Consider the following 127,843-nt stretch of genomic DNA (forward strand, 5'->3'; position numbering starts at 1 on the left):
TTTCTGGTAACAGTATATCTTGGATATCTGTCAAAAAAATGTCCCCGTGTTAAATAATATTTTTTTTATCAAGAAATTTTGAAATCAATCATATCGAAACATCACAAAAGAAAATAACAGAAACATCACAGATTCTACACGAAAAATTCTTTCTATACAAATCCTTGATTTGATGCAACATTTCCATATACATCATATGCCATTTTGAAAAATCCAGAAATATTCACTTTTTCAAGTCGATTTTTGACAAAAATTGCCCAGAAATTAAACTGTTTTAAATCGCATTTTTCGCCAGATATGTGTTTGAATATACTTAATCGATTTGCAAAGTTTTATTATTTTTAATCGGAATTTCTTTGTTGTACAAGTAGACATGGGTATTGGAAATTTAGCATTGAGTCAATGGAGAAATAACGAGAAAAGGTACATGTTTTACGATTCTCATTTGACCGAATTTAATCAAAAATTTAACTGTTAGGACCAGCATTGTTTGATAGAAATATGTTTGAATATCAAGGAATGAAGTTAGAAAAACGGGTCAGGTTAATGAGAAAATTAAACTTTATTGAAGCACCTATGCATTTTATATGGGGCAATATAATACAAAATGGTGGCTTGTATACGTCACAAAAGTCACGTGATGTCCGACTTAGTTGGATAAGTCAAATTGTCGTTCAATGTTCCCACTGCGAGAAAATGAATGGTTCTAATAAAAGAGAATTTTAGGTTTTGGACATACTTAAACGTATATGTCAAATTGTCGTTCAAAGTTCCCACAAAAATTCGTTGGGAATCCACTGCGAGAAAATGAATGGTTCTAATAGAGAATTTTTAACATTTATAAAAGTGTTCATTGTTATCTCCCTTTGACCATTTAACTTGTAAATTTAACAAAAATCGTATATGTTGACGTACGTAAATTATACACCTATTAACTTGGTCGTTGTAAAATTATGTTTGTCTCCCTTATTCCATTTAGTTCAAACCTATTTAAAATAGCGTATTCCACGACCGAGAGTTTACACTTGTCTTATATCTGAACATACGAAAAGGCAAATTTTGTTCGCAGGGGACACAGACAGATTTTAAATGATATACGGTTAACAATTTTTTCTATTTTCATACAAAAAGAGGTTCTTTTCAACTAATTTGTGAATATGGATGCCGTGTTCAAAGAGTATACGGGAAAATGAGATTTTTTGAATATATTTATTCTAAAAAGGATAAAATTGATCAAAGATTAAGGACCTTGTACAAGTTCAGTAATTTCGGCAAATATATACATGAAGAGTGTAATGTTTTTCTAATGTTTAGGCATATTAAAATACTTGGATTATTGGAGGGTTATTATAAGTTATCTACGTTCATAACCGTCGATATGGATATTTTAACACCCTGAAGTACCCCAGTACACCATGAGGCGAAGCCGAAGGGGATACAGGGTACTGAAGGGTGTTAAAATATCCATATCTACGGATATAAACGTAGATAACGAATTTACCCGCGGTCTTAGTCCGAATCGGGCGAGTTTTATGGAAATTCGGGTACAAAGTGTAACGTGAAAACAACGTTTCTTTCGTTATCTAAAAAAGTTTTATTGAAATTTGGAAATTTTACATATTTTTTAACGGGGTGTAACAGGTAGAACCCTACAGGTAGTCAAATATAAGACGTTAATGAAATGAGTGTAAAGGAACGGCATAATAGGACAAAATCGTTAATGATATTTAATTAAAAAAATCATGGATAATCTACAGAATTCAATATTTCACAAGGAGCAATCATGGAACTAAGGAAAACTTGCGTGAAGTCCCCCGGGATAATGGTTAGCAACGTCCGGGGATATGGGTTAGCAACACCCAGGGGCTAGAGGTTTTGTAACCGTAACGACGTGCGTTAACCAATCGAAATACTAGAAATATACTAAGCCGGGGATAATTAATTTGATTGCCTTTAAAATGAGTAAGAGCTTTTGTAAATATATGTGAGACTATTAAACAATTTTTTTGTTGTCTTATTGATAGCTCAGCTTTTTTCTAATGAATGATCTGTGTCTGTGTTACATGATCTTTTAAGAAAAGCTGTTTGAGAAATTTTACATGTAAAGTTCATTATGTCAAATAAATTATTTTTTTTCCATGTTTAGAATCTCTTGAAGGATGCTGATTCAAGAGTGTCAGCAGGGGTGTTACGAACGGACGGACCGACGGACAGGCAGAGGGGTTGACGGTACCATTTTGTTACTATTACCTTTCGCAGCATCGCTTTGGGGGGGGGGGGGGTAATTACTCTGAAGAAATGCTGTCGCGGGAAGAGAAAATGTTAGCATGTCGACCAAAAAATAAATCCAGACTATATCTGATTCATGATAATCCAGACTACAACAAACTTGGGTATATAGCAAAACCGTGGTTCTAAAGTTGTAGATTAGTAACAGGGGCGGATCCAGACATTTCAAAAAGAGGGTTTCCAGGATGAAAGAAAAAAAAAACAGTTTTGTCTCCTTTTCTGTAATATTCGCGTAATTTTCTAATTTACCGAAAAAAGGTAGTAGCCAATCACAGACCCCCATCCACTGAGTAAATTGTTTGCAACTTTTTATCTGTAGTACATTGTAAGCTTTCATGGTCTTCAGGGAAACTTCCGAATATAACCACCGATATTGGAATTTCTTGTGATCATCTGAAATTGATGCGCAGAATTTCATAAGTGATAAACCTGACATTTGACATTTTAGTTTGTTTATCAGTTAATTTTCTTTTCTGAGCCATAATTTTTTCTTTAAATTTATTATAGATTATCATAATATATCATTATTGTTTAGTATATCTCTTTTCATCGTTGTATCTAAGTTACAATTATCAGTGCCGGATCCAGAAATTTTCATAAGTGGGGGCCCATATTGACTGCCTAAGAGGGGGCCCGCTCCGGTCATGCTTCAGTAATTCCCTATATAAGCAACCAAAATTTTCCAAGAAAATTTGTTATCTCTATGGCTTCGCAACCGTATAAGAAACCGACAAATTTAAATACGAGAAAGATCGTATAACATGTTAGGTTGTGAGGATACATTTGGATCAGATTGATCACATATTTTGGTTCTGTTTCTAATTAAAAGGCGCTACAATTTTGCCTTCTGATGTAAGGTTTTTATCATCACTGATGATACACAACTTTAATACCCTGTCGCACAACAATTATATGCGTATTTTACCGACCGCTCGTATGCATATTTGAGGTTGAACATTGACATATAAAACAAGTTTAATACCCCATTTTCTACATAAGAAAATGCCTGTACCAAGTCAGGAATATAACAGTTATTGTCCATTCGTTTGATGTGTATGAGCTTTTGATTTTTGCCATATGACTTTTCGTTCGAAATTGTCCTCTGAGTTAGGTATTTATGTTATTTTACGTTTTATTATAACCTTCTTCAAGCCTTTCATTAACTAATTTAATGGAATATTTTTTTCCAGCTAAATTTCAATAAATTCTATATACATGTTTGTCTCCTTTTCTCACCCTTTTCTTCTTTCTCCTACCCCTTTCACTGGTAAATGTAACTTGAGCGGGAGATCGCTTGTACAAAATTAAACTATAGAAAGCCGTAAATAACACAATTAGCACAGTAAGAAACATATATATACAAAGGCAGCCGTTTATAACTCATATATTATCCAATCAGAAGAACCATATATTTAACAACATAAATTAACTGACGAAGTTTTATACACATATATGAAGTACTCAGAACTATGGTGGGTTCCAGATCTATGGCAGATTCCTTATCTATGGTAAAAATGACGTCATGCCATCCCCAATCTTTGGAAGATTTTTAAGAATCTTAATCTGGAACGGGGACCCAATTATTTGCCCCATTGGAACGCATTGAAAATCATAGTAAATACATATGGTCCTTTTCAATAAATAATTTTGATAGCCACTTTGGGACTTCTGGTTCATGTTAGGCATTCATTTTGAAGTGTCTAAGTACAATCTCAGTGCCTCATGACCGGCATTCCGTTGCAAAATTTTGTTTTTATTGACAACAGGGTCAGTCTGTCTACTTCCGGTAAAGAATAAAGGCTAGAATTTAGGCAATTTACTCTATGTACTGACGCCAGATTACATTTAAATCAATCAAAATTTTTACAGAAATTCAAACTAGAAAGCCTACCCTTTCAAATAAATCTACATTCAGTTACAGAACTAGTGAAATAATAACACTACACAATGTATAACAAAAGTTATATATTTTTTTTAAGAACTACATTCGTGGGAACCGGACTGGTTGCCCTAACTGGGATCCTATTCCATCTATGGCAATTTTGAAAGGGGATCGTGTGTGCGCATGTGCTATGGATGTCTAAATTGCAGCTCTCTAAAATATTTGGAACTTACAGCTTTTTCTAGAGTAATAAATCCCGGAACTTGCTATTACATCAATATTTGGCTTACATTTGTCATTGTGTGTATGAAAATTATCAAAATGTATGATATTTCCTTGTAAATTAAAATATTTGTATACGTAAATTTTTGATTCACATTTGTACAGCGGCGGGAAAATTATTTTCCATAAGTGTAAACAGTGTAAATCACTTCCGGTTTACTTTTTTGTTTGTTTTTGTTTTGATCGTCAAACAGAGTAGAGTCTCTGTGATTAAATAGGTAATAATGTCCTATCTATCAATCCTTACACGGGCCTTATATAATATGGCTTCCTAGTGTGTTTATCCTGTGTCCTTGAGTCGCCCAAGGAACGAAGATCTAATTTGACATCGTGCAACTACTAACTGTCTTATTAAACATGTTATGAATGTGTATGAGAGTCACCATCCTTCTCTTCACTGATTATATTTTTGTGACATTTAGACTCTGTCAAAATGTTTAAACATAGCTTAGTCGTGATTTGTTCAACATTTTTTATTTTTCTGAGCACAGTCAATGAGTTTAATATACATAATAATATACTAGATTCCAACAAATATGAGAGTATCACTATGATCAGCCTTTAATGTGACACAACAATTGAGGTATCTACCTAGGTTTATTACTGGCACTTGCATGTGTCCAATTTAAAAAATAAATGTGTTTTTGGCAAATCAGATTGCCACATTCATCTTTTGATTAGAATTCTTTTAAGCAACCAGGTTGAAACCAACCCTGGCCTATTAAACTCGAATGACTCCAGTTATCCATGGTCTATTTGCTCGCATGAGTGTTCCAGGGACAGTGATGCTTTTGTTTGTGATAATTGCGATAAATGGTATCATATTGGCTGTGTAAATATAAGTCCATCTATGTATGAAATGTTTGGAAATCCATCAGCACTTTGGATATGCCCGATATGTGATACTCCTAATCACTCTAGAACCATTTTTCAATCATACCTCTCATCAGGTAATTCTATTTTGAACCCTAACTCATATTCAGTACTTTCAGATAGTTCAGCTTTTTCTTTAAGCTTCAAAATAAATGATAATCATGAAAATTTTGGAGACCCAGTTGCTACATCATCACCAAAACCACCAGTGACGAAGCAATTAAAAAATAAGAATATTAATAGACAAAACTCATTAAGAGTTCTTCAGATTAATTTTAGAAGTTGTAAAAATAAAGTTCCTCAAATTGAAAATTTATTAACGTCATCTAAACCAGATATTATTATTGGTAATGAAACTTGGCTAAACAAAGATGTATTATCTTCTGAAATTTTTCCAAACACACTATTTGAAGATGTATTCCGAAACGATTGGGTCGGAAAAGAAGGCGGAGGTGTATTAATCGCCATTAAAAAAGGTATTATTTGCGAAGAAGTATATAAAAGCAAAAATGTAGAACTTATTGCTGCCCAAATTAATATAACTGATACTAAATCCTTAATTATTATTTCTGCATATAGACCACCAAATAAAAATGACATAGACTATCTCAAACAAATGATCATTGAAATTAATGAACTTAAATTAAAATTTAAAAATTCCACCTTCTGGCTTGGTGGTGACTTTAACCTTCTAGACATAAAATGGCCGGAGCAAAATATATCTGGCTCAATGTACACTAAGGAGCTGAATGAAGCAATTATCGATATGATGAACAACTTAGGCATTGAACAAATGGTTGATTTTCCAACTAGGAAAGATAATATCCTTGACCTTTTCTGCACAAACCAACCTGCATTGATAACAAAAATAAAATCTATACCAGGTATATCTGACCATGATATTGTATTAGTGGATGCAATCTGCAAGCCCCAAAGATCTAAACAATCACAACATAAAATTTATTTATGGAAAAAGGTTGATATTAAAAAGATAAAAGACGTATCATATCATTTTATATCTGAACTTATATCTCAGGCTAATGAAAATTTAAATATTGACTAATTATGGAATAAATTCAAAGAAGGTAGTAATAAAATAATAGATGATAATGTACCAAGCAAAATAACTAAATCTAAGTACACCAACCCTTGGGCAAATAGGGATATAGACCATTTATGTAAAAAAAAAAACAACGTAAAGCTAACAACAAAGCTAACAAAAAACTGGTAAACAAGAACATAAAGATAAATATAAAAACTTAAAAGCTACTGCTAAAGAGAAATAAGAAGAGCACAGAGCACGTACATGCAAGAAATAATTAGCCCCCAGTTAGAAGAAAAACCTAAATCTTTCTGGCAATTTATAAAAAGTAAAAAATTAGAAACATCTGGAGTGTCACCATTAAGAGGAAAGGATGGTTTATTATATAGTGAGCCGAATACACAAGCTAACATCCTAGATGAACAATTTAAAAAGGCTTTTGCTACCGAAGATACATCCTCTATGCCAAATAAAGGTACAAGTCCCCACCCCACTATGCCAGACATATTTATTAGTAATAATAGCTTTTTAAAGTTACTTAAAAACTAAAATCCACACAAAGCCACTGGCCCTGATAATCTGCCAGCATATTTTTTACATAATTTTGCAGAAGAATTGTCTCCATTTTTGACATTCTTTTTCCAAAAATCTATTGATACTGGTAAAATCCCTACTGATTGGAAGCAGGCTAATGTTGTACCAATATTTAAAAAAGGTGACAAGCATAACGCTATTAATTATAGACCAGTTTCATTAACTGCAATATGTTGCAAAATTCTAGAACACATTTTAACAAGCAACATAAGGAAACATCTTACAATTCATAACATATTAAATGATAGTCAACATGGGTTTAGAAGTAAAAGGTCTTGTGAGACCCAACTTATCATCAGTTTACAAGATCTTGAAAAATCATTGGGATATGGTAACCAAATAGATGTTATACTTTTAGATGTTTCCAAAGCTTTCGATAAAGTCCCCCATCAAAGATTAGCCCAGAAATTAGAATTTTATGGTATTAGGAATCAAAATTTAAATTGGATAAATGACTTTTTAGCTGACGGGCAACAGCAGGTACTATTAAATGGTGTTAAATCTTACAAATTAGCTGTTGATTCTGGTGTCCCTCAGGGAACAGTTTTAGGCCCGACATTATTTTTACTCTTTATTAATGACCTACCCGACCATGTAACTTGCAATGCAAGACTTTTTGCAGATGAATGTTTATTGTATAGAAATGTAAATAATAGTTCTGATGCCAAATTACTCAAAAAAGATTTATTTAGTTTAGTATAATGGGTAGAGAACTGGCAAATGAATTTTAATCCTTAGAAGTGTTATGTTATTCCTATTTCTAAAAAAAAAAGTAACCTTCCACTTTTGATTATATATTACACAATCATGTTTTAGAAGAGTAAAAGACAGTAAATATTTAGGCGTAACTATAAGCCATGATCTTCATTGGGGAACACATATAAACAATATTACCTGTAAGGCAAATAAAACCTTAGGTTTTCTTCGTAGGAACTTGAAAAACTGCACACGTAAGGTTAAAAACCTTACGTTCACATCACTTGTCCGTCCAGTCGTCGAATACTCTTCCCCTGTCTGGGATCCGTACAAAAAGCAACACATCACTCAGGTTGAGCAGGTACAGCGTAAGGCAGCCAGGTTTGTTTTCAATGATTATAAAGACAGATCACCTGGAGCAGTTTCAAATTTAATTAAATCGTTGGAATGGGAAAATTTAGAAATAAGAAGGAAAAAAGCTAGATTAACTATGCTATATAAAATAAATTGGAGGTAAGTTGAAGTTCCTAAGGACAATTTAACAATATCTGATAGACTTACTAGGGGGAAACATAAATTTAGACAAATAACAACAAATAAAGATTTCTATAAATTTTCATTTTATCCTCGCACTATTTTAGACTGGAACTCACTACCTGAAACAATAGGTACATGTATGTCTGACACCCTGGAATCCTTCAAAAGTGGCATATCCACTCTAACATTTGAAGGATCCACAACAACTTATTAAACTACACAAAGCCACTGTACATAATGTATACATGTTATTGTTAAGAAGAAGAAGAAGAAGAAGAAGAAGAAGAAGAATACATGTTATTGTTAAGAAGAAGAAGAAGAAGAAGAAGAAGAAGAAGAAGAAGAAGAAGAAGAAGAAGAAGAAGAAGAAGAAGAAGAACGATTATAAATTCTTTTTTATTTCCTCATAAAACTTGATTCTTTTTTCAAAACCACATTTTTCTTCGTCGGTTTCTCCTTTTATGATTTGATCTAAACACTGTTTGATAGTGTTCGTTTTCTTGTAAGCAGTATTTAGGTCTCTAATTGCTTCATTTAATTTAAAAACCAGCTTGTCTAAATGAATATTTAAATGGTACAGGGTGTCTTCAATTTCTGGTTCGCCTTTAATGTCTTTGATGTCCCGCTTCTGATCTTTAAAAATAACAACGTAACGCTTTGATTCGTTAACATGATTTGACATCTTACATACTCCCTCTATACACACGGTACATGCTTTGTCTGACATTATTTCACAAGTCCATTTTATTTTTCTCCATTTGGCCCAACATGGATAATGACATGTTCTTTCGCATTCGGTGCAGTTAAGAGCTGTTGAAAATATTCTTGTCCTTGCCGTTGTAATAAATGCTTGTGTTACATGGTAAGAATTTTGTTCATCATGTTCATGGTCACTTTTGTTTTTTAATTCTTTTTCTATTTTGATATTGATGATATCTTGAACCACGCATTTTAATTTGATTTGAAAATCACTTATTAAAGATCGCAATCTAACTCGATCTTTCAGTATTGTTTTAGACAAGTTTATTGATTTCGCATCTTCTTTCATGATTGTGTCCAGAAATCTTTTAAAATTTGTTTGATTACTAGTCCATGTTTCAATTTTCTCTGTATCCTTAAATATCATTCCATTGCTGAACCGAAAATGAGAATCTATGTTTATGTTTTGTTCTCTCAAAGATGTTAGAACAAGTGGTGTTCCGCCATCATCAAATGTTATAATGACATGTATAGAGTGATCCATTTCAGTTCCAAATAACTTTTTTATGCTATCAATGAAATCTTTCATTGCCGAACCTTTCCGGAAAAAAGCAAACTGAAGTACGATACAAATAGCATGAACTTCATCTATTGTGTTCGTGCATAGTTCATATAGCTGACGGGATATTATCGAATCGCTCTCGAATTGACTTTCCTCTGTATCATTTAATCCTGGTGTATCGATTAGAACCAAGCCGTACTGGGTGTTTGGAAGCTCTTTGATTCGTGGTATTCTGTAACAAATTATTTCTTTTGTTTGAGATTTGCTCTGGAAAAAAGATTTAAGAACATTTAAACTAATTTTCAGAGATGGTCTCCATTTTCGTCATAATATAGATTTTACACAACAGTTTTGGTTAATGAACCTCATTTTCCGGAATGTCCGGTTTTTATTATCCGGAAATTCGATTCTGCAAAATTTTACCAAGTTTGATAATTTATATTCGCTGGAAGTTATATATCTTGGAAATTATCGCCCACCTCAAATGTAACCGTATCTTTTATCATTTCTTTTGGATATTGATTGAAATTTATTGCACTAATAAGCTAACATAAGGTGAGACTTTGTATCTTTACAAATATTTCTAACCGCTAATGAAGATTTCATGCCAAAATTTGGTATCAAAGTTCCCCCGAACTCTCTCTAAGACCCTGTTTACACTGACAAAAAAGATCGATCTTCACTAAGATCGATGTTTTTAAGATCAATCTTTGGTCCAGTGAAAACGGGTAAGATCGATCTTCAATCGGACTTAAAAAGTCTACCTCTAGAGGTGGTTTTAAAGAGATCGATCTTATTTGAATCGATCTTTTTTTTGTGTAAACGCTTAGATCGATCGCGATCGAATTTCTTTGCAGGTGAATGTTATATTTAGATATGAAAATAAAGGTCAGACTGTTTTTTTTTGTTGTTGGTGTAGTGTAAACGCACTGGATTAAATAAGATCGATCTCGATCGATCTTGCTTGTGCAATGTAAACGCAAACTGGTGTTTTTAAGATCGATTTAAATAAAGATCGATTCAATGTCGTTGCCAGTGTAAACGGGGTCTTATAGTCCAGACGGAAAATGGCTTAAGGAGGCTCGCGGGTACAAAAATTTCAGCGAAAAATTAAACATGTTTTTTTCATTACAAATTTTATTTTTAACATTATTAGTGATTTCTTAATGATATAGTACAAAAATCAACCAAACAAATCGAATTGGTTTGGCCCCAGATGACTTTTAAAATGTTCATATCATTGAAAAAGCTCCAAATTATCTCCCTTTGGTGCAAAAATGACATTTTTTTGGCATTTAAAAATTGAAATATCATTTTAAATCATCGGTGACCTATATTTTTTATTATTGTTTTCAAATAAGCTGTACATAAACTAAATAATCGTAAAATTTAAGCGATTTTTGTAATTTAGTTATTTTTTTATTTCGATATTACCTCTATCTATTCTTTTAGTTCAACAACAACAAAAAAGCACATTAACAAAACTGTATGTTTTTTTCGGAGGCAGATTGTGAGCTTAACTGAGCGGTGACCCCATTTTTTTATTTCATCTTTCTATTAAGTCATACCTGTCAACTGACCCGTATTCTGCGGGTGTGACCCGAGATTTTTACAATTCTGAGGGATCACCCGGGACACCCGCCGGGTCATTGAATAACCCGGGAATTCCGAAAATGACCCGTTTTCACCTGGATTTCTTAGCCTTGAGATTGATTCTATTAAGTGATTTTCCTTTGAAATACCGACAAATTTGTAATTCTTCCATGAACAGGAATTAGTTCAGCTAGCTGTGTAACTGTCAAATTAAGTCACCGATTAAGTGCATGGCTTCACTTGACAGCTTTGGTACCAAAAACACTGTTTATAAACATCAATTACCTAATAGCTTTAGGTCGTAAATAAATTTCGATATTGTTTACAAACATTTTTCAACTTGAGTTACTTCCACTTTTTTGTTACCATTCAAAATTGTTCCTTATATTTACGTTTTTTGGGTTAAAAAGATTAAATATTTAACGAATAGAATTCAAATACATATTGAAATATAACTTTTCATTATTTTCATACCTTTATACAATTATAAAAAAAAGTTGTTTAACTTCATTCTTCAATGCAGGTCATGACCTGCATTTTCATCATCACAGGTTGACAGGTATGATTGAGTATATGATATAGTTCATATAGAGAAAAATATAGCGAAATATATTAGAAAAAAGGGTGGACATCCATCAAAAATTGTTAATGCGAGTTCATGCATTCGTGAATGTGGGTTTAAAATAATCCAAACATTGTATGTGTTGATCAGAAAAAGTGTTATACATGTGTATTTATTTGCTAGTTACAACAAAAAAAACAATATTAAAAGCACTATTTTTTATAGACTTGGGCTACTCCTGTAATGATCTACAAACTGATCCCCCTATTATTACAAGAGGTAGTGTGAGTTAATTAATTATTATTTCTTAGATTCAAAACTATTGGAAGTAAAATTGTAAGTTCACGTGTACGTGATTTTCTCAAGTTAATTTGAAAGTACGACTCGTTTTTGAAGAAAAGATATAAAGAAATTCTATTCTTAAACGTGCATGAATTACGAAAACATGGGAAGACGAAAGCCAGCAAGGTCACAAGAAGACAAATATAAGGATTACATTTCAGAAATAGAGATGTGTGAATTACAAGACGAGGATTATGATGATGAAGAAATCAACCAACCTACGGCAAATAGTCTGGAAAGAAGGTATGAGGGTCACGAAGAAACTACCGATAAAGATAAAACCGGCAACTTAAGAATCTTAACAGCAAATTCGGACAATGCTATTTTTAGACGTGAAATTTCAACACCTATAAACGGTACTGTCATGACAACACTAGAGAAACCAAGCAACAGTTCAAGAGCTGCAGGAAGTCTCCAGATAATTACAGAACAATCTGCCTGTACGGACCAGCACACTGCTGAGAGGCTTAAGACAAGGACACCTTTAGAAGCAGAGGCTCAACAATTATTACACGAGATATTTGTAAGTAGAAATCTTTGGACACTGGAATTATCCCTGAAGACTGGCGAGCTGCCAACATTGTCCCAGTCTTCAAAAAATGGTAAAAACACAAAGCTTCCAACTATAGACCAGTCTCATTGACTTCAATCTGCTGCAAACTATTTGAACACATTGTTCACAGCACCATCATGGATCACTTTGACCGCCACCAGATCCTTTGTGACCATCAACACGGTTTCAAATCCAAAAGATCTTGTGAAACCCAACTCCTGATAACACTAGACGAAATTGGCAAGAATTTAAACCAAGGAGAACAGACAAACATCATCCTGCTTTTGACAAAGTGCCCCACAAGAGACTCCTCCAAAAAAATGGACTATTACGGAATACGTGGAGTGACACTCAATGGATACAAGACTTCCTAAGCAATAGAACACAATCTGTATTACTTGAAGGGCATAAATCCGGCCCCCTAGACGTCATCTCAGGGGTGCCTCCGGGAACAGTCATTGGACCCCTATTATTTCTGGCTTATATTAATGACCTGCCACAATCAACATCTTCTGAGGCAAGGTTATTTGCAGACGATTGCCTGGTTAATAGAAAAATAAAGAATGTAAAGGATAGCGAGCCACTACAAGACGACCTTAACAAACTCCAAGAGTGGGAATCACGATGGCAGATGAATTTCCATCCCAATAAGTGCATCGTGATACGGAAAACAAACAAAAGAAATCCACTGATAAGGAACTACCAACTACATGGTCACACACTAAATGCAGCTGAGCATGGGCAATACCTGGGAGTCACCATAAACCATGACCTACAGTGGAAGACACATATTAACCAGACGGTAGGCAAAGCATCAAGGACACTAGGCTTCCTGAGAAGGAACCTAGGACGGTATAAACCAGAAGTCAAAGTAATGCCTACATCACCATGGTCAGACCAACCCTTGAATACGCCTCCTCTGTATGGGACCCTTACCTACATAACCTTGAAAAAGATCTAGAACAAGTTCAGAGAAGGGCAGCTAGGTTCGTGTTCAATGAATACCGAGACGTATCCCCAGGTTGTGTCAGCTCTTTAATGGAGAGACTAAGATGGAAGCCTCTTAAAGACCGACTCACCATGGCCTAAAAGATCCACAATAGATTGGTGGATATTTACCCCTCAAACTATTACAAACCTGGAGATTCAAGGACCAGAGGAGGCCACCGTATACACCAACAGCACACTCTGAAAGACCAGTACAGGTACTCCTTCTTCTCAAGATCAAACAGGGAATGGAACACTCTACCGGAAAAGCCACAACAGCAGCTACACTAGAAGAGTTCAAGGCCAGCCTTACCATCCTGCCAGAGGCCTTGACTGGAGCTTCCAACACCTATAACTCCTTAGACCCCAGATGTACATAGTTTTATTTGTAAATAATTTCCTGTAAATAGTTTTTATTAATTCAGGAGGGAAGGCCTTATACTTTCACGAGAAAGAGTCATTTATATACACTCAAGATGAGTTCGACTCTGTACTGAAAGAAGAAGAAGTAGATGTAATGAAGATATCCTGACTTGGCCCCTAATGAATTTGCACAGTCGCATGGACGAAAAAGGAAACGACAGACAAAGAACAAGACAACATGTAATGGACTCGAGAAGGACATTTATAGAAGACCAGAAAGAATATGAAAAAAATGCAGTACCAAAACTCAAGATTTCAAGATTTTCCAGATTGCTCAGGCCAAGGAGACCGTGTTCCCAACAGGAGGTCTCAGCATCTCTTACATGCAATACTCAGAAATGATGACATGCCCGAAACAAACAGACAAAGAAGCACAGAATTCAGGACAGTAAACACAGACAACAAATTTCTATGCTGCACCAAGACAAGAAGTAGGACATAATGGAATTACAGGCTTTCAAGAATATTACATAAAAAGACCTACTGAGTACAGACCTACTGAGTACAGACTACTGAGTACAGATCTACAAAGTACAGATCTACTGAGTACATATCTACTGAGTACAGAACTTCATCACAACAGCCATATTTTGTGACAGATAGACATACACACACAAGAAGTGAAAAGACAGTAAATAGTTCAAATCCGAAGTTACCTGCATTTAATGGAAAGGACGACTGGAAAGTTTGCATAAACAGATTTGAGCCAATAGCAAGAAGGAGGATCTGGACAGATGAAAAGAAGCTTGATGAGCTACTGCCTAGAATTCAAGGAGAAGCAGTTGTATTCACACAACTACCAACAGGAGGGCTAGAAAGACACACTGAATTAGTAAGAGAACTAAGCTACAGATATAGAGTAATTGAAAATACAAAATCATTCATAGCTGGATTTGCTAGCAGAAATCAGAAACCTGGAGAAAAGGCAGAAGAATAAGCTGCTGAGTTAAAAAGATTGCACCACAAAGCTTATCCCAACAGAGACAGACAACAAAGAAAAGAAGATCTGCTTGAGAGGTTCATGAGGGGTATAATAGATGAAGAAGTTATAATTTTGTGAATTATGTGACGAAACCAGACGACATAGACGAAGGTGTATATGTAGTTGTTGAGTGCATGTGTGAGAGAAGATCAAGTAAATTCAAAGAGCCATATGAGAGAAGAATGCAGAAAAAATATATATTGACGACTTCAAGTCTAAACCTCCTGATTGCACTTGTGCTAGTTCCAAATTCACATATAATCCTGCTGGCCACGTTATTACCGGTGACCTTAACATTGTTAATAACACTTCTCTACGAAATGTGTTATCGAAAGGTCCCAAATATCGTGAGCCTAAATCCATCAATTGGAAATACAACTTTAAAATTTTGATGGATTCAGTCGAGGATTATGCCAGGCAATGGGCTAAGCGCGAGAAGGAAGACGTAGACACTCTTTCCGAATGGATTAAGGCAGTGAGGTCGTTGATACAAATCAGAATTAAGAAACTGAATGGGTCCATCAATGCCCATGCTACGTCAATCTTTAAAGACCCAAATGTTGCAAAACACCTATCCGACCTCCATGACAAATATGTTGTTGTCCCCGCAGATAAAGCCCCAAATAACATCGTTTTTGTGTGTAAAAGTCACTACATCAACTGCTTGATAAACGAATTAGGTATTGACAATTCACTTGGAAACTCAACATATACCCTCACGACACTTACCAAAGAGGAAATCCTGGATAATCATAGGTCTGTTCTATGTTCCTTTGGAATTTCAACCAAAGATGAAGAACTGGATCTTCCATCACTGTATTGGATACCTAAACTACATAAGTGTCCTTACAAACAACGGTATATTGCTGGGTCTTCCAAGTGCTCCACGAAACCTCTTTCTAAATTATTAACATCTATTTTGTCAGCAATCAAAGACGGGCTTCAAAGTTATTGTGAAACTGCCTATTCTAGAGGTGGCGTGAATCAGATGTGGATACTTAAAAATTCAAAAGATCTTTTAGAGTACATACAATCTAACTCTCTTTCATCTTGTAACAGTATTAAAACATTTGACTTTCCTACTCTGTACACAAGTATTCCACATTCCAAACTAAAAGACAAATTGAAAGAGTTGGTATTACTTTGCTTCATAAAAAAGAATGGCCAACGTAGATACAAGTATCTTGTCTTAGGGAGGGATAAATCCTACTTTGTAAAGAATCACTCTGATTCAAACAAAAAATTCTCTGAAACTGATATTATCAAGATGCTTGATTTCTTGATTGACAACATATTTGTTACGTTCGGAGGAAGTGTTTTTCAACAGACTGTCGGTATTCCAATGGGAACAAACTGTGCCCCTCTACTCGCCGACTTGTTTCTTTATTATTATGAGGCTGACTTCATGCAGGAACTTCTTAGGAAGAAAGACAAGAAGTTAGCAATATCCTTTAACTCTACTTTCCGCTATATAGATGATGTTCTTTCACTAAACAATTCAAAATTTGGTGACTACGTGGAACGCATCTATCCAATCGAACTAGAGATAAAGGATACTACAGATACAATTAAGTCGACTTCATATCTTGACTTACATCTAGAAATTGACAATGAGGGTCGGTTGAAAACAAAACTTTACGACAAAAGAGATGATTTCAGCTTTCCAATTGTAAACTTTCCATTTCTAAGTAGCAACATTCCAGCAGCACCTGCATACGGGGTATATATCTCCCAATTGATACGATATTCCCGTGCTTGCATTTCCTATCATGATTTTCTTGATAGAGGTTTGCTGCTCACAAGGAAGCTATTAAACCAAGAGTTCCAAATAGTGAAGTTGAAATCATCCCTTCGTAAATTTTACGGACGCCATCACGAGTTGGTTGACCGTTATGGAATAACCGTTTCACAAATGATATCGGATATGTTCCTTACGTCGTAACTACAATCCCCTTCCCTTTCATGAATATGACCTACCGAATTAGACTATTTACCGGATTTGTAATCACATAAGCAACACGACGGGTGCCACATGTGGAGCAGGATCTGCTTACCCTTCCGGAGCACCTGAGATCACCCCTAGTTTTTGGTTGGGTTCGTGTTGTTTATTCTTTAGTTTTCTATGTTGTGTCGTGTGTACTATTGTTTTTCTGTTTGTCTTTTTCATTTTTAGCCATGGAGTTGTCAGTTTGTTTTAGATTTATGAGTTTGACTGTCCCTTTGGTATCTTTCGTCCCTCTTTTATGAGTGTAGTGATAGTGAAACAGAGATTGAAGAAGAGGAAAAAGAAACATGTGATACAGCATATAGGCTAAAGCGAGCACAAAATCAGAAACAAAATGGACCTAATTCTACAAGTACTGAAGAGATTGACCATAAGAATATAGAAAATAAAAATTCAGAGACTAGTAACCTAAACGACAATCAGAACAATGAAATTATTCAACAGTTGCTGGATAGGATAAAAGCACTGGAAACACAAATGCAGGGAGGGGACAGTAAATCAGAGCAAAGAAAGCCAATTGTTTGTTATAATCAGCCTGGCAATTTTAGTAGGAATTGACTAGCTTCAGAATCAAACAGACAAAGCCAAGGACAAAACAGAAATTCTTTAAATAACATGGTGCAACCTCAGATGGTCAGCAGGAAGCCCTTTTCAAGCAAGGCCAGCGACAACCAGTAGACACAAAACAATATGAAGGAAACTTATTAAAGAAAATTCCAGAATATCTTGGTGCATATATTAAGGAAAAATACAAAATAAGCCAATAGTATATACTGTTGACACTGCAGCATCAAGAACAGTTCTATCAACTAAAATATTCAACAAGTTGAATACAGGCAATACGTTCACTCTTTCTAAATCTTCAGGTTTGGCAGGTGCAGGGGGGACACCAATAAAAGAATGGGGAAAACTATTTTTTCTTTAAAACTAGGGGCACTAGAGATTTAAAAAGATCTGGTCATAGCAGAAATTGAAGTCGAGTGTTTACTTGGGATGGATATTCTACAAAATGATCCTAGTGGACCAGCCAACGTTATACTGGGTAGGGGTATCATCACACTTAGAGGAGTAAAAATACCTGTAATACAGGTAGGAGTAGACATAGTTAGGAGGGTAATTTCAGCTTAACCCTTTGAAATTCCAGGTTACACAGAGGCTGTTATTGGTATTTACATTGAAAAAAGAGAAGCAGATGATAATAATGTGAATACAGAATTTATAATTGAACCTGCTTCAAATTTCGAGGAAAGGTTCTCACTGCAAACGGCAGCTTCATTAGTTGACATAAAAGATATGGTAACCAATCAAAAAAGTGTAAGGAATCCTTATCCAACATCTACTTCTAGATAGGATAAAAGCACTGGAAACACAAATGCAGGGAGGGGACAGTAAATCAGAGCAAAGAAAGCCAATTGTTTGTTATAATTGTAATCAGCCTGGCAATTTTAGTAGGAATTGCCTAGCTCCGAAATTAAACTTTAAAATAGAATTGAACCTGCTTCAAATTTCGAGGAAAGGTTCTCACTGCAAATGACAGCTTCATTAGTTGACATAAAAGATATGGTAACCAATCAAAAAAGTGTAAGGAATCCTCATCCAACATCTGCCTCCATTAATCATGATGGAATATTTGCATATGCAGAAAGACAATAAGGAGAAACAAGATTTTTTGCAAATGAAGCAGACAACAATGCAATTAGAAGAAGAATACAGTTTCTGGTACCCAAAGTAGAGAAAGATTTTGAACCAACTGTGAAAGTTATTAATAAAGATGAAGAAATAGAGAGGAAAATACTATTTCACTTACAAAAATTGTATAGAAAATCAACAAAAGAAAAGCCTTTTCAAGAAAAAACACAAGTTGGGAAAGTTCTGATTAAGTTTGAAGATTGTTTTTCAAAGATTGACAGTAATATTGGACTCACTAGTTTAACAGAACATAAATTGACACAGGATATGCAGTTCCAATTAAACCGCATCCAAGAAAAGTCACACTAGCCTATGCAGAGTCGGAAAAAGAAGCTATTATTGAGCTACAGAAAAAGGGAATAATAGAGAGTCTTCATCACAATGGAGCAGTCCTATTGTACTTTTAAAAAGAAAAATGGAAAGATGAGACCATGCATTGATTTTCGCAGAGTAAGTTTAGTGACACGAAATGTCTCAGCGTTGCCATTACCGAGAATAACTGACTGTATAAATGCAGTAGCCGGATCAACCTTTTTCAGTTCTTGTGACTTGACAAGTTCGTATTATCAAATACCAGTTAAAAAACAGGATATACAAAAGACAGCACTTTGCACTAAATATCACATTTTGAATTTTTAACCATGCCAATGGGACTAAATGGGAGTGCATCAACATTTCAAAGAACAATGGAACTGATACTACAATGAATAATATGGGATACTCTTTGTTACATAGATGATGTGATGGTCAGAAAATTTTAAAAAAATGGATGGAACAGGAGACTTTTATCAGTGATTGGTACCAAGGCAGTTAAGAAAGAATATTGTATTCCAGGCTCACGATTGCATCCTCTCAGGTAATCTTGGAAGTAAGAGAACAGTTCAAAAACTACTACAGAAGTACTATTGGTATAATTTAAAAGAAGAAGTAAACAATTACATTATGCGATGTGACATATGTGAAGCAAATAAATTTCCACAAAAAAAAACCAAAGGCACCATTAGGGTCGCTGTTGACTGGAGCACCACTTGACTGTCTATTAACTGACATATAAGGGCCATAACCAACAACCCCAACAAGTATGTGCTTGTTGTAAACGATAATTTTACGAAGTGGGTGGAGATTTTTCCTGTTCCTAATCAGATTGCAGAGACGTGTGCATCAGTTATATTAAACGAGGTAATCGCACGTTTTGGATCACCTCTGTCAATTCACAGTGTTAAAGGAAGGAATTATGAAAGAAACATGTTCAAGAAACTTTGCAGAATGCTGGAAGTCAGAAAAACTAGGACAAGCTATAAAAAAAACCACCAAACGCAATGCAGTAGCAGAAAGGTTCAACAAAACACTAGTGAGGATGATCAACGAATATCTACCGGGACTTTTCAGGACTGTGTTCATTAGACGTTCGCGGTACCGCTATGTATGTATTGTAACGTCACGCTACTTATGACGTTGAGATTTATGTACAAGATGAGTTTAGAATCATTACAAGTAGAAACAGCTAGTATTTCTTATTGTGCCTAACAAGTCTTATAATACCACTCTAAGATATTGGTGCCGAAGGACCAAGATGAGTTCCAAACTACGTTCGATACGTGCAGGACACAGAAGTGTTATTTCCCGACTTTTGAAGAAATTTGAGGACATCCGAGACGACGGAGATGAGCCCGTGAACACTGAAGAGTTAACTAAAGTTGTGAACAATCTGTTGAAGAAACAAGAGACACTACAAAAATTAAATGAGGACATTCTAGAAAATCTTGATGAAGGAGAAGTAGAAGCCGAGATCGTCGATTCAGATGAGTATGCTTACACATTAGATGGAAAAATAACGCAAATACAAAAGCTCATTCTTGTCAATACATCCGCACTCAATACAAATGCAAAAGATTTCGTCAGTTATAGCGGCCCTTCTCATTCCGCCCCTGCTCAGCCCGCTCATGATCAGTCAAGTTATGCTCAACCCGCTCATGATCAGTCAAGTTATGCTCAACCCGCTCATGATCAACAAAGTTATGCTCAACCCGAGAGATACACTAAACAGAATACATGTAATTCAAACTTCCGTGAACCGGAAACTCAGTTTTCACGTAGTAACACTAGAGTAAATGAGTACAACAAGTTGCCCAAATTGAATCTTCCTACCTTTGATGGTAATATTATGCAGTGGCAGTCATTTTGGGATTCATACGAGACATCCGTTCACGAAAACACTACTCTTGGAAACGTTCAGAAATTTAATTATTTGAAGTCACTACTCCATGATGAGGCATTGAAAACCGTCACAGGGTTTGCGCTTACACATGCAAATTATGAGAAAGCTATTTCTTTACTGCAAGAAAGATATGGACAATCGGATGTAATAAGACAGAAGTATATGCAAGCACTAGTTGATATACCAGCCCCTAAATACACGATATCTAGCATGAAAAACTACTATGATGAATTTGAGATACACATTAGAGGTTTGGAGTCATTAGGTCAAAGTGAAGACACATACGGAGCGTTTTTAGTGCCCATTATTTTGAACAAACTACCCGGTGAAATCCGCAGAAATCTTGCCAGACAATATAGATCTACAGATTTACAACTGAATGAATTACGCCGTGGAATTTTCGATGAACTTTATATTATGGATGCAGGAAAAACTTCAGAACAGTTAGAACCCCCTACAGCTACCGCCGCCTTTCTGACAAATACAAATTCTAGTAATCGAAATAGAGGTAACAAGAATACAAACGCAAGTAACACTAAACCCAAGCCACACTGTGCGTACTGTAAGGAGCCACACTCGTCTGTTAATTGCACTTAAGTATCTGATTACAATGGCCGAATGTCAATCGTGAAAAAAGACCGCTTATGCTTTAACTGTCTAGGACACCATAGCTTATCCGCATGTCAATCTACAAAAACTTGCAACAAGTGTCACAAACGTCATCACACCAGCATTTGCAAAGACAATGTTAAAACAAATGAAGACAACACACCAACAGGGGATGTAAGCGTAGGCACAATTCAACACAACGCGGAGGAACCAGACATTGTTTTACACTCACAATCGCCAGATCGTGTACTTTTAAAGACAGCAATTAACCCAGTAAGTGCAGAACATGAAATACTTGATGCAAAAATATTGTTTGATGAAGGCGCACAGCGGTCAATTATCACAGAGGAATTAGCCGAGAAATTGAAACTCAAGCCTACTGGAACTGAAAGCGTTAACCTATCCGGATTTGGAGACAATGCAAATAGTACTAAAATTCGCCATTTGAGAACAGGATTGGTATATCTCATAACTACAGATGGTAAACTGCCGATTCGAGTCTTGATAGTTCCAGAGATCGCAGCACCGATGAGAACCTATGTACGCCAAGCAGCAAAACTTACATATTTGTCAGGAATCAAATTAGCTCACCCAGTAACAGCAGATGAAAACTTTGAAATTTCTATTCTAATTGGAGCTGATTACTTCTGGTCAATTGTTCAGAATGATATTATCCGAGGCGAAGGACCGACAGCTGTTCAATCAAAAATCGGATACTTGTTGTCTGGAACGCTACATTCACACAACTCTGACACAGATGGATACAAGAGAGCTTCAATGATGAACGTGATGATCGCAACAAAAACCGATGAGTACGACTTGGAGAAATTTTGGAAAATAGAGTCACTGGCCACCGAGAAAATTGACACCACAAAGTTAGAAGAACAGATAGATATTCAAAAGACTTATGAAGAGAAACAAATTCGTTACCATGACAACAGATATTTTGTAACGTTACCATGGAAAGAGGATCACCCTACGTTACCGACAAATAAAGCCATTGCACAACGAAGGACGGAAAATGTAATAAGAAGACTTAGCAAAGAACCCAAACTACTTGAAAAATATGGAGAAATAATGGCAGAGCAGGAGAAAGGGGGCTTCATAGAAAAAGTGGATACTACTAATGAGACCGATGAAACTAGCAAAATACACTATATTCCGCATCATGCTGTGAGAAAAGATTCAACTACAACACCAATTAGGGTCGTATACGACTGCAGTTGTAAAGCAACACCAGTATCGCCTAGTCTTAATGATTGTTTGATGACTACTCCACCAAATTTAAATGACTTAGTCGGCATTCTTTTAAGATTTCGTTTACACCAATTTGCCGTTACTACTGATATAGAGAAGGCGTTCTTGAACGTTGGATTAGAGACACAGGATAGAGATGTCACACGTTTCTTTTGGTTCGATACACCAACAGACCCATCAACTCCACTATCAACTTACCGATTTAAGTCTGTATTATTTGGAGCCACTTCATCGCCATTCATACTGAATTCCGTTCTACAAAAACACTTGAGAGAGAACCGTTGTGAATATACTGACACTTTAATGAATGATTTGTATGTTGATAATATACTGTCGAGTTTTCCTACAGAGAGTGCATTACTGAAATATTTTGATACAGCAAGAGACTTATCCACTAGAGCAGGATTTAACTTGCGCTCATGGGCTTCAAATTCTCAACTTTTGCGAGACCGCGCAAATTCACACAACGTATTAGACAAAGATGAACTCATAACAGTGCTTGGATTGAGATGGAACACTTGTAACGACACACTTACTTTCGCCAAACCGGAATACACCGATATTGAAGATACACGTTTGACAAAACGAGAGATTTTATGACAATCGTCGAAAATCTATGATCCACTCGGACTTATTGGTCCAGTTACTGTGCGTAGTAAGATTCTTATTCAGACTTTGTGGGAGAAAGGATTAAATTGGGATGAACCTCTTACATCTGAAATTACAACAGAATGGAAGTGTGTACTACAAGATATTAATGAATGTTCACATTTGGAGATTAATAGACCGTATTTCAAAGAAAAATCAGACAATGTAGAATTACATGTTTTTACGGATGCAAACTTGAAAGCCTATGGTGCATGCGCATATTTAGTCAGTGGAAAAGAAACCGTACTTATCATGTCAAAGAATCGAGTGGCACCTCTTAAACAGTTAACAATCCCGAAGTTAGAACTCAGTGCAGCTTTGATAGGCGCAAGACTCGTCAAGCATTTGAAATCGTACTTGGATGTTACAAGCGTCACATTATGGAGTGACAGTCAGATAACTTTGTGTTGGCTTACTACTGAGAAACAATTACCCGTTTTCGTTAGTAATCGAGTGAAGGAAATTAAAGAAATTACTCAAGAATACCAATGGAAGTACTGTCCGACAGATTCAAATCCGGCAGATATGCTATAGAGAGGAGTAACTGCAATGAAATTCTTAAAATTGGATCTTTGGATGAAAGGACCCGAATGGCTCACTGACAAATCAAACTGGCCACAGTGGAAGAATAAAGAATCACACATTCTTAGCACTACAATTGAGCAAGGACAATCAACTAGTGAACCGCAACAGAAAATCAGATCTTATGAAGGAATAAGTAACATTATGGATATAGAACGCTACAGCTCATACCAAAAACTTTTGCGTATAACAGCATACATGTACCGATTCATAAACAACTGTAGAAATAATGACAAACTAACAGGAAATCTTAGTGTCAATGAAATTCAGACTGCTTCGACTTCATGGATCCGAGATTCGCAACTGCGTAAATACCCGGATGTTATTGAGAGTTTTAACAACAAATCAGAGAAAAATGCGCTAGTGAAGCAACTTAGATTGTACATAGACAAAATGAACATTATCCGTTGTGGCGGGAGAATTAACAATGCACCTATTGATGAATCAGCTAAATTTCCAGTACTAATACCGAACAAAGACAGACTTTGTAAATTAATTGTTATGGATGCACACGCAAGGAATTTTCACTCTGGATTAGAAAGTACAGTGACATTTATTCGCCAGTCTTACTGGATTCCGTCGATTCGACAATGTGTGAAATCAATACTCCGTAATTGCGTTACTTGCCGTAAAATTACAGGAAGACCCTATCTTACACCCTAACCACCACCACTGCCGTCCGACAGACTTAATGATTCACCACCGTTTACCGTAACCGGTGTCGACTTCACAGGAGCATTGAATGTGAGAACAAAAAGCAACGGTATTAGTAAAGCATATATTTGTCTATTCACCTGCGCTAACACTAGAGCTGTGCATTTGGAAATCGTTGAAGACCTTACAGAACAAACATTCATTCTAGCGTTTAGGAGATTCACCAGCCGCAAATCGTTACCAAAAATCATGATGTCTGACAATTGTACAACATATACCGCAGCAGCGAAGGAAATTGAAATGCTTACACAATCTACTACTATTCAGGAACAACTCAACATATATGGAACTCAGTGGAAATTTATTCCGAAGCGTGCACCATGGTATGGTGGTTGGTGGGAGCGATTGATCGGCTTGACCAAGAATTGCATAAAGAAAGTGTTAGGACGAGCACTAGTTACTTTTAGAGTGCTAGAGACAATTGTGACCGAGATAGAGGCTATATTAAATGATCGTCCGTTAACCCATGTATCAACGGAACTTACCGATGATGAACCGCTTACACCGTCTCATCTTCTCTATGGAAGACGGATTAAAACTTTACCGTATTCAGGAACAAATAATTACAACAGTGAGGAGAACGTAAAAAACTTAACACATTACACAGCAAATAGACAATCTAGTGTTCAAAAACGCATTATTCACGACTTCTGGAACAGATGGCGACGAGAATATCTCACTTCACTCAGGGAACAACATAGAAACACCGGAAATAACAACCAGATCATTAAAGTGGGCGACATTGTACAGATTCATGATGATACCCCAAGGACAGTGTGGAATATAGCGATTATCGTTAAGTTAGTTTATGGGAGAGATGGACTTTGTAGGTCTGCCATTTTACGCACTAAAAATGGTACGACATCTAGGCCGATAAGTAAGCTATATCCACTTGAACTCTTATCAACAGATAGTCCGTGTGATTCTAGTGACAATACTATTACTTCAACTAGAAAAGCAAAAACTGATGCCAAGGAGAAAATCAAAAGTTGGATTCAACCGTTCCGTAAAACATAAAGACTGTTTAAGTGTAAATAGTTAAAGTTTTATTTCATTTGAGAGACAATAGTTATTTCATTTTAAGAATTTTTCTTTATTTATTACTTAAATTATCATTCGCGGGCCCCCAGGATGTTCAGGACTGTGTTCATTAGACGTTCGCGGTACCGCTATGTATGTATTGTAACGTCACGCTACTTATGACGTTGAGATTTATGTACAAGATGAGTTTAGACCAATTACAAGTAGAAACAGCTAGTATTTCTTATTGTGCCTAACAAGTCTTATAATACCACTCTAAGATAGGGACAACAAGAGAACTGGGATCTCAACTTAAGTTGCCTCGCGTCTGCTTATAGATCAACAGTCGGTGCTTCTACTGGAATGACTCCAAATTTGCTTATGTTAGGACGAGAAGTGAGGATCCCGGTAGAATTAGCATAGAAGTACGACCAACTATATTCCACAGGACATCACCTGATATGGGGAATATGTAGATTACCTTAAGGTACATTTGCAAACTGCACATGCTGTGGCTAGAAAACATCTAGGGTCTGAAGCAAGAAGACATAAAGAAATGTATGACTTCAAAATATCTGTGTACAAGTATGAAAAAGATGATTTAGTATGGTACCTGAATGAAAATAGGATCAAAGGTGTAGCTCCTAAGTTAGAAAAGACAAACAGTGGCCCGTATATCATCAAAAGAAAGATTGTTCTACAGTTGGCAAGAGATGGAACAGAAAAGTTAGTTCACCACAACAAGTTAAAACCTTACAAGGGAGATAATCCACTAAAAAGGCTACTGACAGTGAAGAAAAAACTAAAGAAATCAATAGACATATTTGATAAAATTTTAAATATTTGTGTGGAATAGAAAATGTATATATACTTCATGCCTTACATATCATGTACTGTAGTACGACGCTAGATTTAAAATGACGTGGAAAGGTAACACCCGGCCACCGAAAGCTTCATTTTTATGAAGCCAATATGGTCGTGTGTTCTAGAGCGCCGGTTACAGAGTGCAGGCGATTTGGTGTCACGATATCTCAGTAGCAAAGGTTCGAATTCCGGCGAGGGAAGAACAAAAAATTTGCGAAAGCAAATATACAGATCTAAAATTGTTGGGTTCATGTTTAGACGAGTTGTTTATATATATATAATAATATAACATCTTCACACGCTTAAACACATCTCTAGATTCGCCTTCCGTGACAAGGTAACACTAAGACTATTGAAGTAATTTTTTAATATAGCGGATGTGGTCGAGTGGTCAAGAGCGTTGGACATGAGGCTAAGCGATTGGTGCTGTAGTGCATGAAAGGTGATGAGTTTGAATCCAACAGAGGGACGGACAAAATTGTGTCACCAGAAAAATCTAATTCTAACAGTGTTGGGTGTAAATTTCAGACTTATATATAGATAGATTCTTACATTGATACGAGTGGATTATCGGATTGATCCAATCGAGATAGTTAAATTATCAATTTTAAAGTTTGAGCCTCGGCGAGAGCTGTAAAATTTATAGTTTAACTATCGAGATTTGATAAATCCGATAATCCACGAGTAACTATGTAAGAATCTGTTTCTCTAATGATTAAAAATACATTTTCTTATTTGTGTTCACCGAAAATCCCCTTTGAGTACCTTTCACATTGCACGAAGTTGTCAATTTCATTAACACCTGTTATAGCATAGTTTGATTCATCCAGTTAGCTAAAAGGTTCATGACCCTTAAAATCTTCCAATGATCTTCTGAGATCACCGGCAATCACACGTTGATTAAATTTTTTTATACAATGGGTTCGGAAAGGGATAAATTTCCATAGAATTAGAGAAATATATACATATATATCTGAATTATACTGTTCGGCAGTTTATATTTGGATTAAATATGTTTGAGTGCGTTATTATGTAATAATTATTGTTTTATTTATCAAATTTGTAAAAGTCTATACTTTTGCAAAAGTTTAAATGTTTGTTTTATTTGAAGCTGACGAAATAAAGGTTCAACAAATGTTGTTTTTACTGATGTTGAAAATAATAGACATGGATTTTCAAAAAGACAGTAAAATAACTGGTCCCTTTTAACTGGTGACTTAAAAGATATGCTACAGTTAATAGTTTGAGTATAAATAGGAAAATTATTCAAGATAAATTGAATGCTGATTTCTGAATGACTAAAGTGAATTTTAGTTTTTATGAATGAAAATTGTACGTCAGGGGGTCTAAATTAATTTGTGATATATTTTGGTTACTGCGAGGGACCTTGATGTAAATTCCAACTTGCCCATGCGTTGAAGATGTTTTATGAGTTTTAAATGGAGGACTATAGGATTTTGATTCGGGATTATATTTTTTTTGAAACTGTCAGGGACTAAGAAGTTAATTCCCACTTGCCCAAACAAAAACCATGTGTTGAAGATGCCTGGTGATATGTTTTTATACGTTTGAACAGTAAGAAGAGATATTCTTACTGTGAATATTTTGAGAATTTGGTTACCGGTAATAATAATTTGAATATTGCAAAGGACTTGGAAGTTATTTCCCATTTGCCTGAGTTATGAAGCCAAGGTGGTCGTGTGGTCTAGCGTGCCGGTTACAGTGCAGGCGATTTGGTGTCACGATATCTCAGTAGCATGGGTTCGAATCCCGGCGAGGGAAGAACAAAATATTTGCGAAAACAAATTTACAGATCTAACATTGTTGGGCTGATGAACCATCTGAGTACCCAAATGATAGGGGTGAATGAAAATGAGGAACTTTTGTCATTCAGAGATCAAACCGAAATTTAGAGATCAGTCTTAGTTTCAGAAGGTTTTTTTATCAGATACCCGGTTGCATGTAGTTTTGCCTAATACATCTAAGGTTATCTATTCCTGAAGTAGAAAAGCCTTAGTATTTCGATAATTCAAAGTTTAGTAAACAGTTAATTTATATTATGATCATATCAATGATAATTCTTGTCAACACAGAAGTGCTGACTACTCGGCTGGTGATACCCTCAGGGAATTTAAACTCCACCAGCAGTGGCATCGACCAGGTGGTTGTAAATACCAGTATTAAAGTTTAGTACTTACGTCAGACGCGCGTGTCGTTTACAAAAGACTCATCAGTGACGCTCAAATCAAAAATGTTAAACGGCCAAATAAATACGAAGTTGAAGAGTATTTAGAACCAAAAGTTTTAAATGTTTTGCCTAATACATCTAAGGTTATCTATTCCTGAATAAGAAAAGCCTAGTATTTTAAAGTTTAGTAAACAGTTAATCTCTAATTATGCCCATATCAATGATAATTCTTGTCAACACATAAGTGCTGACTACCGGTAAATGGTTTCATAATATAATTTTAAAATTTTGTTAAAATATTAGCAACAAAATGTTTTATAAATACATTTTCTCAATATTAAATGCGTAACGTTTTTTAAATGTTTTCATTATAAAGAAATGTTGTTAAATATCGAGAAGGCATGGTATTAAAACATTTCATGAAACGTTTTTAGAAATTGTTTGAAAAACATCGGAACAACATTGTTTAATATATTTTACTCATATGCTTTTAAAAAGGTTTTTCAGATGTAAAACCTACATATCTTCTGAACATTTATAAAACATTCAAACAAAGTATATTTAAAATGTTATATAAAACATTTTGATGAATATTCCTAGTCTACAGTGTACATCATTGAAAAAAGAATTTAAAACAATGTTTAAAATAAATGTTTTTAAATTACAAGAAAAAATATCTACATAACATAAAAATACAAATTTTGATGAGACGTTTATGCAACCTTATAAAAATGATTTATAAATGTTTTGTGATACCTGAAAGCATTATGTAGTTTGTAGCAAACTTCTGGCGAAGTTTGTGTTGAGCCTCAGTCGTACTTTGATAGCAATATATAGTTTGTCGCGAACTTCTGGCAAATATGTGTGGTGACCTTTCGACAAATTTTCATAGCCTTTTAAGTTTGTGATGCACCTACGGCTAATCAAATATGCTAATAATGACTAGTGGCAACTTTTAATTCTTATTCAAAACATGCACATAGAAATCAAACTTTAAATGATATCATATGCATTATTAATGTTATCTATCTGCTGATAAAAAAAAAATTTAAGGGTAATTTGAAAGAGAGAAATTTATTAACTGAGTCATAAGAATAACAAAATAAAGAACATATTGTTTTATAATGATCAATCCAATAACACGGATTTCATTTGGTTTATCGAGAGAATTTATCGTGAATGAATAACAAACTAACAAGCATTGCGATCAAATCGTGAAAGATCTAATATCGGGTCCGAATGCAATTACTAGTAAGTTTTATTTTTTTTTTAAAGTTTAAAATTGTAACATATTGATGACTGCTGTGCCTATATTTTGACTATTTTATATATTATGTCTGTTTTGTTCACGCATCGTTGTAAATATAACGGAATTTGATGAGACTGTCGTACAAGTGATCGGTTAAGCGCTATAAAACCAGGTTCAATCCACCATTTTCTATATTTGAAAATGCCTGTATCAAATCAGGAATATAACAGTTGTTTTCAATTCGTTTTTTTATGTGTTTTGTCATTTGATTTTGCCTTGTGATAAGGGACTTTCCGATTGAATTTTCCTTGGAGTTCAGTATTTTTGTTATTTTACTTTTTATTTTAAAATCTATAAAAACAATATGTTGTAGTTTCAAAAGGTGTAGCAAATTAGAAAAATGACATGTCTATCACAATGATCCATTTTCTTTTATAAGACTTCGCACTAAATGAATGAAAACATGCAATACTTTTTAAGAAAACTTAAAAGACGTTACACAAAATCCAATGATATTGAACCATTATTGTCCTATTAAAAAGTAAAAACCCAAAAATACTGAACTCCGAGGAAAATTCAAAAAAGGAAAGTCCAAAATCAAAAGGCAAAATCAAAAGTCCAAACACATCAAACGAACGGATAACAACTGTCATATTCCTGACTTGGTACAGGCATTTTCTAATGTAGAAAATGGTGGATTGAACCTGGGTTTATAGCTAGCTGAACCTCTCACTTATATGACAGTCGCATCAAATTCCATTACATTGTCAACGATGCGTGAACAAAACAAACATACCCAAAGAGTAAAAATGTCAAAAATAGGGGTACAGCAGTCAACATAGTGTTATCATCACTATAAAAAACAACAAATGTAACGAAGAAGCACAAAAAGGCATACATCAAATTTAACATCCTCATTTTGCTTATCTTATACGATTTTATGTATCTATGTAAAGTCTACCAATAAAGGATGGAAGGTTTTCATTACTGGTGTAAAATTGCGCGTTTGAAATTTGCACAGGTAGACATAAAATAATTGAATGTAGGACAGAAAGTCACAGGACAAAAAGTCACAGACAAAAAGTCATGGACAAAAAGTCACAGGACAAAGAGTCACAATTCATTTTTTCTGTATATTTTCTTTGAATAAAAAACACTTATTTCTACAAAAATATTTTTGTATTTTTCTTGAACTATTGTATATAAACAAAAACAAAATTTATTCAAAAAAAATATCAAAGATGATCAAATAATTGTTATAAAAACAAGATGTCAACGTGGCTTTGCGCTTAAATGGCTTCATGATGCCAAGAAATATACCCTTTGCATGATTAAAATTAAATAAATCTTCATTTTTCAAGTATAATGACACATTTTCTACACTTTGATATGAATATATGTATTAAAAAGTAAATATTTCAAGATATTTCTCTTATATATTCAAATAATTGTCAACAAACTATTTGTGACTTTTTGTCCTATCAAGTTTGTGACTTTATGTCCTGTGACTTTTTGTCCTGTGACTTTCTGTCGGTTTACCAAAATAATTTTGTCGTTCAAAGTATGACGGCATACATAAATGCAGAGTCACGTAAAGTGGGAGGGTCTAAAACGCGGAAATGAAAAACGCGGAAGAGAAAAATGAGTGTATTATAACAGATATCTTTGGAACCACTAAAGCTAAATTAATAAATAAAACTGATTTTGAAAGCTAATATAATAGTCTATAAGATAAAATAAAAAAAATATATATTTGAATATGTTTTTTTATTAAAAAGTTGACCGGAAGACTTTCTTAGTGTGACTCTGGCAACACATTTTTGAACATTAAAACTTAAATTCACAAAAAAGCATATAACCCGGTCAAAGTCTGTAAATTGACTCTTAAAGATATTTAAATGACAAATAATATGATATGAAGAACAAAATAAATATATTACTATAAAAGGGCTAAAAGTTGACCGGAAGGCCTCCTTGTACACAAATATTGAAGTGAAATTTTCAACTTTGAATTAAAATTCACAAAAATATAAAAAGCCCGGTCAAAGTCTGTAAATTGACTCTTAAAGATATTTAAATGACAAATAATATGATATAAAGACAAAAATCAATATATTAATATAAAAGGGCAAAAAGTTGACCGGAAGGCCCCCTTGTACACAAATATTGAAGCGAAGTTTTCAACTTTTAAGTAAAATTCACAAAAATATAAAAAGCCCGGTCAAAGTCTGTCAATTGATGCTTTAAGACATTTGAGTAGATAATAAATAATATGTAATAAAATTAATGAGCAAAACATTCAAATAAAGATAGGAAATTGTAGACCGACATTCTCTTTAATGCTTTTGAATCTATCTCTTAATATCAAATTTTATGAAGATTTTTTAATTACCTTACACGCTATATCATATTAGGTGATGCTTATTAATTATTTTATTTTATTTATGTTTGATTGCATTATTCAAGTATAAATTATATATTAAATGATTAATAATTAGTTTTTTTCGCTCTCATCATGTATGTAAGGAATGTCGGCATGTAGACTAATTATGTTGTCACAAGTGAGCACGTGTCACCTTTAATGAATATCGGCATGTTGATATCAGCATGACTAATTATGTTGTGACAATTGAGCACGTGCCACCTTGTGTATATATATGTACCGTAAAAATTACAGTTAATCATATTTATTGAAAGTTATAGAGACTAGTGCTACTGATTACATTTCAGAGAGTATACATCTGTCAAAATTTAGTTAAACATGTCAGGCAGAGGTGGATCGTTATGACATCGAGCAGTGAGTCATGCTCACCTTCGTTGTTGACTGGAGATATCTTCACCATTGTACACTTACTTGAACATCAAACCGCCAACTGGGACCTCTCAGCAAGGAATGGAGATTACAAGCTAGTAATAAGATGGAAAAAGTCCAGACAACATGAAGTGCAGACCGAGTCACCTACAACACAAAAGACACGGAAACGGTCATCAAAAGCTAGATTCGACAGGAACAAACGCCGTCTAGAAGCTTACATAGCCAAGAAGTCCGCACAATCGACGTCCACACCAACGACAAGTGAGAATGGAGAACCCGCTCAAAACAAATGTCTAGAAAATGACCCCGATGTAGAGCTTACCAACAATACCGAAGAGAACGGAGAAAATACCGCTCAACATACAGAGGTAATGATTACACAGGAAGAACCGTTAATCACAGTACCCAATGTTGACAGAACACTATCCTGTAAACCACACGAGGATCCCGCCTGCACAACAGGTGCCGAGGGTCAACTTTCAGCAAGTTATGCAGGAATGGAAAAAACTAAAACTGAACGAACTTCAAGATATAGGATAGGAAAGATCACTCTCGACCTCCCACAAAAGACATTTCTGTTCGAGGTAGAAAAGGAAAACAGTTTTATCCTTGTCTATTCAGACAAACTGTACCCCTATAAACTAATTGAAAAAGAAAAAGATCCGACTTTCTATAGCGCCATCAAAAGAAGTCATGACCACTGGTTAGACGTAAGCGACAAGAAGAATTTCTTGTACTCAGAAGAACGTAAATTGAACATCGCAGAAGTGGCTAAGAAGAACAATTTGAAATTGCGAAAAATAGATAAAATAAAGGCTATATGAGCCCAAACCCGTTAAATACCCTTAACTGTTATATCTTTGTGTTAACGGGGCGAGATAAGCCCACCCCTTTTCTTGCCCTAAAAAAAAAAAAAAAAAAAAAAAACTAGTGCTATCATATGAATATGAATATCTAGGGAAAATAGAATTAAATGAATTAAAAGAAGAAGATTGGTCAGTTTTAAACCACGTTTTCCATTTCCGCGTTTTAGACCTTCCCACGTAAAGTAGATATAACAAAAAACAGACTTAACAGTAAAAGTAATAATAATAAATAAAATAATTGTGTGGTTAAAAGTGTAACGGGATACATAAGTACAGAGTCACGTCAAATGTATATTATCAAAAACAGACTTAACAGAAAAAGTAGTATTAATGAATAAAATAGTCTTGTCATTCAAAGTATGACAAGATCCATAAGTAAAAGTAATAATAATAAATGAAAATATTTTGTCGTTCAAAGTATGATGTTTTACATAAGCACAGAGTCACGTCAAATGAATATTCAAAAAACTGACTTAACAGTAAAAGTAATATTAATAAAGACAAATAAAAGAATACTATAACACGTTATTAAGATGATAACCAACGTCAGTACGCAAACATCTATTAACAAACATAAATGAAGCGAAATGAGTCATGTAAATCCAATCTGTTGTTTTACCGATTACAAGCATCACTTGTTTAAAATATTAGAGTGTTTTCGTGGATTTTTGCAATAACGTACATTGTCAAGCGGCAACAGATCTTTCGCGATCTTTCTGACGATCATCCAAACGCGGTACCCGATCTTTCACGATCCGTAATATCAAGCTTTTATAAAAATTACCGTTTTTGCAAAGTTTCTAAATAACCTAAATAAAAATAACTATAAGAACTATACGATATTTCTAAGAGAAAAGTAGTTTATGCATTAAAAAATTTAAAAAAAATCATGGTTGTTTATATTTTCATTTCTCTTAAATCTGCAAATCTGCAATTTGCAGATTTGTAAAAACGGTGTATATTTAAATTTCAATTTTACTTGGATACTATTTTCAAATAAAGGGTTTTGTTTTTTTTGGAAGACAGGATATTGTCATGTAATTGTTATTTCCCTTGTTTAAAAATAGAAATTGCGTGTTTCTTTGTTTAAAGATTTACATGACACTTTTCAGTGCATATTTGTTAAATTAAATAGATATTAATGTTTTGAATTCATTTGTTAAAGATAATTATTTATGTTATAAAGTTCAATATTTGCATCGTTGCTTATCATTTATAACCTTTTTTGAAAGACTTAATCATTTGATATAAGCTGTTCGGAAATATATTGTTGATTGAAAGCACTCTGTGACGCTATACAGTGCTGCCTAGGCTAAAGTAGTACGTGGTTGTTGACAACATCAATGTATGAGATGTGTGTGGACTGACGAATAGTCCAACCATAAAAAATCTGTTCACTGCCGGACGCGGTCTTAATAATTGGAGTCATTCAATGCTACATTTCTACTTTTGGTCTACATAATGAAAATTGTACTAATTGAATTATATATATCAACATTATGGCCTCAACGCACACAATACAAACTATCTTTTCACAAAACCATAAAGATTACATAGCAAATACATAATCAGGGTTTTTATTAAAGATTACCTTACGAGCCCAAAGTGAGAGATGAATTATAAAACACGGGTAAGCAAAATAAATATCTAGAATATGTTTTTAAAATAGACTATAGTTGATGAGCTACCCCTTCGTGTAACAATATTTATTTCTCCTGGGATTTAAAACATTGAGATTGAGATTGAATTGTCTCCCTTTGATAACAGCCAATACCAAAGCACGAATTTTTGTTTGGTGATTTTTTATTGATTAACAATAGTTAAATAAAGGAAAAGAATAATACTTTCAATTTCGAGGTCTCACAAAGGCTTTTTCTTCTATTGTTCTAATTATACATTAAAAACCAAAATTTAGATGAAAAGGCTACACAAGGTATTTAACTTGCATTTATATCGGTGGACGAAATAATTACGATTGACATACCTCGGTTGGATTGCTATGGATGATTCCGACAACAAAAGTAGGCGTGTTATACACCATTGTGAAGATAATTTAGATTTTCGACATAACAAGTTTTAGTAGGGTTGACAGTCGTGAAATAGGCATATAACGCGAGTTACAGTACCTTCTGTTATAATAAGGTATATATGAAATTTAATTAATCCCTTTCCACTTTGCGGGTGCGAGTTCTGCCTTGTAGCGGCATAAGCCTACTCTTTTTCGAAATCTACAAGGGTGTTTAACGTGCAAGAGAAATGGCTCTCTTTTAACACGGGTCAGCCATTTATCGTCCCCTTCCGACGGACTATCATCGTTTCCTCAAGACCATACTCGCAAATGGTGTCGAGGGAGAACCGAAAATTGAGTTCCGGAAAAATTTCATCCCAAACGGGAATCGAACCAGAAACCTTAAGTGTTAGTAGTCCGATGCACTAACCAAAACACCACGGCTCTCTATAAATTGATTTAATATTGTTTCCGTGAAATGATAAGGCGGCAAGGCCAATGATGTTGTTCCTTTATTTGCATTTTAAAAGTTCAGAATATCTTTATATACTTTTTTAAAAGCTGTAAATCATTTATATCATAAATGTGTACACACTAAATAGGGAATATTAAGTAAAACAAAGAGTTCATATATACAAGAGGACAGTGACTCAGTCACAAAAGGTTCACCTTAAAGTCTTTATTTTTTGTGCAACGTTCATGACAGAAATTATTTCACGTTCAACGTGAAATGGTGTCTTTTAAAAATAGGAAAATGTTCCGCATTACAGTAGCATATATCATTGTGCCCTCATTAAGCAAATACAGATTCCTTTTTAAGATATATATGATATTTCACATATATGACACACAGTAGTGGTGCCTTTATAATTATGTTGTAAAGACTTGCAAATGTCCCATGCACGTGATCCCATGGCTTTGAATATACTATGGAGTTAATAATATTTTTATTATCTGCTTAATAGAGTACTTTGATGTAGGCAAATTGAAAAAAAAAACATGTAGCTTACACGTTCTTAGACACGAGACATTTCCTTTACGGGGTGTGAGGGGGTGGTGGTAGTGGTGGTGGGGTGGGGGTGCTGGTCTTCGTTTCCCCTGTTGATTGTTTATAATGAAACAACATGTTCTATTAGGGCGTTTTGCAGGATCTTCTGGGCGTTCTACATGATCCCCTGTTGTCTAAACCTTATATTTCTACTATAGAACGTTCTTTAGGATCTCCTATATTGTTTGTTTATCATGTATATACTAAAGGACGTTATACAGGATCACATGGGCAGTCTATAGGATCCCCTGTTGTCTGAACATTATATATAAACTATAGAAAGTTCTAAAGGACACCCTATTGTTTGTTTTTGATGTATCTACTAGAGGACTTTCTACGGGATCCCTTGGTCGGTCTGTGTGATCCCCTGCTTTCTCAACATTATACATCTACTACAAGACGTTCTACAGGATCCCCTGTTGTTTGTTTTTCAAGTATATACTATAGGGCGTTCTACAGGATCCCCTGGTCGGTCTACTGCTCCCCTGTTTTCTCAATATAATATATATACTATTAGACGTTCTATAGGATCCCCTATTGTTTGTTAATTAAGTATATACTAAAGGGCGTTCTACAGGATCCCCTGGGCGGTCTTCAGGATCCCTTGTTGTCTGAACATTATATATCTACTAAAGGACGTTCTATAAGACCCCCTGTTGATTGTTTTTCATGTTTATACTATAGGGCGTTCTACAGGATCCCCTGGGCGGTCTAAAGGATCCCCTGTTGTCTTTACATTATATATCTACTATAGGACGTTCTACAGGATCCCCTGTTGTTTGTTTTTCAATTATATACTAAAAGGCGTTCTACAGGATCCCCAGGGCGGTCTACAGGATCCCCTGTTTTTTCAACATAATATATATACTAAAAGACGTTCTATAGGATCCCCTATATTGTTTGTTTATTATTTATATACTAAAGGGCGTTATACCGGATCCCCTGGGCGGTCTACAGGATGCCCTGTTGATTGTTTTTTAGATTTATACTATAGGGCGTTCTACAGGATCCACTGGGCGGTCTACAGGATCCCCGTTTGTTTAAAAATATATATCTACTATAAGACGTTCTAAAGTATCCCCTGTTGTTTGTTTTTCAATTATATACTAAAAGGCGTTCTACAGGATCCCCAGGGCGGTCTACAGGATCCCCTGTTTTCTCAACATAATATATATACTAAAAGACGTTCTATAGGATCCCCTATTGTTTGTTAATCATGTATATACTAAAGGGCGTTCTACAGGATCCCTTGGGCGGTCTACGTGATACCTGTTGTCTTTACATTATGTATATACTATAGGAAGTTCGTAAGACCCCCTGTTGATTGTTTTTCATGTTTATACTTTAGGGCTTTCTATATGATCCCTTGGGCGGTCTGCAGGAAACTATGGGTGGTCTGCAGGAATCCCTGTTTTTCAACATAATATATGTACTATAGGACATTCTATAAGACCTCCAGTTGATTGTTTTTCATGTTTATAATATAGCGCGTTCTAAAGGATCACCTGTTTTCTCAACATTGTTTATCTACTATAAAACGGTCTATAGGATCCCATGTTGTTTGTTTATCATGTATATTCTAAAGGACGTTCAATAGGATCCCCTAGGCAGTCTACAGGATCCCCTTTTGTCTGAACATTATATATAAACTATAGAACGTTCTATAGGATACCCTATTGTTTGTTTTTGATGTATCTACTAGAGGACTTTTTACGGGATCCCTTGGTCGGTCTGTGTAATCCCCTGCTTTCTCAACATTATGTATCTACTACAAGACGTTCTACAGGATCCCCTGTTGTTTGTTTTTCAAGTATATACTATAGGGCGTTCTACAGGATCCCCTGGTCGGTCTACGGGATCCCCTGTTTTCTCAACATAATATATCTACTATAAGACGTTCTATAGGATCCCCTATTGTTTGTTAATCAAGTATATACTAAAGGGCGTTTTACAGGATCCCCTGGGCGGTCTACAGGATCCCCTGTTGTCTTTACATTATATATGTACTAAATGGCATTGTATATATAAGACCCCCTGTTGATTGTTTTTCATGTTTATACAATAGGGCGTTCTATATGATCCCTTGGGCGGTCTGCAAGAAACTTTGGGCGATCTGCAGGAATCTTTGTTTTTCAACATAATATATGTACTATAGGACGTTCTGTTGATTGTTTTTATGTTTATACTAAAGAGCGGTCTACAGGATGCCCTGTTGCTTGTTTTTTATGTTTATACTATAGAGCGTTCTACAGGATCCACTAGGCGGTCTACAGGATCCCCATTTGTTTAAAAATATATATCTACTATAAGACGTTCTAAAGTATCTCCTGTTGTTTGTTTTTCATTTATATACTATAGGGCGTTCTACAGGATCCCCATGTTTTCTCAACATAATATATCTACTATAAGACGTTCTATAGGATCCCCTATTGTTTGTTAATCATGTATATACTAAAGGGCGTTCTACATAATCCCTTGGGCGGTCTACAGGATACCCTGTTGTCTTTACATTATATATGTACTAAATGGCGTTCTATAAGATCCCCTGTTGATTGTTTTTCATGTTTATACTAAAGCACGGCCAACACTCGGTTAACCGAGAGATTGGTCGGTTAATCTATATTGAGTATGCGGCTATATCGGCGGTTGGTCTGTTAATCGGGTTGGCTAAAGTCTGTAAATCAGGTGTTATCGAGAAAATCATTGAAAGTTCAGCATGTTTCATTGTGTAACTTTTTAAATATAGTTTTATCATAAAAAATATTCATGTCTAACAAAACAATTCAATGTACTGAATCCAGTAGTGTTATTATTTTTCTAGCTTCAATGTACGATCTATAAAATGAAAAGGCGGGTTACTCATCAATAATTTTATACACATTTTACACACACAAACTGTACACAAAATGACACGTTGGTTGAATTTACGTGCATGTAATATTTTGAACATCGAGAAAAGACAGGCAGTATGTTTGTTAACCATAATGAAATCATTGTGTGAAAAATCTTCACGAAAATCTGTATATTGGTGACATAAATCAATCTTTATTTAAAACCTGGTCTGTTAATGGGTCGGATGTATAAAACCCAGTCTGTTAATTGGTCTGTTAAGAGTTATGAATGGCAATAAAAGTATAATGTTATTGCTGTATGGGGTGCTATCGGATCAAATGAGTAGGCTCAAGACGAGCGGCTAAAATATACGGAAACAACACATGAGCAATGAAACATAAAATATACGGAAACAACACATAAACAATGAACAATTTAAACAATGGAAATTGAAAATTGATACAAAAAGTGTAATATTAAAGTAATGTTAATTTCATCCAAGAATGGTCGCATATGTCATGTGGATTATGTTTAATTGTCATGAATGGCACCAATTTGTCATCTACATTGGTAACCAGTATATAGATCAGAGATAAACATCGTAATGTAACTAAACATCAGTAAGTAAAATATATTGGGATGCTAAAATATAAAGAATAGAGAAAGAATAATGAGTAAGATAAATAAAAGGTAAAAGGAAAAAAAGTCACGGAGGAAACGTGACATAACAATTTAAAGAATACAGAAATAACCCCCCCCCCCCCCAATCCAAACCCTCATGGTATACACGATAATCTGGATGGAGTAGCAGAATATAGAATAATAGATAAGGACTTTAGAGAGTGATGCATTGCTAAAAAAGAGAGAAAAAATAATAATTGTTTAAGAAACATCCCTGGGTGTTGAAACAGTAACAGATTTCGATGTACTCTAATTGGTGACAAATGCTAGAAGTTTACACGCGGACAACTGCCGTTCTCCTCTACACTTATGAAGAAAGGAACTAAACGGAATAATATGTATTAAAACTCAAGATGACCAAATGTAGCTGCATTCGCTCATTTCCATTTACTACTTGAGAATGATTTGTAAACAACATATGATTAAGTAATAGAAATAAAGAACCAATTGGACGATGCTTACGAATTAGGGTTAAACGTCCAGTGACAAATATCATGTGCATATGAGAATGACAACACGTTATATGTACCCTGTGTTGGATTAGAAAGACACTTTCAGTCGGATTTGAGAACGTGCTACTTTGAACAGACACAAAAATTGAGGCTGATTGAAAACGTTAATAATAAATTCATGCGTATTCCAACGGCCAATCCATATCACACTATATTGAAGTGACACACCCTTCAATAAAATGCAAAGAAAGTCAAAATAAAAATGCTCTTACTAGTAAATCACAACCGAAATGAATGACAGACGGACATTTTTTACAAAACGTAATGAACAATTGAAATCAAGATATTTGAGGTTTGCGTTATTTCGCAAAGGTTTTCGTTAGAACGCAAAGGTTTGCGTTACAACGCAAAGGTCTGCGTTTTATCGCAAAGGTTTGCATTATAACGCAAAAGGTTTGCGTTGTAACGCAAATATAGGACGAAAATTTTTTAAAAAAATGTGTTGCGCTAATTCGCTTCTGTAGGATACTGTTGCACCGTATTATTATTATTATTTTTACTCAGGAACATTTCATTCTTAACTTTTTCTATAGGAAAATATAAAGGTAGCAAAAATAACTGTGGCTAAATTACTCTTAACCGACACAATTTCAATTGTCCAACCCATTAACAGACTGTATTCCCATAATTTTCACTAAAACGTGGTAATATTCACTTTTTATTACAATTATGAAATATTTACCAATGTAAATTTATGTTTTAGAACCAAAGTACTATTTTGTGTCCTTTAAATGATATCTGAAATTGTTTGTTCCGACTTTTATTTTAAAAAATGCTATGCGTATAAGCATAAATACTACATACTTGCGCGACGCCTTTTGATTTTACTGAAAACTGCGTAGACTATGAAATGTTTTTAGAAGTGGAAAATGTTCTATGATAGATATCATTTTGTCAGACAGTTTTCTTTTTTTGATTTGGTTCTTATAATATGCCAAAAATCTTTATATTTAATAGAGTTTAACATTAAATTGTGCGTTTTACTCTGAACAGACGTATAACCAACCCGATTAACAGACCAATCTCCCATATAGCCAGATACTCAATATAGATTAACCGACCAATCTCTCGGTTAGCCGAGTGTCGGCCGTGTAAAGGGCGTTCTACAGGATACCCTGTTGTATTTACATTATATATCTACTATAGGACGTTCTATAGGATCCCTATATTATTTTTTTATTATTTATATACTAAAGGGCGTTCTATCGGATCCCCTGGGCGGTCTACAGGATGCCCTGTTGATTGTTTTTTATGTTTATACTATAGGGCTTTCTATATGATCCCTTGGGCGGTCTGCAGGAAACTTTGGGCGGTCTGCAGGAATCTTTGTTTTTCAGCATAATATATGTACTATAGGAAGTTCTGTTGATTGTTTTTCATGTTTATACTAAAGAGCGTTCTACAGGATCCCTTGGTCGGTCTACAGAATACCCTGTTGTCTTTACATCATATATGTGCTATAGGACGTTCTATCAGACCCCCTGTTGATTGTTTGTTTATCATTTATATACTAAAGGGCGTTCAATAGGATCCCCTAGTTAGTCTACAGGATCCCCTTTTTTCTGAACATTATATATCTACTAAAGGACGTTCTATAGGATCCCCTATATTGTTTGTTTATTATTTACATACTAAAAGACGTTCTACCGGATCCCCTGGGCGGTCTACAGGATGCCCTGTTGATTGTTTTTTTATGTTTATACTATCGGACGTTCTACAGGATACCCTGGGAGGTCTACAGAATCCCCTTTTGTTAAAAAAAATATGCATCTGAGATAGGAAATTCAATAGGTTCCCCTGTTCTTTGTTTATTATTTATATATAATAGGGCGTTAATGATCCCTTGGGCGATCTGCAGGATCCCCTGTTTTCTCAACATTATATATCTATCATAGGACGTTCTATAGGATCCCCTGTTGATTGTTTTCATGTTTATACTATAGGGCGTTATAGGGGATCTCCTGTTGTCTGAGCATTATATATTCTTCAGGATCCCCTGTTTGATTTGTATGCATCTAGGATAGGACCTTCTATAGGTTCCTCTGTTTTTTTAAACATGTATCTACTTTACGTATATACTAGAGGGCGTTTTATAGGATCCCCTGTTGTTTGATAGTCGTGTATCTGCATGCTGGATCTCCCGTTGGTTGTTCATTATGTATTTATAATAGGGCGTTCTATAGGATTCCCTGGGTGGTCTATATGATCACGTATTGTTTAATAATCGTGCATCTGCTATAGGGCGTTCTTTAAGATCCCCGGGTCAGTCTATAGAATCTCTAGGTCGGTCTTTAGGAGCCCTGTTGTTTGTTCATAATGTATCTATTGGAGGGCATTCTACAGGATCCCCTGGGCGGTCTATAGGATTCCCTGTGGTTTAATAATTGTGTATCTGCTATAGGGTGTTCTATAGGATCCCGTTGTTTGGTAATCACGTATCTACTAGGGAGCGTTCTATGGGATCCCCTGTTGGGTCTATAGGATCACCTGTTGTGCAATATTCGTGTATCTGCTATAGGGCGTTCTATAGGATTCCCAGGGAGGTCTATAGGATCCCCTATTTGTTGTTCATGGATCTATAACAGGGTGTTCTATACGATACCCTGGGCGGTTTATTGGATCCCCAGGTCGGTCTTAGGATCCCCTCTTGTTTAAAAATCGTGCATCTGCTATAGGACGTTCTTTGTTATCCCTTTCAAAGGGGGCATATTGTTATTGTTCGTTTCTTTTTTTTTTCATTTCGTTTATAATATATCTTCTTAAGTGTATAATATATCTTATTGAATTAATAAGATATCTTATAAAGTATATAAGCTATCTTTTAAAGTTGATAAGATATCTTATAAAGAGTAAATTATATAAAATATCTTATATATTATATATTATATGAGATATTTTGTATAGTATATTAGATATCTCATATATTATATATGAGAGAGAGATTTTATATATCATTTGAAATATCTGATATATTATATGAGCTATCTTGAAGTTAGAATAAATAGTAAAACGGCTTGCCATATATACTCATTGAATCTATTATCATTAATAGACAGTACATCGTCAATATATCGGAAAGGGATATTAAAAGACGGGTCAATTTCTTTTCTCCTGTCTGTACAAATCCATAAGAATACGAAAACAAATAGAATTGGCATTGCGAGCAAAGGCGGATGTCATACTGTTGTCAAGTTTCCAGACGACATTGTCATTGCTAGGTTACCGTCAGCAATTTTGAAATAAAATTAATACTTAAAAAACTACCTACTGCTAGGTACATGTAGTTCTGAGGATCATACAAATTGTTGACACCTACTTTGTATATTGAATATCATGGTTCTATGCTCAGGAATACGAGAATTATATACAAAAAAACATTAAAAAAATACTGTTGACCAGTGTTTATAGTAATCGAGACCATCTTGGACCATCCCCTTATTAAAAAGCACAACTTTATATAATGGTTTACATTATGCCATAATTCCATAAAGATGAATGTGTCTATCCTTTTTCCGAGAACTTGTCGGGACAATAAAGTTATGGGGAAAAAGAAACGAAAAAGAAAAAAAAGACAACCAATAACAATATGCCCCCTCGACCTTTGAAAGGGACAACATAGAATGCCCTATAGCAGATGCAAGGTTATTAAACAACAAGGGATCATATAGACCGCTAAGGTATAAACAATAGGGGATCCTATAGACAGACCCGGGGATCCTATAGAACGCACTATAGAATATGCGCGATTATTAAACAAAAGGGGCTCCTATAGACCGCCCAGGGGATCGTATAGAACAACCTGTTATAGATATATGATGAACAACCAACAGGGGATCCTATAGACAGCACAGGGGATCGTATAAAATAACATGTTATAGATACATTATGAAAAAACAACATGGGATCCTATAGACCGCCCCGGGGATCCTTTAGAACGCCCTATAGCAGATACACAATTATTAAACCACAAGGGATCCTAAAGAACGCATATGGGAGCATATATATAACGCCCTCTAATAGATACATGATGAAACTACAGTGCTCCTATAGACCGACCCTGGGGTTTTATGGAACACCCTCTAGAAGAAACATGTGGAACAAACAACAGGGATCATATTCACCGACCTTGGGATCCTGTAGAACAACCTGTTATAGATACATGATGCACAACCAACAGGGGATCCTATAGACCGTTCGGAGAACCTATAGAACGCCCTATAACAGAAACGATTATAACACAACAGGTGATCCTATAGACCCAACAAGGGATCCCATAGAACGCTCTTTAGTAGATAAATCTAGTGAATACATGATAACCAAACAATGGGATCCTATAGAACGCCCCGGGGATCCTATAGAACGCCCTATACAGATAAACAACTATTAAACCACAGGGGATCATATTGATCTCCCATGGGAGCATATATATAACGCCCTCTAATAGATACATGATGAAACTACAGTGCTCCTATAGACCGACCCTGGGGTTTTATGGAACACCCTCTAGAAGAAACATGTTTAACAAACAACAGGGATCATATTCACTGACCTTGGGATCCTGTAGAACAACCTGATATAGATACATGATGCACAACCAACAGGGGATCCTATAGACCGTTCGGAGAACCTATGGAACGCCCTATAGCAGAAACGATTATAACACAACAGGTGATCCTATAGACCCACCAGGGGATCCCATAGAACGCTCTTTAGTATATAAATCTAGTGAATACATGATAACCAAACAATGGGATCCTATAAAACGCCCCGGGGATCCTATAGAACGCCCTATACAGATAAACAACTATTAAACCACAGGGGATCATATTGACCGCCCACGGGAGCATATATATATAACGCCCTCTAATAGATACATGATGAAAAAACGAAAGAGCTCCTATAGACCGACCCTGGGATTTTATGGAACACCCTCTAGAAAAAACATGTTGAACAAACAACATGCAGATGATCCTATGGACAGACCCGGGGATCCCAAAGAATTCCATTTAACAGATGCGCGATTATGAAACAATACAGGGTCCTATAGACCGTCCAGGGGATCCTATGGAACAACATGTTATAGATTCATGATTAACAACCAACAGGGGATCCTATAGACCGCCCCGGGGAACCTATAGAAGGCCTTATAGCAGATGCACGATTAAAACACAACAGGCGATCCTATAGACCCAACAGGGGATCCCATAGAACGCTCTCTAGTAGATAAATCTAGTGAATACATGATAACCAAACAATGGGATCCCATAGACCGCCCTGGGGTCCTATAGAACGCCCTATACAGATACACAACTATTTAACCACAGGGGATCATATCGACCGCCAATGGGAGCATATATATAACGCCCTCTAATATATACATGAAAAACAAACAACAGTCTAATCTATAGAACGACCCATAGTAGATATATAATATTCAAACAACAGGGGATCCTGTACAGCGTCCTTTAGTAGATATATAATGGTCAGACAACAGGGGATCCTGTAGACCGCCCAGGGAATCCTGTAGAACGCCCCTTAGTATATACACGATAAACAAACAATAGGGGATCATAAAGAACGTTCTATAGTAGATATATAATGTTCTGACAACAGTGGATCCTGTAGAATGCCCTTTAGTATATACATAATAAACAAACAATATATGGGATCCTATAAAACGTTCTATAGTAGATATATAATGTTCAGACAAAAGAGGATACTGTAGAACGCCCTTTAAAATAAACACTAACAACACCAACAGGGGACCCTATAGAACGTCCTATTTTAGATATATAACGTTGAGAAAACAGGAGATCCCAAGGGATCATAAAAGCCTTATAGTATATACATGAAAAACAAACTACAGGGGGACCTATAGAATTTCTTTTCTCAGATGCATAATTTTTAACAAAAAAGGATCCTATACACCGCCCTGGGGATCCTGTAGAACGACCTATAGTATAAACATGAAAAACAATCAATTGGGGGTCTTATAGAACGTCCTTATAGTATATATATATAATGTTCAGACAAAAGGGGATCGTGTAGACCGCCCAGTGAATGAACAACAAACAACAGGGGATCATATAGAACGTCTTATAGTAGATATATAATTTTGAGAAAACAGGGGATCCTGTAGAACGCCCTATAGTATACACTTGAATAACAATCAACAGGGGGGTCCTATTAACGTCTTATAGTAGATATATGATGTTTAGACAACAGGGGATCCTGTAGAACGCCCTATAGTATATACTTGAAAAATAAACAACAGGGGATCCTATAGAACGTCTTATAGTAGATAAATAACGTTGAGAAAACAGGGGATCTTGCAGACCACCCAGGGGATACTGTAGAACGCCCTATAATATAAACATGAACAACAAACAACAGGGGACTCTATAGAACGTCCTATAGTAGATATATCATGGTGAGAAAACAGGGGATCCTTTAGACCGCCTAGTGGATCCTGTAGAACGCCCTATAGTATACACTTGAAAAAACAAACAACAGGGGATCCTGTAGAACGTCTTATAGTAAATAAATAATGTTGAGAAAACTGGGGATCCCGCAGACCGCTCAGGGGATACTGTAGAACGCCATATAGTATAAACATGAACAACAAACAAGAGGGGGCCCTATAGAACGTCATATAGTAGATATATAATGTTGATAAAACAGGGGATCATGTAGAACGCCCTATAGTATACACTTGAAAAACAAACAACAGGGGATCCTATAGAACGTCTTATAGTAGATAAATAATGTTTGAGAAAACAGGGGATCCTGCAGACCCCCCCAGGGGATACTGTAGAACGCCCTATAGTATAAACATGAACAACAAACAACAGGGAATCATATAGAACGTCTTATAGTAGATATATAATGTTGAGAAAACAGGGGATCCTGCAAACCAACCAAGTGATCCTATAGAAAGCCTTATAGTATATACATGATAAATAAACAACAGGGAACATTTAGAAGGTTCTATCTTAAATGCATAATTTTCATAAACAACAGGGGACCCTGTAGACCGTCTAGGGGATCATGCAGAACGCCCTGTAGTATAGACTTGAAAAACAATCAACTGGGGGTCATATGAACGTCCTATAGTAGATATATGATGTTAAGACAACAGGGGATCCTTTAGAACGCCCTATAGTATATACTTGAAAAATAAACAACAGGGGATCCTATAGAACGTCTTATAGTAGATAAATAACGTTGAGAAAACAGGTTATCTTGCAGACCGCCCAGGGGATACTGTAGAACGCCCTATAATATAAACATGAACAACAAACAACAGGGGACCCTATAGAACGTCCTATATTAGATATATCATGTTGAGAAAACAGGGGATCCTGTAGAACGCCCTATAGTATACACTTGAAAAACAAACAACAGGGGATCCTGTAGAACGTCTTATAGTAAATAAATCATGTTGAGAAAACTGGGGATCCCGCAGACCGCTAAGGGGATACTGTAGAACGCCCTATAGTATAAACATGAACAACAAACAACAGGGGGTCCTATAGAACGTCATATAGTAGATATATAATGTTGAGAAAACAGGGGATCCTGTAGACCGCCTAGGGGATCCTGTAGAACGCCCTATTTTTTTTTTTTTTTTTAAGACTTGAAATACATTTATTGAAAATCACCTGATTACATTTTCCTTGTATAACTCAGGGAAGAATACACAAGGGGCCCTGTGTTTACAATGATCCAACGTCCAGGGATAAACGGTGGACTCTATCATAAAAAAAAATCTATTTAATATTTTTTTCCATACATAAGTTATACATTGATATTAATTACACAGATTGAGTTTGCGTATAAAATGTTCACAATATTCTACAGTAAATAAAATACATTAATAAAAGTCCCCCAAAACACACTACAATCTACACAATAATTTACCTTTACTTATATAATTGGCATTTAATTTTTTGTACTTTTAACACCTGGATTACATTGTTATGTGTCGGTCAGTGGTTTTATAGGTCACATGCTCGACCTTGTAAATGCGTGTATTGTATATTTCTATCGTTGGATGTATTATGTTCTAAAAAGGAAAAGAAAGTAAGTACAAATTATTTCGTCACTTACTTATGTATAAGATTTATTATAAGTTTTATTTCAGCTGCAAAATTTTCTTTTTTGGATGATAATGATTTGTCCATAGATTCAATTAAACTTCCCAGTTCCCGTTTTGCATATGCTATCAATTGGCTGGAAGTAAAACTTTTAGACTGATATTTGATTATATTCCTACATTTCCAAATAATCCATTTAACCGTATTCATAATCGTATTAGTTATGACATTGTACTTTTTTTTGTAATCGTACATTCCTAGCATGATAAGTTCTTCGCTCAATGGAATATATACTGTGTTATTTAGTACATTATATGTTTTAAGCGCATCAAAAATGTGTTCCCAAACAACCATTATAATGTTACAGTTGTGAAAAAGGTGTGTGAGAGTTTCGTTTTCTGTTTTACAAAAATGGCATTTGCCATTATTTGATTTGCCCATTCTAAATAGTTTTTGCTCCGTATAGATAATGTTATGAACAATTTTCCAGCTAATTTGATTTGCTTTCCTACAGGACATACTTTTATTTAAATTTATCCAGATCTTTTTCCACGGTAATTCCGAATTATACTGAATATTCCATTTTATTTGACAGTTTGGAACTATATCTAAATTTAACGAATATTGGATTAATTTCAAAGATATCTCACTTGGGATTACTACTTTATTCTGTTTATCGTAAAATTCAAATGTATTTTTAATATAATAACCATTTTTGGGGGGTTCTGGATCAACGTGGACGTTTTTTAGTCTGTCCTTGAACAATTTAGGAATAGCTAATTTCAGCCTTGCCCATTCCGAGATCCAGTTTCTCTTATCTTTAAGAGTATTGTATATAAAGTTGTCGCTTTTGATGTTTTTCGTTTCTTCATCCCAAATATCTTTTATTGTATGAATTCCACTTTTTCCGAAGTTAGGGAAAAAAATAGGTTTTTTATTGTATTGAATTTTTATGTTTCCAAAAAGTTGTTGGTTTAGGATATCGTTTTTATTTATTGGACTTTGTATACTTAAAAATTTTGACCACGTTTTAATTAACTCAAGATAGTATTTTGGAAAATTTTCCATTTGCAATCCTCGTAAGTCCGAACACTTTGCTAAAAAATTATTACAATTATATTTGATATCAAACTTCTGTAGCCACCATTTGGCTATTGTGTTCCAGTTATCGGTTTTTGATCTTAAAATCTTTTGCATACTTTTGATTTGTTTGGATTTAATGAACGAGTCTATATTGATCATACCAATCCCCCCTTCTTCTAACGGTAAGCAACACACGTCCCTTTTAATTAAATTTACTTTCCCCTCCCATATAAAACTCCACATGACATTGTTTATTTCTTTTTTATATTTTTCAGGTATACCTCGCATTTCGATTTCGAACCCTATTTTAGAAATGATCAATGATTTTAATATTAAGACTCTGCCCTTCAATGTTAGGTCACGAGATTTCCAAACCTCCAGACACGCCTTAATCTTCTTTATTTTTTCTAACCATATAGCTTCTATATCAACACTATATCCATGCATGACTCCCAATGCTTTAATTGGTTCGCTAGACCACCTAATTTTTTTATATTTTGGTGTTTTATTTTTCCAACGACCCAAATATACCCCTACAGTCTTTTCATAATTTATCTTAGCACCCGATGCTTTCTCATATATTTCTAAAACCTTGAATGTTTCCTCTATTGATTCCTCTGTTCTATTAAAAAATTGTGTATCGTCTGCAAACATGTTAATCTTAACCTCTTTCTTTTCATTTTCTATGTCAGGGTGGGGTAAATTTATTCCTTGAATTTTCGGATTAGCCCTAATTGTGGCTGCCATCGGCTCTGCTTGTAAAATGTAAAGCATCGGCGATATTGGACAGCCCTGACGGATTGATCTAGAAATTGGGACGTATCTTGATTGAAAACCGTTAGTCATTAAACAAGTTTTAGCATTTTTTAGTAACATTTTAACCCATTCCCGAAAATTTTCCCCAAATTGAAATTTTTCTAAACATGCATCTAACCATTCCCATTCTGCATAGTCAAAAGCTTTTGTTTGATCAAGAAAAAGGATTGATCCTTCCTCGTCTTCCATATCTATAAAATCGAAAATATCTTGCAGCATTCTATTAGAATCAAAAATATTTCTGCCCTTAACAAACCCTTTTTGATCTGTTTTTATAATTGATGGTAGAACTATTTTCAAACGTTCAGCCAGAATTTTTGAGCAAATTTTATAGTCTACATTTAATAATGTTATAGGTCGCCAGTTTTTAATATCCTCCCTCTCCCCACTTTTATATAATAGGCTTATCATTCCAAGTCTCTGCGATTCGGAAAGTGTTTTATCAAAAAAGGTTTCTTTTAATATTTGCGTAAGCTCATCCTGTATCAAAAACCAATATTCCTGATAAAATTCTGCAGTTATGCCATCTTCCCCTGGTGATTTATCCCTTTTCATTAATTTAATTGCTTTGAAAATTTCATCTTTTGTAATTTCACTATCACATAACCGTTTTTCTGCTTCAGATAGAGTTTTACTTACATTATATAGTAATTTTTCCCCAGCCTCTCTATTACAACCCCCCGAGGTAAAAAGTTTCTCATAATATTTTAATTGCTCGCCTAAGATTTCATTAATATTATTTTTGTATGTGCCATTTTCGGCTTTTATTTTTGACCACAGTTTTTCTTTTCCTCGTTTTTGTTCTAATCTGAAAAAATAATTTGTGGATTTTTCACCTTTTTCATACCAATTTATTTTTGATCTTATGCGTGCTGCTTCTGCTTTTTGTTCGTAATATTTATATATATCTTTTTTTAGTTTTTCAACCTCATTCAGATTTTTTTGTGTTCCATCATTTTCTAACAGATTTTCTAATTTATCTTCCCAATTTTTAACTTCATTTTCATTTAATCTAAGTTTCTTTGAAACCGTTATTGTTATGTCCTTTATTTTAGTTTTTGTTAAATCCCAGAACTCCTTTTTATCTTTAAAATTATTTATGTTAAGTTTCCAAGATTTCCAAAATGTTTCAAAAGTATTTTTGAAAAGGTCGGTTTTAATTATACTATTGTTCATTTTCCAGTAACCCGGGCCTCTTTCTGGTTCGACGATGTTCATAGTAATCGTTAAGCCGTCGTGATCGCTGAAGGGAAAATAAACAATTTTTGCATTGTTTACTCTACAATCGATATTCTCACTGGTGAATATATAATCTATTCTCGAGTATGATTGACCCCTTGAAAATGTATATTGTTTTTTGTTTGGATATCTGAGACGCCAAATGTCCGTCAATTCATTTTTTTCAATGAAATTTTTTAGTTCATAATTTCCCGCATCTTCACGTTTGGGCATATGTTTTCTATCTAATTTCCTATTTAGACAACAATTAAAATCTCCCATAACGTAATTCACAATATCATTTTCTTTATCTATTTTTAACTTATTAAAGAAGTGTTTTCTTTCTATGCCATTATTAGGGGCGTAGACATTAAAAATTCTAATAGTTTCGTTTGAGTCTAATTTGAATTCAACTATTAATTTCCTTCCCTCTGCATCTTTATATTTTTCAGTAATGTTTATATCTAAATTTGGTTTCACTAAAATTGCTACCCCTTTGGAAACGGAAGTCCCGTTACACCAAAAACTTAAACCTCCCCATTCTTTTTTCCATTCATTTTCAACAAATTTTGTGCAATGAGTTTCTTGCAAACATATAAAATCAAAATTCTTTTTTTGACACCATTGAAATAATGCATTTCGTTTTGACTTATCTCCCATACCGTTTGCGTTTAATGAAACTAAACGAATAGACATACTTTATGGGGAAAATATATATTTATATTATTGTCTTCAAAATTCTGAATATTTAGTTTGCTATACACCGATTTCATTTATGTTATACAACATAATAAAAGTCCAACCTATATTCAATATATTTACAATAAATGAATTTGCATGTACACTTGCTATGCAATTTTTTTTAGAGTTATCTCCCATACCATATATTTCATATATAATTATTATCTGCCTACTTATTTCACCAACAAATACACATATTTGTATCACTAACATAATACAGTTCAAAAATTTTCCAAAATATTTACAATAAATGCAAGATTTTGCATACACAATAATAGCATGTATTTTTTGTAAGTTTTTCATTATATGATAAAAATTTATAATAATATATTATATACAATTATATACAATTATATAGAACGCCCTATTGTATACACTTAAAAAACAAACAACAGGGGATCCTATAGAACGTCTTATAGTAGATACATATTGTTTGAGAAAACAGGGGATCCTGCAGACCGCCAAGGGGATACTGTAGAACGCCCTATAGTATAAACATGAACAACAAACAACAGGAGGGGGGGTCTATAGAACGTCCTATAGTAGATATATAATAATCTTGAGAAAACAGAGGATCCTGCAGACCGCCCAGGGGATACTGTAGAACGCCCTATAGTATAAACATGAACAACAAACAACAGGGGACCCTATAGAACGTCTTATAGTAGATAAATAATGTTGAGAAAAGAGAAGATCCTGCAGACCAACCAAGGGATCCTATAGACAGCCTTATAGTATATACATGATAAACAAACAACAGGGGAACCTATTGAAAGTATTATCTTAAATGCATAATTGTTATAAACAGGGTATCCTGTAGATCGCTCAGGTATTCTGTAGAACGCCCTATAGTATATACTTGAAAAACAAACAACATGGGATCCTGTAGAACGTCTTATAGTAAAAAATAATGTTGAGAAAACAGGGGATCCCCCAGACCGACCAAGGGATCCCGTAGAAAGTCTTATAGTATATACTTGATAAACAAACAACAGGGGAACCTATAGAACGTCTTGTAGAAGATATATAATGTTGAGAAAACAGGGGATCCTGTAGACCGCCTAGGGGACCCTGTAGAACGCCCTATAGTATACACTTGAAAAACAAACAACAGAGGATCCTGTAGAACGTCTTATAGTAGATATATAATGTTGAGAAAACAGGGGATCCTGTAGACCGCCTATGGGATCCTGTAGAACGCCCTATAGTATACACTTGAAAAACAAACAACAGGGGATCCTGTAGAACGTTCTCTTAGCCTAATAGATATGTCAAAAACAAACAATAGGGTATCCTATAGAACGTTCTGTAGTTTATGTATAATTTTGAGAAAACAGGGGATCCCACAGACCAACCAAGGGATCCAGTAGAGAGTCCTCTAGTATAAACATGATAAACAAACAACAGGGGATTCTATAGAACGTTCTCTTAGCCTAGTAGATACATCAGAAACAAACAATATGGTATCCTAAAGAACGTTCTATAGTTAATATATTATATTCAGACAACAGGGGATCATCAGGAGAACACGCCCTTTAGTATATTCATGATAAACAAACAATATGGGATCCTATATACATTTTTTCCAAAATTACAGGGCCCATAAAGGGCATAGAATCAGATACAATTAATTTACATAATTGGTAACAACAACAATCATAGAGGCATATACATATATATTTGGAATATAAGCATTGGTCAGAATCAAGCCAAAAACCACATATATATTGTGAATAAAAGAATAATAAAATTACATTATATATGTATTTATTCTCAAATTTTTTACTTGACTTAGTGTCAGTGTTCATATCTGATCTCCTTAATTAAAAAAAGTCACCAATATAACAGCCCAGTTTTTCCATAAGAGTAACATTTTCTTGGGTCAAGAGCCATTAGAAGATTTATTTAAATTTATAAAATTATAACAATTGTTAGAAATGTCTTGGAAAAAATCGTCCCTTTGGATATCATAAACTGGGCATTCTAATAAAAAATGAAGCTCATCTTCAACTTTTCCGAGTGAGCAATTAGAACAAAGACGCTTAGATCTTTCTACATGTTTTTTTGAATTTCTGTTTGTCTCAATTTTTAAAGAGTGAGCGCTTATTCTTAATTTACAAATTGACTGTCTTTTTTTAAGTCCTGTAATTCTAAATATTTTTCTTTTTTAAAACAATTTTTTCCCTTTTTCGGAGTTAATTGTTTGATACTTCAGTTTATTCCAAAATGTGAAATTACTTTTACATAGTTTATTTTTAACATACTGACATAAAGAACCAATTGATTGGTCAAAATTTGGTAATTCAATCTCTCTGAATATAATCTATACTAGATTACCATGTATTTACATTAGAACTATGTAACTGTATGTTTACAACATATAAATGCATCAAATAATAATCCTTCTTTCAAACGTTCCAGTATATGGCAATATTTTAACATTGATAAAATTATAGTAAAATACATAGGAAATCTACCAATCTCTGACAATACAGCTATATTACTTGACTTTCTGTTTACACCAAGAATTTATTTCATAAATTTGGTATGAGCTTTTTCAGAAGAATCCTGACCAAAAACTTGTTCCTATAGAACGTTCTATACTATATATAGTTGATATATAATATTCAGACAACAAGGGATCCTGTAAAATGCCCAGGGGGATCCTGTAGAACGTCCTTTAGTGTATACATGATAAACAAACAATAAAAGGGATCCTATAGAACGTTTTGTAGTAGATATATAAGGTTCAGACAACAGGGGATCATGTAGAACGACCAGGGGATCCTGTAGAACGCCCTAACAGTAGCTTTATCATAAACAAGTAACAATGGTTCCTATAGAACGTCCAGCTATAGTAGAATGGTCAGACAACAGGGGGTCACATTACAGATTCGTTTCTTTAAACGCAGACCAGTTTTAACACCCTCTCACACTCCTGTAAAGCCTTAGTACGTGTAACATGTTTAACATGTGTAAGCTACATTTTTTTTCAATTTGCCTACATAAAAATACTCTTTTAAACGGATAATAAAAATATTATTAACTCCATAGTATAAGATCTAAAGCCATGGGACCACGTGCATGTGACATTTGCAGATCTTTACAACATAATTAAGGCACTAAGTCCTACTGTTTATCATATCTATATGAAATGTATCATGTGTATTTTAAAAAGGAATCTGTATATATATATTTGTACTATGATATATGCTACTGTAATGCGGTACATTTTCCTTTTTTTCATGTGATTAAAAAAAAAAAAAAGAAGCAAATTCACCGTGTTACATGAAAGTTAACGATTTTGAATCGTTTTTTTTTTTAATAGTTGTACATGTTGAGAATATTCTATTTTTAGAATAAGTATTTTCAGAATCGTTTATAAATAGCCTATAAATAGAATATGCATAATTCATGAATCGTGACGTAGGGCGGTCTACGGGATCCCTTCTTCCGCTTACCGTTTATTTCCAACTTTTTATCGCACGAACTTTGTGATTGGATTTTACGAAAAAATGAGGCGAAAGACACCCATTTTTTATTTGATCATTAGGAAGATTTATGAAAACAGTTTCTAAAAAGGTATCACTCAAAGGCATTGAAATTCTAGTTTGATTCAAATTTTGGGGGGATATGTGACATGTTCACCCCACTTTTTGCAATATTTTATGGTAAATAAATGCAGAATGTTGCCATGGATACACATAAAAGGAATTATTTTTCACCCTTTTAACTTTTGAAAATCAAATCTAAGGACGATACTGATTACATACATATGCACAGTACAACACAAACAGTTAGGTTACTGTATTAGAAATCCAGGAATAGGAGATTATAAAACATTTTGTGGCTCATTTTTAATTTTAATTTCTAATTGTGGAGTGCTACCTTAGACCTATTTCCGGGTTTGTACTATGAGCAACACGACGGGTGTCACATGTAAAGCAGGATCTACTTTCCCTTCCGGTGCACCTTAGATCATCGCCAGTTCGATGGGGTTTGTGTTGCTCAGTCTATAATAATTATATTTTCTATTTTGTGTTTTGTTTACTATTGTTTGTCATTTGTCTTTTTCATTTTAAGCCATCTTATTTCCATCTATTAGTTTGAATGTATCTCTCTCTTGTTCAATTTCTTTTTTATATGATAGGTAGGCCTATGTTGTCATGGTCTGAGTTTGTTTTAGATCCTATTCATAAGCAGTGAGACGCATCAGCTTCCAATTCTTTTAGTTTGCGTCTAGATTCGGAACAGACAGAACCAGTTGATAACATGCAAAGCGAGCGCACACTTGAGCATCCTTATTATTTTTATTTCATAATGCCTTGTACCAAGTCAGGGAAATGGCCATTGTTTTATTATAGTTCGTTTCTGTGTGTGTTACATTTTAATGTTGTGTTTCTGTTGTGTCGTAGTTCTCTTATATTTGATGCGTTTCCCTCAGTTTTAGTTTGTAACTCGGATTTGTTTTTTTCTCTATAGATTTATGAATTTCGAACAGTGGTATACTACTGTTGCCTTTATTTAATATGATGGGTATTGAAAGCAAAATACTATGTTCTGAGGAGGAACCTTCTCACGGTTTGTATTTCCGTAAATATCCTATTGAACATGATATATCTGATTTATTACATCTAGTGGTAGGAAAATCTTACCTCACTTTCTTTCCTTTTATCTGTTATTTGAAACCGTTCTTTATCACTGAATGTCACACCAGCTAGGTAATTAAACATACCATCTATGAACGTAGTTTTACCTGCACCAGTTGGACCAAGAAGCAAGACAACCCTTTCATCTTGGAGTTGATGATTAGTTTTAACTGAAACAATACTTAGATACATAGTTAATCAAAATTTAATAGCTAGTAGTATAAGATTAATTGGGATTTGCAAGCATTATTCTTTTTAGTATTTTATAAGTAGATTCCTATTTGTCTGGATTTTCAGGCATATTAAACTCAATTCAACCAAGAACTATTTAATATTTTGTCAAGCTACCCAGAAATATGTCAATTATTACCTGAAGAATCTGTATTAGTTTGTGTTGAAACAATGTCTCTTTTTTTTATATTTTTCGATTTTTCTTTTCATTTACAAAAACAAATTAAATAAGACAAAGACCGATAGACAAATAAACTCATCATAGATACAAGGATTGAAATATTGTATATACGCCAGACGCGCGTTTCGTCTACAATGACTCATCAGTAACGCTCGAATCAAAACTGTTAAAACGGCAAAATAAAGTACGAAGTTGAAGAGCATTGCGAACCAAAAGTTCCTAAAAGTTTTGCGAAATACAGCTAAGGTAATCTATTCCTGAGGTATACAAAACACGACATAGAAAACTAAAGATCTAGCAACACATACCCCTGAATAAACGGTGGTGATCTCAGGTTGTCTTTTTGGGTGGTGTTACTACTATAAACTGTAATGTGGTAATTGATATCACGTGATTAACCATCACGCAATAGCAGATTGGCATTTGACCATTTTCTAACCCTAATACACTACCAAATTTATAAACCATCGTTCATGTTTATTTTTCTAATCCGGAAACTTGACCAATATTACCCTTAAAATACTAGCTTTTCAACTTACTGATTGATAAACTCTTAGTAGTCCTGATATGTTCGTCTATGAACATTTTTGGTTTGAAGATCTTTTTTTTCATAATCGGATTAGATTCACCAGACTGCTCGATCTCATCTGATAGTTCAACAATTGAACTAATTGCAGACTTGTTTGTCCTTATGTCAATAGTGTACATTTTTTCATCATTTTGAGTGCCGTGTTTCACTAATAAAATCAAAATTCGATAGTTAGTATCAGGTTGAAGATTTGTCAGCTCAATTTCATGATTCACACAATAGATATGTTCAAAATCCGTCTTATCTGAATCGCCGATTTTATATTTGACAAGATATTTTGGACCAGCTTCTTTGGATGGTTCCCATTGAACTGTGATTGAGTTGGTTGTTACATCAACTGGTCCAATTGTATTTGGTTTCTCATCAGCGTTGAGTTGTGCTTTTCCTGTTATAAAGGAAGAAATAACAATTACGATGTAAGACAATAGGGCATATCTTGCCTATGATTGTATTACGAATAATAAAATACGACAAAAACAATATGTCTGACTACAATTATTTCTAACCTGATAAATAATATAATAGTGGAGAATGATGAAATACCAATACCATAATACAAGTCCCTGTATTGAACCGGTCCGGGTTCGAACCCTCGATTTCTCGAACTCGCGGTGAACACGATTCCACGAGACCACCAATGCGACTTTGTTATAAAGAAGAGATAAATGGATCTTAATTTAAATTTATCAAACAGAAAACAGAAAACAATTATATGGCGGAAAAGATGGTCTTTTCCAAATGGAGGTAAATCATATGGTATCCAAATAATGCATCGATCCCTAACATCACTGAGGAGACATTAATTGTCGAATCCGGATGTGGTTTACAAATTTTTGCTCCTGATGTTTGCGGTATACCATATTTTCACCAAAGATTATGATTTGTTAACAAAATTAAGCAAACGTTAACTGGTCTTGACGTATTTCTTAATTCAAATGCCTTCCAAAATTTTATTATAGCACAATTCTAATAATTATGACTAAGTCTTGTCTAATGATGGGTGATGCCTTTTTGCATGCATAGTAGAAAAAGCCTAGTCTGTCGACACACACACGGTCTCAATCCTTTTCGTGTTCACGTAATTCTCTCGTTTTGGGTGATACCTTGATATATTTCATTTATTTTCTGTTAGTATTTCATGTAAGATTTTCGGATTTTTGACTTTAGAGTCGAATATCAAAGGATATTATTTTTAAATGTCATATACAATATAAAAACCAGAAGATGTGGTATGGATGCCAATGAGACAGGCCTCCGCCAGAGACCAAATGACATAAAAGTTCAACTATTTGTCACCGCACGGTTTTCAACAATGACCGCTCGAAATCACTATGATATCCTACAATCCGGGTTTTCACTGTGTGCCTAGCTTGAATAATTAGTTTAAACATATTTGTTTATAGTAGATTGGGAAACAAGATATTGCAAAATTGAAAACAACACGTTTAATGATTGATTTAATGCGTCCGAAGCGCTTCTGTGGAGTTATCTTCATCAGGAACGCTCAAAGCCAAACATTTGAAAGCCGAGGATGTATAAGTACCGAAACCGTTGAAGAGCTATATGTCAGAAATACCTAAATAAATAGCCAAATTCATCAAAAGTCAACTTTGCCTGAGGAAGTTGAAACCTAAGTGTCTTAATAATTTTAAAATTTATAAACGGACAATGCAACTTATATTAACCCCTCTCCACTCTGCGGGTGCTAGTGCGGCCTTGAAGCGGCATAAGTCTATTCTTTTTAGAAATCTACATGGGTGTCTTTTACATTCAAGAGATAACACGGGTCCGCCATTTATCGTCCTCTTCCGACGGGCTACCGTCGTTTCCCCTAGATCCTACTCGCAAATGGTGTCGTGGAAGAGCCGAACAAAATTCAGTCGGAACGCTGATCGAACAAGGAACCTTTGTGTAAGTAGTTTGATGGGCAAACCACTACACCAAGGTTCTCCTTGAATAATTATCTTAGTGACTATTTATTGTTGTAATCGACGTAAGCCATGTCTATACTTATTTTAATTTATTTCATTTGAACCGTGGTGGATAGTTGTTTTATTGGTAATTACACGAATCACCTTTTTTTCATAATATGAATTAATTCCTAAAATGAATTTAAAACTATGTTTAATATGCTTACAAACGAACTGAAGTCACAATGTTATTCTGTTTTTACATCTAAAATACTATCCGCAAATATCTAGAAGTAAAGTAAAAGTTTATTTTTACATGTATAAAACATAACTTATGGTATAAGCAATCTTACCACTTAGCCAGGTCATCAAATTTCCCATAACAAAAACTATCTAAGTTTTAACCTTTATTATGACTCGATCAAAATGAATCGGATATATATGTATTAGACTTTCATAATCACTAATCAGTCACATGTCTCATGATAAATCTTTTGCTGACAGTGATGAATTTTAAAGTTATACAGAAACAAAATTAATGCTGTGTTGTTTGTTTGGAAGTCTTTTCTAAAACAATCAATGAAAACTCAAGGATTTTGAAGCATTTGCATCGTCCCATTGGTTGCAATTAATCTCAATAAATTGAGGGAATATATGCGATAATTTTCAATAAGTAATATAAATTAGTCAACTCACACTTTTATACATTTCTTTTGAGCATTCTATGAAAAGTAAAGGTTCTTCTGACCTAGAACCATTCTTACATGATAAATATATACTTCCACTCTGTGTAGTATTTCTATTTGTATTCATCTGACGAGTTTATAGATATAGGAAGATGTGGTATGAGTACTCTCCATCCAAACAACAATTTATAAAAGTAAACCATTATAGGTCTTCAGCACGGAGCATTGGCTAAGCCTAAACCTTTTTCAACTGATTTTTATTTCGTTCTTATGTCGTAATGTGACACCACTCTCCCAGGTTAGGGGGAGGGTTTGGATTCCGTTTAACCCCGCTACATTCTGTATGTATGTGACTGTTCAAAGTCAGGGGCCTGTAGTTCAGTGGTTGTCGTTTTTGAAGTGTTACATATTTGTTTTTCGTTCATGTTTTCTCATTTGAATAGTTTTACATTTTTCATTTCGGGGCCTTAAATGGCTGACTATGCGGTATGGGCTTTGCTCAGTGTTGAAGGCTGTTCGATGACATATAGTTGTTAATTTCTGTGTCATGATTTGGTCTCTGGTGGAGAGTTGTCGCATTGGCAATTATACCACATCTTCTTTTTATGATTAAGTCAGCTATTTAGGATATCAAGGCAAAAAGCGAAATATATATTCACCCATCGTTATTTCCATTGCGGAAACATCGTGTGCAGATAAGAAAAAACAAAATAATTTAAGAGAAGCTTTATTATAACTGTTGACATAATATCACCAAATATGCTTTAATTTGACGATAAACAAGGAAAATCAAGAAAGTTTTCAAAATATACCAATTTCATCTTAGTTTGTTACCATGGTAACCTCGTTAAACATGATTTTTTCCCTTCTAAATTTTTGCGCCTTCTCTTTCCCTATGCTTCTTTTTTCTAATCAAGTCAGCTATTTAGGATATCAAGGCAAACAGCGAAAATATAGATATTCACCCAAGGTGTTTCATCTTTTTATATATGAATCTCTTCCCTATAGTATTGATTATATTTACATATAAACCATGTGACAAAAAACTACCCACACTAATACAATTGATTATATTGGGTGACAAGTTGTTCCTATTATTATTTTAATATGCATTTTCGCCAATAAACATAATCTGCTTGAACAAGTTAGAAGCACGTGTTTTTATGTAAACAAAGTAATTTCTTTAAATCCTTTTGGTTTTCTATGTCAAACATGTTTGTTGGGTTTTTTTCAAACTGAAGTAGTAAATGAAGTTTAAATTTTAATATGTTTGCCTGAAAGAGAAATCAATGACATAATGTTCCTGTGCATGCTATGCATATTTTCCTAGCCACATTACAAAAACTCCAATTCATTGAAAAATATCTTTCTTGGTATGCAACATTTGCCTTATGCCTAAGTGCAAATAACTTAGGCCAGGAGTTATCTTTTTTAAATTGTTTCACATATGACATGTCGGGGCCTTTAAAATTCAGCATAGGTTTTGTTCACTGTACGTTGAACTATGCTTATCTGCATATAAAAAAAGAAGTACATGCATATCATTGGAATTCTGGTTAATTGTTGTATCATTTGGAGTCATAACACTTCTCCTTATTTTATAAACATTTATTAACAAATTCCTTTTCTTGAACTGAAGAATAAGAATAGTCACAAACAAAAACATAATTACAATTTAATTTGGCTTTGTCATCTACCAGTCAAAAACTTGTTGCACATACTAAATACCTCTTGTGATTGTTATCACCCACGGATATTAGCGGGGTTCGTGCTGCTCAGTCTTTAGTTTTGTATGTTGTGTTTCGTGTATTATTGTGTGTCTGTGTGTCTTTATATTTTACTAGCCTTGGCGGTGTCAGTATATTTTCGACTTGTGCGTTTAAATGTCCCTCTGGTATCTTTCGCCTGTCTTAGATTGATATCTTTTCTACCCTGACCCAAATTTAATAGATAACATGAAGTGAACTTTACATCCATGTAACGAATAAGGACGTAAACAGTATACTAGTGCTATGTATCAAATGCAGTAAGTATTAGATTAATAAAGGTAGATCATCACTGCATGTTTCATCAGATGTTGAGCACTATTTCAAAATTGCACATATTTTTGGAAAATATTTCGTCAAGATATATTATATGAAAACATCAAATTGTTATCTAAAGACAAGACGTCACAATTATGTTATAATATGTAACGTTTTCGGGAAAACGATGATTAATACCGAATGTATATGCAGTTTTACATCGTTATTTCCATTGTTGAAACATAAAAAAACAACACAATAATTTAAGAGAAGCTTTATTATAACTGATGACATATTCTCACCAAATATAAAGTTGATTCTTTTATACGCACATACTTTGCCAATCTTAAATATGCATTAATTTAACGAGAAACAAGGAAAATCAAGATTTTTTTTCAAAATATTAATATACCAATTCCATCTTAGTTTGTCACATGTCATGGTAACCTCGTTTAACATGATTTGTTTTCCTTCTAAATACCTGAAACCTAAGTCTTATGACAAATTTAAGTAAATGTATTTAGATACGCGCGATGTTCGTACATGTAAGCGTAAAAAACGTCGCGAATATTTCGACTAAAACCTTGTTATTAAGCATGTGCGACATTCTTGTAAGACTCCGCAAAATCGACGGTGCTTATTGAAAATTGATGTATTTCAGATTTTTGAAAAATTAAGAAAAATAATATTTTAAAAAATCATAAAATTCTACCATCATAAGAGCACTGATAAGCAAACAATAACACCTAATAAATTTGAGTTGAGTTCGATTTTACGTCAAAAAATGGCGGTGCGACAACCTTGTAAGCCTTTGAAAAATTGCTCATAAATTACCATATATCATTTATCAGGATATTTGTCTTTAAACTCATAAAATTATGCAAATTTACATTGATGTAGTAAATACAAATACTAAACTTTTTTTCATTGTAGATAAATGTTTTCTGATTCTCAAATCTGGAAACCCATTTTTTTCCCATGATGGGACAGATTTGTCCTTGTAGTATAGAATGCTTTTTTTCTATGACGTCATCCTAATGTCATAAAAAATGCATAAAAGACTGAAGGAACCTTTCTTTTAAATAATGGAAAAAAAACGTTTTTCAAATTTTAAATAGTTTAGACGAAAATAATAGTTACGTGGTTACAATCAATGAAATATGTTACGCGGGACAGCCTAAAATTAGCCGTTTTTTTTTTTAAATGACGCTTGTCGCATGCAGCATTAAACATATTTTCAGCAATTATTTTTTTCGTTTTTATTTTTAAAAAAACATTATTTTTTAGAATACGAACAATAGCAATGAATATGATATCACAAAATTATATATTTTTGACTTGCATCTTGTCAACTACACCGATTTTCCAATGAGGTACGAACATCGCGCGTAACGTCATTATAAATTTAAAATTTGCAGAAATATTTGGGATTACGATGTTTAGAAGAAAAAAAAACAACGAATGATGCGGCCGAGGGTGAGGGTGACGCGCGGTCACACTTTTTCGTTTCCGCTTTCAATCGTGTGACATTTAAAAATGGCATGGAAGAAAACACCATCAATCTGTCAAAACAAACATAAGGTATGCGAGTACCTTGTTCTCCGAATTGCTTTTGCTACAGAAAGAAGTTGTATCATAATAGTTAGTTCTGTGTGTTGTTATGTCTTTTATGATTATAATCGGCATAGACAGGATTAAAATTGTATTGAAATTCTCGAAACAATTTTGCTTTATGTATTGTTCTAGATTAATCTAAAACCATTGTGAATAAATCGAAAGAAGTCATAAAAAACCTTTCCATTAACATCGAATAATCTACATAACAAACATTACATTAAGATATGAGAAAAGACAACCTCTGACCAGATTTCATGATACAATTATTATTTAGTATTCTTATACATCCCGTCATTGTGTTATTGTGCTATTGTAAAATTTTGTATTCTTGTCTTTAATTATTGCTGGTATGCTTTGTATGTATTCCTGTTTGTCCTTCTTTGTTACATATTTGTTTGTTTTTAAAGAGATTAAGATTATAACACGATGTTGACTTCTGTACCCCTATTTTTGATATTTTTACCTATTATGTCTGTTTGTTTTATTAACACATCGTTGTCAATGTAGTGGATTTTGATGCGACTGTCATGCACGTGAGAGGTTTGGCTGGCTGTGGGGCCAGGTGTTATCCACCGTTTTCTACAAAAGAGAGTGCCTGCGCCAGGTCAGAAATATGACAGTTATCCACTCGTTTGATGTGTTTGATCTTTTGATGTTGCCATTGGATTAGGGACTCGGAGTTCAGTATTCTTTTTTTTTTTTTTACTTTTCAGTATTGTTTAGAAATAGAGGCGACGGATAACAAATGGAAATTGTCATTTTGCATAGTTTCTTTTGTAACCTATTCTGACATCAGACTCTGACTTCTTTTAAACTGAGTTTTTCTGTGCGTATTGCTATGTGTTTCTTTATTCTACAATGGCTAGTGGTATAGGGGGAGGGCTTAAATCTCGCAGAACATGTTTAACCCCGCAGCATGTTTGCGACTGTCCCAAGTCCTGTTTTGAGAATTATTATATATTGCGAAAGGATTATGCTCTCCGGTTAAAACATTAAGCAAAAAATAGTTTTAAAATATAATTTATATGTCAACGTGATCGGACTATATTGCCTGCGTAAAAACCTATTGATATGAAATATATGCAAGTATATGATTAATTTATTTTAGTTTCTAAGGGGCGCCGAATGGGACTTGCACTTTTTGTAATCAAAATCAATTTTGTGTATACAAAATTCAATTCTGTCATGATAACAAAATCATTTTTGTGTTACAAAACTATGTGATACAGACTTGTTTTATGAGAACTACAATTTTATAATGACAAAATTCTTTTTTTGTAGACAAAATTCATTTTTGTAGACAAAATTATTTTTGTCATGACAAAAGTAAATTTTGTCAATAAGGTATGCATATATAAACTTATTTGCATACAAAATTGACTTTTGTTACCTGATATGGAAATTAAAACACAAAAGTCAATTGTGTCAGGCAAGATTCAATTTTGTGAACCAAATTAAATTTTGTGACGACAAAATTCAATTTTGCGAAGACAAAATACAAAAGTCAATTTTGTCACATAAAAGTCAATTTGGTGTCACAAAAGTCGATTTTGTGTCACAAAAGTCGATTTGTGTCACAAAAGTCGATTTTGTATGCAAATTAGTTCTCAGAATCCAAACTAAACTAATTTGCATACAAAATTGACTTTTGTCGCCCAATTTTCAAATTAGGTAAGAAAAGTCAAGTCTGTGATACAAAAATGAATTTTGTCATGACAAAAGTAACTTTTGTCAACTGAAAGATAATTTTGTATGACAAAATTTTAATTTGCAGTATACTACACATTTTGTTAAACTGAACTCATTTTTGTTGAACAAAACTCACTTTTGTCCGTACAAAATTGAATTTTGAACACAAAACCACAAGAGTCCCGTTCGGCGCCCCGTAGTTTCAGTAAGTGATTATACATTATTAGGAAGACAATGTTTGCAATTGTTTCAATTATAGAGTTTCAATTACAGAAACAAATAAAAGGTTTAGATTTAAAACCCAAATGTGCACGACGTGTTATAAGCATGTGGAAAATGTCGCATTTTTCCAAGATTCAATTGACTGAAGGCTATAAATTTACATGACATATGTTTTACAAATATAAGAATAAGAATAAGAATAGAAATAAGAATATTTTATTATTCCAATCAAGGGCCCTTGATGGGCAGCATAACATGTACACATAGAACAATACATCATGATTTGTAACAGAAACACATTTTTATATAATAAAATGAAACATTAAAAAAAAAGTTCAGACAGGTGTTATTATCTTCATTCTATAAAAATCAAATACATTTATAGTTCCAGGCATGATCAGAACCATAAAATCATTACAATTATCATTGTAATTACATGCATTAATTAACATTTCGTCTAACATCTAGACATGTAATAATATAGCTCCCTAAATATTTAAGTACAAACAAATTTTCATTAGTAAATAACCAAACAAATTTTGCCTCATTTGAAAGATGTATAAAATTAGGACAAATACAGTTTATCTCCTTGAAAAATATCTCCCTATCATTTTTGTATGCTGGACAACTAGTTATAAAATGTTGTTCATCTTCAACCAGATTTAGAGTACATTTCTTACAAAGCCTTTGATTTCTTTCATGTATATGATGATGTCTTAGATAACAGTCAAGTATATAAACCACTATTGTGCACTTTTCTAAGCACCTTGCGAAATTCTTTAATTTCACTTTACGGTATATTGATGATGTCCTATCATGGAATAACCCATATTTCAGCCAATATTTGCATCTCATATATCCTAGTGAACTTGAAATTAAGGATACTTCTGATACTAGAAGGACTGCTTCATACCTTGACCTTTTCCTCAATACTGACATAGATGGACGACTTCACACGAAAATCTATGATAAACGGGACGATTTCAATTTCCCAATTATCAATTTCCAATTTCTCAGCAGTAACATACCCTCTGCCCCTTCGTATGGTGTTTACATATCTCAATTGATACGTTATTCTCGTGCATGTTCACACTATACGGACTTCATATACATGAGTGTGCTCCTAACGCAGAAACTGCTCCAACAATGTTATGAGGAGAACAGATTAACAATGACACTCCGTAAATTTTACGGACACCATCACGAATTTGTTGATCCATACGATGTATTTTTGTTCAAACTAATTATGGAAATATTTTCTCTTATTTTTTAGTGTAAATTCGCATTGCGATAAGACGTGTCACGGTACTTGTCTATCCCAAATTCATGTATTTGGTTTTGATGTTATACTTGTTATTCTCGTGGGATTTTGTCTGTTGCTTGGTCCGTTTCTGTGTGTGTTACATTGTAGTGTTGTGTCGTTGTTCTCCTCTTATATTTAATGAGTTTCCCTCAGTTTTAGTTTGTTTCCCCGATTTTGTTTTTTGTCCATGGATTTATGAGTTTGAACATCGGTATACTACTGTTGCCTTTATTTACCACGTGTTAGATGTGGTTTGTCATTACCTCGTCTGTTCTTTTTATTACAGAACGTGACTTATTACTACTTCAGTTAATACTTCAGTTTCATTATGTATATCTTTTATATTCATTTGATAAAATTTACTGTTTGAATAGTATAAATTGTTCTAAATAATAAGGATGTTCTTATCCCAAGCATAAAAACATAGCCGTTTTTGACACAACCTTTTTCAACTTTTGATCTTCAGTGCTGTACAACTTTGTACTTTTTTCACTTTCGATCTTTTATATCTGAACGTCACTGGTGAGTCTTGTGTGGACGAGGCGCGTTTTTGGCGTATTGAATTTTAAACCTGATGCCTTTTGTTATCTATTAATCATTTGTTTCTTTGTCTAATACGTTCTCCTATTTATTTGTATTGTAGTCCTGTAATATTATGTTGTCATTTCAATGTTATATTTAACATTGCCATTAAAGTGCGAGGTTTGGCATGCCACAAAACCAGGTTCAACCCACCATTTTTATCTTTAAAAATGTCCTGTACCAAGTCAGGAAAATGGCCATTGTTGTATTATAGTTCATTTCTGTGTGTGTAACATTTTAACGTTGTGTTTCCGTTGTGTCGTTTGTTTTCTCTTATATTTGCGTGTGAATTCACATTACTATAAGACGTGTCACGGTACTTTTCTATCTCAAATTCACGTATTTGGTTTTGATGTTATATTTGTTATTCTCATCGGATTTTGTCTAATGCTTAGTCCGTTTCTGTGTATGTTACATTTTAATGTTGTGTCGTTCTTCTCCTCTTATATTTAATGCGTTTCCCTCAGTTTTAGTTTGATACCCTAATTTTGATTTTTGTCCATAGATTTACGAGTTTTGAACAGCGGTATACTACTGTTGCCTTTATTTATTCCCGAATGTATAAAAAAAGAAGATGTGGTATGATTGCCAATGAGACAACTATCCACAAAAGACCAAAATGACACAGACATTAACAACTATAGGTCACCGTACGGCCTTCAACAATGAGCAAAGTCCTTACCGCATAGTCAGCTATAAAAGGCCCCGATAAGACAATGTAAAACAATTCAAACGAGAAAACTAACGGCCTTATTTATGTAAAAAAATGAACGAAAAACAAATATGTAACACATAAACAAACGACAACCACTGAATATACAGGCTCCTGACTTGGGACAGGCACATACATAAATAATGTGGCGGGGTTAACATGTTAGCGGGATCCCAACCCTCCCCCTAACCTGGCACAGTGGTATAACAGTACAACATAAGAACGAACTATAAAAATCAGTTGAAAAAGGCTTAACTCATCAGATTGACAAAAATATAACTGTTTTGCTGAGTATTAATTCGAATTGCTTTAAGACGTGGCACGGTAATTTTCCATCCTAAATTAATTTGTTGGGTTTTGATGTTGTGTTTGTTGTTGTCATCGGATGTTTTCAAATGTCTTAACGTTTGTAGTTGTAAATCGTATTTTTTCTGTTGTATTCGTGTGTTGTGTTGGGGATAACTTCTCATCCAGTTCATTTGGTAGATTTGATTTTGGATCAACGAAATTTACACGATATATTTGGTTTGCAGTTTGATCAGAAGAAACACCGACAAAGCTAGATAATACAATTAATAAAAGCTAAATTTACTGATGAGTAAAATTAACGGTGTCTTCCTCGAATGCCAACATTTTATATGGTACTTATTCCTTGAACGCCAACAAAAATATTTCAATAGATGTTTATTGAATAACAATAGATGTTTATAAGACTATTAAAATGTTTTTATAATTATCAAACTGTTAAAAGTAAAAAGTAAACTTGATAAAATAGCAACAATTTAAAAGTGAAAAAAGTAGATTTTGGGAATAAGATTGTTTTGAATTTTTAAGAAATAAAAATAATTTAAAACATTTGCATTACTTTTTATTGAAAATAAAGCGATATTTTGGGAATGGACAGAAATATTAAAGACATTTTAGTTAATTATTTGAATTTCAATCAAAACTAAGGATATTAGAGATTTATCAATTCCATATAATTTTAACTAATCTATAAGTTAATATGAACTTATAACCAAAACAAATATCCTGAGCAACTGAACAAAATAAAAACATAGTAATCATTCGGGATTACCTAATGGAAGGGTATTACAGCACACACAACCATAGAAATATTGAAAAGAAACATCAAAGTCAAAATGGAATTCCTGAAAATATGCACTTGTTGACTTCGTGCTACAAAACTTTTCAAAGTTTCATTTTAAGAAATTCCATATTTTTTCAAGCAGTAACAGCAAAAAAATATATTTTCAACAATTTTACAGCCATCACAACTTATTGTGTAACTATCTGAAATATGCTTGGAAAATTAGATCCTGTATTGTGAATTAATTGTAACTTCATTATATCATGTATTGTTCTCTGCTATCTGTTGTTTTGTCACATTGTATACTTGTTTATGTATTGCCATAGCATGTTTTTCATGCTTTCGCAAATAAAATATTCATTCATTCATTCATTCAACCTTTAACTGGATTAAGCTACCTGTTTAATTAATATGATTGTTTTGATAAGCAGCATGCACTTTTGTTGTGATAACTACCTACACCTATTCCTTGAACGCCAACATAATTTTAAGGTAAATTGTCGGTCAATCAAATGATGTTGGAATTCAAGGAATAAACCAAATAACAAATTTTATTTATTCAACTATTAGTTATTACTCTATAATATGGTAAAAAAATCAACCAAAAAATCGATTCGGTTTGGCCCCAGAAGACTTTTAAAATGTTTTTATCAGTGAAAAAGCTTCAAATTATCTTCCCTTTAACAAAAATGCCATTTTTTGGCATTAAAATTGAAATATCTTCTTAAACGCATCGGTGACCTATATTTTATATTATTGTTTTCAAATAAGCTTTAGATTAACTAAATAATTGTAAAATTTTAGCGATTTCTGTAATTTAGTTATTTTTTTATTTCAATATTACCTTTATTTCTCCTATTAGTTCAACAGAAAAAAAGGACATTAACAAAAATGTATGTTTCTTTCGGAGGCAGATTGTTAGCTTAAATGAACGGTGACCCTATTTTTTATTTCATTTTTCTATTAAGTATATGATAACGTTCATTTATGAAAAAATATAGAGAAATCCTATATTAGGAAAAAAAATTGATTTAGACCCGCGAGCCCCCTTAAATATTATATTATTAATTGCATTATATCTTAACTTAATCACATTTTGTTTTTACAGGGTCGCAAGCTAGCGTAGTCTTTTTTTCTAGATTCTTTGATATTTTTGTTTTAATTGCACAACTTTTATAGACTAACTCAGTATGATATAGAACTACATTGCCATTTAGCTACAGATTTTAGTAATATAACTTGCTTGGTTGCTGTCTTATGGCATATATTACACGCTCTTTTTATTCACAATTTTAGGAACTGTTGTTCGGGAAGCCAGACAATAGAGATAACCTGGGCTGCACCAAATAAAAAATATGAAACATTTGTTGTTCGTTACAAAGAAGAAAAGAAAAGTGATTCAGACTTCATATTTAAAACTACTAAAACAGAGTCATGTACTTTACAAAATTTGAAAAGTGAAACTGAATATTATATAATCATTTGTGGGATAGACGATGATGATGAGTCGAAACTGTTCGAAACAACGCAATCTACTATCAAATCGCCAGCTTCAAAGTTGAAGGATGAATCTGAATATGAGGGCAAGGTCGACGGAAGCGTTTCAATTTATCGAATGCAGTTGAAAGAAGATATAGTCGCCCCTGGTATCATGCGATACACTTTAGGTTTGTAAGGCAAAAATTAAATGAAATCATTTGATATCCCTGTCAAGTTCAATACAAATATTTAAAGGCACACCCAGTTAAAGATAAAATAACCAAAATACATAACCCCGCACAATATTGCTCTCCGTTTTATTAAGTTCGTTAATATTCTATTCGGTACACAAAAGTATTTACTCCATAACACGATAAACCAAAGTGTATATTATATTTGAAAGTGTTCAGATAATGATGATAAATAATGTATAAGACGAATTTCTTAAATCACAAATGCAATGTCAAGTTTCAGTTTACACCAATTATGAGTATTTGGTCTAGTTTGAGGACTCACAATGTAACATGTGCTATTTTGGGATTCTTTGTTTGAATCTCTTCGATTTTCCATTTTTAATCAAATAGTACACAAACTGTGATAATAAAAACGATAAACTGATGTGTGCATTCTTAATTTCACAAGGGACTTTTGTTTACTTTTGAAAAAAGTAAAATCACAAAAATACTGAACTCCGAGGAAAATTCAAAACGGAAAGTCCCTAATCAAATGGCAAAATCAAAAGCACCAACATATCAAACGAATAGATAACTGTCATATTCCTGACTTTGTACAATGTTTGGTTTATGTGCCTTCTTTTTATAAATGAGAAAATAAAAAAACCATGTTACTCCGTATTTCAGAAACAATGTGATTTATTAGAAAACTTTTTAAAACTATCTGTTATAAATTTTGAAATCATAAAGAAACTAAGCTGTCAACTCCACCAGACAACGTAAACCTTAGACTGATTTGGCTATTTGTTAATTATTTTTTTTGTCATATAACTCTTCAACTGTTTGTGTTCTCATACATCTTTGGCTTCAACAATCGGAGTGTATAAAAACATTTATTCCAACAGAAAAGTCTTGAAAACACTTTTTGTCACAACAATACTTATTTATCAGAGTTACAGCCTTAAAGAAATCACTGCATATTCTCTATTTTTTCTTTTACAGAACATTTTATACCCTTAACCCTGTTTCAATTTTTTTACTGAATTTGATAACAAGACTTTAATTATTGTCAGCTTACCCTATGTGCATGTTTTCTGACATGAACTGTCTAGAACCTGTTTGAAACTATTCTTATAACAAATTAAAATTATTTCAGAATACTATAAATGTCAAGTTTAGTAGTTTATCATTCAAACATTCAAGATTATATAAAGTATCAAACCCTGCCTTTGTCTCCAGTCCACATCTTACTGTATGCCTATTTGTCAATTAAAGTTAACAATTTCTTTCTACCTTAAATGGTAAGTGTTAAAATGTTGTGACAACAATATCATCTCTAACCACTTATCTAACATAATTTAGCAAATATATGAACTATAATTGTCTGCTCTATGGTCGGGTTGTTGTCGATTTGACACATTCCCCCTTTCCTTTCTCAATTTTATAATTGTTTAAACAAAGCCATATTTTAAAACTTTCTATATGTTAAGTTACCAGACTTATGTATAACTTCACCAACAGTTTTATAGAACTGACTGCTAACATCTGTTCATTTGGATAATTTAAAAGCACACTCATTGTTTTCTATACAAAATACCTTTAAAAAAATAAAATCATAGCCTTTATAGGTTAAATTATCTGTTGTGTGACCCAGGAGGGAGGCATTTTCCTTGGGTTTTTTTTGCAACCTGGGCTTCATATTTGCTAAATTATTCTGCTTTTCTGCGAATATGGAATATGGAATATTCAGTACATATTGAGGATACAATACACTTTTGGTATTTTTATTGAGGTATTTCTTGCTTGTATTTTGTCGCGCTCACAAAAAAAAGCATATTCCGGTGTTACAGCTAACTTTTGTGTTTTTGACAGAACAAAAACACCCAAAAACAATATCCAGGCAGGATCTATGAGTTTCAATGGCTGTTAAAAGTAAATATAAACTCTTCTTATCAATTGAAATTACAAATAGGCATACATTAAGCTGTTGTCTTCTCTATGGTCGGGTTGTTGTCGCTTTGACACATTCACCATTTCCTTTCTCAATTTTATTAAGAATTTATTTTGAATTTTAAAAGGCCTTTAAGTAAATCATAGTTAAGGCTAAGGATTTTCTCAATCTTCATGAAATATTCATTTAACCTTGTATTTGAATTAATTTCATTTCAACCTCCGAGATAAACAAGATTTGTTGAAATTCTTCATTTTATATAAGAAATATAGAATAGAAAAATCAAAACTTGATCTTTTTATCCAGCGTTAATATGCATTGTGTTTAAATGTAAAATCAGTATTTAGTTCTATTATAATCTTAAATCAATCCTAATTCTATCTCACTTTTGAGATATAGTTTTTCAAATGTAACGTCATTTGTGTGATGTTTCAGAAATTCATGTGACGTAATTGTTGTGCCTTTTCACCATTCGTATGTGACGTCATTTTTATGATTTTTTGCGTTGAGGCCTGGACTAAGTCGGGTGTGTCTATTTTTCTGTGTTGGTCTTTGCATTATGTACTCGGGTTTTGTTTTCTGTAATTAGTTAATACTCCGGTTTCATTATGTATATCTTTTATATTCATTTGATAAAATTTACTGTTTGCATAGCATAAATTGTTCTAAATAATAAGGATGTTCTTATCCCTAGCATAAAAACATAGCCGTATTTGACACAACCTTTTTCAACTTTTGATCTTCAGTGCTGTACAACTTTGTACTTTTTTCACTTTCGATCTTTTATATCTGAACGTCACTGGTGAGTCTTGTGTGGACGAGGCGCGTTTTTGGCGTATTAATTTTAAACCTGATGCCTTTTGTTATTTATTAATCATTTGTTTCTTTGTCTAATACGTTCTCCTATTTTTTTTGTATTGTAGTCCTGTAATATTATGTTGTCATTTCAATGTTATATTTAACATTGCCATTAAAGTGCGAGGTTTGGCATGCCACAAAACCAGGTTCAACCCACCATTTTTAACTTTTAAAAATGTCCTGTACCAAGTCAGGAAAATGGCCATTGTTATATTATATAGATATAGGAAGATGTGGTGTGAGTTCGTTACTGTGTGTATAACATGTTAACGTTGTGTTTTCGTTGTGTCGTTTGTTTTCTCTTATATTTGAATGTGATTTCAGATTACTATAAGACGTGTCACGGTACTTTTCTATCCCAAATTCATGTATTTGGTTTTGATGTTATATTTGTTATTCTCATCGGATTTTGTCTAATGCTTAGTCCGTTTCTGTGTATGTTACATTTCAATGTTGTGTCGTTGTTCTCCTCTTATATTTAATGCGTTTCCCTCAGTTTTAGTTTGTTACCCCAATTTTGTTTTTTGTCCATAGATTTACGAGTTTTGAACAGCGGTATACTACTGTTGCCTTTATTTAAGTAGTCTGCCGGGGATGAGAAGCATCGTCAACCCAAAGGACCCATTTTCTTTCAAACCACTCATTTATGCGTCTATAAACAAGTGTAAGGCGCATTCAGCATGAATATTGCTTCATCGCTGAACCAGACTTGCCACCTGTTGTGCAGGACTGATCCCTTAATTGTGTCCCACTTTCGAACCTTTACAGGTTGATGTTAGCCTCTTAGTTCTGAGCTAAAGTATGGATATGAAGTGTTTTCATCTGGGGTAAAGTACCCGGATGACACGATCTTGAGATGCTGGTGTGATCTTATGTCGCTCAAAACATTGACGGTGAGCTGCTGATACTGTGTTTTTAACTTGGGAAAAGGAGGGAAGACTTTTAGAAATACATTTTATTCGATTACCTGGTATGAAGTAAACAATTTAATTTTTGTGAAATAACAAGTTTATTGGGATTTCTTATAAAGTATATAGAAACTTACAGCCATCACAACCGTCACCACGATAGCAATCTCACAGGAAAGCTGCCCGAGAGTTGTTTCAATATAGTTACAATAAGAATAAAGTTGATAATCTCCTAGATATTTAAGAAACAACTGTCTTTTGTCTTTAAAACAATTTAGTTTAATGAGCCAGGATGCCATGAATACGCCACATTCATCAATGGATTAAAATATGTTAACCGATATCATGAAAACCGTTATCAATTCATAGAAGGAATGAGTACTATTGAACAAAAAACTTACTAATAAAAAAAGAGTTGTAAATAAAATAAATTTACAGAGTACACAAATATAGAGCAGTGCGGAAGGCTTGGGCATAATAGAAGATGGTGTCAGAGATATTTGTATAGAAAACAGGGGAGAAATGACGAAAGGAAAGACAAATTGTAAAAAATTGAGGCAAATATTAATAAATCAAATATAGCAGTCAACTCGGAACAAAGAAGTAGGTTCAGTAAGGCCCCTTTTAGGCCTCAAAATATAGCAGTTTTACAAAATTGTGAATATGTAATCTTTAAGCTATTTACTGAAAAGTAGAATGCTTCTGCTACATAAATATGGGCTGTTTTTGACAATACAATGCACACATATCGGGTACTAGCATCTTTAAGTCATGCTAAATACTAAAATCTTCACAATTTTAGCATTTTTGTTCAATTTTAGACGGTTTCCGTCTTAAATGAAAGTGGCAGCATTCGTGTTAATTCATAATATTGGAATGTAAGTTGTACATAACATATATAAAGGTTGAGGATGAACACGGATGCGGCCACTCATTTTTGACAAAAAACCATCTGAAAAGTGACGTTTTTTGCACATTTGATAGATTTTTCATTGAATTGGAGCGTATTTAATGACTTAATCAGTTAAAATCTTTCCCATAAACTAATTGAAACAATTGAAATAGACACTTAAGTGTTTAAAAAGTGTCCAAAATCTTTCGTTAGATGAATCTGAAATTTGAGGCTAAAATCGGCCCTTACCGGACCTACTCCTTTGAGAATATAAAGTTAATCTCCAATCAGTGTAGGTAATTGAAAAATAACCTGACGCTTTCTTTTCTGACACATAATAGGAATAAAACAAGTTAAGGATTCCCAAGCATAGAATAGTTTTGGAAATCATTCGATATAAAGGAGCAGTTCTCAGACAAGTCAATGTTATACAGAAGAAAATGTATCCCACCATAAAGAGGGTAAAGGAATGATTGATAAGTGAAGGTTTTGAGAAATAAGTTATACATCAAAGTAAGAGATTTTTTTAGAAACAAACCAAGACAAATCAGACATATTAAACTTGACAAATGGCTAAAATTATATTTCAAAATTTAGAAATTATAAATTTGTAGTATAAAAATCGTTTTAAAAAAGTTGGCTTTTTGGCTTAAATTTTTCTAACACATAATCTGATAGGTACAGTGAGTTTAAATTCATAGAGATGTTTTGAAGATGGTGTCTTGAGAATGTATATACGAATATTTTAAATTGTTCATCCATGTCGGAAGTTGAAAATGAATTAATTTTCATTATAATATAATGATAACAGATATGCCTTGGTTTGGGATTTCAATGTCAAAACATGTGACCAACCATACTTGTGTTGTCCCGATGATAACTTTTTCAGTGTCAGTTTCTTAAAATCGTAGACATGCGAAATAAATTCATTCCTAGATGTTTTACTCAATATATCAGGCTCTCATTTAATGTAAAATTAGGAAAACATTTATCATTGTTCACTAGTACAGTTATAAAAATAAATTGAATTGTTTGTATACTAATGTATTCTTAAATTTTGGATGCCCATCATTTACTGTATTGTGTATATATTTAGATATTATATTCCTCTTGTTACACATAATTAATTTGTCAAAGAATAGTTTTAGTACCCTTCCTTGGTGCAGCGTTACACATGCTTACCTAAACATGTCCAGTGTGATGAGAAACCGTTATCATTTGAACTTTAAAATGTGAACATTTAAGGTAGCACAATACAAAGATTTTTTCACTCCCAATCAGATAACTTTAAACTGATGTAATTCATTTCATCCTTCTTTATATTTTATAAATGAGGTACCAAAAGAAAGAAGAAAGATTAATCTTTCAAATTGTGATAATTTCATTATGACATAAATATTACATAATCAATTGTTTTGTAATTAGTTGCTATATTGTGATGTCCATACTTGAATGAATTAAGCTTTTTTGTTATTCAAATCGACGCATGTTTTCCTAAGTATCTTATCAGTCCTCTTAACTATGAAAATCATGCTTTCATGTTATTAAGTATTTTTTTTGTCATTAAACTAAATTTTGAATATCCAACCGACTGGTTGGATATTGAATATCGAATAACGAACCGTCTACTAACTTCACATACATTGGTGGGTGATTTTTTTTTTATTGCTGTCAATGGTTGCAAGACATTAAGAAAAAGTTGGGCTATATTCATAAGGTACAATACCTTAATATCAAAATACAACTACTTTATTATTATATATGCACTTAATTGAATTAGTACATAGATACTAATAAAAGTAGTTGTACTGAAATATTATACATCCTACTTTAATTGAAAAAATACACGTGTCAATTTCATGCTTATTTTCTAGATTCCAACACGAAATCAGACGGTTTAATTGAAAGAACAATATTGCTGATAGGCCAAGAAAAATCTGGAAAGTCAACTATGGTGGATGCAATTTTTAATTACATAGCTGATGTTCCTTTCGCTGATGGATATCGCTTTAAGCTGTCCAGAAATCAGGTAAACCCGTTTGATAAAAATATAAGTTATCATAAGTAATTATTGACAAACAACGAAGATAGTTATATCATGTGTTCATGTAACATTCGACTTTGAATACGTTCTAATGATATTGTGCCTACATTGTTTGCGGATCTAAACGTGACAAGATAACATAATTATCAAGTTAATTCTACTGGTACTGTACAATACTATACTTCCTCTTTGAGATAACATAAGCATGCGCGATGACCATTTGGGAGTTTTCGCTAATTTCGTGATCGTATGTCTATGTCTTATATGCTTATTCAATTACACAAATAAGTTGCTATTTTCACACACGAAAGTAATCGTATTCGTTAATTGTCTCAGTACCAGAATATATAAGAAACTAGACGATTTTAATTTTGAAATTATCAATTCCCCCACCTTAGTAGGAATATACCAACTTTACCTGCATATGGGATATACATTTCCAAACTTATTCGGTATTTATGAATTTGCAACTCCTACTCAGACTTGGTCAAACGTCACCAGTGCCTGAGCAGAAAGGTTTATGAACCATGGGTATTACAAAGTATGTCTTTTTTTCCTTGAAACGTTCATCGGAAGGTACCAAGACCTTTTTGATTGATATCCCGTATCAACTTCAAAAATAATACACGATGGTTTTGAAGTATACATTCTGGGTACTGACGTTGTTTGTCATCTTAATAACGTGTTATAGTATTTTATTTGTCTTTTTGGATATTACTTTTACCTGTTAGTCTGTTTTTTGGTGATATCCATTTGACATGACTCTGTAGTTCGATGATAATTCAAATATTCTTGTCTTACAATTTTTCTGATGTGCTTTCACATGTTATCCGACTGGCAACGTAATCACCGGTGATCTCAGCATTGTCAGTAACACTTCCCTGCGAAATGTATTATCCAAAGGTCAGAAAAATTGTAAGCCTTAATCCATGTATTGGAAATACAAAATACTGATGGACTCAGTCGAGGATTATGCCAGGCAATGGGCTAAATGCGAGAAAGAAAACGTAGATACTCTTTCCGAATGGATTAAGTCTGTGAGATCGTTGATACAAATCAGAATTAAGAAACTGAGTTAATCTATAATTACCCATGCTGCGTCAATATTTAAAGAAAAAAATGTTGCAAAACACTGGTCCTACGTCCATGACAAATATGTTTTTGTCCCCGTAGATAAAGCCATAAACAACATTGTTTTTGTGTGTAAATCTCATTACATAACCTGCTTGATTAATGAATTAGATATTGGCAATTCACCTGAAAATTCAACATGTACCCTAAAGACACTTACCCAAGAGGAAATCCTGGATAATCATTGGGCTGTTCTATGTTCCTTTTTAATTTCAACCAAGGAAGAAGAACTGGGGTTTTCATCACTGTATTGGATACCTAAACTACATAAGTATCCTTACAAACAACGGTATATTGCTGGGTCTTCCAAGTGAAATTAGTCATCAAAGGTACCAGGATTACAATTCAGTTCGCCAGACGCGCGTTTCGTCTTCATAAGATTCATCAGTGACGCTCTTACAAACAATGACAAAGTTGAAGAGTATTGAGGATCCAAAATTCCAAAAGGTTGTGCCAAATACGGCTAAGGTAATATATGCCTGAGATAAAAAAAAATCCTTAGTTTTTCGAAAAATTAAAAGTTTGGTAAAAAGGAAATTTATAAACATTATTGATATTCATGTCAACACCGAAGTGTTGACTACTTGGTTAGTGATACCCTCGGGGACGAAACGTCCACCAGTAGTGGCATCGACCCAGTGGTGTAAATAGTTATTAAAGGTACCAGGATTATAACTTAGTACGCCAGACGCGCGTTTCGTCTACATAAAACTCATCAGTGACGACACTGAGGAAGGGTGAAACAAATGCGAATACTAAAACAATCAAACTATATTTGAGAGTACATAAAATATAAGCCTTTTTCATCTTGCAGTAGTGTTGGAACATTTACTTTACTACTACACGTTAAACGAGTACTTCCATTGAAAACAAATTGTGCCCCTCTACTTGCCGACTTGTTTCTTTATTATTATGAGCCTGACTTCATGCGTGAAGTTAACGATATCCTTTAACTCTACTTTTTTCCGCTATATAGATGATGTTCTTTCACTAAATAATTCAAAATTTGATGGCTATGTGGAACGCATCTATCCCAACGAACTAGAGATAAATTAACTCATCACAGATACCAGGACTAGATTTTGTATATACGCCAGACGCGCGTTTCGTCTTCAAAAGACTCATCAGTGAAGCTCGAATCCAAAAAAGTTTAAAAGGCCAAATAAAGTACGAAGTTGAAGAGCATTGAGGACCAAAATTCCTAAAAGTTTTGCCAAATCCAGCTAAGGTAATCTATGCCTGAGGTAGAAAGAGATAAAGGATACTACAGATACAGTTAAGTCGGCCTCATATCTTGACTTACAGCTAGAAATATACAATGAGGGTCGGTTGAAAACAAATCTTTATGACAAAAGAGATGATTTCAGCTTTCCAATTGTGAACTTTCCATTTCTAAGTAGCAGATTCCAGCAGCACCTGCATACGGGGTATATATCTCCCAATTGATACGATATTCCTGTGCTTGCATTTGCTATCATGATTTTCTTGATAGAGTGTTGCTGCTCACAAGGAAGCTATTAAACCAAGAGTTCCAATTGGTGAAGTTGAAATGATCCCTTCGTAAATTTTACGGACGCCATCACGAGTTGGTTGACCGTTATGGAATAACCATTTCACAAATGATATCGGATATGCTCCTTACGTCGTAACTACAATCCCCTTCCCTTTCATGAATGTGACCTACCGAATTAGACTATTTACCGGATTTGTTATCACATAAGCAACACGACGGGTTCCACATGTGGAGCAGGATCTGCTTACCCTTCCGGAGCACCTGAGACCACCCCTAGTTTTTGGTTGGGTTCGTGTTGTTTATTCTTTAGTTTTCTATGTTGTGTCATGTGTACTATTGTTTATAGATATAGGAAGATGTGGTGTGAGTGCCAATGAGACAACTCTCCATCCAAATAACAATATAAAAAAGTAAACCATTATAGGTCAATGTACGGCCTTCAACATGGAGCCTTGGATCACACCGAACAACAAGCTATAAAGGGCCCCAAAATTACCAGTGTAAACCCATTCAAACGGGAAAACCAACGGTCTAATCTATATAAAATTTAAAAATTTAAAAAAAGAGAAACGAGAAACACGTATAAATTACATAAACAAACGACAACTACTGTACATCAGATTCCTGACTTCGGACAGGTGCAAACATTTGCAGCGGGATTAAACGTTTTAATGGGTCCAAACCGTCTCCTTTTTTTCTGAAACAATAGCATAACATCACAACATAGATAAACACACGATAAATATCAATTGGCAGGCTTAACTCAATCAAAAAACGTACATTAATACACTATGAACGAATAAATTTGATCTGCGATATCTGAATGCAAATGCACAGTTAATACAATATTAGGGACAAACATTCAAGGCCAAAAAGCAAACAAACAAGTCCAAACAAAGCCATGTCAAGACACAACTGCGAAATATTTAATCCTTCGAAAATATTGTTTGTCTGTTTGTCTTTTTCATTTTTAGCCATGTCAGTTTATTTTCGATTTATGAGTTTGACTGTCCCTTTGGTATCTTTCGTCCCTCTTTGATATATAAGGAAACACAAATATATTCAATTATAGATGCTTTATGTATCTGATACGTATATGATTATGATAGCCAATTTAAGCAGAAAGCAATCCCTAAGTTTAAAATAATTGTTTCCATGTGTTTAACCCACCATTTTTTCTTACAATGTCTTGTACCAAGTCAGGAAAATGGCTATTGTTATTGTAAAGATTGTTGCCATTCTTTAATTTAAAATAATATCGTTGGTTTCTAGATATTAAATAATAACTATACAACTATTCAAAGTATCCGAAATTATTATTATTAATAATAATAAATACAAGTAAATAAAGAACAATATTTTAAAACGGTTAAATGTAATTTTGTGTATATGTTATTACCTCTTCGATTCTTTCAAGATCAATTCGTTTTGCTATAAGCAAAATTTGGGTTTTTATAGGTCTTAGCACGCCTTATCCCTGCATGTAAGAATATAGTACCATACCGGTCAAGGTTTATCGTGTAAATCATTGGCATGCAATTAGTACATAATATTGAATTATAAAGCAAGCAAGAACGATTTCGTACGTCTCGACACCGATTTAACAATATAAAGCAAGTAAATACAAGTAACTTAAGAAATGTAAGATTCATACCAAGCTAAAAAGATGTTATTCGAACGTCACATGTTGGCGGAACTTCGTAACTTTAAATCTGCAACTATCAAATTTGCCGGGAACGACATAACGTTTACAAAATGGTACTGCCGCGATATTTAACGTTCATAACACTTATCTTATAGTTCGTGTCTGTGCATGTTGCATTTAAGCATTTCTGTTGTGTCGTTGTTCTCTTCTTATATTTGATGTGTTTTCTTCAGTTTTAGTTTGCAACCCGGATTTGGTTTTTTCCAATCGAATTATAAATTTCGAACAGCGGTATACTTCTGATGCCTTTATTAAACATTGTCTCTCGTGTTTATAACATTTAATTTCAAAGGTAGGAATGAAAATTTAAAACGAGATTCTTGAAATTGTAGTGTAATCGAAAGTATGGAACCAACGCCAACGCATGAATATATGAAAAACTCAGAAACGTGTATACCCCCCCCTCCACACAAAAAAAAAACAAAAAAATTGTCTGATTCACCCAAACGTGTTCATATTACTTCACTGAACACCAACACATGTCTAGTTGTAAAAGGGCACTAAAACATGTCATTTCGATTAACGGACAAACGTCTTCTCCGTTATTTGGTTATAGCTTTTCATTGACGTATTTTTTTTACCATTTCATTGCAAATGGAAATATAGTCCTTTATAGATCTTTATCAAACTAAATATATAACCCGTACCAAATGAGGGCCTCCGTTCGATTGTGTGGGATGTTTAAGTACGCAGCAATAATAGTGAATAATGTGAATTTTGAATCAGATATCGCCTGTATAGAAAGAATGCCCATTATCAGCACCTTGACACCCTTATAACAACTCTTTCAGGGTGACTCGAATGGTATGCAGCAAGGCAACAACTGTATACATACCCTTGTTATCTAGTGGCATTTTAAATTTTAAAAATAAATTTTAAATTCTAACGGCCTTTACCATGAAAAAAGGAATAAATGATTGTTATACTAAAGTCCCGTTAAAATAAATCAGTCGGCTTCATAGAATTATTATTTAATTCCGAGTCCTGATTAGTGTAAATTCCCAATAACAGTACAGCGTAAATTTCTAATAACTACAAATTTAGGCCCAATCCCAAATTAACGGAATAATAAAAGTACAATGCCAGAGTCTAGGAAAATATTTTTCAGCATCTCATTAAAGAACTTTAATACCTAAAGAATTTATTGTTAATATGTTGTCATCCTGATAATGCATGAAATATTTTACCTTGGACGTTATGTCTTGTTTGTGGGTGTTTAATAAATAAAGGCAACAGTAGTATACCGATGTTTAAAACTCATAAATCGAAAGACAAAAACAAAGCATAAGTCATGCTCGAAAGCTAAAGTTTATAAGATTAAATCAGAATACCAGTTTACAACTTCCAGAGCTTTAACAAAAAAAGAATGAAAAATTTGAAGATAACTCCACAGGAAGCCGGTCGTGAAATGTCCCAATACCTGATTAATACAGTTTGGCATCACCTCAGTTTAATAGTACAAAAAAAACCATTGGTGTCTGTTTTTGTTGCACTTCAAACTTGGATGTCAATAATTCATATCATAAAAGCGGGAGGTTTGGCTATCCACAAAATCAGGTTCAACCCATCATTTTTTCTTAAAATGTCCTGTACCAAGTCAGGAAAATGGGCATTGTTATATTATAGTTCGTTTCTGTGTATGTTACATTTAGTGTTGATGTGTCGTAGTTCTCCTCTCATATCTTATGTGTTTCCCTCAGTTTTACTCTGTAAAGCGGATTTTTTTTTCTATCGATTTATGAATTTCGAACAGCAGTATACTATTTTTTCCTTTATTTATGAAGATTTTGAATAGATAATATAAAGGTGTTTCTTTTTAAAAAATCACAATTCAAATTGATTCTTTTAGAATTCAAGTTAGCCATGCAAGTAACTAAAATACATTCAACTCTATTTTTTAATTGGATTATATGACTTGAAGAACTTTTTTTTTAAATCTATTCCAGTAAATACACTAAGAAGGTATTTGCTTCAAACTTTTGCACATCATGAACTATTGTCAATATGAAATGGGTCAACATATAGGAAACAAGTTATCACTTTATTCACAAAATTTCTTTGAAAACACGCATTTCTATATATTATCGACTAACGAAACGAGGAAAAAACAACTGTTATTTTTTTCGACTCGGTACTTTATTTTCCAAACACAGTATTGGGTAAATTTGTTGTATAGCTTGGGCGAGTTCAGAGTGCTGGACATGAAGCTTAGCAATTGGTGTTGAAGTGTATCAAATGTGTCCGTTAAGACAAAACTATGTCAGCATACAAATCTGATTCTAACACTGTTGGGTTTAATTTTCAGACGTGCATATAATATTTATATTTAATAGTACCATTAGGTTTGAAACAAGTAAACTTATCATATTAATCACTCAACATACGCTTATTCGATATTCTGAGTGTTAAAGTTATACGCAGTTGAAGTAATAAGATGCTTCTTGCAAATTATGATATATATAATCCTCTATGAAATCGAACTCCGGCCTATGCCTTATATACAAGTTTCCACAAAAAGATAGGTGGCGCCTTTTAGCTTAATGATTAATAATTAATTTGTCTACAATTTCTAACAGGTCATCATACGACTAATGTATATTTAACTAATTGATGCTGTAATAATGTAGCCAAGCACAAAAAAATTAAGGAAATTCTTGTCAGGTTGACCAATTGATAGTCATAGCCTGCATATTTCTTTTTTTTATATTCAGCATCTTAATGCCAGATTATTTAAGAGTTTTATACAGATTGTCTATTTTAATATACGGGACAATACTTTTTTGTGCTACCTTTCCACACATTGGTTACATACTTCTAACTTTTTTATTTTATTTGTCCTGAAATATACATTGTTAGATGATATTTAGTGTACCTGTTAAACCTTGAACCTTGAAAGTTTTTGTTTACATGATGAAGCTTCAGATTTCAAAAGTCTTTTATATGTACACATGTATCATTTTGAGTTTTCGTTGTGTTATTAATTGATGTTAAATAATTAATTCAACGATTTAGTATGCTGTACATACAATATTGGTATTGCCAGTGTTACTTTTTTCGGAATCAAAAGTTGCGTTCTTTAACATGGAGGCAACATTTTCGCATGGTTTTGAATTTGAGTAATATTTTGCACAGTTTATTTCATTTGTGGTCATTAGTGTTTGAACCACGGTATTTGTGTTTCCTTATTTTTCAAATTCAGCTTCATTGACGATCTGTTTCAAATCGATTGTGTATGGTTGGACATCTTAAACACTTTACCTAAGCTGTGATTTTAAATCTGTTTCACACAAATTTTCATGATGAATGATGATTATATCTAATGTCAGGAGCACATGTACCTGTAGAAAGTTGACGGATGTTATCATTATCTTTTTGTAAAGGCAGTGACTTTATTTGATTGACTTTATCAGTTAGAACTTGCAAAAGCTGGGTATCAAAAGTGTTGTAATATAGGCATTGAAAGGTTTAGTTTTTAGAATCAGTGTCAACTTGTACACTAGTGGATTGTGCTTGTTTTTTCGGTGCTATCATCAATAGCAGTTAATATAAGATTTATAAGTGTCTGATTTACAGGATCATCATTATATAGAGTCTATTCAATTTTGAATGTTTCTTAATTGTAAGAGTGCTCGCCAAGATAATCACAAAGAAATGCATGTAATGCCTTTATTAAATGTCAGCAAGACAACTATTCTGATTTCTGCTATAGTTTTTAAAACGCAGAAAAGCTGTATTAAAATTCTAAATCTCGTAAAATTTAGAGTTTTTAGCTCGCCGGGTCCCGAAGGGTCCCATGTGAGCTTATGCCATCACTTGGCGTCCGTCGTCCGTCGTCTGTCGTCGTCTGTCGTCTTAAACTATTAAAAGAAATCTTTCCTCGGAAACTTTTGAGTCAAATACCTTCAAACTATAACTAAATGTTCCTTAGGGTATCTTGTTTATAAATTGTATCCAAAGTTTTGATCCATCGACAAACATGGCCGCCATGGCTAAAAATAGAACATATGGGTCAAATGCAGTTTTGGCTTATATCTCCAAAAAAAAAGCTTTTAGCGATTTAGGCTCTAGAGAGCCTCTTGTTTACGGAGCTCAAGTTACTTCTCAATCTCGGATCAAGCTTTTTCGCGCAAGTTTCAGATTGAGGCAACAGTTATTTATAGATACTCGAAAAAGATTAAGGAGATTATTGTCGATGTATTTCTATATATACATTCGCTGTATTTCAAAGATATTCTAAATATCAGCTTTTTTGTATAAAGTGTTCCACATATTATATGATATGAGCGTCACTGATGAGTCTTATGTAGACGAAACGCGCGTCTGGCGTACTAAATTATAATCCTGATCCTTTGAAAACTATATTAAAGTCATATGTACCCTCAAATTAAAAACTAATTAGGCATGTTTTTTATAACAAAAAGGATAGTTGTCATTATTAAACTTATGTACATATACTTTTTTCTGAAAAAAATTCTGTAATGTGTCCACATTTAGAAGAAGTTTACTTTTTTTAATTGCTTGCTTCCAGGCACCAATTCAACGACAAGTGACCTTAGCATGACCCTTCTCATAAAAAACCGGTGATCGCAATACGCATGGATCTGTCACTGAAATAAACTTTTATCTGATTGAACATGTTTTACACGTGCTCAATATTCATGCGTCTTTGTTGATTGGTGACTATAAGGTGACTACGGCTTAAAAAACGCGACAATTAATGAGCTGCTATATTTTCACTTCATAACAAACAGAGAGAAAAAAAAATATATACGATATTTTTGCGTAAAAAAATGATAAAATCGTGCACAGAAGAAGTTTATGATATATACATTCATTGGTTCAAGAATTCGATGAACATTATTTTTCACCAATCACTCGTTTTAAATTACTTTAAACTTAAACGGTAGAATTTTTTTTCGGGTCTTACTATTGGGTATTATGTAGAAGAAACTCGTGCCTGAAGTACCAAATTATAAGCCTGGTATATTTGATTAGTTTTTACAACCACTGAGTGGATGCTATAATTAGTGACCGTTTCGTCCCTGGGGATATCAGCAATGAAAAGATCAGTACTCTCGTTTTGACACGAAAAACCATTTATTGACGTATTCGTATTTGACATTACTTTTTGGAAATTTCGATTTATTACTCTTTGATTTTAATTTCAAACGGCCTTGACTATATAAAAAGGAATAAATGATTGTCATATTGTCGGTACTATCAAAATAATCTATTTGAAGAAGTTTTCTAACCTACTTTGATAGGGATTAAGATTATAACACAATATTGACTGATGTACCCTGTTTGTGTCATTTTCAGCTATAATGTCTGTTTTTTGCGCCTGTCCCAAGTCAGGAGCCTCTGGCCTTTGTTAGTCTTGTATTATTTTATTTTTTCTTGTGTACAATTTGGAAATTAGTATGGCGTTCATTATCACTGAACTAGTATATATTTGTTTAGGGGCCAGCTGAAGGACGCCTCCGGATGCGGGAATTCCTCGCTACATTGAAGACCTGTTGGTGACCTTCTGCTGTTGTTTTTTTCTATGGTCGGGTTGTTGTCTCTTTGGCACATTCCCCATTTCCATTCTCAATTTTATTGATCATACATCAGTGTCAATATAGTGGAATTTGATGCGAATGCCATAAAAGCTATTTATTCAGCTGTAAAACCAGCTTTAATCCACCATTTTTCTGTATACCAAAAATGTCGATACCAAGTCAGGAATATGACATTTGTTATCCCTTCGTTTGATGTGTTTAAGTTTTCGATTTTACCATTTTGATTAGGAATTTCCTATTTTCAATTTTCCTAGAATTATTTTTGTGATTTTACTAGTTTTTTGGCACACAGTAAAGAAAACGAACGCTGCTTACGTCATAACGTACTATAAAAATAAATAGGCGGTCATAAATTCAAACTTTTTCCAATTAATGACATTAATGCTTAGTATATTAGGTTTGTAAAGATTACTTTTTTAAAATAAGATATCTTGTTTTGATTAACATGATTTATCAAATAATCGAGAACTAGTTTTTTGTTCACCTCGGGATCAATAATAATAATTCAGTATACTGACGATCAATCTAAGTCCTTAGTTTTTCTGTGAAATCGACTCTAGATGTATTTATACGAGGCTAAAAAACAGGTGTAATGCGAGCGTGGGCATTCAAATTGACAGTGTTGCATCATTGATTTTGTGTGTTACACAAGAACACTTGTCTTGAACTCGATGATTTATGCCGTAGAAAATGAAGTTGTTAATCTAGTTATTCACGTGTGTCTGTTAGCAGAATATAGGTTCAGATTTTTAAAAACATGTTTAACCTAGCGGCATTTTAGCACCTGTCCCAAGTTAGGAGCCTGTGGCCTTTGTTAGTCTTTTATGATTTTTGTCGAGCCTTCAATTTTTGTCGAAAAAGCGAGACATAGCTATCCAACATTTCGTCGTCGGCGTTTTAGAAATTTTACAACTTTCTTAAACTATCTTGAATTTGAACCAAGCTTGTACAGAAGTTTGTTTATGATTGTACGACAGTTTCCAAAAGTAAATTTTGTAAAAAAATATATTCCTGTTTTTCCGTATTTTACTTATAAATGGACTAAGTTTTTTCTAGGAAACATAAAATTTTAATACTTTCTTAAACTATCCTGGATTCGTACCAAACTTGAACAGAAGCTTGTTTATGATCAAAAGCTACAAGGAATTGTGTTAAAATTTTGTACTTGTTTTTCTGTATTTTACTTTTAAATGGACTTATAAAAAGGAAGATGTGGTATACTTGCCAATGAGACAACCTTCCACAAGAGACCAAAATGACACAGAAATTAACAACTATAGATCACCGTACGGCCTTCAACAATGAGCAAAACCCATACCGCGTAGTCAGCTATAAAGGGACCCGAAATGACAATGTAAAACAATTCAAACATTTTTGTTAAGGAGCCAGCTGAAGAACGCCCCCGGTGCGGGAGTTTCTAGCTGCATTGGAGACCTATGGTTGGCTTTCTGCTGTTGTTTGCTCTTTGGTTGGGTTGTTGTCTCTTTGACACATTCCCCATTTCCATTCTTAATTTTATCACTGTAAAGATATGTAGATGTATGAACTTACTGACAGTGATGTAATGAATAAGATGATGTATCATGGGATTTTTAATATTTACAGCATGATTCAGTCTATAAGAAACTTGTATGGGGTGTCCAACTGCCACGTCTGTTGGATTAGGCTGTAAAATCCGTCGTGTAGGAATAGGTGCATACTGCTTACCTCTAAAGTTACATCGAAACAAATGGCTTCATGATCCATAAGTGGGGTTTTCTATTCTAATTCGTGTTAGAAAACATTAATGCTGCTAGCCAGTCCTTTTACAATATAAATATGTTTAACCCTTGATGTATTTTAAGCTGCCAATGTGTATACCATTGTGTGATAGAGTATATAAAGAGACTCCCCTGGGTAATAGTATCAGTTAACTATAAAATTACGATCGTACAGTTGATAGGTATTTGTGTATCCAAATAGAAAAATGCATTTTACATAAAATGGCGTCGATTGTATACATATATACTAGTATATATGTGTGCCAAAAAACAATTACAAGCTACTTATTGAATTGCGAAATAAAGCAAATCTTTATTATCTGTATTTTGTAGAATACAATTGGAGTGAATGTTATCCAATGGTACAGAGTGATGAAAAGGGAGAGTTTCCAAAAAATCCCATGGCATATCAATATTATTGATATAAACTTGCAAACTATTTCTTCCGGTGAAACAAATCATGCAATTAGAATATTGAAAGAAAGTATATCAATAGATGCGGTAATGATTGTTATGCCAGTGCATTATATTTTAGATAATGATCATAAGACAAAGTTCGAAAGTGTTATAGAAAGTTTTTCGAAAGAAAACAATGTTGACATATACCCCATGGTTACTTTTGATGATACGGGCGGTGAGGTTTTTCCTTGTGTTACCGAACTGTTAAAATCTGGATTGATTAGGAATGATAACCCCCTTTTCAAATTTAACAATTCGAATTTGTTTAATTCAAACCCTAAGATGATGGAGCAATGGATAAATCGAGATGAAAGTCTTTGTCATTTGTTTCGTCAACTTAATAGTATTGCGAATCGACCCCTAAAATCCAAAAGGAAAAGATTATTCAACAATATGGATGAAGAAACGGTATCTGGTACGAAAAGTGTAAATTCTGTATCCATATCTGATAGAAAGAGTTGTAAGAATTGGATATACTATGCATTCTATCACATCATACCAATGTATGGATATTTAATACCGGTAGATGAATATTTCAAAACTTTTGATAACTGAACAAAAAGGAAGGGCAACTTTGGAATTTTGAAATAATGTGTGAATAATTTATTTTTTTTAATTATGGCTACCGCATTTAATTTATTTAGGATACTGTTTAATATTAGATATACTGAACGCTGAAAACGAAATTATAATTATAATCTAAATTATGCCTTAACTGATTTTGATCGGATTGTATATTTTCAATTACAATTTAAATACCTATATGTTTAGATTTATCAGTAAAAATTCCATGTATTTGTATATGACACAAATCATTTACAGAAAATTGGCATTTTTTATTGATTTACAATGTAGTTGCATGGAAATATTCATGTCGCGTATAGTGTATCGTAATTATTATTTATTTCCAACCACTTGGTCGATGCTACTGCTGGTGGATATTTTATTCCTCGAGGGTATCACCACTTCTATGTTGACATGAATTATCATTGAGATGGTCATAATTATAAATTAACTGTTTACAAAACTTTTAATTTTTGAAATACTAAGGTTGTTTTCAGACTGCTTTAGGAATAGATTACCTTAGCTGTATTTGGCAGACCTTTGATGAACTTTTGGTCTTCAATGCTCTTCAACTTCGTACTTAATTTGATCTTTTAAATTTTCTTTGATTCGAGAGTCACTGATGAGTCTTTTATAGACGAAACGCGCGTTTTGCGTAAATACAAAAATTTCAATCCTGGTATCTATGATGAGTTTATTTACAAAATACAAATACAAATAAATACAAATATTTTATTGGCACAAACACAATTACAATAATTGGCAATGGCCCATACAACTGGTATACAAATAGTAATAATGCATAGAATAGCAATAGGCATATTTAGAACAATATCATCGAACGATATCAATATCATCAACAGTAAATGATTAAAAAAAAAAATATATATCAATTACATAGTTGGTCAAACATATTAAGTATTGAAAATAATGACTATATTAATATGTAATATTATGAACAATGATTATTAGCAATTTTATAGAGTTTGTTCTGCTTTACGCAGGTTCAAACTGTCTGAGATGAAAGAGGAAGTTAATTTTAGGATTGTGTATGAATTATTATTTAATAAACATATTATATTATTTTCATGTTTTTGAAATTTTGTAGGATCAACGATTGTATTTGAAACTTATATTATTGTATTTTACAACCACTAGGTCGATGTCACTGCTTTTATTCCCCGAGGTTATCACTAGCCAAGTAGTCAGCACTTCTGTGTTGACATTAATTATTAATGATATGGTCAGAATTATAAATGAACTGATTACAAACCATGATTTATTTGAAATACTAAGGCTTTTCTACCTCAGACGAAATGCAAGTCAGGCGTTAATATAAAATGACAATCTTTGCATCTATGATAAATTTATTCAAACCTCATGTTCAACCTTAAACTCTGATTTTCTCGTACATTACTTTCAAACTTTTGAATCAAACCTCCGCATATATCCGAAATCGTCTTGTATTTTGATTAACTGCTCTCATGGAATTTGGGATATAATGATTCTCTTAGATCATTCCTGATTCTAGTTTTATTAATGTCGAAGTATCAATTTGTTAGGTCATAGTATCTGTATTTCCTTGTTTACTCTAATTTTACAGTGACGGAATCGTTCTTTTCTAGCTGGGCCGTCTATTGATATTTTTGTTACATAAAGATATTGACATGTTCCACAATCTCTTTTTTCTATCAAGATTTGTGTTTTTTGGGCACGAGCATCATATTTCGCAGACTTTCAAAGGCGTCCTTATACTAAATGCGTTTGATTTGTACTGATTGATACTTAAGTCCGAAAAAAGGGATCAGATTGTAATTGGATTTGATCTTTCAATAACGGAGATAATTCTGATATTGGTAAATTTTGTCTATTGTTTTGATATAAGTTGCTAGTCGCATACTATCCAGAACTACTAACTGTATTTTGGTAACTCCTTCCTCGGGCATCAATTTTTATATAAGTATTTTAGCTTCATGTATGTGCAGATTTGTCAGTAAAAATTCGCGGGATAAACTCATGTATATGACACAAACAATTTACAGAACAATTTGGGAGTTGTAGTTGATTTGAAATTAAGGTGCATGGATATATTCCTGCATTTCTGCCCTCCATTGTATATTACTTACACCTCATTAAGGGCATACGATACAGTTTTGATCCTGTATTTTAAGTTTGAGAAAAATTTACATATAGGCTATTATTTGCCTGATTAAATCAAATATGTAATAAAAAATATACCTTCATGTGCTCCTTTTTGAGTTAAATGAGGTAGAAATTTTGTATATTTGCTAAAAATTCGGATTTATGGCCGTATTTTCTCTTTCGAAAGAAAGACATAACTTTTTTGTTTTAAAAGATAAACACAAATTGTTGTTTGTTAAATAATATGTAATTTCTGTATTTTATTAGTATCATAAAAATTTATGCATTTTTTATTCAGAAATAACTCATATTTATCAATTGGTAATGAATTGAGAAAAAAATTTTTTGCTGTATATTTATCAAAATTAAAATATTGCACTATTTACAGTATTATAAAATTTAGTTCACATAATCTCCCTGCAAAATTAAACAAAAATTTAAAAAAATGGGGGTCCATGAATTCGTTTTCAAACTAAAACAGTTTGAATGATAAACATCAGTCGAAAAATGCATCTTTTCCCGATATGTCACAGTTTGACGTCGCGAAAATAACTCATTTGACTTTTTGTGCTGACATGAATTATCATTGATATTGTTATGTTTATAAATTAACTGTTTACAAAATTTTTAATTTTTTGAAATAATAAGGCTTTTCTACCTCAGGCATAGATTACCTTAGCTGTATTTGGCAACACTTTTCGGAATTTTTGATCTCAATGCTCTTCAACTTTGTACTTTATTTGACTTTTTTTACTTTTTTGGATTCGAGCGTCACTGATGAGTCTTTTGTAGACGAAACGCGCGTCTGGCTTATATACAAAATTTAGTCCTGGTATCTATGATGGGTTTATTTGAAACGTTAAACGAGGATGTTCTTGTAAATCGAGATTCCTCTTATATCCGAGATCGTCTTGTCTTTTGATTAATTGCTTTTAGGGCATTTGTGATATAATGATTTCTCCTAGATCATTCCTGATTCCAGTTAAAGTAATGTCAAAGTATTTATTTTTCTGAATTCGTAGTATATCTGTATGCCTATAAACTAGCACCAAATTTCGCAGACAGTCGCGTCTTTACACTAACTGCGTTTGATTTGTATTGATTGATACTTTAGTCTGAATAAAACATGATTTATTTATTGATTGTAATTGCTTTGTTTGTGCTTTATACCGATCTATTGATTTGAGTGAAGGGTTGAACAATCGCAATGTTTAACCCCGATAATTCTTAATGTACCTGCCAAAAATCAGGAGCCTGTAATTCAGAGGTTGTTGTTGGCTCGAAAGCACCCCACTATATTTTAAGAAAAAAGTTGGTAAGTGTCGATATTTATGAACAATTTCAACAGGGTATACTGGCAAATTATAACAGATCAAGCTAATTGCATATAGTGGCTATAAATGCTACATAAACTCATGTTGAATACACAGGGTGTTTGCGTATGTTCATATTGATTTAATCGTTATTCAAACTTTAAAGGTTGTACGGACCTTCAAAGATCTGACCAATACATTAAAGTATACTTTCAGCTTTGTTAAAATGTCCATATTAATTTTTTGTACTATTTATTGCAAATAATTAAACCAGGTTTAATCCACCATTGTCTACATAAGAAAATGCCTGTACCAAGTCAGGAATATGACATTTGTTATCCATCCGTTGGTTTTGCCATTTGATTAACGGCTTTCAGTTTTGAATTATCGTCAGTATTTTTGTGATTTTACTTTTTATAAAGCTAAAAAAAAAGGAATTAACAAGAACATCTGCGTTATCTCGTGGTAATATGATCGACTACACGAGAGGCCATTGGTTTGATACCTGACACGGTGCATTGAAAAACTTATAAATACAAAACGTTATTCTCTTATTAGAACACGTATTCTAGATTTCACAGCAACGATTAGTTAAGTTGGAGTAAGAATAACGCATCAGAGTAAAATATGTCTTCGTTGAAACGTTTTCCTTGAACAATCATTTGAAACACCCCTCCTTGTTTGCACAATCAGGCACATTGCAGATTTTATAAACAAATCATGTACTTAAATATTTTGTTGTAAAGAACAAGAATGTGTCATCTGCAACGGTGCACTGCGTTGAGCAGCCATCGGATAATTCATCCACGTTATAAGGAGAACTATGATTGATTGGTTGTAGTATTGAATTTATATTTCACTTTCAGCACTGTTGGCTATTTACTGACGTTCAGTTTCAGAGGAAGTCGGTGTGCCTTGGAAGAACCACTTACCTTCGGTAGAATAACTGATAATCCTAGTCAATAACAATGGAGTCGCATCCGCTCAGTGCCGACATGCTAGTGATACAGTATATAACTACGTAAACTACTCCGTTACCTAGGCCCAAGGATAATGATGTATAATGTTCATTATAAAACACAACATTCAACTTACTTAACCTATGTCAATACAGATTCTTTAATTTTATATTGCAGCCACACGACGTAGATGTTTTTACCCTCTATCCGATTGGTGACACTGACTCAAATAAGCCAAACTTCGATTTCATATTTAATATAATTGATGTGAAAGGATTTAAATCTGATATGGGAAAACCTGATTTAATAGAAGCTGTGAATAATTCGAAGATTAGAAAACCCGACATTGTTAGTCTAGTGATTCCTTATTCTAAATACATGAATAATGCAGTTAGAGCCGAAATTGAAAACTTGTTAAATGATTCATCCATATTCGGTAAAGGTGTTTGTAAATGTGTATTTCTCACATTTACCGATGATTGTTTGAATAGTGAAATCAACAAAAATATAAAGCACTTTCGTTTCAATAATTCATACTTAAACAAGTATATTATTTCAGAAGATATTTACCTAAAACAAAATGAAAATTTAAAACAGTTGATTAGGACGATACGAGATTTCGATGGATCCGTGAAGCAAACTGAAAATTGCACAGATTCTGGAAATACATCGGATGAAGATGAAAGCTTATGTTGCTGGATGTGTAAATGTTGCATATCGTGTTGTAACAGTTGTCGAAGTGAAGAAAATTTAACAATTCAATGATATGATTTAATTCACAAGGTGCAAATCTTCTACGAAATAATAAATATGAAAATCGAGAAAAAGACGGGTTTTTTTTAATTTATTTATTTGTTATGATTTGTCGTATTTTGATTATTCTGATGTGAGGAAACCTGTATTGGTACTCATTGGTGAAGCCGTGAATAATTCGAAGTTCGGAAAACTAGACTAATCTACACGCAAGTCCATGCGCTACACATATCTAGCGAGTCATATAGTAAACAAAATATCATAACCACATCTCAGCTTAAGGCTTCTTCTGAACATTTGATATTTGGCCTTTTTAACATTTTTTTATGATGAGTCTTTTGTAGACGACGAAACGCGCGTCTGGCATAAATATAAAATTTTAATCCTGGTATCTATGATGAGTTTATTTGAATGTTCCTATTTTATACTAGTTACCTAAACTACACAAAAAAATGACAGTAAAATATCGTTTCATCTCGGTCTCTTGTAAGTGTTCTACAACTAACCTTTCAGTGCTTTTAACAAGTTTCTAACTACTATTAAAGAGCTTATCATAAACTATTGTAATAAAATATATGAAAAAAAGTGGATTTAACTATTTTTGGAGTGTAAATAGTTCTTTGGGTGTATTAGATAAATAAAGTTCTTTTGATGGTCCTTTTGATTCGGTTGAGAGCTTTGACTATTCTACTCTTTACACAATCTTATTTAATTTTTAAAATAGTTGTTTGGTAAATCTGAATGCAAATATATTTGCTGCAACTCATTTAAAGCCTTCTTCTCTAATGAGAAAGGTAAATATGCTAGATATACTTACTGTAGGTGTGATGAGATGATTGAAGCTATTAATTTTCTCCTTGGTAATATTTATGTACGTTTCGGCATGTGGTAGGTATTCGTATTGGTACTAAGTGTGCCCCTTTAATAGCAGACTGTTTTTGTACTGTTGTGAATCAGTTTTTGACTGTTCAGGACCATATGAGTATTTGGACCATACGCGTATGGTCATGACTACACTTAGTAAAGACCCGTCTAAATTGCATTTAATTGATAAATTCAACAACACTTATCGTTATCGTGATGATGTTTTTCGTTAAATGATCAAAAGTTTTCTCAATATAGTTCGGAAATTAACCCAAAAGAAATTACTTTAAATAAATCAAATTTAAACGGTAATAACTGTCCTTTCCTAGATTTAAATATTTCAGTTTAAAACCAGAATCTCCGTACTAAAATTTACGACAAAAGAGACTATTTTTCGTTCCCTATTGTTAATTTTCCATTTTTGGATGGTGATGTTCCGTTGGCACCATCTTACGGTGTTTATATTTCACAACTCGTACGCTATGCCCCTGTCTGTTGTGACTTTTTAATTTTATTCAAACGAATGTAATCTATATGCATTATGGATGAATTATTAAGTCAGGGATTTCGTTACCACAAATTAGTTAAAATCGTTATACTAAATTCTTCCATAGATATAAAGATTTGGATTTGAAGTTTGGTTATTCCTGTAGAAAACTTATTTCGAACGGGATAGCACATCCTATTTTTTACGAAAATGTTGTTTACCGTGCCCGGAAATTTATAAACTATCCTGATAAACTTATCGATCCTTTTGGATGCAATTTTGTAAATATGGGCAATGCAATTTCCCTTAGGAATTCGATCCCTTTGCGGCTAAATATGTGCCACTTTTACTATGAAGTTTCGTGAAAAAATATATCCCAGAACAGAAAGTTGAGATGCACTGTTATTTTAATCAAAGGTCAAAACATAGGTTTGTGCGGCATATTTTCAACATTTATATGCCCTGAACTTCTAAGATTTTAAACTTATATTAAAATATTAAACTACCCAAACCAGAGACATATATACGTATATATGTCTCTGCCCAAACCTACACTATTGGACTTCCTAAATTAAATTAGGCGCTACCCTGTTTTTCTATACTGGTAACATTCCCAGGTTATGTCTCAATGAGATGAAATACAGAGACCATACGTGAGAATCAGTACGTTAACAAATTACAATTACGTTAACAAATTAACATATCTATGAATATTATATATCTCCCCAAAAGAGGCGTGGTTCAAGAAACAGCTGTATTTTCAAAGTGCAACCTTTAAATAAACTTAGCCTAAAACGTTACCAATGCAACTTTGTTATTAGATAGCTATATATTGTTTTTATTGGTATTAATATTGGTTTTGTTATCAGTTAATTAAAAAGCACTCTAAATATTAATGTTATATACATATACATATTCATATATCTACAATCTGTCGATACCTGTTTTTTGGCATTGCACAAGTTCATGTTTTTCTCCGACTGTTTATTACGTCTTAATACTAAATCCATTGGACGTTGGATGTGTACTGATTGATAATTTAGTCTTAGATGCATGATTTGTTTTATAAGTTGTTAGTGGTTTTGTACTACCTGTCAGTACTCTCAGATGATGAGTCAGATCACTCTTTTTGTTGTTGGGATGTACAAGTACCCGGCCTTGTCCACTTATATTTGTAGTATTTGTATATTTTTTTTATAGTTCGTTCTTATGTTGTACTGTTGCACCACTGTCCCAGGTTATGAGGAGGGTTGGGATCCCGCTCACATGTTTAACCCGACCACATTCTGTATGTATGTGCCTGTCAGAAGTCAGGAGCCTGTAATTCAGTGGTTGTTTTTTATGTGTTACATATTTGTTTTTCATTCATTTTTTGTACATAAATTAGGCGGTTAGTTTTCTCGTTTTAATTGTTTTACATTGTCATTTCAGGGCCTTTTATATCTGACTATGCAGTATGGGCTTGCTCATAAAAGCTATAAAACGTAATTCTGATCTCATGACCGGTAGTCACCATCACATTGATGGTGTTCTAGGAAGGGGCTTTACAAGTTCTGTTCTCATCACACTTCCTGAAGGTGTGTTCAATATATTAAGGCAATAGTCATTTCAAAAAGTAAATTATATGTACTTTTCATGTTAGAATTTACATAATCAAGGTTGGAAAAAAAGGTTTGTGCTAATTGTAGGTACTGATTTGCTACTTTCGAAGGAAGCAAACAGACTCATGTTAAATCTGTCTTCTAGAGTTAATATTCCAGGATGGTACCACATAATAATTAGTTAGGGTCCTGTACAACCACAAGTTGATGTTATGATCCTGATGTCACAACAACTTTTATATCGTCACTTTCTCTTGAGTCAGCTACAAATCTTTTCCTGAAAAAAAATGAGAAAATTTAAAATCTTTAAACACAGTTTGTTCTACTTTAGAACTAAATGCATTTGTCTGCAAGTTATTGCATGTGTATACATTGAACATAATGAATAATGTGTCTTGGATCAACATGGCAATACAACTACTAAAATAGGCACTAAATTCTTATGATAAAATATTTCAAGAACAATTCTAGAAGCCAGTATCACACACGCCAACATGTTATTTTGTTTATAAACAGGTCATTTGTTTTTTGTTAGAATTGTTTACTTTTTGTTATATCCGAGCTTTCAATAGCATGCTTCATTGCATGAGTTTTGCTCATTGTTGAAGCCATACAGTGACCTATAGTTGCTAACTTGTACTTACTTTGGTCTCAGGTTGAGAGTTGTCTTATTGGCAATCCATACATATATTAACGAGAGAAATTTATGTATTACTGAAAAATTATTACACCAGGGTTTTCGATATCACAAACTAGTCAAAACATTTACTAAATTTTATAATCGGTATAAGGACATCATTCGTAGATATAGCTCAACATGCAGACTTCTTATACGTTCAGGTATTTCACATCCAATTTTTTATGGAAATATTCTTTATAAAGCACAAAGGTGTCAGTATTCACCTCAAAAACTAACAAAACCTTTGAATAGACTTATTAAGAAGGGATATAGTTACGATACTGTTGTCAGGTCATTAAAGATTGCATATTTTGGCGTTAATATTGATTCACTTATAGGGTCTTTGCATCGGAACTAAACACATTTATTCAAAAACCAGTTGTTGGCATGACACGGGTTATGTTCTTCTCATATATGTTATGATGGTATAATACTAAACCCCTAACGGGAAGGATTGTGCCTGATGTTCATATGATGAAATCATAATCTTTCAGTCAGTTTAATTGAAGTCTGGAGCTGGCATGTCAGTTAACTGCTAGTAGTCTGTTGTTATTTATGTATTATTGTCATTTAGTTTATTTTCTTTGGTTACATCTTCTGACATCAGACTCGGACTTCTCTTTAACTGAATTTTAATGTGCGTATTGTTATGCGTTTACTTTTCTACATTGGTTAGAGGTATAGGGGGAGGGTTGAGATCTCACAAACATGTTTAACCCCGCCGCATTTTTGCGCCTGTCCCAAGTCAGGAGCCTCTGGCCTTTGTTAGTCTTGTATTATTTTAATTTTAGTTTCTTGTGTACAATTTGGAAATAAGTATGGCGTTCATTATCACTGAACTAGTATATATTTGTTTAGGGGCCAGTTGAAGGACGCCTCCAGGTGCAGGAATTTCTCGCTACATTGAAGACCTGTTGGTGACCTTCTGCTGTTGTTTTTTTCTATGGTCGGGTTGTTGTCTCTTTGGCACATTCCCCATTTCCATTCTCAATTTTATATATTCTTAATTTACATGTAAAATGATGTTGGGTATACAATATTCAAAAGTTGATGGAAAGAGGTCTTGGTAAAAGTTGAAAATAAACAACTTATATATACGATCATAAAACTTCAATTCATAAAACTATGAAAACCTCAAAATGTCTAGAATCATTTTCAATTTACATCAGATAAAAATTTCAATTTTTTATTTTTTTATTTTTCACTCTTGCGCTTATATTTTTGTCATGGGGTTGTTGTATACTCCAATTCTCCTTAAACTCACACACATAAAATATTTTCTATGTTTCAATACACCATTTGTATGCTTTCCCTTAAAAACAAATCTAACTTTTTTTTAATTTCCCTGTTTGAACTATTTACAAACTATATTTATAATTGTTACATAATATTACATTGTAATTCTTCCTCATTACATTATCTACTGAAATTTCAATTATTGAACTTTAAATAAAATTTTATTGAGTATGCTATTTTATAAAATCTTTTTAAATGGTTCAGAAAAATATTAAGGAATTAGAAAAGTGAAAACTTACCATATAACAGGATAAATATTAGCAATATCATCTGAAGTTACTTCTCCTAAATCTACCTTTTGAATCACATTTCTTATAAATTTATTGGCAAACGCCTACAAAAGTAAAATAAAATACATGTGTCAAACGTGTACACCTTTCATATACTTATTTGTCATTCCTTCTGACATTAACATTTGTCTGCTATAAAAAAAAAACAAATGGGGAATGTGTCCATGGGACACAGATGATGCCCCCACTTGCATAAAAAGTTACAAACAGGCTTGCTCTAGAACAGTAAAAGTGACAGCAACTAAATTCAAATTTGATCTGTATTTTGTGGTAATTAGCATTTTTTTTTTTAATTTAATAACATTTCATTGAGGCTACCTTAAGTAAAAGAATGTAAAGCAGCATAACTCTGGAAAAATTAAAGCGACACCACCAAAATTCAATCTTTGTCTGTAATTTGTAGTAATAAGCTCTGTGTATAAGTTCTATAATATTTGGTTGAGGTAAACTAAAGTAAGAAAACAGAAACGAAAAAAAATCAGCAATATTTTTCCATTTGTAAAGGGGCATAACTCTAGAACAGTTAAAGTGACACCACCAAAATTCAAACTTGATCTGTTTTTTTTTGTGGTAATAAGCATTGTGCATAAGTTTCAAGATTTAGTTGAGGCAAACTAAAGTTAGAGAACAGAGACCAACTTATGGACGTACGAACTGATGGATAGACGGACTAACAAGGGTAAAACTTAATGCCCCCCACTACGGCATAGGCATGAAAATTACTGTGATAAATTAATTTCTTTTTGTATAGTTTCAACTAATAGGGGCAATTAGCCTAGAAATTAAGAAAGGATAAGAATGCATCTTAAGGCACATGTCTCACTTTAACTATTGGCATAACTCTTGCCTTGTCCTTTTGCTTTATTAATTAAATGTGTCACTGTCTGTCCCTTTTAGTGAGTAGGTCAGCCAGAGTTTTGCCTGAAATATCTCTTTGAGTCGCATTCTGTCATTATAATCCTGACTTAATCTTAAGAAGTAGCATGTAAACTGTCACTTCTACATAAAATATTTGAATACAAAGAAATTTATAATTTATTTACAGTGATATTGTTTGCCTTAAATTAGTGGAGAATAAAGGCTTTTTCCCCTGGAGAAGAATCCCAATTTGAAAAAAAAATGGCTTAAATTATTCCCAAAAAGACAACTTTTTTCCCAAACAGTGCAGTCTCAGAAGTAATTGTGCATGAATACAAACTGAAAAACACTCATTTAAACATTTTTCATGCCTAAAATGACTATATGTGCACATTTGAGAGTCTATTCATGTATCATCACTGACACAATGGGGTCTTATTTTAAAGCAATGGTTTATTTTAAATTTCCCAATTTGATGAAAATGACGCATATTTTCCCAATAAAAAAGGGTAGAGGTAGTTTTGAAAAAAGCCAACAATATCACTGATTTAGAATATAAGAAGTTTCAATTAATCTGAATCCTTTGTTTGGAAACTGGCTGTTATACTTTTGGTTTCCATAGTGATAACTACAATATCATTTATACAATTTGAGGAGGAAAAATAAATGTAATTGACTGAATATAAATTAATTTAAATTTGACATTTATTGCCCAGCTTTCTAAAAGATTGTGAGTTTGAGTGCTCCCAATATCATCTCAATCCAGAAAAACACATTTTTAGCTGATGAGTCTTATTCAACTTTATCTGAAACTGAATATTTCTCCCTGATAACAAGTTATACATACCTTCCATTCATTTATTGTACTCATATCCAAACCAAGCCATATTTGAATCTCATCCAATCTTTTATCAGTCTTCGAAAGAAAATAGATATTGCAAATAAATCATCATCAGTCATGCTGAGAAGTAATAAAATAAAATGAGAAGGAAAACTCCAATGCCATAATAGGATAGCAAACCAACATAACAACAAAACCCATAACCCAAAAGACATCTAGATCTTAAATAATAGGTTAAAGTCCATATCACATTGGATTAACAGGTACTTTATCCAATTTCTATAACAAAATTATTAAAGCTCAACCTTTTCCAACATCTTAAATTAATTAGAACAAAGCTTTGGTCAATTACTAATTAACTTAACTATCAAAAATTAGTAACAGCAAAACCATGGGCAAGTAATCTTGTGAAGAACTACATACTGCTGTCAACTTCTTTAACTTTCTTAAAATTAAGACATGAAAATATCAACTGTTCTATTATTTTTAATGGTTGTGTCTCATCAAAATTACTCCACATATCTTTTTATTCATATTCATGTTCATACAAAATTAAAAAAATGTTTGTTTACTTGGCATTTTTGTTTTCTTTCTTCTTGTTCAGCATAAAATATAATGTAAAAAGAAGGACATTCTGTTATTTTGGTTACACTTTGTCCCTTTACTCACTTTCCATGAAGAAAACTTTGATTTTAATATGAGGTGCTTCTTTCACTTTGTAAACAACACTGATAAAATTCTCGATATATCTATACTAAGTGCAGACTCAGAGATAAACATAATAATGGCTGTTACAATAAACTTCCCAAGTAAGTCTACATGTATTGGAACCTATTTGCAGACCCTTTGGCGATTTTATTGATTTAAAAAGTGCAATTAAAAAAAGACAAAATAACTGTTATTCTTATTCGGATGCATAATAAATGCAGTAATGCACAAGAGCTTGGAGAAATTAACAAAATAAAAATAAAATAAAATTCGGCGAAAGTCTATTATTATTTTTGGCATATTTAAGTCATTTCAAAACATGTTGTCATACAAATGAAACCCGGCCACTCAAGTTGAAAGTTTTCTGTTACGTGAACCATCAAAATTCGTATGATATTGTAATAAAACTGATTTTTGAGGTAGGTTTTGTTTTATTTTCTACTCTGTTGCATTATTTGCATATTTACTTATTTCAGCAAGTCAACATGGCGGCTCCTTAGTAATGAATGCCAATTTTGGATTTGACGGAAGCTTACAAGAAATTCATGTAAATTAAAAATGGCAAATGTTGGGTTTAAGAATCAGAAGAATTAAACAGTTTTTTTTCTAGCGGTTATTCACGAAATAACCCATGCAAGCTATGGATTTTTTAAGATATATATTTGAGCTTTATCTAACAGGGAGTAAAAAAGATAAGCCACACACCACACCAAACCAACCCTTGCTTCAGTATTTTAATGACCGTATTTGTCCTATTAGAATCGAAATAATTCATGGAAGCCATAGTATGTTGGAAATTTACACATGGCCTGGGCCGTGATATTCGTTAATTTTATCCCTCGCTAACGCTCAGGATAAAATTCGAATATCAAGGCCAAGGCCATGTGTAAATTTCCAACAATCTATGGCTTCCATGAATTATTTCTTAAATGTCTACTAATATTTTGTACTTCTTAAATTGTGTATAAAATCCTATAATCAATATTACTCTACTAACCTTTCTTAGATATTTAGATAAAGAGAATTTATCTGGAGTTTTCAGGTTATATGCACATGCTGCACGTAACTTCTCTCTAATTGCACGACACATGATATACCTTAAAGAAGAAAAAAAAATTATACAACTGAATGAAAACTCATGTCATTGACTTGAAGCTAAAGCATTGTTATACTTCATTGTAAATCTAGTGTTTTGTAAGAGGACTCCTCTTGTGACACAGTTTTGGGTGAGATTAGATGGTTTAATGAATGTACACAGTTTTGGGTGAGATTAGATGGTTTAATGAATGTGAAGTTGTAATAGCAATAAAGATTACATTGATGTGTAAAAAAATAACTCATTAACTGAACTAAGTTGCAATTGCACTTAATGTTAGTTCTCAGACAAGAAGTATTCACTGACTGTATCCCTGTATCTGTTCTCAGGCAAGAAGTATTCACTGACTGTATCCCTGTATCTGTTATTTTAAAAATGAAAGTAGGTTTCATGTTTGTCCTTTATGGTTAACTTTCACAAAATACTGCGTTTTTCTTGTAAGAAATGTATAATAAAAATACAAGTAAATAAAATATTACCAAACTGTTTTCTTTTTCAGTAATCCAGTAACTATTCCTGTTTTATCCATAAAGTATAATACTTCACCTTCATACTGGTACCCTTGTCTTATCTGTAAAAAGTAACAAATATGTGTAGGTTAAAAAAAACTTTTTTTAATTAAAAATATTTGGAGATTATCAATACATCTTTTTACATCTTCCTCCATCTGAAAAATCAAACAATTTAAATGTAGTAGATTATTGTGCGTGATGCTGATGTTTTCAATAAATATCATAATGTTTCATTTTCGAAAAAAAAAAAAATGTAAGAATTCTTCAGTAATTAAGAAGAATTGATATTATGAAATTAAGGCCTATGTTGATAGGCTAGACAAAAAATAAATACATAATTTACTAATCATATAGACCTTTAAGTCTTGTAAAGGAGTGTTTGACATGATTTATATCATTTTTAAATATTTCTATCTGTTACCTGCTTCATTCTGGTATCCAGTTCTGACATTGGTAGAACATCATATTTAATAGTCAGAAGTCCTAGAGCCTTTGCTATCTGAAATGATGAAGAATAAGATACAAATAGTTGTAATCAAATAATAGATACTAGATTTTATATCAAATAGTCAGCAATGTAAGACGTCCACTACTAGTATATGAAAATGGTGCTATAAACATAAACAAATGAAATTATAAAACGTTGAAGGGTTTCAATGATGATTGGTTTTTTTGGCAATTGGTAAAAAAAAGACAAAGATAAAACATTGTATGTTTTAATTGGTTATCAGATACAAACCTCTATGCCAAGATGAGGAGGTACAGTTGCTAAGGAAACGTTGTCAGGTGAAGGTTCAAGGTCAATCTGTGTCCAAGTTATAAATCTCATTTCTGATCTGAAAGAGTAATAAAGTAATTAAAGTTAACTGTTTATGGTTTATTAAGGCATCTCTTTATATCAAAATTGAATAACAAATATTTATGAACTTAAGTAAAATAAACAAATATTTATCAGTTTCGTGAGGTATATGCTTAATTACTTTTTTGTTAATAATTCATACCTACCAACCCTCCCGATTTGAGCGGGAGTCTCCCGCTCAAATGCCGAAATTCCGGAATTCTCCCGCTTGCCGGTACCCTCCCGAACTGAAAACCAAGAAAATGCTTATTTGGGCCCCTAATTCCTAAACTGTTGGGACCTGAACTCCCAAAATCAATCCCAACCTTCCTTTTGTGTTCATAAACCTTGTGTTTAAATTTCATTGATTTCTATTTACTTATACTAAAGTTATTGTGGGAAAACCAAGAATAATGCTTATTTGGGCCCTTTTTTGGCCCCTTATTCCTAAACTGTTGGGACAAAAACTCCTAAAATCAATCCCAACCTTTCTTTAGTGGTCATAAATCTTGTGTCAAAATTTCACAGATTTTTATTTGCTTAAACTAAAGTTATAGTGCGAAAACCAAGAAAATGCTTATTTGGGCCCTTTTTGGCCCCTAATTCCCAAACTGTTGGGACCAAAACTTCCAAAATCAATCCCAACCTTCCTTTTATGGTCATTAACCTTGTGTTTAAATTTCATAGATTTCTATTTACTTATACTAAAGTTATAGTGCGAAAACCAAATGTCTTCAGACGACGACAACGGACGACAACAATGCCAACGTCATACCAATATACGACAAAAAAAACCCAAATTGAACAAAGAATCATAAAGGATAGCAATTAAATGTTTTTATATGCCTTAGAACAAAAAACATAATTTTATTTTGAAAATCACTTAAAAGATCTATACATCTATTCAATTTTTGAATTGAAATTTATAAGAAATGTATTACCGACCACACCGACCATGCGAGGGTTGTATAGCCAATCAAGGTTGTTAAAACTTCCATTTGTTGAAAGGGCAGTATAGCCAGTCAAGGTCGTTCAAAACTTCCATTTGTTGTAAATTAAAATATGTTTGTGCATACACCTAATGCCCCATCTATTGGCTAAACACTTGAATTAGTTTGAAAAGCTGTCCAGATGGAATGCAACTGTCAAAATGCAAAAAGGAAATAAACGAACAACACAACTTGTTATGGATATAACCACATTTAAAAAAATAAAGTATATCTATTAACTCTCATGTGTTTTGTAGATGAATAAATCAACAGGTCATATACTTCACTTGAAAATGTGGTTGGTGCAAAATCTCACACTCAGCTTAGCTATCATAGCTGAGAGGGAGATCTCCCTCTTTGAAGGTTTCAGAGGTTGGCAGGTATGATAATTTCAAACAAATTGTATTCTCAAATTAAATAAACTCAAATACTTCTTTCTTTATGCAGAGGGAATAACCTATGATATGGCTGATTACCATTTCTTTTCAAAGTTCAATACCAGTAAACTACAATTTACAATACAACACTTTTTTCCTATGTTCAAAATTTCATAAATAACAATTATTTTGACAGTGAGTACCTACTCTGACAGGTAAGAAAGATCTTCTACATGCTGGTGGTCAGGTGATAAAATCTCAAACACACCTGTGTAACCAGTGGCAACCAAAAACTGCAAAAGACTATAGTTTGTTCTCATTATGCATACACATATGTAATTCATCAGATATAGGAAATAGCACAAATCGTACCACAATGCACATTTATTTAATATCACCTCATAATATTCATAGATAACTTTTAAGAGCCAGAAATGAGTGATTATTATATGTCACAAGATATTTTCTGGTCATGAGTAACAAGTAGGGTACCATTAGTAGTAGTAACTACTTACCGTTCCAGAGCAACTCATTTCATCCCCAGTATTTGTTTAAGTTTTATCCATTGGTAATTCATGAACTTATCTTTTTTTCTAATAATTTGGCGTTCAGTTCCACTTAATCAAATTTAACTGTATATTTTACATAAATGAAATGGATAGCTAGTTTAAATACAATGTGCTAATTAAGTATTTAACATACCTGTTTCTGTCACTAGGTGACATTTTATCAAGTGAGTTCCAAACACTCAAACAGACCTCACTGGCAATTCTAAATCGAGGCTCTGTATACTGCAATATATCTTCTACAAATAATAAACAAAATCAGCTTCAGTAAAAGTGTAATCAAATAAAGTTGTAGCTCAGATGTCCACTAGTCACATTTAACAGGACTGCATGACTTTTCTATGCATTACTATGACTAAATAAAACAAAATGCTACACCATCTATATTTAAGAAGGACAAATTGTCATATCTTAAGGAGGCTCGAGGGTATAAAAATTTCAGAAAAAAATTAAACATTTGTTTTTCATTACAAATTTTATTTATTACCTTTTGTAGTTGTTACTTTATCATATGGTACAAAAAACATTCAATATAATTAATTTGTGTTGGCCCCAGATGACTTTTAAAATGTAAACATCATTGAAAAGGTTCCAAATTATCTCCCTTTGATGGAAAAATGCCATTTTTTGGCTTCAAAATTGAAATATCTCTTTTAACTCATCGGTGACCGAGATTTTTTAATATAATTTCGATATATTCTGTACTTAAACTAGATTATTGTAAAATTTGAGCGATTTCTGAAATTAATTTCTTTTTTTATTTCGATATTACCTTTATTTCTCCTATTAGTTCAAAAGAAAAAAAACACTTTCACAAAGATGTATGCCTCTTTCGAAGGCAGATTGTGAGCGCAAATGAACGGTGACCCCTTTTTTTATTTTATTTTTATATTAACTATAAGATAAAGTTCATTTATAGAAAAATATAGAGAAATCCTATATAAATGATGTAGACCCGCGAACCCCCTTAAGAGGCTAATGTCCTTAATACATGTTTGATCCCTTCCTGGTCTTCTTAAATTTTTACTGCAAATATAGAAATTAATATGTCAGTATCAAATACATAATAATAAAAACTTGCTTTCTTAACTTCAGTAGCATTTTTTCATAAAAATTTGGAATCACATTTATTAAACTGTCTATTTTTGACAGTGTTTAAGGATTCACATTGATAAAATCACACAATTATTTCTCAACTTATAGTGTATCATTTGTGACATAATGTTTGGATGTCGCAACACAAACACTGAAATTTGCCACAAACTTTTTATAAAGTTCATGTACAAAAAAATAACTCATCAAAGTCTGATGAAAATCAAAACATAAATGGTTTCTCAAGAGTAATTATCTTAAATTGGAAGTTAACAAAAAAACTTAACATTTTAACAAAGGGAGATAATTTTAATGGTTAGAGCTATCTAATATCTGTCAATTTAAATGTAAACTGTGTGAAGACATGATTATCTTGAAAAAAGTCATGTCAAAATCGTCAAAATCAGTATCTAGAATTCAAAAGCTTTCAAGTACTTTTTGTGCCAAGAACAATTAAACTTTATGGATGATGTCACCTTTATGATGAAATGTTTTCTTACCTTTTTTTCTGAAGACCATATGCACATTCTTTGATCCTCCACATAAAACGTATTCTCCGTCCACCATGAAACAGCTCAGATGTGCTGCCTCTCCATTCGCCTTTCTTGTTGCTATCACACTCTCAGTTTCCTCTAATGGCTAATGTAAATTTAAAATATATGTTTATATGAGACATCTTCCCTGTACTAAGGTTGATTTTTTATAGAAGGTCCAGGCTCTTGGACTTTTGTTTTAATTTTAACCAGAGGTTGAAAGGCAAAATTTTCTTTCTTTAAGTTCTGGTCAAGTTTAAGACACCTATTTTTATGAGTATTAATACATTGTTCGTGTTTGAAAATTCATTTTTTTTTTTTTTTTTTTTTTTTTTTTTTATATTCTCATGTTTTATTGATAGTTTTTCACATTTGTTAGTTGATACATCAAATACCGGTACCTTATCCCGGCCTCGTTAACCGTTAGCAGTATATAATAAATTTTGTTAGTATTTGTTAGTTTAGTTTGTGTTTGAAACATACATTTTTAATTATAATATAATCTGACTGATTGTTAGTCAATTACAAATAGAAAAAAAAAATACAATATAAGCATATATAATTGCAAATCATTCACATTTATAATTACGTAATTTTGTACCGTATTTGACCCTTACTTTAACATCCTCATTATTGAATCAATCTACCTGACACATATTGCTCGTTTAGAAAAATCGTGCAGATGTCTTTAATGTGATCAGATAATCGTAACTTGACGTGATTGAGGGATAATATACTTCACGTGTTAATCTTTTCGCTTTTGGATTATTATCAAAAGGTGAGATATTTTATGTTTATTGTTATAGAAATATGAATTTATTATCTTTGTACATAATCTGTACCTTATTGTGTTTTGATTTAAGTTTTAGAAATGGTGTAATTTAAGGGTTTTTCTTTACGGCCGCTGAGGTGTCGATTTTTATATTTTATAATCTAACAGTTTAAAGATTTTTTTGGAATTTGCGAATTAAATTACTTTTACTTTTTTTTACACATCTGTTAACTTCAAAATATAATTCAAATTCTTTTTTAAAGATATTGTATATGTCGGCGGATTTTGTTCTTTGCTCCGACGTGTAAAATGATTTGTAAATTGAGAAACCTATCAACGTTATAATAAGATTTATGTCATTATAATGTCGGTCTCCTATTTTATATCCAAAGACTATATCTATTAAGTTTATTTTCTTACAGAAGTTTATGATATTCATTTTTTCTGTTATTTTATTCCACAAATCTTTTAAAAATTTACAGTCGATAAAAAAATGTTGATAATTGTCTGTGCATTTGCATAAAGTACACTCTGACGTATTATATATTTTCCATTTAAAAAGATTTTCTGTGTTCGGCAATATATAGCTAAATAGTTTCCATTTATATACTTTAAGTTTGTTTGTGTATATTTCTTTGTTTGTAAATGATAAGGAGTGTTTAATTTGTAATGGTTTTACGCCTAATAATTTTTGCCATTTTATTAATCCAATGTTTGGAGTTATTTTGTTTTTTAAAAAATATTGATATACGGTTTTGTTATCTAGATCTGCTAAATTTATTTCTGTTTCATTCATTCTGATTATTTTTTCGTTAATATTAACGCGGGTTTTAACAGATTTATTTGTTTTCAGGATATCTATCCAACATTTTGGAATAGCTTTTTTTAATATTGATAGTTCGGCTATCCAGTTGTGTTTTATTTCTAACTTACGCAGTATTGTCTTTTCGTTGATTTGACCGTTTTCGTCAATTATTTCATTTATATAGATTATATTGCTTCCGATCCAATTGAGCATCAATAATGGTTTATTTTTTATTTTTATGTTTTTATTACCCCATATAATTTCTTTGCGTATTTCTCTAAAGTTAGTGGGTGATTTAGTTTGACCTCCACCTTTCCGTATCCAACATTTTACAATATCCAGATAAAATTCTGGTAGTTCAGTTGTTATTTTAAGTGGTTTTAAATTTTTAAGTTCTAAATTCATTTTGAAGATAAGGAAGTTTTTCCCGTATTTATCAAAAAAGAATCTCGGAATAATTGACCAATTTTCATGTTTTGACTCCATTAGTCTTGATACCCATTTAATTTTAAGTGTGTTGAAGTAGCTGTCGATATCTATCATATTAAGTCCTCCCGTACTGTAATCTGCTATGAGAGTTGACCTTTTTAATTTATCTTGTTTACCGTTCCAGATGAAATTAAAAATTTCTTTTTCTAGGTTGTCGCTATACATTTTATTTATGGCTGTCATACTTGCTAAGTATGTAAATTGTGGGATGATAAGTGATTTGATAATAAGAATTTTACCGATGATCGTAAGATGTCTTTTTTCCCAAGATTTCATGAGTTTTTTTGCTTTTTCAAACTTATGTTCCCAATTTAGTTTTGCGCATTCTGCTTTATTTGTGCCGAAATACAATCCCAACACTTTAACGGGTTTATCTGTGAATTTTATATTATCTACCTTATCTTTACAATTTTTTAGTTTTCCTATCCAAATGCCTTCCGTTTTGTTTTTATTTAATTTAAGACCAGAAAATGTGCCAAATATTTCAATAACGTTTAATGCTGCTATAATTTCATTTTTTGATTTAAGAAAAAGAGTGGTATCATCTGCTAACTGGGAAATTTTCAAATTATGTTTTGAATGGTCAAGTTTGATTTCAAAACCTTTAATGTTATAATCATTCCTTAATTTACATGCCATAATTTCAACTGCGATCACGAAGATCATGGAAGAGCAGGGGCATCCTTGACGCACCCCCCTTTTTAGACTAATTGGTGTAGAAATCCATCCATTATTGAACACTGAGCTATTTATATCAGAATATAACGTCTTGATCCAGTTAATAAATGAACTATTAAAGCCGAAATGTTCGAGAGTTTGGTACATAAAGGTCCATTTTAAGGTATCAAATGCTTTTGAAAAGTCTAGAAACAAAATTGCACCTTCAACATTAAATTTGTCGGCGTAATCTATGATGTCTTGTATTTGTCTGAGATTGAAGCCAATATATCGGTTTTTTATATATCCTGTTTGGTCTGCATTTATTATTAAATTTAGTACATTTTTTATTCTTTGAGCTAATGTGTAAGATAGTATTTTATAGTCCGAGTTTAATAAGGAGATTGGCCTATAATTTGAAAGATCTAGTGGATCATTCTTTTTGTATATAAGATTAAGAATACTTTGTCTTTGAGAAAATGGTAGCTTTTGCCTGTCGTAGCTTGTATTAAAGATGTTAACAAGGATTGGAGCTAATGATTGCCAAAACTTTTTATAGAAATTTGTTGAGATACCATCTTTACCTGGGCTTTTATTGGGTTTTAAATTGTTTACTGCTAGTGTTAGTTCATCTATTGTAACATATCCATCGCACGTCTGACTTTCATTTTTTGATAATTTATTTTTTACTTCAGTACTGCTAATATATTCCCATGATTGGGCTATGTTTTCGTTTTCTTTTGAATATAGTTTTTCGTAAAATTTCTTTTCAATTTGAAGTATTTCACTTTGATCTGTAACAATATTTCCTTGGTCGTCTTTTAGTTTTATTATTGTTTTTTTTGTTTGTTTATTTTTTTCTAGGCCTAAAAAGTAAGCTGTATTTTTTTCGCCTTTTTCTACCCAATCTTGTTTAGACCTTAATTGGGCGCCCTTAGCTTTATATTCATAATGTGTTTCTAGCTGATTTTCAATTTGATTTATTTTTTGCAAAATATCATTATTTTCATTTTTTTGGTATTTTTCAGTTAAGAGTGTTAATTTTTTTTCCATTTGCTTTATTTCATTATTTTTATTGTAAGCTCTACTTTTGCAATAATTTATTGTAAATAGTTTAATATCAAGTTTAATCGCGTCCCAAAGAAGATGCACATCCGTAGTTGTGTCTTGCATGATAGTTTTATATTTTGCAATTATTGTTTCTATTTCTTTACAATATTCATTTTCTTCTAAAATAGAATTATTTAATTTCCAGTATCCTGGACCTTTACTTTCGGCCGTTACGCTTTGTAATTTAAGAGATACGCCTTGGTGGTCTGTGCTTTTTATTAATGCGGGTCTTATATCGCTTGATTTTGTATTGAGCACAGAATCTTTATTAATTAAAAAGTAATCAATTCGACTTGCTTGACTGAAGTTTTGTCTTTTCCAGGTAAACTGTACTTTTTTCGGATTTAAATATCTCCATATATCGATTAGATTGTGTGTTTTAATTAAAGATTTTAAACTGTTTACTGGTTTTATATTTTTTCGTTTTCCATTAGTAAGTTTTCTATCTAAGTTTGACAATGCATCGTTCATGTCGCCGCCTAGTATTACTGTTCCAATTGCATAATTACTTATGAAATCAGAGAGATTTTTAAAGAACTTGTTTCTTTCCGTTTCTATGTTTGGTGCATATATGTTAATGAGCGAATAAATTATGTTTTCTATTTCTATATTTAACATTAGTATTCTACCGTCTTTGTCTTTGTTTTCATTAATTACTTTACATTCTAACTTATTATCAATTATAATGGCTACCCCTCTACTTTGGGTTGTACCATGACTAAAATAGATAACGTTACTAGTTTCAGTATATAATTTTTTTTCAAGATTTTCATCAAAGTGACTCTCTTGTATAAAAGTTATAAGACTTTTTTGATTTTTTATCCATTGATAAAATCTTGTTCTTTTCTCTTTATCTCTGAGTCCTTTAACATTTAGCGTACATATATGGATGTCTTTTATCATATTGATTGATTTTAAATTTGTTATTTATTTTATTTAAAGTACGCTTGACTGACTCGTAACTACTTTCTTTGTTGATAAATTCTAAAGGTGTAACACGTGACAGCCTGGTGGTAAAGTTGTTTAAAACTGTTGGGTTACTTTTAGTACCATTCATTAAAATTTCAAAGTTGTTTATTATTTTGATTCTTATCATAGGTGGTTTGTGCATTCTTTCTTTTTTAAGTGCACTTTTAATTTTAAAAAGTGACGATAAAAATAGGCATTGTTTTGTCTTCACACATAAACAGTTGTTGTTTATATAAAGATATTTTTCTGGGACTTTCAACTTTTTATTTTTTATTATATTAGCTTTTTCCCCAAAAGTGCCTAGTTTAGTTAAAGTTTCCGCTAGCCGTATGTGATCGTTTGGCATGTTTGTTCTAACTTTAAATATAAGCTTTATGATGTTTTCTGATCTTATGCATGTTATAAGGTGTTTACATATTATACAATGTATACAATAAAGAAATACGAGTACATGATAGTAGCGCAAGCATGCAAACCATGCGCGTACAATGGTGGTAACATACAAACTGTAACACATGTATGATAAAAACAGAGAATACCTATACGTTGTTAGACAGTCTTTTGGTATCTCTGTTGTGTTCTCGTAACAAATAGTATACAACAAATTACATATTAACCAATGTATATATAGCTGTAAGTCTTTACATTGCGTTATTGTAATATAACAAGTTCTATAACACAAAGTCATTCGTTTACTACATGATTTCCTTGCTGTATTACGTAGCTTGTGTTTGTGCATCTGAAAACATCTTTTTACAAACAGTATCATCATGTACGAATAATATGAAATTTTATTTATGTAAATATGTATTACTTTATTTAATTTTATTGATTTATTTTTAGGTTTATTAGATAAGATTTGACAGTCGGTACTTTGAAAATTCATAAGATAGCTACAAACATAAATATAAAAACTTTTGACTTTTTTCTTGTCTTCTGTTATGCCCAGGAACTTAAGTTATTTAAAAGTTTCAATTAGTGTGTCCTATAACTCCTCTTTCTGCTGTATTTATTGTCTTTTCATATTTAGTGGTTATCTACCCTTATTATCTGTATATTTTGTTCTCATCTTGAAGTCAAACAATAACATTTCAAAACAAAAATAAATTTGGAGTACTGTGGTGGATAAAACAGTGCAGGGCTGGTTTTTTTTTTTATTCTGCAGACAAAGTACTTTGAGCTTGATATCAATTCCTGTTAGCTTTTTAATATATCTGATTTTACTGTTTGATCACTCAACACAAAAATGTATTATTTATCTTATCTTATCTTATCTGCAACTCTCTCACTTATCTTATTAAAGTCAGGCACCTCATCATCTATTTTCTTTAATTTAATCTTAATGATTTTTCATAAGGGAAATTAGTAGCACATCTTTTTTTAACCATTTTTTAAATATGTTCATACATTGTCTAGAGTTTGAACCATTTCAAGATCGACATATGGTATAAGTTAGACTTATAGGGGTCTCTTGTTTTTAGTTTATGATGTTGGATTTTTATCTCTTTGAAGTATTTCCCATAATTTGTACACTTAAACATTGTTGTACTTTAATAAAATATTTTTTCCATGTAGAGTTATCTCCCTGTTCTCGATCGTCATCGTCTCCAAGTCCTCCGGTGAACTTTTTCATAGCTTGTAAAACACACCTGACATCATTGCCTTCTTTAATTGAAACAAAACAGTTTCCTCTTGCTACCTGGAAAAATAAACATTATGTGTAAAACAGTGACCAAGTACTATAAAGGAACATTATGTGTAAAACAGTGACCAAGTACTATAAAGGAACATTATGTGTAAAACAGTGACCAAGTACTAGAAAGGAACATTATGTGTAAAACAGTGACCAAGTACTATAAAGGAACATTATGTGTAAAACAGTGACCAAGTACTAGAAAGGAACATTATGTGTAAAACAGTGACCAAGTACTAGAAAGGAACATTATGTGTAAAACAGTGACCAAGTACTAGAAAGGAACATTATGTGTAAAACAGTGACCAAGTACTAGAAAGGAACATTATGTGTAAAACAGTGACCAAGTACTATAAAGGAACATTATGTGTAAAACAGTGACCAAGTACTAGAAAGGAACATTATGTGTAAAACAGTGACCAAGTACTAGAAAGGAACATTATGTGTAAAACAGTGACCAAGTACTATAAATAAACATTATGTGTAAAACAGTGACCAAGTACTATAAATGAACATTATGTGTAAAACAGTGACCAAGTACTATAAAGGAACATTATGTGTAAAACAGTGACCAAGAAGGAACTAGAAAACAAACTAAAATTACAGCTCTAAATACAGGAATAAATATTTGGGATTTTACTATGATTAAAGAAAACTACAAGGTTTATATAAAGTACCTTTAAAGAGACAATGAAACAAAATCAGATTACTCCTTTGACTTTTGAATAGTATTACTAATAGGATAAAGTTATAACTAAAATACCAAGCTAAATGAGAGAAGCAAACATGAGGTTCTCTTCACCAACTTTAAATATGATGATAATTCCCCTTCAAAATTTTTACTACATCCATTTTTTGGTGAAATGATAAGACATCAAAGATTAGAATAAAACTGAAACCTTTTTTCTCAGCTCTTCATTGTTGTCATAAAGTTCATCATCTGGTTTCCTTCCAGCAAAGACTTTAATATCTATTATCTCCCCTTGTTTTCCATTTGGCAATACACCTAATGGAATGTCTGCATTTATAACTTTTAGATACTTCTGCTGCCTAGCCCATTTGAGCCATCTGAAATAAACAAGGTTATCTATGACAAATCTTTTATTTTACTATCTATATAGTATAATATAATATGAAAACTTCTGTCATGTATATGGGTAAAACACTAATGTGTATAGTACCAGTACGATTGAAGTGTAGTCAAGTTACTAGTATAAAATATTTGTACAGAGATCTGCTAAATCCTGTTTCTTACCTGCAACTACAAAGAACCACAGAAGACACATACACCAAGTGATGAGAAAACTCAGAAAAGCTTACTTAAACACTTGGCCCATTCGACTAGTTGAGCTAAATTAAATGGAAAATGTGTCCCATGGACACAGATGATGCCCCTGGTTGCATATCACATAAAGTTATAAAGGGACATTGAAGAAGAACAGTACAAGTAATCCTACCCAAATTCGTACTTGATCTGAGTTTTGTGGTAATAAGTATAGTGCCCCTGCTAGCATATAACATAATAAAGGACATAACTCAAGAACTGTAAAAGTGACACTTCCAAAATTTTAATTTAAACTGAGCATGCTGAGTTAAGTGGTAATACATGTAAGCATTACATATATATATATATACATTTCATTAAATTCAATTGAGACAAACTTAAGTTAGAAAATGGAAACAAAATATCATATAAGGTTTTAAAGGGACCAAACTGAAGAACATTAATCAAAGTGCTAGTATAAAAGATTGTTTTTATCTTTCAGTGAACATTGTATTGTATAAAGCATTGGTTGTAGTTGATGATCATGTAATTGTTAAAAATGAATTCTTATAATTTGAGTTATCTTCCTTTGACCGTAATTGCAGTTGGTTAAAATTAATTTTTAAAATTTATTCAACTACAATTATGGACAAAGGAAGATAACTCGAATTTAAAAAAAAGTATTTTCAACAATTATTTTTCAGATTAATATTTTTTTAACAGATATAAGATTCCTTTTTTTTTTCACTTGTAAAGGAGCAGAACTCTAGAACAGTTGAAGCGACACCACTTAAATTCAAACTTGATCTGTATTTTGAAGAAATAAGCAAATTTGAATAAGTTTAATAACATTTGGTTGAGGCAAAAAGTTAAACCAAAGAACCAAAACCAAAAAAATCAGCATTTTTTTATTTAAGCATTACTCAACAATGATAAATGTTGGGCCACCATAAATCAAACTTGATCTTTGTTTCATGGTAATAAGCATTTTGTATAAGTTTCATAACATTTGGTTGAGCCAACGGAAACTAAAATAGTTTTTCTAATTATAAAGGGGCATAACTCTAGAACTAGAACGGTTCTAATGATGCAACCAAAATTCAAACTAGGTCTGTATTTTGTGATATTTAGGGTCGGTTGAAAACAAAACTTTACGACAAAAGGGATGATTTCAGCTTTCCAATTGTGAACTTTCCATTTCTAAGTAGCAACATTCCAGCAGCACCTGCATACGGGGTATATATCTCCCAATTGATACTATATTCTCGTGCTTGCATTTCCTATCATGATTTTCTTGATAGAGGGTTACTGCTCACAAGGAAGCTATTAAACCAAGAGTTCCAAATGGTAAAGTTGAAATCATCCCTTCATAAATTTTATGGATTTGGTTGACTGTTATGGAATAACCGTTTCACAAATGATATCGGATATGTTCCTTACGTCGTAACTACAATACCCTTCCCTTTCATGAATGTGACCTACCGAATTAGACTATTTACCGGATTTGTAATCACATAAGCAACACGACGGGTGCCACATGTGGAGCAGGATCTGCTTACCCTTCCAGAGCACCTGAGATCACCCCTAGTTTTTGGTGGGGTTCGTGTTGTTTATTCTTTAGTTTTCTATGTTGTGTCATGTGTACTACTGTTTTTCTGTTTGTCTTTTTCATTTTTAGCCATAGTTTTGTCAGTTTGTTTTAGAGTTTGACTGTCCCTTTGGTATCTTTCGTCCCTCTTTTAGCATTGTGTATGAGTTTCAAAATATCTGTTTGATTCAAACTAAAGTTAGAGATCGGAAACTAAACATTTTGCAATTTTTCCATTTATAAAGGGGCATAACTCTAGAACAGTTCAAGTGACACCACCAAAATTCAAACCTGATCTGTGTTGTGTGGTAACAAGCATAGTGTATAAGTTTCAAAACATTTAGTTGAGGCAAACTGAAGTTAGAGAACGGATATCAATTTTGGGACGTACAGACATTCATACAGACCATTACGGGTAAACTAAATTCCCCCTCCGCTACGGCGGGGGCATGATAAAAAGTAGGTGGGACCATTTGGACCCCATCACAAGAACAGTTCAGGCTTTACCTATCTGATGTTTCTTTGACGTCTGTTGTTTTCTTAATGTTCTGTAAAAGGTATATAATATCGTTTGCAAACTTGTTCCCATCTAATTTCTTTGTTAAATCAATGATTGTATCTTGAATGGAATCAGAGTCTGGTTCAGCTGTGACAGAAGCCATATATAATTTTTGCTGTTTTATGTTGTGCCAACAACTGGGGTATTTTTCCTTCTATCTGTTTGTCTGTCTGTGGTGATTGTAGTAAAAGATGAAACTATTGTGTCATCGTTTTACCCAATATCTCATTTGAATGTCTCACTGTTGCGAAACAAAATAATATTGAAACCAATGATTGTTTCCACCTCCAATTTATGAGAGTTCTTGTATTACTTTTAAAGGTGTGCCTGATAGCGGCTGAACTTACGGATAAGCTAACAGATGGTGTACCTAAAATAAATTTTCGGGTCCGTTTTCCTGATTCACATAAATAAGTAGACTAATAAATAAGTTCAAAGGCGTTCGCGACGTTTCGGCCTCAATCGTTTCGACCACAGAACAAGTTCGACCATAGTCGTTTCGGCCTCACAATCAGTTTGGCCACAGTCGATTTGGCAACGATTTGTAAAGTAAATTTTACTTGATTTGGCCGTACTTTTCTTAAATATTGTTCCAACACTCATATTACATGTTACGTTATTGCATTAATTATATTGGTATCCGGTCGTTCCGGCCCCAAACCGATCCGGCCCCAAGTCAATCCGGCCCAAAGTCGATCCGGCCCAAGTCGATCCGGCCCCATAATAAAATATGAAATAACTATATTGATTTTGGAGGAATTTGTGACACATTTTAACAGTTTAAATGGAATTTTCAAAACGTGTCCGATGATAGATGATAAAAGGTAAGTGAAGTATTGGAGTACCAGTTAAAGAACTATTTTAAATCGATACGAAAATGAGTGTTATTGTTGAATTGCTGTGGCCTGGTTTTCGAAAGTATCATAAGATATGTCATAAGATATATCTTAGGACATATTTTATGATCATCTTATGACTATCATATGATATGTCATAGGATGTAAATCAAAGCTGTCTTAAGAGAGTCATAGCTATGATGCTCTTATGACTGTCATAAGTGAACATTATTTTCTATTATTTTAAATAATGATTTAAAAGTGATAAATATAAAAATGAAAAGTAAGAACATATAAATTATTACCATTCTTAATATTTACGAATATTTTTTTCCTCATTATAATGAACATAAAATGTTATACAAAAAAGAATTGAAATATGAGTTGATAATTTGTTTAAATTCAGTTTGTAATATATAATAAATCTTGAACTTCGCTTTCGTGTATTATCATTCATGCATTGTTATTTAACTGTGAATACTTTTTAGATTCGGAACATCGAGAATCCGCTTAACGAAATGCCCGTGCACATACGTTAATATAGTACTATTAAATATAATAGGAACGAAATAATATGTATGTATATTTACTATACAAAACCATAAGTTAGAAAAGAATTCCAAATTGTATGTCGCAGGAGATTCAAATTTTAATTCACGTAGTTGAGAAAAAATAAAATCTTTACTATTTAGCTAACTGAGAAACACAACAAATATTTTTAATGCAATTAACATGAAGTTATACATGAAAAGTAATTCAAATTTTAGTTGAAAATCATAAGACCATCATAAGTCATGTCGCGAGGGGTCTTAAGTTTACGACAAAAGTTATGACAAATCGTAACTTTGGACACTTTCGAAAACATATCTTACGACTATGACATGTCCTAAGACCATCATAAGACATGCCTTAGTCATAAGATACTTTCGAAAACCAAGCCCCAGGTTATTTATTTTTTGTTAGTTCATACACAGAATATCTAAATAAATATTTACAGTCCACTGAAACCTATAAAATTTAACTCATCATAATGACTTGATTAATCAAATCATTAGTCTATAATTGGTTTGTTTATTCAACAATAGTCTGGCGATTGTGAACTATAAGGTAATGCCACTTGTAATCACTTAATTAAATCAAATTTTTGTCTGAATTGTTTTAATATAATTATACCCAATACTCTTAAAAACTTGTAATAAAAACATAATCAACCTAGTTTGTTCATGTTGTTTTATACTCATCTGAATTTTTTTTTTTACCGTATACCTTTTACATTATAATAAAAATCATAAACATTTATGAATTACATTAATACATATCTTTATTTTCATTCCTTATAAAAATATTTTTTATTGGGGCCGGATCGACTTGACATATGGGCCGGATCGACGTGGGACGGATCGACTTGGGCCGGATCGACGTGGGGCCGGATCGACCCGAAAGCAATTATATTGACAGCAGTTTATTTTGAAAATCAATATTTATAAACAAAGAGTAGTTTTGTCATGACTCGGAATGCGTCTGCTCTGAAACAAGACTTTCTTATGTCACACATGGATAACGAAACGTCTAAACGTTCCATTATCAGGGGCGGATCCAGCCATTTTAAAAAGGGGGGTCCTGAACTTTATGCACCCATTCAAATGCATTGATCGGCCAAAAAAGTCCTTAGAGTGTTGTAGACCTGGAGATATAAAGGTAGTCTAACTATTTGAGTTAGGGAAGATCTTCTTTGGCTCAATTGGTTAGAGCGCTGCCTTTAGATCCCGAGTTTGAGGGTTCGAATCCCGCTGGTACCATACAACATTGATTTGCAAGCAGGATGATACGATTTTGTAGATGAAGGTTTCATGCTCACAAAGGAAATGAAAGGAAAAAGAAAAAAACGAACGATTTAAGTCCCAAACTGATTTGAGCATAACATGTCGATGTTACAAAAATATTTTTAACCATGCCAGGCAGCAAAATAAGGGGAGCAACGGGCTGAAAGATGATTTTGGTCAGCGAATGGGTTATCCTATGTTCGGAATAATGTCGCACTATAATGATTCAACTGAAATAAAGTATACTGATATAATTTTAAATATTGATGTTAAATTATCATTAAGTAACAAAGCTTCACGTGATTTTATGTGGACAATTTAATAATAAAAAAAAAATAATTGAGAGTATTAGCAATGTTTTTGTTAATGTTGTTTAATCTCGAGATAAATCCTGATTTGTAAAACCACCGTCGCTCTAGTCTTTTTTATTACCGTTACAGTGATTATTGCCTGAATCAAAGTAGGCCGAAATTACCATGACTGCTCCCTACGTGTACTTCCTAAAATAATAAATAGGAATAATTGTTGTTATCAATTTCTAAGTTTTGTCATAACATAAACCCTGCTTAGTGTTACCGTATAGACATACACGCTCATTTTTTTTGTTCAGTTCACCCTTGAGCATCTTAGATCTGACTCTATATTCCTGCGTGATAATCGGAAAATTGGCAAATTTAAAATTACATTAACAAAAATCAAAATTAAAATCTTTCGTTTAACTTGAACGGAAATTAAAAGATCTTCCAAACGCGAGGCTACATTGTAGCAGCTATTTTTGTAAAATCTAATTAATTTGATTTCATTTTACATTTTCGTAATTAAACTTTTATTTTTTACTCAATGTGACAGGAAGACCATCGCACTACAGCGTAACCACCACCGCACTTCAGCGTAGATATCAACAAGTTAACGTCATAATGTCACCATCGCACTTCAGCGTGTTAACCATCGCACTTCAGCGTATACCATCGCACTTCAGCGTGACCATCGCTGTTCGGAGTACTATCGCGGTTCCGAGTCCTACATATTGACAGCAGTTTATTTTGAAAATCAATATTTATAAACAAAGAGTAGTTTTGTCATGACTCGGAATGCGTCTGCTCTGAAACAAGACTTTCTTATGTCACACATGGATAACGAAACATCTAAACGTTCCATTATCAGGGGCGGATCCAGCCATTTTAAAAAGGGGGGTCCTGAACTTTATGCACCCATTCAAATGCATTGATCGGCCAAAAAAAGGGGTTTCCCGGCAACCCCCGGAACCCCTCCCCCTTTTGGATCCACCAATGCCATTTACTTGGATGATTTAGTGTTTTCAGAGACATATATACACATATGTGTATATATGTCTCTGGTGTTTTATAATAGAGAATAGAAAGGAAAAAATTGTCATTTGTGAACGAAAGAAAAAATGAGAAAGAATGCCCATTAGAAAAATTATCATTATTTATCATCTTATCTTTCCGCCTTCTTTTAGTTATCATGTTTGGCAATTGGCCGTTTCAGAATCTAAAGCATCATGGGTAATTTCATTGTTCGTACCCCAAAGTGAAAATAACGTTTGGTTGAATTTCCATTGTTTATAACGTTTTAAACCAATCAAAACGCTTTGGTGTACGCTTTTGAAAAATATTACCCAGGATGCATTAGATTCTGAAACGGCGAATTACTGGGGGAAAAAAGCATCATTAGTACTTTAGACAGATGTTATATATACTTGTATGTGATTGAAAATATATTCAACGTAAAATATATTTTAATAATTTGTTACATGTCTTACATACATATGTATCGTCTGCTTCAAAAATGCAATTTATGTTTTATAGTGTGTCTTTCATTGTTGTGTTGTTATACTATTGTTTCTGGTTAGTATGAGTATGACGGTTGGCGCCTATTAAACGTTTCAACCCGCTACATTTGTTTGCATCTGTCCAGTGGTTATAGTTTGTAACGTTAATGTGGTTCATTAGAGTTTCTAGTGTTTTTAATATAGATTAGGACGTAAGTTGGTTCTCATGTTAAAACCAAGGATTTGTTTTACACTAGTCATTGTTGGGGCCATTATAGCTTGCTACATGCGGTTTGAGCCAAGCCCCACGGTGTTGGAGGTCATTGTTGTGGCCCATTATAGCTTGCTACATGCGGTTTGTGCCAAGCCTCCGTGTTGGAGGCTAAAGTTTGAGATATAATGGTTTACTTTTTCAAGTTGTGACTTAAACAGTATGGAGAGTTTTTTCATAGGCAGCCATGTCAGTCACATCTTATCTATATGGATCTAGAAACATTTCACATGTCTAGGAAGTTTAATATAAAAGGGGACATTTCCAGATATATTGCATCTTCGCTAGACAATGATTACGATCACTCCCCACCTTTACCCTTGACTAGCGTAGATAGTCTTAATTATTTGAGTTTCGCATAGTGCTGACATCAGGGCCGTAACTAGCCTCTTTAAATAGTGAGGCAAAATATATTCGCCGAGCGGATCGAGGCGAAAAAATATTGGCGAGGGTCGCTTATTTAATGTCCCCCAGAAGCTCTGAGTTAATAAACGCAAAATCGTGCATTCTGAGCGTTTCCCGGACTCTTTCTTACATTAAAACGACTAACGCAATTAATGTGTAGCTATATTTTCGACAATATTCTGGTCTCAAAGCAAAAACATAGATTCATTGTAATTTAAGACTGTTAGGTTTTAGAGACAATATTAAAAGACCGATATGTAGGATAAAACAAAAATCGTAATTCTCATAATCATTAATACCGGATCTGTCTGTTCTTGTCTTGTATTTTGCTTAGACTTTGGTGATATCTTTCATGACTAGATATAATATAGTGATAGTGCAGTATTGTACTTTAAGTACTAGTACCGCTTAAGTCGAAACTAGGGACCATCTTGATCTTGTTTTAATAACGTATGATTCTTTTTTTTAAGACCCTCCAGCAGCTTTCAAGATGAAAAACAGGAATAAAAACTTTGACCATTGTTCATTTTTATTTTTCTATGGATTGACTTTGTGTACGATTGGGTCCCGTGCACTCCACATTCATTTATTTAATTTTCTGTTAAAGGGTCTGAACACGACTTAATGCAGTTAACCCTACAATGTAAAAGGTCATATTAAATGATATGGCAATACGTTGTTGGTTTTTTTTTTCTTCAAATGATTTGATACCGGGAAATTGGTGACCTTACTTTGATTTAAACCATGTCAGCTCGTGATCTAGTTTTATTTACAAAACAAGAGTGCACACGCTGAAATGTCTCGCCTTCTATACTAATCATTGATATTATGTTGATAGTCCTAAGTATAAAGTTAAGCTTTATAACAACTGTCACATAAACTTAACAGTAACCAAGATAACTAAACAAAGACCAATGAACCTTGAAAATGAGGTCAAGGTCAGATGAACCATGCCAGGCAGACATGTAAAGCTAACAATGCTTCTATACAACATATATAGTTGACCTATTACTTATAGTTTAAGAAAAATAGACCAAAACACAAAAACTCAACACTGTGCAATGAACCGTGAAAATGAGGTCACGGTCAAATAAAACCTGCGCGACTGACATAAAGATCATAAAATATTTCCATACACCAAATATAGTTGACCTATAGCATAGAGTATTAGATAAAAAGACCAAAACTCAAAAACTTAACATTGACCACTGAACCATGAAAATGAGGTCAAGGTCACATGACATCTGCCCGCTAGACATGTACACCTTACAATCATTCCATACAACACATATAGTAGACCTATTGCATATAGTATGAGAAAAACAGACCAAAACACAAAAATTTAACTATAACCACTGAACCATGAAAATGAGGTCAAGGTCAGATGACACCTGCCTGTTGGACATGTACACCTTACAGTCCTTCCATACACCGAATATACTAGCCCTATTGCTTATAGTATCTGAGATATGGACTTGACCACCAAAACTTAACCTTGTTCACTGATCCATGAAATGAGGTCGAGTGAAAACTGTCTGACAGACATGAAGACCTTGCAAGGTATGCACATATGAAATATAGTTATCCTATTACTTATAATAAGAGAGAATTCAACATTACAAACAATTTGAACTTTTTTTTCAAGTGGTCACTGAACCATGAAAATGAGGTCAAGGACATTGGACATGTGACTGACAGAAACTTCGTAACATGAGGCATCTATATACAAAGTATGAAGCATCCAGGTCTTCCACCTTCTAAAATATAAAGCTTTTAAGAAGTTAGCTAACACCGCCGCCGCCGCCGCCGGATCACTATCCCTATGTCGATCTTTCTGCAACAAAAGTTGCAGGCTCGACAATAAGCCAGTTTTGTATAATTCTCCATGCAGAAAGAACCGTTTTATTCTGTGTCCATCGTAGCCTCGTATATTCTTAAAATATTTTTTGGACATCGGTGGACATGCAACATTGCTAAACCACACAAATGAAAATCAACATTCAGACTATAATCATAAAGTAGGACTATGCATGAACGAAAAACAAACCCGGGACACAGAAGTATAAACAATAGACTATTAACTCTGAAAACTAAAAGTAAAAAAAAATATGGATCACAAAAAACTTGCAGAGGCGACACCAGAGAGTGAAGAGAACTTGTAAGACACTTTCCGTGAAAATAATTTCATATGATGACAATTTTTTTTTTTTTTTGGAAATTTTTAACATGAGGCATTTGTGATATTTCCTGGCGGCCAGTTTTTGTTTGTGGAGGAAGCCGGAGTGCCCGAAGAAAACCATCGACCTTCCATAGGAAAACTGGCAATCCTAGGCAATCAAGATTGGAGTCGAGTGTACCTGCACGAGCGGGATTTGAACTCACTCGGTATTGACTGGCTAGTGATTACAGTGGTCAGGTGGTAGTACTACTTGGCCACCGAGACTCCTTCTGTGTTTGAAAGACAATTATCGATTCAACATGCAAATGGTTCCGTCTTCACATGAGATACTGTTAATGGTACAAATGTGTATTATTCACATAAAACAAGAATGATGGACACTGTTCTTTTTTATCTTTTTTTTAATTATCTTAAATGCGTTAAGGCGAGTCTAGTGGTTCTTTGATGGAGCAAACTAAGATGAGGTTTGATAAGCAACATGGGATTAGTCTCCACTTGAGAAGTTAGCAGACCCAGACCAAGGATTCATCACCACTTGCATGGGTTGACTGCCAAATCAATTACATTTGTAATGCTAAGGACGATGGAATGCTTGAACTGTTTAATGAGGACAAGTCTGACAGGTGCGTTTTGGGGATTGTTTTTAAAAAGACACACACCTTGTGTTGCTCTCTTTTGAGACTGAAGACAATTGTCT

At 33.2% G+C, this 127,843-nt stretch overlaps 2 protein-coding genes and 1 long non-coding RNA gene across 3 annotated transcripts; 1 reads left to right on the forward strand and 2 right to left on the reverse strand.

The window, feature by feature from the left end:
- Positions 1-8,577: 8,577 nt before the first annotated feature.
- LOC143081090 (uncharacterized) lies at positions 8,578-60,627 on the reverse strand. Its single transcript, XM_076257326.1, has 4 exons — positions 60,571-60,627; positions 58,258-58,692; positions 57,313-57,476; positions 8,578-9,723 (listed from the first exon to the last, which is right to left on the reverse strand). Exons 1-4 carry the CDS (start codon positions 60,596-60,598, stop codon positions 8,578-8,580), a joined length of 1,773 nt encoding a protein of 590 aa, XP_076113441.1. The 5' UTR covers positions 60,599-60,627.
- Positions 60,628-62,877: 2,250 nt separating this feature from the next.
- Positions 62,878-91,243, forward strand: LOC143078451 (uncharacterized). Its single transcript, XR_012979229.1, has 4 exons — positions 62,878-62,929; positions 71,439-71,809; positions 78,278-78,432; positions 90,451-91,243. It is a non-coding gene; the product is annotated as an uncharacterized LOC143078451 (long non-coding RNA).
- Positions 91,244-99,129: 7,886 nt separating this feature from the next.
- LOC143080897 (uncharacterized) lies at positions 99,130-120,169 on the reverse strand. Its single transcript, XM_076257049.1, has 13 exons — positions 119,789-120,169; positions 117,329-117,497; positions 116,286-116,435; positions 109,902-110,040; positions 108,446-108,548; positions 107,951-108,046; positions 106,279-106,375; positions 105,961-106,038; positions 105,507-105,598; positions 104,929-105,028; positions 103,230-103,298; positions 101,474-101,568; positions 99,130-99,536 (listed from the first exon to the last, which is right to left on the reverse strand). Exons 1-13 carry the CDS (start codon positions 119,941-119,943, stop codon positions 99,470-99,472), a joined length of 1,410 nt encoding a protein of 469 aa, XP_076113164.1. The 5' UTR covers positions 119,944-120,169; the 3' UTR covers positions 99,130-99,469.
- Between the last annotated feature and the right edge of the window lie 7,674 nt (positions 120,170-127,843).

This window comes from Mytilus galloprovincialis, chromosome 6, assembly GCF_965363235.1.
Source record: "Mytilus galloprovincialis chromosome 6, xbMytGall1.hap1.1, whole genome shotgun sequence".
Classification (NCBI taxonomy): domain Eukaryota; kingdom Metazoa; phylum Mollusca; class Bivalvia; order Mytilida; family Mytilidae; genus Mytilus; species Mytilus galloprovincialis.

Coding starts and splice junctions, on each gene's coding strand:
- LOC143081090 (XM_076257326.1), bottom strand. CDS start 60,598: ATGGGAAATTTGATGACCTGGCTAAGTG. Junction 58,693..60,570: donor TTTGATGACCTGGCTAAGTG/GTAAGATTGCTT, acceptor CCTTTATAACAG/GAAAAGCACAACTCAACGCT. Junction 57,477..58,257: donor TACTAAGAGTTTATCAATCA/GTAAGTTGAAAA, acceptor GTATTGTTTCAG/TTAAAACTAATCATCAACTC.
- LOC143080897 (XM_076257049.1), bottom strand. CDS start 119,943: ATGGCTTCTGTCACAGCTGAACCAGACTCTGATTCCATTCAAGATACA. Junction 117,498..119,788: donor GTCAAAGAAACATCAGATAG/GTAAAGCCTGAA, acceptor TGTTTATTTCAG/ATGGCTCAAATGGGCTAGGC. Junction 106,376..107,950: donor GATCTTTCTTACCTGTCAGA/GTAGGTACTCAC, acceptor TTACTCTTTCAG/ATCAGAAATGAGATTTATAA.